Raw genomic sequence first — 123,194 nt, forward strand, 5'->3', positions numbered from 1 at the left:
CGGGTCTTTGAAGTGTTCCTAGATTTCTCACTTTGTGTTAGTTAACTGTCGCTCGAAAATACAAGACCCGAATTACTCCGAAATCATTGCTGCAGACGATAAATTTAATATCAATTTAATAACAACAGATGCTCACTAATATTCTCAGCAACAATGTGGTTAAGAACCTTAAGTCTTATTTCAAGATAATATTCGTAAGACAACAGAGTGAGGTACGATGCTGGCAGTTAGTTGCAGTCAAAAATTTATGATGTGCACACCAGTGATCGTCTGGTTTTCTGACTTGGGAAAAGGACCAAGATCCTTCTGGAATATAAGGAGTTTCTTTGGAAATTTCAGGTTTATGCCATGGACATTTTACATTGGGGTTTGAGAATATCACTCTTGAAACGTTGCCGTGAATAGTATGCACACTCTGTGGGCATTGGACGTCCTGGACTTGCTTCTGGGAATTTCCAATGTCTTATGTTGGCTGTTGAAATATTCTGGGTGTTTTACCTAAATTTGTCATAATTCACAAAATAAGCCCCCATTTCTTCAAATTTGTTTTGAATCTCTATTGGAATTACTGTAACTATAATAAATCTATATTTAAAAATTCTCTAAGGAAGAGGAAAATTGATGGCTGCCATAAAAAATTTCCCATGGTCTAGCGCATCATGTGTAGATAGCTGTTATACTTAAAGGTGTGTGTAGACTAGAGTATTTTAATTTTGCATCTTTTGTGTTTGTGTGTATTCCCCTTGTCACAAACAATAATGCCCTGCCTCTCCCGACAATACCAAGGTGGAAGTGTGCTTTTTATTAGGAAAATATTGGTGGTATCAACAACTGAAAAGCAATTTTCACTTGATTTCATTTTCTTAAATTACAGTTTTGCTGTACTTTGTATATTTAACAAAAGAGTGATTACTCTTCCAATTTCAAGAAAAGCAGAATTATAGTAGCTGAGGTTCCAAAGTACAGGACCTCACAATATATAAAGATAATATCAACTTTCCATTTTCTGTTTTGTCAACACAACAACTAATATTTTAAAGATCACAAGGCAGAGAAAGAAGACTGAGGTGAAGTTAGGTGGTGCAGTGGATGGAGCACCAGCCCTGAAGTCAGAAGGACACAACACTTCCTTGTCCCTGGATAAGTCACTTAACCCCAATTGTCTCGGCAAGAAAAGAAAGGCTGACGAATCAGCCACTAGTGCCTGATAGTGCTATTAAAGAACCAGTTTCAGGAGGTTTTAGCCAGGTCCTGCTACAACCTCCACAAAGGGCTAGATTAATTTATGTACAACTAGATAACTGTGCTTCAACGGGTTTTAGCCAGGTCCTGCTACAACCTCCACGAAGGTCTGGATTAATTTATGTACAACTAGATAACTGTGCTTTAAGGGGTTTTAGTCAGGTCCTGCTATAACCTCCACTAAGGTCTGGATTAATTTATGTACAACTAGATAACTGTGCTTTAAGGGGTTTTAGTCAGGTCCTGCTATAACCTCCACTAAGGTCTGGATTAATTTATGTACAACTAGATGACTATACTTTGATAGAATTGGCTTTCCCCTTTCCCACCAAATACCACTTCCACAGTGAACAAATAGTAGGCACAGAGAAACCCATTTATCCAGTGTGACGACAAACCAGAAATCAGAGAAGGAAACTGGACCCAAGAAAAGGGAGGCGCTTTCCCACGACCGTTGTTAAGAACTCCAGGTCTGAATCATGGAGCCTCATTGTGGCCTTTGATTAGCCATGAAGATCATTAGCACGACTGGAGTCACCGAGAGTTTGGGTTTGGGGCCAGATTGGGAAATAAGGTCCCTCAGAGCGGACAAACCGCCTCCACTATGGCGGGAGCCTCTCTCTGCCTTTCATGTCGGCTTGTTGCTCTGCTTTAGTGTGTCAGCCAAGTCCCAGAGCTTAATGACATGGAACTGTTCTCCTTGGGGCAGGTCAGTGCCGGGGTACCTGAAAGAAGCTTGGGGGGGGGCAGTTGAAGAGAGCAGGGAAGCTCAGATATCTTCAGATCTTCAAAACTTAGAGCTCGAGAATCTCTGAATTAGCTCAGAGTCTCTGTTCTCTGAGGATGCTCTGGGTGCTCCCGGCTTCCAGTTTTGAGGGAAGATGGATGAAGCTGGCCCCATTATGGGCTGTCTCAGGAGCAGCAAGTCTCCAACATAGCCTTACCCCCAGATTTCTACACTAGAGACCTAGGGAAACCTAGCTTTGGATGAGATCTAGAACACACATACAGATCCTGATACTGATACACATTTTCTCTCTCTCCCCCCTTTCCTTCCTTTCTTCCTTCCTCTCTCTCTCTCCCTCCTCTCTCTCTTTCCTTCTTTCTTTTTCTCTTTGTCTCTCTCTCCATCTCTTTTTCTTTCTTTCTCTATCCTTCTTTCTATCCCTGTCCCTCTCCTTGTCTCTGTCTATCTGTTGATCTGCTGATCACCCCAGTAGAACTCCTCCATCTGCATTATCTGCCCCATTTCCTCCTCTGTATCCTTTCTTTGATTTCCATTTTGCTATAATTTGGACAAATGGATTTCATTAGTATTTACCACGTGTGTTCATTGCGGATGAACTTGGATGTAACTTCGGTCCTTATTCCCTCAATGAATGAAACAATCGGAAGCGAGACTGAGCTGGAAATCCACATCACTGAGGCTAAACTATTTATCGGATGAGAGAACTGAGAGTGTCGGGGGTCAGGTCAGGCTTCCGGCCCAACCCCCGGAAGACGGGAAAGTCTGTGCTGGGGAGAAAAGGGGCTCAAGACATCCATTCCACTGCCTTCAAGCCACTCCCACCACCTCTGGCCGCATGGGAGGGACAGCCCTCCGAGCATGAGATGGGCTTGAATGTCACTGACATGATTTTTTTCAGTGAATAAAGGGAAAACAGCAAATGCTAAAACTCTTAGTCGTGTCTTGTCCAAATCCCCAGCCTGTCAGAAAGTACAGGCTTAAGGAGAAAAGTGTCTGGCCATTTTTTTTTTTTTTTTTTTTTTTGCATCTTTAGAGCACCCGGGTCTCTGTCCTTGCTCTTACTGTGAGGCATTATTCCTCCCCTTCACCACCCCTCCCTTCCATCCTTCTTCCTATCCTTCCCCTTCCCTCCCTCCACCTGAGCCTGAGTCTGGGATTAAATTGTCTTTTATAAAGCCTCAGATTAGTCTAGATCTTAGTTCACCAGTGACGGGGAGGGAGTTCCCCAGTGCTGGAATCAGCCCGTTCCATTTTGGGTCCCTTTGAGTTCTCAGAAAATGCTTTGTAAAAAACCACCCCCAAACCCAGCTCTTTCTGCACACACAGAGCTGTAGCTCCAGCACAGCATACTTTCCCCCTCAAGACTCAAGGGCGCCCAAAATGGAGGCGGCTGTGTTAAGGAGTGCTCTCCCTCCCCAATCCCCCTTTGTATGTCTGGCCACCCCGTGTGTGTATAATCCCCACCCTCTTAGAAATCCTGCCAGATGGCAGTCCTCCCTTCTGGAGTCAGAAAAAATAAGTCTCTACCCTTTGATCCAGCAGTGTTTCTACTGGGCTTATACCCCAAGAGATACTAAAGAAGGGAAAGGGACCTGTAGGTGCCAAAATGTTTGTGGCAGCCCTGTTTGTAGTGGCCAGAAGTTGGAAAATGAATGGATGCCCATCAATTGGAGAATGGTTGGGTAAATTGTGGTATAAGAACGTTATGGAATATTATTGTTCTGTAAGGAATGACCAGCGGGATGAATACAGAGGACTGGAGAGACTTACAGGAACTGAAGCTGAGTGAAATGAGCAGAACCAGATCATTATATACCTCAACAACGATACTGTTTGAGGATGTATCTGACGGAAGTGGATCTCTTCGATAAAGAGAGTTAATTCACTTTCAATGGATCAAGGATGGGCAGAAGCAGCTACACCCAAAGAAAGAACACTGGGAGATGAATATAAACTGCTTGCATTTTTGTTTTTCTTCCCGGCTTATTTCTACCTTCTGAATTCAATTCTCCCTGTGCAACAAGAAAACTGTTCGGTTCTGCACACATTTATAGTATCTAGGATATACTGTAACCTATTCAACATGTAAAGGACTGCTTGCCATCTGGGGGAGGGGGTGGAGGGAGGGAGAGGAAAAGTCGGAACAGAAGCGAGTGCAAGGGATAATGCTGTAAAATTTACCCTGGCATGGGTTCTGTCAATAAAAAGTTATTAAAAAAAAAAAAAAAGAAAGAAGAAAGTCTCTCTTCAAAATGATGACCCTTTGTCTCCTCCTCCTCTTCTTTCCAGATAGCATTTTTATTGCACTCTAAGGTTTGCAAAGAGCTTTACTGTAATACCGGAGAAACTGAGGCAAGCAAGAAATTATCTCCTCCATGTGCACCGGCTGGGACTCTTGTCCAAAGCCTTTGGAGGAGATAAACTGAGGCAGGGGTTTTAGCTAACTGGGGTTTGATAGGAGAAAAAAGGCAGATAAGGGGGGCAGGGACGCCCCTAAGGGCCACGACCTTCTTATCTGGACCCCCATCCTGTCAGGATTAAGTTATGTTCCTTTCCTGGAATCATGGCTTGTCCACCCACACCTTAGGGTAATTCTATTACTATGTTTATTCATTCTAAGCATATTAAAAGTTTGCCTATGTGTAAATCACACATGTGTACACACATTTACACACCTCACAACATATTGTATGTATTGTACACGTGTGTGATACTGTGTGTGATCTATGGGTAATGAGGGGAGAGAGAGCGTTCCCCTTCCCTGCTGGTCACTCCCAGCACTCGGGAACTCCTTGGGAAGCAGCCCTCGAACCCTTGGCCGGAGACTTGCCTTTGGCCCGTCCTAGCAGACAGCACCTCCTGCTCCGGGGGAGCCCCCCAATGGTTCTTCTCCCCCCCCAGCTGTCGGAACCCCAGCCAGCTTCTGAGCGGAGGAGGGCAGTGGCTGCATGAAGAACCCCAAGTTCCAGCGGCAAGCCGAGAGCTCTGGGACGGCCCCGAGGGAACCGAAGGGGAGATGTTGAGCCCCGGCCTGCTGAGAAATCGGGCCTCCCCTCTGTCCTGGCCCCTCACAAGCCTTGCTCAGTCCCACACAGGTGGGTCCCTTCCGGGAGCACAGGTGGGTCCCTTCCGGGAGCACAGGTGGGGTCCCTTCCGGGAGCACAGGTGGGGTCCCTTCCGGGAGCACAGGTGGGTCCCTTCCGGGAGCACAGGTGGGTCCCTTCCGGGAGCACAGGTGGGGTCCCTTCCGGGAGCACAGGTGGGGTCCCTTCCGGGAGCACAGGTGGGTCCCTTCCGGGAGCACAGGTGGGGTCCCTTCCGGGAGCACAGGTGGGTCCCTTCCGGGAGCACTCACATGTGGCCTTTGGCTCCCTCAGACTCCCACAAAGCTGAGACGCCCCCTAAGCCCCACTGCCCCCGGGTGGGCCCGGCCACATGGATCCACGTGTACGAATCCCACACATCCCAGGAATGGAGGAGGGCGTCCCTCGGGTCACCGGAGAAAGGTTGGATTTTGATTTGTCTTCGTGTTCGATTTCACCGAAGGCTTTTGCGGTGACCGAACCGCGGCCCTCGGCTCAGACTAGAGGCGACGCTGGCGGGGGCTCCTCGGAGGTTCCGGACGGGACTTGGCAGAGGTCTTGGGATGAAGGAAGGCTCGTCCGAGGATCGCGGGCCCTCACGGCCCCCCAGGACACTGGGCCTCGCGGGGGCTCTCACTAGCCCCCGGAGCCCGAGGAAGCAGGGCCTGTGGGGGCCGCCCCGCCTTTCCCGCCCCTTCGCCTTCACGTTCGCCAGCCCCCGGGGCCTGGGCTCGGGCCGCTTTCTTCCCGGTCCCGGAGGCGGCTCTTTGGGCAGCCATTTCGGCAGTTCTCGGGCGGCGGGAGGACGCTGGATGCTGCTGTCCGGGGCCACTTCCCATGGGCCTCAGCGGCGCATGACCCAGATCTAGTCCCAGACCCCACCCCCGGGCCTTCCCAGCCCTGCCAGGGCGGACCCCGGCCGGAGAGCGGTGCGGCCCGTTCTCCCGGTCCCGCGGCCGCCGCGGCCCGTGGGGGCTGAGGAAGGCCGGGGCTCGCTCATTGCTGAGGATGGGAGCGCCCCGCTGCAGTTCTGGGCGAGGCCGGGAGGGGGCGCCCTCCTCAAGGAAATGTGGCCCGGCTCCCTGTTGGCCGCCTTCCCTCCGCCGCGGGTGATCCTGCCCTCCCCCTTCCCCCTCCCCCCACGGCTTCCCGCAGCCAATCCCGCGGCCCCTGTGTTTCCGAAGCCCAGGCCTGGGGCCCGGGGGCCCGGGGGCGGACCGGGAGAGAACGGGGCCGGCCGCATTCGGACCCGCCCCGCTGCGGGGTCTGACGGGAGAGGGCTTATTTCTGCAGAAAATGCACTGGCGGGAGGGGGAGCCCGCTTTAATGCACTTTACTCACATCCCACAAGCTCCTGTGAGCGAGGCCGCGGAATAGTCTCATAGCGCACCTGCTATGTGTCAGGGGCCGCACGCGCTGCTTCATTTTGTCCTCACGGCAGCCCCGGGGGGCGGGGGCCGTTACTGCCCCCATTTTGCAGCAGAGGAAACTGAGGCAAACAGGACTTAAGGGACATCCCCAGGGCCCACAGTGAGCGGCGGAGACCGAATCGGACCTCCCGGTTCCAGGCTCTGCCCGCCGCACCACCCGCGCCTTGGGCTCGGCAGGGGGACGAGGACACAAAAATAATCCTTGCCCGGGACGTTTACGTCTAAGGGAGGCGTCTCGGTGCCGAGCAGAGGAGAATCAGTCCCATGGAGAAACCCTAGGGGGCGCCATCACTGGGGTGGCTCAGGGGCACCCGGCCGCGTGGAGCGGGAGGAAGGGGAGGGGCGAGGCTGTCTGCGGCCCTGGGGCCTCTGGCGTGGGGCTGGCCATGGGCGCCGAGGGCCGGGAGATCCCGGGGGGCTGAGACCGGGGCCGTCGTCCCGCTCGGGTGCTGACGGTCCGAGTGCGCCCGAGGCCGCGGCCCTCAGTGACCTCCCTGATCCCCAAACAGCCGCTCGATCCGGGCGTTGAACGGATTCTCCTTCCCGAGGACGTGGGGCCACCGCCGGAGCACTTTCTCCCAGAAGAACTCTGCGGCGAGCTGCGAGGCTGCCTGCGAGAGAGACCCGACCGCGTCGGCTTCGAACCCTGCGCCGGGGGAGGGGGGGGGCCTCGCTTCGGGGCATCAGATGCTCTTTTCCTGGCATTTCATAGAAGTCCCCTCCCTCAGTGGCTCCGCAGCCCGAGGCACCATCATGACCCCCCCCCCCACCAGGCCTAAAGACCCCCGGAAAGAGGGAATCTCCCCTTCGGCCCAGGAGAACATCGGCCCCTCCCCTCAGCCCACGTTTGTCCCTGAAACTTGGAGTTCTGCCGCCGGGGACGGACAAGGAATCCTCCTTCCCTTCGGAGGCCCCGGACAGGTCCCTGGGAGGGGCCTAAGGGATTCTGTTTTAGGGCAGTCTCCGGGGGAGCCCCAGCACCTGCCCAAGGGGGTGTGTGTTTGGCCGTCACATTTTACATCATTAGAACGTCCGCTTCTTGAACCAGCCAGGGCGCGCATTTTTAGGAAACCCAACAAGTCCAAAGCCCAACTCACTAACTCCCCCCCTCCCCCGCCCCTTTTCCTAACTCTGTTAGCAAGGTTGCTGCTATCCCCCCAGTCACCCAGCTTTCCTCCGGGGGGGCTAGTTCACCTTCTCTCTCTCCAGTCCTGCCCCCCCCCCCACCTACTATTTGCCAAGGTTCGTCCTTTCTAGAAGGCTCCCTCCTCTCCATCGCCCTCCCAGTGCGGCCCCTTCCCCTCGAGCTTAGGCGACCTCCTCCCTCGGCTCCCACCCCCTTTCCCATGCAGAGCTGGGTCCGAGGGTGTCAGTGAAGCCCCAGCTCCCTGCTCTTCCTAGGCCCGAGGAAGCCGCTTGCCTGGCTTTGGAAGCTCCGCTCCGTGCTACCTCTCCAGTCTTCCCCTCGCTCCTGCCCTCCTCATGGATCCCGGATGGCAGCTTCCTTTTCTCCACGGGCTCCCCCATTCCTGGGGTTCTCTCCTGCCCCGTCTCTATCACGTGGCTCCCCCTCTTCCTTTAGGCCCCACCTCAGATCCCGCCTTCTGCCGAAGCCCCTCCACTCTCCTCAGCTTAGGGCCCCCCTCTGCTGACCGACTCCCTCAGGTCGTCCTCGAGAGCAGGGCCGGCCGTTTAATCCTTCTCTGCCTCCTCAGTGTTTGGCGCAGGGCCTGGTGGGGGGCGAGCGGGTAAGTGCTTCCGGCTGGGCCGTCACCCTCCCGGAGTCCTTGTCTCTGCCCCCTCCCCCCCTTCCTAACAGCTGCCAAAGCCATTTTCTTTAGGAAGAAACGGGACCCATCAGCCCTTCCTCGGCCAACCCCTGGGCCTGGAACCGAACGGGAGCTCCCTGACTCGCTCCGAAAGCTCTTCGCCACCTGCTCCCAACCCTGCTGCAACTTGGCTGGACCATCCTCCATCCTCCCCATTGTAGACTCTGCGAATCCAGCCCAGGCGAGCTCTGTCTCCCCGAGGGCTCCCCCGAGTTTCTGCAGGCCTGGAACCCCCCCAGGAGCTCCTGATTTCCCTCAAGCCTCAGTTTGAGCTCTGAAGTCTTCCCCGAGTCCCCCAAGCTTTGGTCCCTGCTCGGCCTCCCTCAGCTGGCACACGACTCCCCCCGGAAGGTGAGCTCCAGGGGGGGAGGGGCTTCTTTTCTCCTTGGACTCCCCAGCACTTAGCACAGTGGCTGAAGCCCAGGACTGATTATAGCTAATCTCTATCTATCTTGTCTAGAACTTGGTGTCTATCTCTGTATCATCTCTCCCTTTTGGTCAGCAGGCCTTTTATCTATGTATCAATCATGTCCACACACATCCATCATCCATCTAGCCGTCCGTCCGTCCGTCTGTCTGTCTCCATATTCCTCCATCTCTCTATCATCCCTCCCTCCCTCCCTCCCTCGGGCCGGGTATTTGTGTTCCGGCTGCCTCCACCGCCAGCCTCCCCAGGGAGGGGAAATGCTCCGCCTTCGCCTGGGCCGCCCTTTTGCGCACATGGCGGCTGCTCCATAGAAGGCCTGACTGATGAGCGCGTGAAGCAGGACTGGCCCCCAGACTTTCCCAGGCCCAAGAGGAAGAGCAGCCCAGGGCGTGTGAGGAGCCTTTCTGGAACCCCAAGCTCCGCCCCAGGGGCTTCTGGGAGCGATGCTGCAGGCGGAGGCGGGGGAGGCCCCCAGACTCTCCAGCCCAGTTCTGTTTATCTGCTGGTGATCAGGCCGACGTTCTGAGCTTCAGGCCTGACGCTCTGAGCTCTGGACCTTCCCTGCCTAAATTCTCTTCTCCCAGAATGACAGAAGCGGCATTTCCTGCCTGCGCTGTCTCTGTTTGCACTTTGGTGCCTTTGGTGACTGACTCCTTTTTATTTTTATTTTCTTTGCTGAGACAATTGGGGTTAGGTGACTTGCCCAGGGTCACACAGGCAGGACATGTTAAGTGTCTGAGGCCAGATTTGAGTCGGGTCCTCCTGACTCTGGGGCTGGGGCTCTACCCACTGCACCCCCCAGCTGCCCCTGGGCCCCTTTTTAGAAGGAAGTCTTTGACCCTCCTGGTGCTGACTTTTGACCTTAGACTTCCCTGGGGGGCTAGCCCCCCACCCTCCTGCTGGCTTTTCGCTCCCTCAGGGGGCCTCCCACGCGGGCCTGCCCACGCCTGGCCGCCAAGATTCTAGCTGGCTCTTCTCAGGGACTCTCCCTCTTCCGAGGGAGGGAGGGGCCGGCTCTGGGCCCAGGAGGTCTGGAGTCGGGCTGGGCCACGAGGGCCAGAAGGAGCCTTCTCTGAGCCTGCTGTCGGAGGCCCTTTGTTGTTGGGATGGAGGGCGGGGGACGGGTGGGGAACCTCCACCCCCACCCCGCCCTGGGCACCTCTCAGGAGCGCACCCGTGGGCGGGCAGCACAAGCCCCTCTGGCCGCAGTGGCTCCCTTAGCTCCTGGGAGGGTCCTTCAAGGCCTTCGTGTGACCCCCCCCCCCCAGGCCTGCCCAGCCCTCACCTCGCTGGGGTGGAAGCCGTCCGAAGGCTCGATCAGCTGCCAGGTCTCTCCCCCTCTCCTCCGCCATTCCTCAGATACTGCGGGCACAGGACCAAGTGATTATGGCGCCGGAACCTGAGCTTTTTGCCAAACCCTGGACCCGGAGGCTGGTTCTGGGCCCTTCGGTCCCCGGGCTGAGCTCTCGGCTTCCCGGCCTGTGGCCCCCAGAACTGTAAGTGGCCTGGCCCGACTCCCGCGGCCTCAGGGGGTACAGAGCTCCCGGGGCTCCCTCTGCCTAACGAATGTGCTTCTACCGACCTCTAGTCATCAGAAAAAGCATCTAAAAGTTAAAGGTGAATTCTGCTGCTCAGTGATTTGGAGCTTTCCAAAGCACTTCCTGGTTTTGAGCTTATTTTTGCCTCTGCCATTTGTGAGCACCCGATTAACTTCCTCCCTCTTTTTCTCCCTTCTTTCCATTCTTCCTCCCTCCCTCTTTGTTTCTTCCTTCCTTCCATCCTTTTTTCCTCTCCCTTCCCTTCCCTCCCTCCCTCTCTTTCTTTCTTCCTCTCCTTCCCCCCCCTCTCCCCCCCCCCACCTCTATCCATCTGTCAGTCTTGGTTGTTGTCCTCTGTTCTTGAACAGGACCCAAAATGACATCACCGTGCGGGAGGAGGCGGCCTCCCCTCCCCCGGCCATCCTGCCCCCCCGCAGACCCCTCTGCCCCCCCCCAAGTCCGATGCTCCTTCCTTGCCTCCTACAAACAAGCCGCGTCTCCCCGGCCCCCAGACCCTCCTGGCCCTTCCGTCCCACTCTCTGCTCTTCCCCTCCTGCCCTTTGTTGCTGACAGAGTCACCGGCACCGCGGCCTCCCCTTCATCCCCTGTCACTCTCTCCTTTTTTAAAATCATATTTCACTTCCTCCCAATTACGAGTAAAATCCATTTTTAGCATCATTGGGTGACGCTCTGAGTTCCAAGTCCCCTCCCCTCCCGGAGACCCGTGGGCCGGGCGCTCCTCCTGTGCCCAAGGGAGGGTCTGGGGGGCTCCCCGCAGGCCCTCCCAGGCCGCCCCTTCTGCAGATGAGCAAACTGAGGGCACAGAGGCAGGACTGGGCTCCAGCTGCCACTGCAGGAGCTTCCCCTCAAGCTCACGAGCCTGTTGCCATTTGTTTAAATGGGCCCCACAAGCAGGAGCCCGGGGCCCTCACCAGCGACTGCCCCCCCTCCCCGGGGCTTTCCCAGCCCAGAACGGGGGCGCTCACTTTCTCTTAAAGGGTAATCCAGGTACAGGAGGCTCAAGCTGGCGAATTTCTCACTGGCTGCGATTTCTTGCAGAACCTTGGAAAGTTGCAGGGCCCGCTGCAAAGGGGGAGACCAAAGGGGCCCAGGAAAGCTCCTGGTTCCAATTTGGGATTCCCAAAGTGCCCCCTGCTTCCCTTCCCCCACCCCTCCCTGCACTCGCAGAGACTAAGTCTACAAAGCCAAGCTGAGTTTATCGCCCCCCCCCCTCCCCCTCCATCTCCCCTCTCCCTCCCTCCCAATACGAGTGTGTACACAGACACATTTATAAAGTCCTTCCCCGCCCCCCTCCCACTGCTCCGTTTCTACACTAAGTCTGAGCCCGGCTCCCGCCCCCTTGGAGAAGGTCCCTCCCCGAGGATGGGGGGGGCGGCCTCCTACTTGAGAGGTCAGAGTTCGCAGAGTCTCGTTGGCGGTCATCCAGCCCCGGCAGGGGTTCACCTGCAGAGGGACAACGTTGGACACTGGTCAGGCAGGAAGAGGCCGGCGTGGGGACCCCGGTGTGGAGCCCACCCGGCCGCTCACCTGGAGGCAGCTGAGGAAGGCGTAGAGCTGCTTGTAGGTGACGTCCCTGTTCAGCTGGCCTGGAAGTCAGAGACCGTGGCTTCAGGGGGAGTCGGGTCCTCCCGACAAAGGCTGAGCAGCCGCAGGAAGCCAAAGCGCCAGTGGCCAAGGCCCTCGGGGTAAAGCTCCCGACTGGGTCCCAGGCCCGACCTCCGGGCCTCCTGGCTGGGACGCTCTGAGAGGGCTCCTGGCGCAGGGACGCTCTGAGAGGGCCTCCTGGCTGGGACGCTCTGAGAGGGCCTCCTGGCGCTGGGACGCTCGAGAGGGCCTCCTGGCGCTGGGACGCTCTGAGAGGGCCTGGCTGGGACGCTCTGAGAGGACTCCTGGCGCAGGGACACTCTGAGAGGGCCTCCTGGCGCAGGGACGCTCTGAGAGGGCCTCCTGGCACTGGGACGCTCTGAGAGGTCCTCCCCACGCAGGGACGCTCTGAGAGGGCCTCCTGGTGCTGGGACGCTCTGAGAGGGCCTCCTGGCGCTGGGACGCTCGAGAGGGCTCCTGGCGCAGGGACGCTCTGAGAGGGCCTCCTGGCGCTGGGACGCTCGAGAGGGCTCCTGGCGCAGGGACGCTCTGAGAGGGCCTCCTGGCACTGGGACGCTCTGAGAGGGCCTCCTGGCTGGGACGCTCTGAGAGGGCCTGGCTGGGACGCTCTGAGAGGGCCTGGCTGGGACGCTCTGAGAGGTCCTCCCCACGCAGGGACGCTCTGAGAGGGCCTCCTGGTGCTGGGACGCTCTGAGAGGTCCTCCCCACGCAGGGACGCTCTGAGAGGGCCTCCTGGTGCTGGGACACTCTGAGAGGGCTCCTGGTGCTGGGACACTCAGAGGCTCCCAGAATTGGGCAGGAGCCCAGAGCTGCTGAGAGCCAACCTGCAGCGGTCAGAGAAGCCTTGGGGACACCCACGTATGAGCAGTTGGCCTTAAACTGGCTTGGGGAAAAGGCCTGGGGGGGAGGCGCTAAGGACGGAGCCCAGTCCATGCCCCTGGGGAACAGCCTGGTTCTGTTCATGGTGGACACAGCCGCTGCTGAGGGAGGAGGCCCTTCTGGCCATCCGGGGCCCGACTCCTGGGAGCCCTTTGGGAGCAGCCCAGGTGGTTGTGACATCTGGGCTCTTCCTGCTCACTCACACTCACACTCTCTCTCACACACACTCTCACACACTCTCACACTCACACTTTCTCCCACACACTCACGACTCACTCACTCTCTCTCACACACTCACACATTCACACTCACTCTCACACACACACACACACTCACTCTCACACACACACACTCACACTCACACATTCACACTCACTCTCACACACACACTCTCACACTCACACATTCACACTCACTCTCACACACACACTCTCACACTCACACATTCACACTCACTCTCACACACACACACTCACACATTCACACTCACTCTCACACACACACACTCTCACACACTCTCACTCACACTCTCTCTCACACACTCTCACACTCACACACTCTCACACACACTCACACACACAGCCCCCTCCTTCCAGCATTCCGGCCTCCTCACTCTGGGGGTCCCGCCCCTACCCCTCCCCCCAGGAGGAGACCCTCGCCCTCCTGCATGTAGAGCTTGCTGTGGCTCTTGGCCCGGGGAGCTCCCAGCCTGCAGAGGGAGCTGAGAAGGGCAGTGGCCGAGGTGGGAGGGTCGGGTCTCTGCTGTGGCCCAGCCTCCGGGCTCCAAGCCCCACAGGCCGGTGACCCTCCTGGGCCGAGTCAAAGGGGGGGTAGGGGCGGGGTTGGCAGGAAGGGGGAGGGGGATGCTGGACACGGGCCAGGTTATCAAGGAGAGCCAGGAGGCCTCAGAAAGCCGAAGGTGGAGGGTGAAGGTCGATCAAAGGGCAAAGGCCGCTGTTTGTTGTCACTGTTTGGCGCTTCTCCCCCTCCCGCCCCCCAGAGAGCGGGAGCTCCTTGAAGGCAGGACTCTCTCCTGTCCCCTCCCCCTCTTTTTTTGTGTCCCCAGAGCTTCGCTGGGTTCCTGGCACACAGTAGGCACTTTGTTTACCGACTGCCTAAAGAAGCAGAGGGGACTCCTGACGGCTGCCGGGCGTTTGACCGAGGGAAAGAAGGGGACGAAGGACCAAGGGAAGGACCAAGGGAAGGACCAAGGGAAGGACCACTCAGCCCGGTCCCAACTTCCGGGAGGAAAAGCAGCCGAAGCCCCCTGGGAGCCGCCGCTGTGGTTCTTTGTGGACTTAAGTCCCCCGGACATTAATGAGGCACCGCAGGGGGTGAGCGCTGGGCCCGGGTACAAAGACTTTTAACGCCTGAGGCTTCTGGGAGCCGCCCGGGGCCTCCAGCATCCCCCAACCTGGCCCAGGCAGCGGGAGCCCCAGGACCGGCCTCGGGGCTGCAGGGGGGCCCTCGTCTTAAACCTGCCGAGAAATCCAGCCCCTCTCCCCAGCCCTTCCCCCAAGGCGCCTCGGGGACCGCCTAAGCCCTTGGGCTCTGGGCCAAGTTCCTGGAGATCTTGCGCTGCCGCGGCTCCCGCCTGGGCGCTCACGTGCCAGCAACAAGGCGGCGGCCAGTCCCACGCCCGCGGAAAGCGCCCGGCCCGGCCCGGACGTACCCAGAGGATGGAGGCGAGCGTGCAGGGTGTCCCAGAGGAAGCGCCCGCCCGCCAGGCCGGAGAGGACCACGTGGCTGCCCCGGGGGAGGCGGGAATCGAGGAAGGCCAGCGTGTCCAGGACGTGAGCTCGCAGGGCCTCCGGGGTGCTCATCTCCGACTCCGTGTTGTTCTTCCTGGCGGTGAAGGACACCCAGGGGCTGGGAGCAGGTCGGCCGCAGCGTCCCCCTCCCCCGGGAGAAGCCGGGGCTCAGCGTGGGAGAAGGGAAGCGCCTGAGCCCGACCACCCCCAAAATCAGTGGGGGGGGCGGGACTAGGGCAGAAAGCGGAGCTCCCCGCGTCCCCGCGCCCCTGCTCCTGGCGCCCCTACCTCCTGAGCCCCCTCCCTGTTCCCAGACCCCGAAGGCCGGCGCTGTCCCCCCTTCCCAGAAGAGAGACTGTGGTTTGGGCCTTTGCTGAATGCTTGTTGGGTCGGTCCTTTCCCCCACCCCCCATTTGGCAGATTGGACAGACTAGAGGCCCCGGCAGAGCCTTGCCCTGGTCCCTGCAGCTGGAGATGCCAGCTGTGCCCAGGACGCTTCTTCCTACTTTACTCATAAAGGTTTTCTCCCCCGGGTGAGAGCCCCTTTTATTAACAGCTGGGGGAACAGCAGGATTTTCAGGGGTCCCTCCCTTCTCTCCTGTTCCCTCAGAGCCACCTTTCCAAGTGGGAGCACCATCCCATGTCCCCCAGCCGCCGTGTGCAGCGCTTCTGCCCGTGGGAACTCGGAGGTCGAGGAAACCCCGAGAAAGCTGAGAAGTGCCGGGGGGGGGGCGCCCAGCCTCGCCAGTGTGTCCTGGGAGGGCCTTGGTTCTCTGGGGGCAGAGCTCCTGGCAGCCTCTTCCTCAGCCCGTTTGCTGCCCTCTGGGGAACCAGGACAGTATTTTCCCAGCCTCCGGGGGAGAGCTGGCAGTTGGCGGGTGGGAGAAGCCGGGCTTGAGTATTTTGTATTAGAGAGGTGGGGGGGCCCGGGGCATGTAGGCAAAGGGGAAATGCTGGTGCTGCCGCCTGGCACACCCTTCCCTGGCACATTGGGGGCCAATCACCTGGGTCTGAACACCCCCATCGTGAGAACAAGGCGTCCGGGCCCAGGAAGGGCCTTGAGGTTTATTTCCAGCACAGCGTTGGTGCCGGGCGAGGGCGGCACCCTGAGCTTTTTCCCCACCTTACGGCCGTCTTGGCTTGGCCATCATTAGCCTGGGATCAAGGGCAAGCTGTGTTCCCTCGTGTGTAACACCCAGGGCCGGGCGCCAAGCTCCCTCTCCACGGGGGCTCTGAGCTTAAACAGCGAACGTCGTTTCCCAGGCGCTGGCGGAGGGTCAGCTGCGGGACCAGGACGGCCGGACCCTCGTCAGCTACTCACCCGTTGCACACGTCGTTCCCCAGCATGGTGTAGACCACGAGGGCCGGCTGATCCAACAGCTGGTTTCTGGACAAGCTGATAACCAGGAGAGAGACAGATTGAGGAACTTCCCGATCCCGAGAACCCGAGTGATCCCTCGGAATCTCTGGCTGGTGGAATCCCCCATCCTAGTGGGCCCTTCCCTGCAGTGAGGCAGCTCGTTCTCCGTTAAATTCTCTCATCAAGCTTCTCTTTCTACAATTCTCAATTCTTTTATTTTCTTGATTTCGATAAATTTGAAAACAATGCACACGAACAAGGACGGATACAAGGCACGCCCCGGAATGCCTCGATTTCAGACATTCACCAGGATATCTGGGCTGACCTGACGGAGATCTCTGGGACAGACGAGGATATCGTTAGGTGACCTGGAAGTGGCTGGATCACAGAGACTGATTTCCCTCAGAGGGAAGTCTCTGGAGAGATGGCCAAGGGGTCTCTCCTTGGCTTCCTCAACTTGGTTCTGAATCTAATGACTATCTTATTACTGGGAGGATGACACAAAAGGGAGGGAGAGCTACACGGCTGATGACAGACCCAAAAAGTTCTCAAAGTATAAGTTGAAACCAACAAGATGAAATTTAATAGGGATAAAGACCACATATTTTGGGTTAGTAAATGGGAAAAATGAGAAGAATTCTATCTAATGGACAAGAACAGATGCTACTGATATGGGAGTTATCTCTGACGCAGCTCTCGGTGCAGACTGTTGTGTTCTTAGAGCAAAGATCAGATTTGGTTTTTAAAAAGTTAGAAAAAAGTGAGTGAAAGATAGGCCATGGACCCAACACAACTTCAAGCAAGTAACTGATAGTGGAAAATGGGTGGTGGATGATCATGGGTGACGTCAGAGCGGCAGCTGGAATTAAACAGTGTGAAGAAAGCTTTGGTGGGCATCCAGCTGAACAAAGTAATTCCGAGAGCATTTAAGGAGGGAAAAGGAAGGGCAAACAGAAAGAGAGGAAAAAGCTCTGCAAAGAGGAAGAGAGAATCCCAGAAGGGTGTGTGGGAAATCAGCTCCCGACTTCTGGGCGTCCCTTCCCATCTCTTGGATCCCCAGATCTTTGAGAAGCGCCCTCACATCCCTGCTTGGTAGGGGAAGGAGCAAGCTTCCTGAGGCAGCCCTACCCCCCCAGAGCCTGCGGAAACTGGCTGGAAGGCGGGGACCCCAGGGGATCTCCTGGGGAAGCTCCCGATGGTGGCCTGAGACCAGGAGAGCCCGGCTGACCTTTCCCCCGGACCTGGGTCTCCCTCTGACTAGTTTTGTGCCGCCCTCACTAACCCTCCGACACTCAGCCTGCACTAGGCCCCTTTCCTCTGGGGTCGGGCTTTGGGGATCCACTTGAAAACCTCTGCTGCGTCCCCGTTCACTCACTCACCTTCCCAAGAACTTCCGAAGGTTCCCGGAAGAAGCGCCTGGATCAGGAAGAGAAGGAACAAGTGCATCTGAGGCCGGAGTGGGGAGTGTGAAGCCCAGAGGAAAATAGCCCCAAACACACGCGACCTCAGGAGTCACAAGAACCCGGTGGGGTGCGTGCCATTATCGCCCCATTCTACTGATGGGGAAACTGAGGCCGAGGGAAGTTCCGGGACTTGCCCAGCATCTCCCAGGTAGGAAGTGCCCGAGAAAGATTTGAACTCGGCCCTTGCTGACTTCGGTCCCAGACCCCCAGTCCACACGGTGGCGCTGGTGTTTTCAGAGCTGGGGACGGCTAAGCAGGGGCAGCCACCAATGCTTCCTTTCCCCCTAAAGGTCTGGCGCGTTAGCGGCGTCCCCTCCGGGCCCTTCGTTCTCCCCCCCACAGGCAGGGGGCAGCATCTGTCAGTCTCCCCTTCCGGCCTCTCCCAGGGCAGCTCGTCCTCACTCCCTTCCCAGCTCAGTCCTTCTTCCTGCTGCTGACCGCGGCTTCACCAGCTCTCCGGGCCCCCCTTCCTGTACTGGGCGGTTTTCCTCTTCCCCACAGCAGGGCCCGCCTTGCCCTCCCCCCACAATCCAGCACGGAGACCCCCATGGAAGGGCCGTCAACGCGATTCATCCCCCAGGGGGCGCCACCTGAGAGCCAGGATACCTGCAGGGTTCCGCCTCCCGTTGGCTTCAGTTACTTTTCCCCCCATGGGAGACGTCACCCCCTGGGTTACCCCCCCCCCCCCAACCTGTTGAGCCTGTACCTATACTTTTATCCAGGTCACTGATAACAAAGGCCAAAGACAGATCCCCGTTTCTTAGCAACTATTACCCAGGAAAGATACATTCCTGGAAAGGTGAAATGGAGACTGTAACATGTACCTGTGATTCTTCATAATTACTAGGAAACCACCCACCAGAAACAGAAATAGGCAAATATGCCCTTTTCCAACTTTTACCAAAACATATACATGCTCATAAAATACCATGTGTCCGATAACTTCTACTACTGGCTCTGCCGGCTACTTTGAAAAAATTCATCTTTTCTTCTTTTTGAGACAGTCGTTGCTCTGGGATTATTTCTGCACCTTCATCCTCTTCCACCTGCTTTGACATATTTCTTTTCTCTGTTTTCATCTGTGCCAACCATAGGCAACTTATTCCTCTCTTCCCTATCTCCTCCCCCCTCCCCCAGTCTATCTGTATCACTTAGTTGTAAATTGGAACAATACTACTGTTTGGTCACATCTATGGTTAAAATTTAAATGAGCATAATTTAATAATATCTGTCATTTCTTCTACATGGTGAAAGTTTGAAGATCCTTTTTGTTCTTAACCTTTTCTATTAATCACTAAAACTTCCTTAATCTCAATATTTCTACAAATTCTTGAAATTGGAATCTTAATCTCTTTGAAGAAGAACATTTAACTGAAAAATTAATTTGATGAAGAAGTACCGTACTTCTTAATTTTAGACATGTTGCATTATAGATTCAATCATTTCTTCCTTATATGGAAATATTTTGTGCAATTTTATACACTTGTTTTTGATCATTTATATTTTTCTGCTTGATTGCTTGGAATACCATCTGCTTTTCATTGTACTGTTGAAGTTGACCATATTATGTCTGAGTGACTTGAATTTGGGATTCACGTCTATTGATATAAAATGACTTCTATTTGCGATCTGACCTTTTTCAATATTTCTGAAAAAGTTTGTGTCTTGCTTAATTTTCTTGACATGTTTTTCTCCTGTCTAATGTTGCTGAGATTCATTTTTCATTGAAATAATTCTGTTTTTCATTGAGCCTATTGTTTTGTTTCTAAAAATCATTTTCTTAGTAATATAGAATATTTATGGAGTTCCTTATGACTTATCAAGCACTTTATACACACACACACACACATATATATATATATATATAAATATAATTTTTTTTAAAGATGTGTGCAGGTGGTCCAACTAAGGGCAGATAACAGAAATGAATTCAAAAGGCATTGTACTAAAACAACAGTATCAAGAGTGCTGAAGCTTGAAATAAGTTGAAGCTAGTGAAGAAAAGCTAAGGATAAACTTACTTTGCTTTTTTTTTAAATTAAGATGGGGGAAAATAGGGGAACAATGCACAGATGGGATCACTGCTTGGGAATGGGTAGGAGATTAGGAAGGGCTGCTCAGCTCACTTAATTTCTGCCAAGGACAGAACCAAAATGGCCAGGACAAAGCTGATACCTAGGTTGAGGAAGGGAATAGGAAGAGGGCACTAAAGTTATCTAGATGGTACAAGTCTCCTGACCCAATATTCCAAGAGAAGAGGAAGGAGACAGTTTATCGGGATCTTTGAATGCCAAGTGGAGCAGTTTGTATTTCTTCCATAGGGAGTGCCTGGAATTCATTGTGTGTGTGAGGGAGGTGACATAGTTGGCAGGGGAGTAGAGGATAGGTTGGGGGAGGGGGAGAGACTGGGCAGGCAGACCTCCCTATCTCAGGAGAGAGTGGGGGCTATGTTTGAGAGGGGGCTCATGGATGACAACTGGAGGTGGGGGGAGAGAGCAAGGAGCCCTCGATGACTCCTGTGCTGAGACCTTAGTCCCTTGACAGTAATAGGGAAAGTTGGGGCAAAGACATGAGCTCTATTTTGGACCTGCTGAGTCTGAGATGTCTGCAGGAGTTAGCCATCTTTGGACTACTGGGTTGGGAGCCTGAAGTACTCATTCGGTGATTCCTTTTGGTCCAGTGCTATGATTTCAATAGCATAGGGAACTTCCACTGAGTTCATTCCTTTTGCCATCCCAAACTGGCACCTGCTGCACAAGTGACAAGGCGAAAGGGCTGCCTAGGGCACTGCCATTAAACGAGTTGCCCAATGTCACATGATTTGGATGTCTCAGAGAGCGGACTTGAACCAGAAATTGCTGATTTTGAGGCTAGCTCTCTATCCACTATGCCACGCTGTCCCCCCAAGATGTGTATGGACATAAATTTTGGGTTAAAAAGTCAGTTGAAAAATGAGGGGGACTTGGTTAGATAGTAACTCACTTGAAGAGGACCCAGTGGTCTTAGTGGCCTTCAAGCTCAGCAGGTCAAAAAACGAATGTATTGGGGGATGAGAGAGGAAAGTACATCACCAAGGAAGTGAAGGTAAAGAGTTGAGAGAAAAGTCCAGGACACACTCTTAGGGTGCAATAGACAGGCAATGATCCAGTAAAGGGGACAGAGGGTTGGTCACAGAAGGAAGAGACCAAGCGAAACATCATGAAACTCAATAAAAAGGTATAAAAACAACAACGTTTATGTAGCAGTTGCCATTCCCAGACGCCGAGCTAATTACTTACAAACATTATCTCATTTGATCCTACAGCATCCTGAGAAGGTAGACTGATCTCCATTTACAGACGAGAAAATTGGGATAAACTGAAGTTAAACGACTTGCATAGTTTCCCAGCTCAAGAACATCTGAGTCTGGATTTGAATTCAGAGCTTCCTGATTCTAGATCCCAGAGCTCTGTCTACTGTGCTAGCTCACTGAGAAGAGTCCCTAGATAAATGGAGGCTAAATGACTTGCACAGGGAGTCACAGCTTGTGAGAGTCTGAGTCTGGATTTGAATTTAGGACTTCCTGATTCCAGCTGGGCACAACAGCAAATGAAACAGGAGGGTCATATAGATTTATACTAATTGCACTTGGCTTTTTCTGGAGTATTTAACTTTGGTCCTTTTGAATTTTAATTAGATGATAACATTAACTACAGACAGAACGACAACGCTGACCTGAGCCTGGTGTGGTTCAGCCGCTGAAGGGGAGAGGAACCCCAATCTTGCCCAGTATGGGACCCTGTCTCAGGGGCCTCTTGTCCCCCCCACCCCCAACACATCTGTTGCTCATCGCATCGCTCCGGCCCTGGGCATGAGCCGTGGAAAGAATGAACCTGACGGGTGCTAGTGTGAGCTGGACATCTTCCCCTTCACCTCCCGGCCCTGCACAGTCATGGCCGGGCCAGTGGGGCTCTTGGTCTCAGCGTTTCCTGCCTGGTAGAGCCAAGTGCAGGAAGTCCGCTGGCCCGCGCCTCGCCCCCTGAGCTCCCGGGTGCATTTTGTGATCAATCGGTGAATGGCCCGTCTGATCGAGACCCCTTGGGAGAGAGCTGCAGGCACATGGGAACCCACCTACCGTTTCTAGAAATGTTCTGGTAGTCTCGGTGGTTGCAGCGGTTTCTCTGACGAAGGCGCAGATAAACAGAGTTGTCAGGGGATCTGAAAAGAATTCACAAGATCGGAAGGTGTTCAAAGAAGCAGATCCAAAGAAACTCTGGTTTTGCTGGAGTTTTTTCCAGCAGGAGACAGTTGATAAGAGCTTGGTGAGCTCAGCAAAAGAATTCAGGGGGGCTGCTTGCTCCACTGACCCCAGCAATCGATGAACCAACAAGCGCTGATTAAAGGCCTACTTGGGGGGAACATCATACACATCCTGTGCTAAAGGGGAGCAAAATATGTCCCCATTTACAGAAAAGGAGGTTAAGGGAATCTCCAGGATGGGATGGTTCAGGGACATTTACAAGAAAAAGCTGGAGAAGCTCTGGGATTACACGAGAAACACATCAAAGCTGAATAACCTGCCGGCTTTCCTTTTTGGCAGTTTCTAAATTGGGATTTAGAAGGGATTGCTGGCGATGTTTATTTGAACTTTGGGGCTTGTGGAAAATATGGAATGATGTGGGTGAGGAGATGGGAGAGTTAGATTTAGTTCTGGTTGAATAGCTGGGCTCAAAGAGCAATCCTAGATATTCTCAAGCTCACTTGGAAAGCAGTCTCCAGGGAGTGCCCTGGGGATCTCTGCTTTGGCCTGGGTTATTGGCTTTAAAAGGAGGATCAATGGGGCAGCTAGGTGGCACAGTGGATAGAGCACCAGCCCTGAAGTCAGGAGGACCTGAGTTCAAATGTGACCTCAGACACTTAACACTTCCTAGCTGTGTGACCCTGGGCAAGTCATTTAACCCCAATTGCCTCAAAAAAAAGGGGGGGGGAAATCAATGAAATCCGTATTAAATTAGCAGATGAGACAAAATTTGAAGGCATAGCTAATAGACTGGACGACATAAATCAAGATCCAGAAAGATTTTGATATTCTAGGACACTTGGCAAGGCTAAATTTGATAATGATGTAAGGCTAGTGGCTGATTGAGTGAAGGAGTTTTGAAAGGTCATTGATAAACTGGCGCCCAAGATGGGGATGTCCTAGGTCCCTGGAAGACAGGCTGAATGGATGGAATTTGATTCTTACTTAAGGTAAACACTTCCATGCTTTCTGTGTGTCAGGCCCCGCATGAAGCTGCCGTGAGTCTGGGGATCCAAATTCAAGAGACCAACCCTCCCTGCCTCTTAATAAGGGATTGTTGTGGGGAGTGGCAGGGAGAGTGAATGGAGCAACATGGCAGGAAGATGGTCCAAGGGTAGTGTGATCAAAGCTCTGAGATCAGCTGTCTCTAGGGGGCTCTTAGTAATAAGGTCCCAGGATGGGAGCTTCTCCAGGGCGTGGTCTCTGAAGATCAAGAGGAGACATCGAAGGGAGGGGGTGATGATTCAAGTTCTACTTCCAACCCATCCTGGCTATAGTGACCCCGAGCACCTTAGTAACACTCTCGGTGTCCAGGCAATTCTCTAGGACTCAAGATTGTAGTGTAGACAAGGAGCTGACCCCCCCCCTTTTTTTTTAACTAGAAAATCTTATTTCCTTGCTCCAAACAAGGAACCTCTTCTATACATGCTATAAATTGAATTTCTCATTGAGGACTTGAGAGCTGTGAGAAAATTGAATAATCAATAGCCTATTTTGTGATAGAAAGGATTGTGAAATGGAAATCCTATATAGGCAAGGTTGCCTTGACCTTATGTTCAATAAGATACCTCGCTTAAAAGAATTTAGGATATGTAACTTCTTTACCCCAAGATGTAGACATTGTCTCTTTCCTTCCCTCTTACCTTCCTCCTTTCTCTCCCTCCCTCCCCTCCCTCCCTTCCTTCCTTCCTTCCCCTTACTCCCTCTCTGTCTCTGTTTCTGTCCCCCCTCTTTGTACTGGTCATCCCCTGAGCCTGGCAGACCCCTCCCCCTAATTTCTATTACAATTCCTGGCTTCTTTCAAAGCCCAACCCAGATGCCCCCTCCTTCATGATCCCTTCCACTTTCAGTTGCCAGGGCCTGCCCCAACAACTGGTGTTATGCCCTGTGTATATTTGTGTTTAAGGTGCATGCTCACTGTTTCCCTGTGTAGAAAGTAAGCTTCCTCAGGGCAGAGACTGCTTTATTTCTCTCTTATCTAGAACCTTAGCAGCAGAGGGAGGGGTTGGGGCCAGGGATTCCATTCCAGATCTCCAGACTTTGTCTACCTTGACCCTGTGTGTTTCTCCCAATCTCCCTTTCAGCTTTCTTTTAGATTTTATTTTCTACCTTTAGAATGTAAGCTCCTGGAGGGCAGGGAGTAGCTTTTTGCTTGCATTTTATCCTAGTGCTTAGTAATTCACTCATTAATATTGACTAATGCTTAATAAATACTGCTTGACTTATAATATAGAAATGTGAACTGGTTAATTAGAAATGAGGTGAGAGTGGTGATCCAATGGAAATGAAAATGGGAGTCTTTCCCCATCAAGAAGTCATGTTTCTCCCTCATAATGAACCCGGACAAGCCACAGTGGCCAGCTGAAGGCCAGAAATGGGGCCAGTCCCCAGCGGGCAGTTCTGTTTGGCCGTCCGGTTAGACAGCTGAAGTGCACCTATGAGAAAGCTTCTGCTTCTGCCTTAAGTGTTGGGGGTTCTGGGCAAGCTTGGAAACCCCTGCTTCTCTCTCGGGGAGGAAATCAGGGAAGTGCTGGCCAGGTATGAATGTGCAGAGCTTCCACGGAAAGCAGGTGGACCCACGAGACTTGCTGACCTTTCTATCTTCCCTTGCTGAGGGGAGACAAGAGCAGCTCCCGCTGGAGCTGCTGGCGGGGGTGCTTGCTGTCACTGTCCTTGGGGAGCCCACAGGAGGTTGGGCCTTTAGGTTCATCTGAGCTGAGAGAAAGGGAAGACACTCGAGCATGACTCCCCAAGGAGAATGCAGACAAAGTCATTCTTGGTGCTACAAACGAATAAGAAACGAGCTCCGACCTCACTTACAAGGAATAGCAGCACCCAGTATGTGCCCGAGTCCTTGCAAAATATATAAATGCAAAATTACTTCCTGAGGGCAAGGAAAGCTCTGACAACAGGAGAGACCAGGGAAGGCTCCCTGTAAGAGATGGCCCCCTGGGCTGTGCTTTTAAAGAATCCAATGCTTCTACAAGGCTCAGGAAAGGCGGCGTCCTAGGCAAGGGAGGCAGTAGGTGCAAAGGCTGGCTGGGATGTTGTTGTATATGAGGAAGAGACCGGAGGCCAGTGTGGCCTGAGATCTCCCTGGAAAGACAAGCTGGAGCCAGACTGTGAAGCACTTTCCATGTCAGACAGAAGGGTTTTAGAGGTATTAGGGAGACCCTGGGGGGAGGAGGGATGGGCAGGGCTGTGCTTAGGTAGTCCCTTTGCTAATTCTATGGAGAAGGACTGGAGCAGAGGGGGTGCCCCCCTGAGGGGTGATGGGGGACTGACCTGGAGGGGCGGCGGTGCTGGGGGAGTGGGGAAAGCTCTAGCCCTATCACCCCTTGATGCCCTCTCTGCTCTATTGGAGGTTTTGGGTAGGGGGCCCTTTCCTGGGACCCTGTGAGAAAAAAAATGCAAGTCAGCCTCCTGGGTCTGCTTTGAAATAGAGGGAGCTCCCTGTCCCTGAAGGTATTCAGAGAGAGGCTGAATGACCACCTGCTAATGATCCCCAGAGGGCACCCCCTGCTGTGGGGATGGGATGCTGGGCTGGAGCCTTGAAGGGCAGCATGAACACAGCTGCCGGTGTCTTTCTTGGGCAGTCACGGGGTAAAGGCCTCGGAGTCCTGGGGTGGGTCTGACCTGGTGGTCAGGCTCAGGGAGGGCCCCCCCCCCAGCTCTCCGATGACCTCTCAGCTGACTCATGGCATAATCAATTGTGTTGGAAGGGACCATTTTACGATGGGGAAACCGAGTCCTAGATAGGTTGAGTGACTTGGCGAGCAGGATCATTGACTAGCAGAATGGAAGGTCCCTCTCCCCAACCCCTTCCAGTTCTCAGTCTCTGCCCCTTTCCATCTGTCCATCCGTCTCTGTGTGTCCACACAGACACGGGGACAGACGTGTGCGTCCTTACCTGCCGGCAGAATTCAGAAACCCGGTCATGCCGGAGAGCTGGGGCCAGTCTAACTCATTGCTCAAAGCCGTCGGCAGATTGGAGAACGTTTGCTAAAACAAGAGAAGAAAGAACTTTTACCAGGGGACCGTTTTCTCCTCTGCCCTGGACCACTCACAGGCAGCCCAGTGGAAATGTTTGGGAGATAGTGAACATTTATTAGGACTGATGAGAACTCGGAGCTACACATCCGTGGAAAATCCACGACTTTCCTAGGGGAGAACCCACAGTCACTGGCGCCCTCCCTTTGTCCCGAGCTGGGTGGGTTGGCCCAAATGGGCTGCTCCTCATCTGTTGCCCCAAATCACTTTCTTTGCTCTGCCAGGGGCTCCTTGTAGGTGGGATTTTAGCTGGGACTTGAAGGGAGCCAGGAGGCAGGGATGAGGAGGGAGAGCGTTTCAGGCACAGGGGAGAGCCAGAGATGTCCCGAGCTGGGAGATGGAAGACCTCGTTCGGGGAACAACCAGAGGGTAATGTCACTTTGGTGGGGGGGGGGGGAATAAGTAGGGGAGTCAGGTGGGAGAGGGAGAGGCAATAAGAGCCAACAGAGCTTATTGGGAGTAATCTGGTCACCCCTGTGCTCACTTTGACAGCTGGATGGGGAAGTTGGACTGAGGGGCTGAAGCGGAGCTTGGATGTGGCCACGGGGAGCACTGAGGCAAGTGGGATGGCCCTTGTTCTCACCAGGAACCAGGGCCTTACAGAACGCACTGAGCACCTTTGTCAGAGATGGCCGCACTCAATGCTTTCCCCAGTGAATTGCTTCCTGTCTCTTTTTCGGAGTATCCACTGAAGAGGGAGATTTCCCAGCCTGTGCTGGAAGCCATTTTTGCTTCGTGGTCTTTCTGTATTCCAGGACTGCTCCACTTGCCATTCTCATTTCTTCCTCTGGTGAGCTGATTTCTGAAGCCTTCTGGGCCCGTGTCAGAGGTCGGTGGGGTGGGGGTGGGGTTCCTCGCCCTTCTCATTGAGAGGCTTGCTGGCCTTTTCTTTTGCTCCATCATGCCCAGCCAGCCTCGGGTTTGGAGACCGTCTGGACGGCGTTTTAAAAAAATGTAAGTGCTGCCCTGGGCCTCTGGGAGGCTCGTCCTAATGAGGGATTCTTTCCTCCCCTCCCCCCTTTCGCTTTTGCATTTTTACTTCATTTAAAGCGAAGCCTGCTGTTTGGGGTGACAGAGTGGGGCTGGGCTCTGCCAGACCTTGCGTTCAGGGCCCTGCCCCAGACCCTCTCTGGTCCCATGGTAACTCCCTCCAATTCTCCACCTCCCTCTTTTATTATTTATCCTTGTTATCCTAACATCACGATTTATTTATTCTGGGAGGTGAGGGATCCATTTGTCTCAAAGCCAGCCTCCTCCCCCTCCCCCAATACAATACATTTAGATTATTTCCACTGAAGTCCCCAACAATGGAGACTTTCCTTTGTCTTCTTCCTAAAGAGATGTCAGAATTATGACAAAGGGCAGCTCCAGGTTTGGGGTTCCATCCTTGGGAGAGGGAGGGAGGGAGGGTGGGAGGAAGGGAGAGAGAGAGAGAGAGAGAGAGAGAGAGGAGAGAGAGGAGAGAGAGGAGAGAGGAGAGAGAGAGGAGAGAGAGGAGAGAGGAGAGAGAGAGGGGGAGAGAGAGAGAGAGAGAGAGAGAGAGAGAGAGAGAGAGAGAGAGAGAGAGAGAGAGAGAGAGAGAGGAGAGAGAGAGAGAGAGAGAGAGAGAGAGGAGAGAGAGGAGAGAGAGGAGAGAGAGGAGAGAGAGAGAGAGAGAGAGAGAGAGAGAGAGAGAGAGAGAGATGAGAGAGAGAGAGAGAGAGAGAGAGAGAGAGAGAGAGAGAGAGAGAGAGAGAGAGAGGAGAGAGAGGAGAGAGAGAGGAGGAGAGAGAGAGAGAGAGAGAGAGAGAGAGAGAGAGGAGAGAGAGGAGGAGAGAGAGAGAGAGAGAGAGAGAGAGACAGACAGACAGACAGAGGAGAGAGAGGAGAGAGAGGAGAGAGAGAGAGAGAGAGAGAGAGAGAGAGAGAGAGGAGAGAGAGAGAGAGAGAGGAGAGAAGAGAGAGAGAGAGAGAGAGAGAGAGAGAGAGAGAGTGAGAGAGAGAGAGAGAGAGGAGAGAGAGAGAGGAGAGAGAGAGGAGAGAGAGGAGAGAGAGAGAGAGGAGAGAGAGGAGAGAGAGGAGAGAGAGAGAGAGAGAGAGAGAGAGAGAGAGAGAGAGAGAGAAAGAAAGAAAGACAGGGAGAGAGAAACAGAGACAGAGACAGAGAGAGACAGAAAGAGAGAGAAGGAGAGTGAGAGAGACAGAGACTGAGAGAGACAGAGACAGAGAGGGAGAAGGGAATAAGCATCCCTGGAAGTCCAGGACTTTGTGGAGACTTATGTGTGTGATGTGTGTACGTGCATTGTGCAATACGTATGCATGTGTGGTGTGTATATGTATGTATGATGTGTGTTTATATATGCATGTGATGGGGGGGGGCGGCATTGGGGGCGGGCATCAGTCGATCAGTCCGGAGCTCCCAGAATCCCCAGTCAAGCCTCGTTGAACACGTGCTGGGCGTCGCGGACACGAGGGCAGCTCCCAGAGGAGCCCGGCCCCCGGGAGTCCAGTGCCACAGAAAGCCAACAGCCTCGGGAAGCAGCGCCATGGGCCCTGGAGCCGAAACGTGTGCCCGGGGCGCTCTCCGAGGTGCTGGCGCAGCGAGGCCGCTGTGGGAGCCTCCCCTCTCCCGCCCTCCTCCCGTTCCCTTTGCAGTTACTGCCGACCGCTCTCCCTTCTCCGGGAGCGGGTCCTCCTCCCGTCCTCTCCCGCCCTCCTCCAGGAACACCTGAGCTCCCGGCCTCCCCTGCGCGGGACCGGCTCTCAGTGAGCCAGAGTTTGCTTTCCTTCGGCTCTCGGGCTCCCTAATATCCGATGACGTCGGGGGTGGGACGGGGCGGGCACCGCGCATCCCGACCCGTCACGGAAACCGCCGCGGGGTTCAACCGGCAATGGGACACGGAGCTCGGAGCTCTTACTGCGAATGCCCGAGCTCCCCTCCCCACGCCCCAGTTATTCCAGAGCCTGCGTCATTACCGACAGGAGGGACCCGAAGGCCCCTCTGCCCCCAGGCGTGTCTCCTATAACATTCTCCTGCTCCTGCTTGAATACCTTTGGAGACAGGGAGCTCACTACTGAATAAAGAAGCCCCCATTTTTAAGCCTCTCTAGCTGCTAGCAGATTCTTCATGAAGCTCCTCCCCCTTCGGAGACTTCTGGGGCCACACAGAACTAGTCACAAATAGCCAGGCTAGGTCTGCTGGGATCAGAGACAGAGCTGGAAGGGACCTGGAGGCTATAGGAACCAACCATCCCATTTTACAGATGGGAAAAGGAAGCCCAGAAAGTTAAAATGCCTTGTCCAGGGTGACCCAGCTAGTGGCTATCTGGGGCAGGGATTGTGCTCAGGTCTTTTAGTCCTGTCCCAGCCCTCTGCACCACCTTAGGTCCTCTTGGCATGAACTGCTTGTGTGAGCACCCTCCCCAGCCTCTGCTTGTTCTTTTGATGTCTTTTAATCAAAGTCAAGGACTGTATAGCTCTCCCAGTGAACTTGAAGCTTATTAAATTTCATTCCTCGTCCTAGCCTGTCAGGATATTCTTAGATCCCGATTCTGTAATCAAATGGAATTATTTCTTGTTTTTTTGTCGCTTACAAATCCAATGAGATAAGCACATCATCAGACTCTTGATCCAAGAGAGGAATAAAAATATTAACTTCAATGTCAAGGACATTACCCCGATGTTCACTGCAGAGATTCCCTCCCAGGTTAATCACTTAATGACCACTTTAGAGTGATGATCCTCTAAAGAGTTGGAAGCTCCTTGAGGAGAGGGACTGTGTTTTTCCTTCTCTGTATCTCCAGTGCTTAGTATAGGGGACTTTACCCAGCATACAGTAGGTGCCTAATAAGTGCTCATTGACTGACGAAGGTAACTATATCATCAGCCAGTTTACATTTTCCCCATTTTTTCTACAAGACTATAATGAGAACTTCGTCACATGATAGTGAGTGACACTGACGTGATTTGAACACAGACCCTTGGATCCCAAACTTGACACTCTTTAAAATGTACTTTCTGCTTTTCAGAGCAGCGAGATGGTCTCCTCCCAATGCCTTGTTTCTCTTTCACAGAGAAAGCTTTTAAAGCACAATGGTCATTGAGGCACCGTCTTTCCTTTGTACCACGTGTGAATATTCCTCCTGCTGGTCCAGCCGGCTGGAGCTGAATCTTCCTTGGCTCACGTATACGCCTTCCTGGCTGGGGAGTCAGACGTGAGCATCTTTGGCATGGCGGGGGGAAGTATGGAGAAAACAAAATTCCATCCTTCCAAGCAATAGATTTATCCCTTCCACACTCTCTTTGTACCCAAGGGAGCTTAAGAAACTTGCTTTGTCCTGGAAGATTTTGTTGGATATTATTATAGGTATATAACTATATGGAGATATAGCCCCTTTAAGTTACAGTTCTCCTGATACTACTCTTCAGGGGTTTTGCCTTCTTGTTCTTGTATGTTCTTGTTTACATCTATTCCCCATGTTCTCTTAAAATCTGAGCTCATCAGAGAGCTCCTTATGCACTGAAATCGGCCTTTTTAGATGCTTTTTTCCTCTTGCAGATCAAGGCTTCAGAGCTTGGTGGGAACCTGGAGATCACAAAGTTTAGCCTCTTCATTTTCATGGATCCTAAAATACCTCAAAAGAAAACCAAATTCTAGGGAAACCGAATCACGTGGTTAGGGACCCACACATAGTAAGGGGCAGCCAGGATTTAAACTCGGGTCTGGACTTCCAATTCCATAATCTTTCCACTGTCCCCTCCTGCCTTTTCCTTGGCAGCATTATCCTTATTGTCTCTGAATGCCTTGAACACATGGAGCCTGAGATGATGGGATCCAGCCCCTTTATGCTCAGCTCTTTTTGAACTTGCTTTCCTGAGAACTTGTGTCCACATCTGACAACCTCTTTGGCCGTCTTGAAGTCTAAGGGGAAGCATCCGTTGTCTCTCAGAGGTTTCTGACACTTCCACTTAATGGACCAGCTCCTCGTTGGAACTGATCGTTGGCCATTCCTTTTAGTTTCCGAGAGATGAAACTGTCGGAAGGACACCCCAAGAATCTGCTCTATCCTCTCTACTATATTTTGCATTTGATTAGGTTCCACGGCATGAAGGTTTATGTGCCGGCCCTCGCTCGGCAGTAGGGACACAAAACCAGATAGGAATCCATTCCTGCTTTCAACAGACTTACATCCCGAACACTCATTGGTTACCTTATTATCCCCATGTGAAAGGAAGAGAAGCTGGCAGCTGAGGAAAGCAAGCCATAAAACAGAAAGGGAGCGGGTCGGAATCGCCGTTGAGCTTGCCACGCCGAGGAGGGGTCTCAGCATCTTGGGATCCGTCCCGCCCTCTGCCATTATCCATGAATCAGCCTTGTGGACTGAGTGATTCCCAATGCCTTTCACACTTACGCAGCCTAAAATAATCTCATATTTACTCAGGAGCGCAGCTGCCCGGCTTTCCCAGAAAGTCATTTGGGGCAACTGAGAGGTCACCTTTTGCTTCAGAAGCAAGGCAGCGCCCGGCCAGCACGTTGTCCCCACCGTGGCAGGTAGAAGACCCGAGGGCTCACCTTCAGCATGTGGGACAAGGGCACTGAATTCATCAGAACTCAGTGCACCGGCTGTCGGGTCTGGATTCCCAAAAAGGGAAAGCAACAGAAAGAACCAGCTGTCCCCTGTGACCTGGTCACCGTTCCGTGGCTAAAGCAAACTTCTTTTCTGACAGAAGAAACGGGCGATGACTTGGCTTGTCATCTTTTTTCTTAACTCCAACACATTAATCTTTCAGGTCACAGCATCCAGGAGGCAAAAAGGAGGATTTAGTTCAGTTTTGCCCAAGAGCATCCTAAAGACCAAAGGAATCTAGTTTTTTTATAAAATGGCCCAAACGTGGCTGTGTGGCGTTACTACGCCTGGTGGTCCATCTCTGTGACCCTCCGAAGGCTTTTTTCTCCCTCTAACCTTCCTTGTAGGTTCATGGACCTTCTCTGCCTCTGGAGGGCCCTTCTCTGCCTATGGAAGCTGGGCTGTGGAAATGATTATTGCAATGGAGAGAACGCTGAACTTGGAGGCATGGGAACGGAGTTAAATCTCTGGACTCAGTTCCCTCTTCTGTAAAACGAGGGGATTGGGCTGGACAATCTTTAAGGTCCTTTCAGACCCAAATCCACGATTCTATGCACACTACCCTGTGTAATAAACTGAATCAGACAAAAAACTCATCTCCCAGAGAATACAATCTGTGATCTGGAAAGATCAGTATCTCCTTGGTTCTGGTAAATATGCCTTTGCTTCCTCCTGGAAAGCTGAAGGATTCCTCTGGTCCCAGACACAGAACAGGCAGTGCAGATGGACTGCCTCCCAGACAACGGTCAGACAAGGGCAGGGGGGAGCGGCCCCACGACGGGCACTTGGAAGGTCAGCATTCTCCGGCTCAGCCGCCCCGCCACTGCCGGCGCGCCTGGAAATGCTGCTTCAATGACGAGGCAGCTAAAATATTCTAGAAATCATTCGTGAACAGATGGGTGCCGTGGCAGGAGGGCACCAGCTCCTGCCAGGCTGGAGAACTTGGCTGTCTGGTTGCTTCTTGATTTTTTCCTTTTCAAGGGAAAATTAGTCAAGCAGAGACGGCCTTTTTCAAAGACAAAGATACTGATTCACATGCATAAGTCTGCTCCTGTCTCCCGCAGGAGCCCTAAACATCACTTTGGGCATCTGGAGGCTGGCGTGGCAGTGGCTGGCTCGTTCTGTCCCTGCCCGTTTCCTCAGAACTGCACAGTGGACAGGCTGGGCCGGGGCACTCCAAGGCAAGTCACTGAATCTTGTCTGCCTCTGTTTCCTCATCTGTCAAATGGGCTAGAGAAGGAAAAGGCAAAAAACTTCAGCGTCTTTGCCAGGAAAACTCCCAAATGGGCTCAGAAAGTGGGAGAGGACTGAAGAGCCGCAGTGATTAAAGGCTCTTTGAGAAGAAGAGGGTGTGTGTGTGTGTGTCTGTTTGTGTGTGTGTGTATGTGTGTGTGTGTGTGTGTGTGTGTGTGTGTGTGTGTGTGTCTGTGTGTGTGTCTAGAACTACTATAAGAGAGGGAAATGTCTGGCTCTGGAGCCCCTCAGATGTGTGCAGGGAGGGGATGGCCAGGGAGGGAGGGCCTAAGGACCATGGGAGGAGAAGAGCTTTTGCTTTGGCCATGGCCCTAAAATATCTCAATAAGAGAAAGTGTCAGTTTCTGGTGGCAGCTCCGGGTGTGAGAACGCCTGCCAGCTAAACTTGGTGCTAGAGCCGTCCCTGAGCCTCAGGGTGTTGAAGTCCACGGCCAACAGAGTGTCCGAGGCGGGGCTGAAGGCACATCTTCGGGACACTAAGGTCAGCTCTATAACTCCTGGGCCACCCTGCCTCTCCAAAGCTCGCACAGTGAGCCTTTGTCTCTGTTCTGTACAGACAACAAAATGACCTTCCTGGTGCCGGGGGCAAAGGGGAAGAGACTGCCCACTCAGGAAGCCATTGAGTCCCATTTCTCCCCTTTCCACCTTCTAACTAACTCTCATGTTTTTCAAGCAGGACAATTCATCTCCGGCCTTCATGCCGCCGAACCAGCTGTGCCCCATGGCAGGGAGGCCCTTTCCCTTCCTTGGTTGTTGGTATGACCCCCTCCTCAGGTGGGAGTATATTTACTTACCCATCAGCCCCCCGCAGAACGGAAGCCCCGGGAGCAGCTGCTGTTTTGTTGGCCATGATGTCCCCTCTCACACTTGGGCTGTTCTTGAGAACTCTTGTTTAAATCGAATTGAGCTGAATCGGAGAGGATTATTTTAAATGGGTCACAGGCCCCGTGAGGGCCCCGACTGCCTTGGATGGCGGGCAAACTGCCCTCCCCATCTGTTTCTCTTGATTGCTTCTGTGGGCCTGGCCTTGACCCTGTCAGTCAGGCATGTGGGAGCAAATGCTTTCCCAGCAGGAGGGGGCTCAGCAGCCCTGAAATCTGGCTAGCACTCTGCATCTGCACATCCTGGAAGCTGCTAATCCCGAGTCATAAAAAAGAACGAAGCTGCAGCTGACATCCTGTCCATCGCCGACTAGTCAAGTCTCCAGAGGCCGGAGTCCTAGACAGAGGCTGGGATCCTAGGCAGGGGCCTGAATCCTAGGCAGGGGCCTGAATCCTAGACCGGGGCTGGGGTCCTAGATAGCGGCCAGGGTCCTAGACAGGGGCCGGGGTCCTAGACAGAGGCCGGAGTCCTAGACAGGGGCTGGTTCTCTGATCCTCACTTCAGCTCTGATGACTCAGAGGCAAAATCTTCCCTGACCTTAGCCCCTCGGCCTTGCCAGTCCAGTGTCACGAACAGGGCTGCTGATCCTGGAGCTTGATATTGGATGGAGAGATACTGGTCAAGCTTTCATCTATGCCCGGCCTTTGATTTGTTTGCCTCTTATCAATTCTTTTTCAAGCCTCTCTGTGAGCTGGAGTTGGGATTAAGGAAAGATAAGGCTCCTGACCAGAAAGGATTCACTGATATCACTGCCAAGATCAATGAAGTCACTGTCCAGCATCACTGTTATGGTTAATGTCATTGTGATGGTCACTGCCATAGTCAATGACATCACTACTCTGGTCAAGGGCATCATTGTCAAAGTTAATAATGTCATTGCCTTGATAAATGTCACTGCCACAGTCAATGCCATTACTGCCCTGGTCAATGGCATCACCCTCCTGGTCAATAACATCACTGCTATGGTCAATGTCACTGTGATGGTCACTACCAAAGTCAATGACATCACTGCTCTCGGGTCAATAGCATTATTACCAAGGTCAAGGATGTCATTGCCTTGATAAATGTCACTGACAAATTCAATGACATCACTGTCCTGGTCAATGACATCCCTGCTATGATCAATGTCAATGTCATGGTCACTGCCATAGTCAATAACATCACTGCTTGGGTCAATGGCATTGTTGCTAAAGTCAATGATGTCATTGTCTTGATAAATGTCCCTGCCATAATCAATGACATTACCGCCCTGGTCAATGACATCACTGTCCTGGTCAATAACATCACTGCTATGATCAGTGTCACTGTGATGGTCACTGCCAAAGTGAATGACATCACTGCTCAGGTCAGTGATGTCACTGTTATGTCAACGATGTCACTCCCATGATCAATGTCAGTGCTACGGTCACTGCTAGGGTCTGCATTGTTGGCACTTGACTAATTAGGCAAGACTTTCATCGAGGTTGACCTCTAAGAGCTAATCATTAGACATGACATTTACATGACCTTTCAAGTTTGCAAAGCATTTGAGCTGTCAACCCGCCAATAAGCATTTCTTAAGCTCCTACTCTGTGCCAGGTACCACGAGAACCACTGTGGATACAACGGCAGAAACCAAGTCCTCTCAATCCTTTTTTAAAAATGTTTTTTCAGTGAATGAAAAGCCACTTCCCCTTCTCCCCACGTCTCCATCACTCATGAGCAACAAAGGAAAATAAACACAGCCACCAACCTGAATAGTCAAGAAAAACCCAAAGTCGTCTAACGTCCGTGTCTCGGTCTGGGCCCTGTCGGCCGCCTCCCTATCGGGACAGGGGCAGCTCCCCTTCAGCATGAGGCCCCGGATAAGGGTGGGCACTGTGCCAAAGGCGTCGTTCCTGTTACCGTACAAGTGGTTCTCCTGGTCACTTCACACTTGTCTCCCCAGGTTTCTCTCATCCCTTTCGTCATTTCTTCGGGCACGATCGTATCGGGTCCCCCCTCACGAGCTGCGAGCGGTTCCCCAGCCGCCGGCTGCTCTAGTGTTTGCAGTTCTCCACTGTGACCCAAAGGGCCGCTGTAAGTGCTGTCGTACCCACGAGCCCCTGCTCCCACTGCGTCTTTTCAGCAGCGCTGTGACTGTCGCCGGGCCACATTCTAGGAGAACTGAGGCTCCGTGAAGCTGTGTGTGGTCACACAGCCGGGGAGTGGGGGAGGAGGGATCTGACCCCTGTCTGAGGATCCCAGGACCCTAGACTGAGAGAGAGAAGGTGCTCAGAGGCCAGGCCAGCCCCTCCACGCTATAGTTTCAGACACGGCGGCCCCGAGAGGCTGTGACTCATGGAGAAGTAGTGGGAATCTGAGGCAGGATTTGAATCTGGAGCTGTGAGACTTTGGCATCTCAGTACCAGAACTTAGTGCTTAGAACACTTGCCATCCTCCCTGGGCAGCTCTGCCACCTGTCAGCTGTTCAAAGGTCAGGGTGGGACGAAAGATCACTACTCCAGGAGCTGCGAATGTGGGACATTTCCATCGAGTCCTGGCACTGTCAGCAGGCTATGGTTCTCCAGGAACGGTCACCGCTGGGGCGGCTCTCCGGGAGCGGTCACCGCTGGGGCGGCTCTCCAGGAGCGGTCACCGCTGGGGCGGCTCTCCGGGAGTGGTCACCGCTGGGGCGGCTCTCCAGGAACGGTGACCGCCGGGGCGGCTCTCTGGGAGCGGTCACCGCTAGGCTGGCTCTCCGGGAACGGTGACCGCTGGGGCGGCTCTCTGGGAATGGTCACTGCTAGGCTGGCTCTCCGGGAACGGTGACCGCTGGGGTGGCTCTCCGGGAATGGTCACCGCTGGGGCGGCTCTCCGGGAGCGGTCACCGCTGGGGCGGCTCTCCGGGAGCGGTCACCGCTGGGGCGGCTCTCCGGGAGCGGTCACCGCTGGGGCGGCTCTCCGGGAGCGGTCACCGCTGGGGCGGCTCTCCGGGAGCGGTCACCGCTGGGGCGGCTCTCCGGGAGCGGTCACCGCTAGGCTGGCTCTCTGGAAACGGTGACCGCTAGGCTGGCTCTCTGGAAACGGTGACCGCTGGGGCAGCTCTCCGGGAATGGTCACCGCTAGGCTGGCTCTCCGGGAACGGTCACCGCTGGGGCAGCTCTCCGGGAGCGGCCACCGCTGGGGCTCAGGGAGAGCCGGGCAGTGCCCTCGCCAGCCAAGACTAGATGGTTGGTTCTTGGACTGTAGAGAGGATTCCCATTTGGCCGCTGTCCCTCCCAGAGCTGGGGTCCTTACTTGCTAGCTGTGTCATGCTGGAGAGGTCACTTCACCCTGGTTTCCTCATCTGTCTAATGAGCTGGAGGAGGAAATGGCCAACCACTCCAGCATCTCTGCCAAGAAAGCTCCAAATGGGGTCACAGAGAGTTGGACATGACTGGACAATGACAAGATTTTACAAAACTCCTAGCAGACAATGCAAATATCCTCTTTTTTCAGATGAGGACAGTTTGGTTCCTTTTACTGAGGAAGGACTGGTGGGCTTCTAAGTGCCAAGGTGGGAAGTGCAGGAACCAGGACATGCCCCTGGGCCTCCTGAGTCCAGCTCTAGGGCGCAGGCCCTCTGGGGGACTGGTTTTTGCCTCTTTTTGTCCACTGGGCACTTAGAAGAGCACCTGGTACACAGTAGGCTCTTAATACATGTTTACAGATCAGTTGGCAGGGAGGAGGATTTCACGGGGACAGGGTTACAGGCGGGCCGACTTACCGCAGACATGTGTGCCGCTGTCAGCCACTCTGGGGGTATGTGGAAATGGGCTGCGGCCGAGTCCCCCAGCACAATGAGACCCTTGGCTTCTGAACCTAGAAAGGACAATCTCACATCACCTCGGTGTTCTGGGTCCGTGGGGTCTCCAGACCGGGCGCAGGAACGCTCCCCAGGATACCAAGAGCACCCAAGAGCCCCCGGGGACATTTATGAGCCAGAACCCGAAAGGAGATTTTTCTGCCCGTGAGAACCCACTCCTACAAGACAAAGAGAAGTGTGTGTTATGGTCTGAAAGGGGGTGGGACTGGCTAGAGGTTCTGGGTTCAAATCCCACCTCCAACACAACTGTAGTGTGGTCTCAGACAATTCATGTCATTTCCCTGGCCCCTATAAAATGAGAGCATTGAGCTTGGCTGCCTTGGAGAGCCAGATCGGATCCTCCAGGTGCGTTCTGGGCCCTCACATCCTCATGACTGGGTCTCTCACATCACAATCGCTGTCCATGGTGGCAGGGCCCTGAAAGGTCGTCTGGATCACATCCTGCGGCTCAGCCCTGGGAACTTGCCAGGGGAGACAGAAGGGCTGTTTCTGTGGGGGCGGGCCTCCGGCTTCAGACTCAGAGCATTTTCTGCTGCATTCTGGGCACAGGGATCTGGGCAAAGGCCTGAACCACGCAAGGGAGATCTGTCTCCCTGGCTCCTGGCTGAGGGATGGAGACGTGGAGGCTGCTAGCAGCCGTCCCCGGCTCTCCTGGAGTAGTGCTCTTTTTAAAATTTGATTTGACGCACTTTTTCATTTAGCAAGTGTTTATTTTCTCCCAGTGCATCCTGGGGAGAGTGCGCGATGGCTGCTGGGCCAGGAGCCAGGATCATCTCTCTGATCTGGCTGTGGGTGACCTTGGAGAGGCAGACGGCCCGGTTGGGAACAGGGGAGGGTGTGCCCAGGGAACGTGTCCCTACCCACCCGAGCGAGGGCACCTCCTTATTTCAGGCCCCATTCAGGCCAGGTGAAACGCGGTCGCCTCTGAGGGACTCGGCGCTGTCTTTGTTCTCTCTCCACCTTCTCTCTGACCTCAGCAGTTCCCACAGATTCAATTATCTTCTCCATTGCCTCCAATTCCCAGCTTTCCAGCCCCGCTGTCTAGCCTGGGCTCTCGGCCCACATCACCAACTGCCGGCCTGACACTGCCACCTGGATGTTCCACAGGCTGCTCAAGTACAAAGCAGAGCCCCTCATCCTCGCTCCTTCTCAGAGCCGTCGTCTTACTTCTGCCAAGGGCACTGCCAGCCCTCCAGGAACCCCCTATTGGGACCTTGAAGTCCCCCTCAGTTTTTCCCTCCCCTCTGCCCACAATCCAACATGGTGCCAGTTCTTTTCAGTTGTCCCCGATTCGTCCTTATGGTCTGATCAGACAATGGCTGCCCCAAGTCTGGTCTGGACTAGGACGGGCGTCTTCTGTGCCCCTGCACCCCCCTCTCTGCTCCATCTTACATCCAGTCACCAAAGAACCCTTCCTGAGGCACCCCCGGGGCTCCCCTGCTCAGGAAGCTTCTCCGACCCCCTCTCACACTAGAATAAAACACAAGTTCTTCAGTTTGCCACTGAAAAGCCTTCTGGCTCCGACTGTGGAGGCTCTCTCCAGAGTAACCGCATATGGCTACGCTTGGGTATCACCCACTACCCCCTTACCCACCACAGATGCCGCCTTATCTCCTGCTCTTGCAAAGGCTTTCTCCCAAACTGGAACCCTCTCCACTCCGACTTCCCTTCCGAGTCCCCGACTGTTAGTGCTCACCCTTCACCTGGCATTTCTCTTGTACGGGCACTGCCCTATTGGGCATTATCGGGTATTACAGAGGGGCCCTTTCCCTCCCTTCAGAGTAGACAGATACCCCCTGTTTGCTACTGGCCATAATAACACTTAATTGGCTGCTGAACTGGATAAACTTAGAGGAAATCCCTGCCTTTCGAGTTTGTCCTCCCCAGCAAGTCCTCCCTGAATTGTTCCTTCAGCAACCTAAAATGAGGTTGGCTTTCTCCATCTTCCCTCCGGAAGCTGGATGCACATGAGCCCGAAGTAGCTTGGTGAGGAGCTCTCCTCTCCTCCACTCTTGCCCTCTGCCTCGTGGGGACCTTCAATCTTCACCCGTGGCACAGAGGCCCACACCAAAGGTTCTGAAAGTTCCTTTTATCGTACTAACTGGGGCTGCCTGGTTGGGTTGGGTTCATAATGCCCAGAGCACGTTAGAATAAACGATTAGAGAGAAAGATGTACCTTCACAGAATTTCTTCTCGTATGGGATGCCATCTTTTGGATCTGTTCCCTGTCGAGGAAGAAGTCAAAAGATCAGCAGGTATTTGTGTAAATACTTATCAAATGGCTTTCAGAGATACAGGAAGATTAGTAAGTGGGAAGCCCCCAAATAAAAGAGAACTATTCCATCATAGCCCACTGGTATCCATATTCAGATATGGGTCGGAGTAGATCTAACTATACAGCTCGGAAATCTATTAGCATATAAAATAATCCTGTCCATCGTTATCAGTGTTAGGGCAGACATTGAGTCGATCAACAAACAGCCACACCCCTTGGAAAGTAATTTCCAAAATAGTTACCAGGTAAAACATCTCCTTTGAGATGATCTATCAGAATTGTGAACGAGGTACCAACGTGTCCAAGGCATCTCTCCTGAGTGACTCATTCATTTATTCAAAGTCTTTATATAGAAAAAGTACTTGATTAATTTAGAAATCCTTGAAACTCACTGGATGAAGTTGTCATGAGGTCCCATCTTGTGGGCTTTGTATAAAATAGCTAATTCAGATACTGAGCATTTGGGGAGAAACCAGGACAGGGGAGAGGAGAGAGAATGTTCCCATCTATCCCTTTGGAGGTGGGGAGAGCAGAAGAGTCCTCACTCTCAGCTTCTTCCCCTCCCACTCACTATTGGCCAGAAATGGACTTGATAAGTTTGGGGAGGTCAGATTTGGAACGTCTCACTGACGCCCTAGCAGAGTATCTGGACCAGCAACAGCTGGAACCATGTCAGGAACGGGAGCCAAGGACAAACTAGGCACGCCGAAGCAGAGACAGCTTTAGGACTTCATAAGGAACCCAGCAGAAATCTACACTGTGAAGAAGGAGAGTGTCAAAGGCAAAAAGATCAGAAGTCATTAGTTACCCTTTTGCTACATGTGCTGGTTAAGCATGAGCTCATCTTCCCCAGAAGGGGGAGGGTATAGTGGTTTTTTTCCCAAGGTGGGGGAAAGACAGAAGGATATTTGTTCTCACTCTATCATCCTAACAAATATCCCTTACCCAGAGCTAATTAAGTCTGGCAATCTAATTAACAACCACTGATGATCATGGAGTATGGGGGAGCATATAGGTGGGAAATCATAAACTTAAGTTTATGTAGCCCTTGTTATTTGTTATATTTGTGATGGAAAGATGGAAAGAGCCGTCCGCATCCAGAGAGAGAACTATGGAGAATGAATGTGGATCACAACACAATGGGGAATGTGGATCACCCCTTGTTGGCTGTGTTATTTGTTTGTTTGTTTTTTCTTTCATTTTTTGATCTGATTTTTCTTGTGCAGCATGACAAATATGGAAATATGTTTAAAGGAATTGCTCATGTTTAACCTATATTGAATCACTTGCTGTCTACAGGAGGGGGTGGTGGGGAGAAAAGGAGAAAAATTTGGAATATAAGGTTTTGCAAAAGTGAATGTTGAAAACTATCTTTGCATGTATTTGGAAAAATAAAAAGCTATTAAAATTTAAAAAATGAAAAAATAAAAGTACAACGGAAATTTAAAAAAGAAAGAAAAAAAAAAACCCTAACTCTGAAGGGTTAAGTTGAGGAGAGATCACAGTTGGTTCATATCTACTGCTGTAAAGGGCCAGAACTCTGGAGAAATATACTTAGGCAAGGATTCTTACAACAAGGTGTTAATTCAGTGGAACTGATAAGACAATGGTTATCTAGTTCTCTAGTTCAGGATGATTGAATTAATCTTACAACTAATAATAATGCTATCATGATTGCCTTATACTTAGTATGATGAATGGATTTAATTGTAATAGAGGATTTAAGAGGTCGGAGTCAGACCTAGAAAGACTCAGACTGAGAGAGACATTCCATCTTCATCAGCCTCGTGGTGGCTGGCCCGTCTTCCTGCTTCCCCCACTGAGACCAAGGCCCGTCTGAAGGGCCTCCAGAAAGCTAGTCGAGCCCCAGGCAAGGAGACAGACTGAGAAGGAGACAATAACGACTCTGGACTTTATCTCTGCCTATTCTCGTGGTGATTACTCGGCTGAAACGAAGGCTGGTCCAGAGACCTCCAGAAAGCTAAACCACAACATTACACGCTGCTACATCCAGCCTGATTTTTCAAGTGGGAGTTGCGAGATTTGATTCAGAGAATTTGCATTTAAAAAGCTTCCAGTGAGGGGAGCAAAGGAAAAGCATCCCAAGAAATCAAGGCTGCAGGAGGAGCTCTTTGCTCAGCTCAGCTATCGGAGAGCTCAGACAAGTGTAGACAGAAGCACGTGACAAAGGAACGGCAGAAAAGTTTGGCCGACCCTGGGCCAGTATTTTCAGGGAGACTCGAGGCCAGGATGGGCACTGGTTTATGCACAATGGCAAGGGTGAGTAACGACTACTCCCTCACCACCAGTAAGCTTGAGGTAGATCCATGTGTAGACAGATTGGCGAATTGTCAGCAGATGACAGACAGAATGACTAATAGTCTATTTTTTCCCCTTTCTCCATCACCAAGGAGAACACTTTCCCTATTCGAAAAGAGAGCGGGGTGAGGTTATGAAAGGAGATTGAGACCCAGGCTGGGAGAGCATTTTGTAAGGAAGGCTCCACTGTCTCGGCCCAGGGGAATTGGGCCTGGGCACGTAAGTTACCGGTTACTGTACTATAGGTGTAGTATAGTATATATGGTATTTATATACTTACATATAATATATAGTATAGATAGTATTTATATACTTATATATAGCATATAGTGTATAGTACAGTATAGGTGTAGTATAGTATATATGGTATTTCTATATTTACATATAATATATAGTATAGATAGTATTTATATACTTATATGTAGCATATAGTGTATAGTACAGTATAGGTGTAGTACAGTATAGATGGTATTTCTATACTTACATATAGCACATAGTGTATAGTACAGTATAGGTGTAGTACAGTATATATGGTATTTCTATACTTACATATAATATATAGTAGAGATAGGATTTATATACTTATATATAGCACATAGTGTATAGTACAGTATAGGTGTAGTATAGTATATATGGTATTTCTATACTTACATATAATATATAGTATAGATAGTATTTATGTACTTATATATAGCACATAGTGTATAATACAGTATAGATAGTAACTTATGCTATGAGTTACTATAAGCACCCGGGAGGGGATGCAGCCGTGCTGTTGGCTCCTCATGACAAAGTATGAAGAAGGGCCAGAGACGGAGGGGGGAGGTCACGGACTGCGCGTGTCCCCGGCTTTGGGAGGCATCGGGCAGCAGGTCTTTGAACCTCCGTCAGTCACCTGACAAGTGCAGAGTGGATCTGTTGCCGCCTGAGCGTCTCTGCCCACAGAGTGTCCGTTCAGTTCTGGCCGCCCCTCTGGGCTAAGTCCCTGCCGTCTAGCTGGGGGGCTCTGAGCCGTTCTGGCAGCCTCCGGGCAGAGACGGACAAGCCACTGTCAGCAACAGAGCCAGTGAATTGGGGAGGGAGGGGCGGGGCTGGCCAGCGAGTGTGTGGGGACAGGATGACTAATATTCTATTTGTTCCGCCCGAGGGCAGAGTGTGGGAGGCGGGCACAGACCCACTGCCCTCCGGGTGCCACGAAGGAAGCGAGACAGACACAGAGCGGGTGCCACGGGTGCCGAGAGCCGGGCAACCCAGCGCCCTGGGGACGAATCCGGCGGGTCCGCTCGGTTCTCGGCTCCTTTTAGCTCTCCTGCCGAGTGACCCCTGGGGAAGGGTTGGGCGGCCACCCGGGGGGGTCCTACACGAGGGATCTGGCTATTGGAGAGGCTGCAGGGCTCCAAGACGGTGAAAAATGGCGCCCAGGAGTGAAGGCGGCGGCGTCTGAGCCTGGAAAACCCTGGCTGGACCTCCATTCCGCCTCAGATGCTCACTTCAGGTTTACTGGCCGATAACTTATGGAAGCGATGGGGTGAGGTCCCTTTAAGAGTCCCTTCTTTCTGATTCCCAAGCCCTCCTAGTTGATGTAATTGTCAATCAAGGACCTTTTGATTCACAAATCTTGCTTCCTTTGAATTCCAATAGAAGATCAGGGCCTGTCCCAGCCCCACCCGGATTGGAGCCAACCGGGGCTACACTCACAGGCCTCTGGAGTTAAATCTCCCGTTATAAAAGGGACACACTAGAACCCCCCCTTTGCAGAGGTCCCAAACATGGCGGCCTTACGCCTGGAACGCCAGGACCCTCTGTCCCGTGTCTTCTTATCTCCACCTTCACCTGTTTCCTTAACTGCTTTCACCTCGCTTCCAAACCCCGTAATAAACCTCTTTTATCAATCTCGCTTTTCGGGCCGATAAATGCTTTTATTGGGGACTCCCGCGACCTCTAGCCCAATCCTTGCCCCGAATCCGCTGGGGCTGCGGGGAACTCTGACTCCCTGTACCCGGAACCTGCCGCTAGATCTCAAACCCTAATTCCCTTTAGGTCCTACCCGAGGATCCCAGATCTATCCCTCATCAGAAGGCAGTGGGAGGGAAAGCCCTACTCACATTTACAGAGACTTTAATTCCCCGCCAACCACAAGAAGCGGGGATTACACAAGGACCTATGTGTGCCAGATCCGGTGCCAGGGGAAGGGCAGACACCGCGGTGCTCTCTAGGAGCCTCCCTCTACTTTAGCCAGGTGGGAGCTGAGGGAGCTGCCCCCTGCCCTTCCTGCGCCCCTCCCCTCCTGTCCCCCTCCCACCTCTAGACCTCCCGGCCCCCTCCTCCACAGTCCCAGCAGGGAGGCGCCTCCTCTGATCCCATCTTGTCCAATGAGCACAACCCGGCTCCCGCCTGCGCTGCGGCTCAGCTCCCTCCTCCGCGCCTTTGCCCAGTGCTTGGCTAGTCCTGCAGCCCGGGGCTGACGGGTCGGGGCCCCTCTTCTCAGGGACCTTCGGGTGAAAGGGCAAGCCCCCTCCGGGAGAGCCCCCCCACCGTCACGGGGGGCTCCGGCCCTGCGGACTCCCCGCGGCCCCTGCGCCCGGTCCCCCACAGCTCCCCATCCACCGCCTGCAGCCTCTGCACAGGCTGTGCCTGCCGGGCTCTCCTTACCCCGGGCTCTCCCACTCCCAGCTCTCTCTGAGCTTCCGCTCCCGTTCTGTTCCTGCCAGGAGCTGCTCCGCGCCCCCAGCAGCCCCCGAAATTACCCCCACTCCCTTTTGTCGCTGCCCCTCACTAACCAGCTCCGGGAAGCGGATTCCCAGAGTGCAGCGCGGCGCCCGGAAACCTTTCCCGAACCGAACTGAATTAAGGGGGGGGGGAGGCCGGGGAGGGAGGCCCGCGGCTTTGTGACTCACCCAAATGCCATTGCAGTTGGAATCCTGCCGCGAGTCCCAGTTCTCCGGCCTGAAGGGGAAAAACAAGGGCGCGTTACCCCGGAAGGTGAGGGCGCCCCCCACGGGACTACTTCGGGGCTATTTCTGGCCCCCACGGCCCGGTGGTTCCCGCGCAGGGCCTGACTCCGAGCCGGACGAGGGGCGCCTGGCGGGCCCGCCACTGATTGCAGGCACCTTTGGGCCCGACGCTAAGAACGACCCCCACGTGGGTCTCCGCCCTCGGGCCGGGCAAGTCTGCTCAGTGGGCTGGATCTCCCCCGGCCTCCAAGCGGAGTCTGGCCAATCTAAAGGAACAGCTGCACTGCCCGGGCCCTGGGCGGTCACTGCCCTCCGGCACCTCACGGAGGGGCACCGGGCTGAGCTCCATCCCAGGCCCGGCTCCTTGGACTGGCAGGAGACGTCGGGGCCCTTCCGGAAGGAGGGAGGCCCCAGGGCGCTTCCGGCCCAGCACGTGTTCGCCCCCAGGACAGCTGGACTGAACGTTAGAGCCCGCGGACCCCGCCCCCCCCTCGGGGCCAGAAGTGGCTGCTTTGGGCTCCGGCTTTTGTGTCCCAGGGACGCGCCTCAGGCACTTCTCGCTCCGGAGCAGGATGGGGGCGGGGCCCGAGGGCGCCCTCCCCTCCCCAGTGGGAAATTACCGGCGGCCGGGGTAGACGTCCCTGTTCCTGTCATCGCAGTCTCTCCCTCTCCAGTAAAAGCCTCTCAAAGTCTGAAACGACAGAGAGGATTCCGCCGCCGGGGTTCGGCCTCGAGAAGCTCAGGGATCGGTCCTGGGGCCTGCGGCCCCTCTTGCTGAGGCAATGGGGCTGAGTGACTTGCCCAGGGTCACCCAGCTGGGAAGCGTCTGAGGCAGGATTGGAACTCGGGTCCTCCTGACTTCGGGGCTGGGCTCTATCCGCTGCGCCCCCCCTCCCCCGCTGCCCCTCTACACCCCCTTTCTCCTGAGCACACGTCAAGGCCGTTATTGGTTGTTTTTGCCAGTAATCCCGCAAGGAGGCGCTCAGGTCGGACCACAGAGTCGCTTAGTGAGTGTGGACGTCGAACCGGGGATTGGATCCTCTGAAGGACTCGGGGAAGGGAGGGGGCAAAGGGCAAAGGGCAAAGGGCAGAGCTGGTTTGGTCTCGCCATCTTGCTATTCTAGCAGAGGGAACCGTGGCCTTTGAACGCCTGCCCTTCCATGCCCGGGAAACATGCAAGCTCTCATTGTTCTGAGAATTACTGAAGTTTTATGAGACCTTCTAAGAACCCGGATGAGCATTTGTGCCTCCGGGAGCCGAAGGCGATGCTGGGCTGGACTCGGGTTAGGAAGACCTGGCTTCAAGTTCTATCCCCGTTACTTTATGACCCTGGGAAGGTAATTCCTTCTCCACCTCAGTTTCCTCATCTGTAAAATGGGAACAGTCCCAGTGGTACCGACCTGGCTGTCGAGAGGCTCATGGGAGGGGTTTGCGATGGTTTTATCGCTGTCTTGAAAGGCTCGGAGGTGAGGGAGGTGAGAGGCTGGGGGCGGCTCCGGCAGAGTTTGACTAGATGGGGACGGACTGACCCACTGAGGCTCGGAGCCATTGAAGGAGCACAAGGGGGATCCTGCCCCAGCCGCCCCGCCACCCCCATCAAGGTGCAGGGAGTCCCTGTCTGCTCTAGGGGGCGTTTGTGGAGAGGAAGAGCCGCGGGGAGCAGCCCTGGCGGGCGGTACTCACGGGGAAGGCGCTGTGCTTGTCCCCGTCCGCGTCCTCCCAGGGCAGGCTCGTGTTCACAACGCTAGGGTCGGAGAGGGGAGAGGCTCAGGCTCCGGGAGGGACGCGGGGACGCCAAGGGCGGCAGCGCTGCCGGGACGGCCCCAGGAGGCTAGTGGGACACCGGCACCCGCAGCGACCCCCGGCCCCGTCTCGGGGAGGTCGCCCTCGGGCTGTCCGCGCCCTCTGCCGGTCCCCTGCGTCACACACACGACCACATACATAGACACGGGCAAGCACACATTCACACACATCCCCTACCCCCCCTTGGCCGCCCGCTCTTTGCGCCCCGGGGTCTGTCTGGGTTCTCATTGGTCGGATCTCCCGCTCCCCCAGACGGCGGCTCGCCAGGAGCTGCGGGAGGCCCGGCAGGGGCAGCGGGGCCTGGGGAGGGAGCGGCCGGGCTCGGGACCAGCGGCCGGGACTGGGCCGGAGGCGCCAGGGCCGCGATGTTCAGCCCCGAGTCAGTCAGCCTCGGACCCCGGACCGGGCGGTGAGGGGGAGAGCAGCCCCCAGGGCCAAACGGGGTAACAGCCCCCGGCCTCTGCGGGAGCTCAGGGGACAGAACGGCGCGATTCCGGGCGCGCTTCCGGCAGCGCACTTAGGCCCAGAACCAGGCGCCCTTCCCGGCTCCCGCGCTGGCGAGGACGCTGATGAGGCCTTTATACAGCGCCTACCGCGGGCGGGGCCTTTCTAATTATGGAGGGGGAGGGGGGCACGGGGCGGCTCAGGGGCCAGAGCTCGGAACCGGCCGGTCCCCGACACTCCCCTGGGCGAGTCCCCTCACTCTGCCCGCGTCTCATCTGTAAAATGAGGCGGAAACGGCAAAGTCTCCAGGCCTTTGCTAAGGAAGCCCCGCCCCCGCCCCCCCACCCCCCACCCAGGAAGCTGCAGGGCTGGACCCGACTCAGACATCCGGCAGCAGCCATGGGGGGGCGGGTGCTGTGATTGCCCCGTTTTATAGCCGGGGAAACTGAGGCAGAGACATGTTAAATGACTTGGCCAGAAAGCCAGGTTGGAACTCGTGCTGTCCTGACTTGTGTCCGAGCTCTGCTGGGCGCCCAGCGTCCGTGTCCCTCGGTCTAACCTGACAACCAAGGGGCGCCCGCAGGGGGGGAAGTTTTGGCAGGAAACAGCTCCGAGAGACACCGGGGAAGGGAGGACGCCCTCTCGCTGGGGGGCTTCAGGCGGCAGAAGGAAGGAGAGTTAAAAAGTTCCGTGTTGCACATGGTCAGAGGCGGCCCCTGCGTTCCCGCTGGGCTCCCCAAAGCAGGAGCTGGATCCAGTCCTGGAACATGCGTGTGGTACAAGGGAGGACTTATACCCGCCTCCCACCTACAGGCTACAAGAGGCTATGAGGGTGGGGGTCGGCCCGAGCCTGGGTGGGGGGTCCGAGCCGGGGTGGGGGTTGTAAAGAAGGCTCCGGAGCAGATGGGCGCTCTGGAAGCCCCAGAAGCCCTGGAAGCTCTGGAAACCTTGGAAGCCCCGGAAGCCCCGGAAGCTCTGGAAGCCCCGGAAGCCCCGGAAGCCCCGGAAGCTCTGGAAACCTTGGAAGCCCCGGAAGCCCCAGAAGCCCCAGAAGCCCGGCCCCGGCTGATACTTGGCTCGGTGGCCAAGCTTGACCACCCAGGCCCCTCCCCAGGCTCGTTGCCCACCAGACAGGCACAGACCGGGAGGAGAGTCCCACCGGCCGGAGCCCGTCCCCAGGTCTGAGTTGCCTGGGGTGGGGAGATGTTCCCCTTCTCTGGGGACTTGTAAAAAAGGGGACTGGATGGAATGATCCGGAAGGTTCCTCACACCCGAAGGATGCTGGGGAAAAGACCCAAACAAACCAGAACTGAAACCGACGTGGTGCACAGAGCTCGGGGAGGCAGAGACGCCATACTTACTGTTCAATTTTCTGGCAGATCTTGGCCAAAGCAGGGATGGAACAGATCCCCGTCCTATCCCCAGGACTGGTCTAGGAAAGAGAAGGGTGCGTTAGGCCCGGGCTGGCCCGCGAGCCGGCCGGCATCCTCCCCCCCCTCCCCCCGCTGCTCCCCGCGCTGTCCCCGGACATGTCGGGCCATTCTCTGGATGCCGCCCCTCTCAAGGCCCCTCTCGAGCCGCCTCTGGCTTCACTCCTTTTAGCTCCTCCAAAGCTAGGCCGGCCTCATTCCCGGGCCTGGACCCACCTTCCTCATGCTTCAGTCCCCAGAATTCCCTTGAGCTGCTCAGCCCCACCAGTCTCTGCGCCTGATTCCTGAGATTCTTCCCCGGCTGCTGAAACCCCCCCAAACTCCCCCCACCGGGAACCCCCCCCAGGAGGCCCAATCACCTTCCAGTTTCCACCCCATAGCTCAGGGGACGGGAGGGAAGGGGGTTATGGCCCAAAGAAAGACGGGAACAGCAATAGTGAAAAATGTCGGATGTAAACTGAGCCACACGCGGCCCTGAGACAGAAATCTGGCGGGAAGTCTGCCCCCCCCCCAAGGGACCGACATCTCTGACTCTGGGGAGAGGGGCCGGTTAGGGCGGAAACTGTTCTTTCCCTCGCCTGTCCCAGGACGGACTGACAGTCTCTCTCCCCACCGGATCTCTCCAATGCCAGTGGGCCAAGGGCAGGAGGCTTCAGACAAGAGACATTTTCCCTCCTCGTTCTCCAGGGGAAATTAATGTCCCTCAGCTCCCTTCGATCAAATACAAGTGGCATCAACGACCATAACGAGCAGCCACTAAATCTCTTTATCAAAGAAACATTAAACAGAGACTGGGGGACGAGTAGGTGGCCGAAGAATACACAGGAATAAATGGGGTCTTCGGTTGAATTGGGGCCTGTTGGGAGTCAGCCCCCTGTGTGTCCAGGGAGAGCCGTTCCATAGTGTAAGCGTGGCTGTCGCTGCCATCTCAGAGTCCCCGACTGAAGCTAGCCCAGCTCAGAATTCTCTTAGTCAAGCAGGAGTCATGTCCCCTCACCGGCACAGTCCAGGGGCGAGCCTCCCTGTCTCTGTCTCTGTCTCTGTCTCTCTCTTGCTTCTAAGTACCAGGTCACAGAGCCGCATCATCCTTATGCATCTGCGCCTGCCTTCGGCTTTGAGAACCACCTTTTTCTGGTCTCAAATTATGCAGGGGCCGGGGCAGGGGGGTGTAAATGGACCCCGCAGGGGATGGCCTTTTTTCAGGTCTGTGGGCCGGGGAGTTCCCCCACCTTGGCACCTGTATGTATCACACAGTCGGGTGGAGGCGAAGAGCCTGGAGTGCTGGGTCCAAGTCTGCCCTCAGACACTTGGCGGCTCTGGGACTCCCTCTGCCCCACTTTCTCACCCATAAGCATGGAGGGCGGTAGCGTCTCCCTCCCAGGCTATCCGTGGGAGATCCCACTTGAAGACCACAGAAACGTGGCTGCTGTGAATGGCCACGGGTTCCCAGGCTCGGGATGTGAAAGTGGGTGCAGCCGCCGGGATTCAGTTCAGGAAAGCGGGAGGGGTTGTGTCTGAACAGGGGGCGGCCGTGCGGCTGCTTCATCCCTGCTCACTTCATGCAGGAGAGGCCGGAAGGCGGCCCCAGGTTCTCCCCCAGCCACCTTTGGGGGAAGCACCGAGAGGGCCCGGAGGAGGCCCGAGGCTGCCTGGGGTGCTGGGGCCACAGGCCGGGGCCGGCACCGATGGCAGCTCTTTCAAAGGGAAGTGGGGGGAAGAGATGGCTCCCAACTTGGACGTGGGCAGCATCTCCCCCCAGCTCAGGCCCTTTGGCAGCAGGTGCTCCCTGAGCAGAGGGAGGGTCTCTTGCCTCTCTCCAGATAAACCTGCAGCTGGGGAAGGGCTGGGGAAGTGGGGGGAGGGGCTGGTGCCTCCCAGCCCAGGGACTTACCCAGGGTGGCGTGTATTGGAGGCTCCTGCTGGCTCTGCTCAGCGCGTGCTTCAGGCCCCCCTGCAAAGGCAGAAGTAGATGGAGGTGAGGGCAGGGGACAGTTCGGGCTTCCCAGCGTGTGTGTGATTGTGCACATGTGTGATTGTGTGTGATTGTGAGTTTGATTTGTATGTATCACAAGTATGTATGTGTGTGATTGTGTGTGATTGTGAGTGTGATTTGTATGTATGTATGTGATTGTGAGTGTTATTTGTATGTATGTGTGTGATTGTGAGTGTGATTTGTATGTATCATGAGTATGTATGTGTGTGATTGTGAGGGTAATTGTGAGGGTGATTTGCATGTATCATGAGTATGTATGTGGGTGATTGTGTGTGATTGTGAGTGTGATTTGTATGTATGTATGTGATTGTGAGTGTTATTTGTATGTATGTGTGTGATTGTGTGATTTGTATGTATGTATGTGATTGTGAGTGTTATTTGTATGTATGTGTGTGATTGTGAGTGTGATTTGTATGTATCATGAGTATGTATGTGTGTGATTGTGAGGGTAATTGTGAGGGTGATTTACATGTATCATGAGTATGTATGTGGGTGATTGTGTGTGATTGTGAGTGTGATTTGTATATATCATGAGTATGTGTGTGATTGTGAGGGTGATTTGCATGTATCATGAGTATGTATGTGGGTGATTGTGTGTGATTGTGAGTGTGATTTGTATATATCATGAGTATGTGTGTGATTGTGAGGGTGATTGTGAGGGTGATTTGCATGTATCATAAGTATGTATGTGGGTGATTGTGTGTGATTGTGAGTGTGATTTGTATGTATCATGAGTATGTATGTGGGTGATTGTGTGTGATTGTGAGGGTGATTTGTATGTATCATGAGTATGTATGTGTGTGATTGTGTGTGATTGTGAGTGTGATTTGTATATATCATGAGTATGTGTGTGATTGTGAGGGTGATTGTGAGGGTGATTTGCATGTATCATGAGTATGTATGTGGGTGATTGTGTGTGATTGTGAGTGTGATTTGTATGTATCATGAGTATGTATGTGGGTGATTGTGTGTGATTGTGAGGGTGATTTGAATGTATCATGAGTATGTGTGTGATTGTGAGGGTGATTTGTATGTATCATGAGTATGTATGTGTGTGATTGTGAGGGTGATTGTGAGGGTGATTTGCATGTATCATGAGTATGTATGTGGGTGATTGTGTGTGATTGTGAGTGATTTGTATGTATCATGAGTATGTATGTGGGTGATTGTGAGTGTGATTGTGAGTGTGATTGTGAGTGTGATTTGTATGTATCATGAGTATGTGGGTGATTGTGAGGGTGATTTGAATGTATCATGAGTATGTGTGTGATTGTGAGGGTGATTTGTATGTATCATGAGTATGTATGTGTGTGATTGTGAGGGTGATTGTGAGGGTGATTTGCATGTATCATGAGTATGTATGTGGGTGATTGTGTCTGATTGTGAGTGTGATTTGTATGTATCATGAGTATGTATGTGGGTGATTGTGAGTGTGATTGTGAGTGTGATTTGTATGTATCATGAGTATGTGTGTGATTGTGAGGGTGATTGTGAGGGTGATTTGTATGTATTATGAATATGTGTGTGATTGTGAGCGTGATTTGCATGTATCATGAGTATGTATGTGTGTGATTGGGTGTGATTGGGTGATTGGGTGACTGTGAGTATAGGAATTGGATGGGACCTAGGGGAGGCAGGACCCAGGTTTTAAGAACAGATGAAGGGCCTTGAACGACAAGGGACCCCTTCCAAATGGTCTGGACTAGGCCAGGCTGACCCTGCTCGGGCACAGGGCCCTTGGCCACACGTTTAGAAAAATGTCCAGTGAACGCGTGTCCTTTTTGATCCAAAGCAGAGAAGCTCTCCCGTGGAGAGGAAGGAAGGAGCTGCCCCGGAGCCCGAGAGTCTCAGCGGGGAGGGACTGCCAGGGACCACTGGTCGCCCCAGGCCCGAGGGGGGCCCACCAGCCTCAGTTTGAAGGCCTCTGAGGGAGCCAAGAGCCCCTTCCAAGGCAGCTCCTTCCACTGGGGGCAGTTCCATGTGTAGGGAACCTCGCCTGCCCCTTGGTCTCCCTTGTCCGGCCGAGGCTCATCCCTCTTGGGGGGACAACCCTCCAAACCCTCGAGGACACCGCCCCCTTCTCCCAGGTAAGCATCCCGGGCTCCCTCAAAGGATCCTGCCACATGGATGCAGGATCCTTCCCCGGCGCGGCCTTCCCCTGCACGGCCTTCTCCAGCCAGCCCTTCCCTGGCCAGCCCTTCCCCTGAATGGCCTTCCCCAGCCGGCCCTTCCCCTGCACGCTCTCTCACTTCTCAGTCGGTCCTTGCTTCTCAACCCTAGAAAAGATTAGAGTGGAGAACGTTCTCTCTGCAAGCCCAGGATCCCGGCGCAGGCTCACTCCGAGTCCTGGTCCAGGCCCTGGCAGACGGCCCTCAATGGCAGGGGGGAGGGGGGGAGGAGGGCGGTTGGGATAGGAGGAGAAATCTCCTTTCCCATGCGCAGCGCTAGAAAAGGCCATTTTCACATTCCCAAAGCCCCGGGGACATTGGGGTAGCTAATGGCCCATTGAGAGGTGCCGGGCTCTCAGGGGCACCAAAGTCTCTAGGCTAGTGGTCCCACCCCCAACTTGGCCTGAGGCCCCGAGCCCCGGGCCTCCCACGGGCCTCCCACGGGCCTTCACCTCCTGCTGACCACGGCCCTGCCCTGCTGCTGTCCTCCCCCCCACACTTGTGGGACTTTTGTCCTGACTCTCCCCTCTGGTGAGTCTCTAAGCTACATAAAATACAGATTCAAGTATAGAAGGATAAGAGCCATTTCCCAGTTGAAAAGTAGTCAAAGAATACGAATAGGAGAAGAGAATCATAATCTTAGGTAGGAAAAAATACTTCCAAATCACCAATCAGAGAAGTATAGTCTAAATTCTGGGGCTCCACCTCACATATGTCAGATCGACAAATGTCGATCTGAATGAAAGCACAGATGTTGGGAAGACTGTGGGAAAGTAAGAATAAAAAATCGCTGAGATTTATTGTGCTTCAGTTATTTCAGTCGTGTCCCACTCTCTGGGACCCCTGTGGGGTTTATTTGATGAATCTCGGGGACGGTCCGGGAAGGGTCGGGGAATGCAAGGAAAGCAGTACTGGCCGGTGACTCCTGGCTGGCAAGGGTCGAGGCGTTAGTTACCGGCCCGGAGCCTTCTCTTTTCACCGGCACATGCCTGGGCAACGCGAGAATCTGGGGAAATGGATGCCCGTGGGCTTGTCTTTGGGCCCGAGAGGTCAGCAGATGGGCGACGGGCACATCCGGGACAAGGAGGCTTCCTAGCTCAGGAGGCGCGACTAAGGCACCGGACGCTGCTCCCTCAGCACAGTCTTTGGATGACTGACTGACTTACAAAAAAGCCTTAATGGAGGACACGGGAGGCAGCATGGGAGCGGGGATCCATGGGTGAGACTGAGGAAGGTTCTGATTAAGAAGACATATGCCTTTCTCTCAGAGAAAACTGGGATAACTGAAGTAACTGCTCTGTGTGAGAAGTCTGTGTTCTTGGCTGGGAAGGGACTTAATCCAGATGCTCCCTCTCATTCTGGAGCCAGCGACCCCCTTTGCAGTCAGAGCAGCTGAGTCTGATCATCAGTCACCTCCAAGCCAGGAGCCGTGATGGCTGGCATCTCTCTCCGCCATCTGCGAGGCGGACGCAGTGACCCAGCTTTGAACCAAATCACAGCGGAGAACTACGGCGACTCAAAGTCTGTGTCCGCTGACAGCCCGGTGGGGAAGGGCTCGGGGCTCGGGATCCTTCCGTGGGACTCCTCTGGGTCTTCTGCCCAGCAGTTACGATGGGACGCATGGTTGGTGTGAGTCTGACAACTGGCATTGCTTTTCTTAAATCACCCTGCATTTTCCTGCTCTGATTTTGAATCGTTGTGCTTGGCTGGGATGTCGAGGTTTATGTGATGAAACGACAGCTGGACAGACCCCGGAGGAGGACTTTCTATCGGTCTCAGAGCGAAACCAGATGATGGACAAGCAATGCAGGCTGTAAGTAGGATGCCGGTGACTGGAGTTCGTTGGCAGAAGGCGCCTCTCCCCATCGTCCAGTTGTGGGGGGGCCACCTTCAGAGAAGAAGAAGCCTCGTGCCACATGGAGCCCGCAGACACGTGCCGTCTCGGCTTTTGCATCGCCATTCTGATCTCATTCAGCGACGTGGCTGCATTTGACCTCTGCGAGATGAACGAGAACTCCTGATTGTTTCCAACATGAAATCCTCACGATGTAATTCCATCTTTTTTCTTCTTTTTTTAAATTGAAGCAATTTTCAGCGTGTGCACCGGCAAGAAATTTTATTGCCTTTCTCCTCTTTGTTAATTTGGTGAAGGTCAGGTGGAATCTAAGGCTTGTTTCAATGTGACTCAATTTCCTTGATTGATAGAAATTTGAACATTTTCCCCGTGGTTTTGGATATTTGTGTTTGCTATTCTTGGGTCTCTTGCCTGCTGGAGAATAGGCTTTGTTCTTATGAATCTAGGCCAGTTCCTTTTCGTGCTGGATTTAGCCTTTTATGATAAACATCCAATTCGTGTTTTTTCCAGTTGTTTTTTCTTCCTTATTCCAAAGGCATTGCTTTTTTTTCATTGTTGTTGTGCAGAAGCTTTTTCTTTTCAGTCTAATTGATTTCATGTATTATTTGACTCATAATTTGCTTGAAGTCAGGGCTGGTTAAGAATTTGTCCCCTTAACGCAGCTGTGAAAGATGCACCAAACATTCCATTATCCTCTGGTATTTTTTACATTTTGATTACTAATCTGTTGGAAATTTAGTGCGGGAAATGCTGAGCTGGGCTGGCCCCTTCCCATTTTTCTTTTAAACCAAGCTCTTGCTATCCAGGCTTTGTTGAATAATGAATCCTTTCCTCAATATTCTGTCATGCTGGAAATATTGAGAGCAGTCTGCATCTGGAGCCAGCTCTTCATGATCTCATCCATCCTACTTAGCTGCTTTTCTGTTTCCTATTTTCCAGTAACAGATTGAATTCCCTCTTAGATTACGAAGTTTTTAAGTTTGCTCAAATAACCTCTGTGGATGGTCTTGCTTGATTTGCATATCAAAGATTCTACCAGGGTTTGCTGGCTTTTTGTAGATAATATTGGCAGATTGAAGACTTTTTCTTTCTTCCATGTGTCTGGGTGAGTTGAATCTGACAGTCATTTCTGCAGGTGTCCGGTGTTCTGTCATTTTATACTCTATCCTTTATTCTCACTCACTTGGGGAAATTCCTGCCCTGTTTCCTGTGCAGCTTTTTCTGCTTTCACATCATTTGGAGGATCCAACCAGTGATCCTCCAGTTCTCTCTTGGTGCTCTGTCCTCTCCATTGTTCTTGACTTTCTTCTAAATTCATGAAATCTTATTCATCCATCCCCCCAAATTGTTCCTTGATCTTTTTTTTTTTTCCTGCCGATCCTTAACTGTGACTTTGGCCTTTTTGTTGTCTGGCAGAAGCCTTCTGTTTCTCTTTGATTCCCTATGCCTATTTGCATTGTCCACATATCTCTCAGTGTATTTGCTTTCCATGACTATTTTTCTATTTGGCTTGCAGCAGATCCCTTTATAGCTGTCAATTTTTGTCTTTACTGGTACCAAATTCTCTTTTTATTTCCCTTATGATGTTTATTATTCAATCCAGACACTGCCTTTGATATTAATGTTTTTTTTCCCTATCTGATGTCATCTCCCTGGATTTTTAATATTTGTCTGTATCATAATATTTGTTTTCCATGCTCTGGTTTATGTTTTCCTAAGTCATTTTTCTTGATAATATTTTCTCCCCTTTCTTAGAGGCTAATCTCTTTTGAGGATTTTTGGTTTTTCTCAATGATCTCCCTCTCTCTTCCCTCCCCCTTTTATTTTGGGACATTTCTGCCTCTATTATTATAAAGGGCAATAGGAATCTGCTATGTTTTGAGACCTACTTTCTTTTCATTTTGTTAGCATCTCTTCCATTTATTCTTTGAAATCTCTTTGAAAGGGCTATCAAAACGGGTTATAACATCTTGAGGTAAGAGAGAGCATTATTTTCTTTTTTCTACCCACAAAACATAACACACTGTCTGCCACACAGTAGGTGATTAATTAAATGTTTGTTAAATTAAAATGAAATCAGGCCACAAACATTTATTAAGCACTTACTATATGCCAGACACTATAGTAAACGTTGGGGATATAAAAAAAAAGGCAAAGAGCAATCCCTGCCCTCAAAAAACTCATAGCCTAATGGGAGAAACAGTAAGCATGCACAACAAATATGTACAGACAAGTTATTTACAGGATAAGTAGGAAATAATTACAAGAGAAAAGGCACTGGAATTAAGAGGATCTGGAAGAGGCTTCCTATAGAGCATGGAACTTGAAGGAAGCCAGGTAATCCAGTAGCTAGAAATGAAGAGGAAGAGTCTTGCAGGTGGGAAGAAGAGACAGAGAAAATTCTCAGAGAAGAGAGATGTAGTATCTTGTTTGTGGAATAGCTAAAAGGTTGTTGTTACTAGATAAAAAAAAGAGTACATATTCTTTACTTGGGAGTAAAGTGTAACAAGACTGGAAGGGTGGGAGGGTCATGAAGTGCTTTGAGTGCCAAGCTGAGGATTCTGTAGTTGATCCCGCAGGGAATCAGGAACGACTAGAGTTTAATGAGTAGGGGGTGCCATGATTACACCTGTGTTTTAGGAAAATCACTTTGGAGGCTGAATGGAAAATGAAATGGAGTGGGGAGAGACTTGAGGCAGCAAACCCATTTACGGACCACTGCAATAGTTGAGGTGTGAGGTGATGAGGGCCTACATCAGGGTGGGGAGCAGTGTCAGAGGAGAAAAGGGGAATTCCTAGAGATGCTGTGGAAGTGAAATCAAGAAGGATGCTGCAGAGGTAAAATCAATAAGACATGCTGAGACATCTATAAGAAATGCTGCGGAGGTGAAACCATCTACAAGAGATGCTGCAGAGGTAACAGCAACAAGAGATGCTGCAGAGGAGAAATTGACAAGAGATGCTGCAGAAATGAAATCTACAAGAGATGCTGCAGAGGAGAAATTGACAAGAGATGCTGTAGGCATGAATTTGACAAGAGATGCTGCAGTGGTGAAATACATAAGAGATGCTGCAAAGATGAAATCAATGATGATGCTGTGGAGGCCAAATTGACAAGCGATGCTGTGAAGGTGAAACCAACAAGGATGCTGCAGAGGTGAAATTAACAAGGATGCTGTGGAAGTGAAATCAACAAGAGATGCTGTGCATGTGAAACCAACAAGGATGCGGTGGAGGTGAAATCTACAAGAGATGCTGAGGAAGTGAAATCTACAAGAGATGCTACAGAGGTGGGACTGACAAGAGATGCTGTAGGCAAGGATTTGACAAGAGATGCTGCAGGAACAAAATTGACAAGAGATGCTGCAGGAACAAAATTGACAAGAGATGCTGCAGAGGTGAAATCCACAAGTCTTGATATTATAGATCTGAGGGGTGAGAGTGAATGAGGAGTCCAGAATGACATGTAGGTGTGAGTCTGGGCTCTGGGTAATGGGGGTGTCTTTTACAGTAATAGAGGAAAGAAGATAGGAGTTTGGAGGAAAAGAGTTTCGTTTTGGACATGTTGAGTGTAAGATGTCTACTGGACATCCAGTTTAAGATATCTGAAAGGCAATGAAGATGTGAGATGGAGGTCAGCAGAGAGATTATGACAGGAAAAGTAGATCTGAGAATAATCAGTGTGAAGATGATAGTTAAATCCATGGGAACTGATGAAATCACCAGGTGATATAATTTAGAGGGAGGAGGGAAGAGGGCCCAGGACAGAACTCTGAGGGATACCTTGCTTAGAGGGTATGATCTTGAGAAAGTTGAGCAAAAGAGACAGAGAATGAATGATCAGAGAGGTAGGAGGAAAACTGGGGGGAGGGGGGAAAGAGAGAGAGAGAGAGAGAGAGAGAGAGAGAGAGAGAGAGAGAGAGAGAGAGAGAGAGAGAGAGAGAGAGAGAGAGAGAGAGAAAAGAGGAGGAGGAGGAGAACAGTTGTTGTGTTGGATCTGGTCAGGGAGGGACTTTGATTCTGAAACCCCCTAGAAGCAAGAGTCTGCTCAGTGCCATCTTGTGTCACTTTTCTCCTGTTCCAGATCTCACTGTGTTCCTCAGAAGCCCTCTCCTTCCCTTCTATCATTTGCCTTTTTCCTATTTTTTCCTCCTCTTATTCGGGGACAGCCAATATTCAACCCCCAAAGTGACTCTTGGAGCTGTGTCGGCTGGCAGTTTGACAAGTTTCACTCATGGGCTGTGCTATTTCCGGGCCATCAGGGCCGGAGCCACCATCTGATCTTCCTGTTCCAGACCAAGCTTGTGATGTCCTGACAACTTGTCAAGGAGAGCAGAAGGCTGCACCAGAATGGAGAACGGGCGCTGTGATAGTTCCTTCCTTGTTCCCCTGCTGACTGATTTCTATTCCTAGAGGCTTGGAGACTGGGAGAGCAGAGTCATGTTCAATCCCAAACTCCTTGGGAGGAAAAGTTGACTAAATACAAGCACTGTCCGATGGGTATGTCCAGGGCCATCCAGAGCTAGGACCATCATTTGATCTAACGGGGTCCAGGGCATCCACTGGAGCTGGGATCCTCTTTGTCCCCATTCACTTCCTGCTCTTATCTACAACTTGTGATTCTTTATGAATTTTCTGTTTTTTGTCCTATATAATTTTGAGCCGAAAGTCACCAAGACCAAGAGTCCATCACCAAAACTGTTCTACTGACCAACACACACACACACACACACACACACACACACACTCACTTCTAATCTCTTATGAATCTTGCATCAAAATAACTAAGAAGTTGGGACTGCTTACAGTGTTGTTCCTTTGACAGATGAAGAAACTGAGGCTCAAAGAGCATGGAAAGAGGGCTGGACTAGAAATCAGAGACATCATGGAAAGAGGGATAGACTCTACTACATACTCCATGTATGACCTTAGGCAAGTCCTTAACATCCCAAGGTCCCAATTTCCTACCTAAGAGGAGGCTGGGCTGATCAGTCTTTGTGGTCTCTTCCAGCTTCAGATGTAAGATCCTTGAAAGTGAATCCCCTTCATGTGTTTACCTCACTCTGGGATAAGCTGGGCTTTTGCGGTGAGACCCTCAATCTCAGATTTCCAGTCATTGCTCCCCCAAAGTCAGGGTGCCCTGGCCGTTTCTTTCTCTACCTTTCTTATGGAAATAGCGCAGAGTGCAGTCCTTCCTCCTTCCCATCCCTCCACGCCTCCACTTCTTTACACTCTTGTTTGGATCCCACAACATTCAGACCCACGGTACTTGGGTGCTCAGGCCCCAACCCAGACCTGCAAAATGGCCTCGTAGTTGCCAATCCTGGGGGAGCGAAGGGCCAGCCCTCTGATAATATGGGCTCTCACTCCAAGTTAACGGTTCTTCCCAAAATATGAGGGTGACTCAAGGCAGAAGGAGCACACAGGCCATGTGGAAAGCCTTAAATGGACCTAGATCTTGACTAGGATCAAAATGTCAGACAGTCTGGTCTCAGTGTCTACCCCAAATGCCATCCATTGATTGCCTAGTGTTGGAGAAGCTCTAGTCCAACCCTGATGCTTGGAACAGGGAGCTCCTCCCTACAGGGCTTTGTTTCAGGAAGCCTGGGACCCTTCAGACACCCAGGTGGGAGAAGGGTCCATCCCTGAAGTTGGGTCCCCCTCTACAGCTTTTGAGCCAGCAGGGACTCAAGAGTACAATTCCTCCAGTCCTTTCATTTCACAGACAAGGAATTGAGGCATGGGAAGGTAAAGCTACTATGGAGAGGAAGGTGTAAAATGGCTTCAAATCCACATTCCCTGAATCCGAATCCAGTTCTGTCTCCACAATGCCACACTCCTTCCTGCCTCAGTGTACTTGACTCTGGTCTTAAAGACTCCCGGTCTTATTGGGCGGCCCGTTATATTTCTGGGCAGCAGGAACCAGCTGCCGTGTAGCATCCATTCAGCAAACTTAGTCCTGGTTCTGAGCAAAACAAGGCTAGTGGGACAACAAGAGATGAGGGTCGTGGGCCACTCAAGTCTTCTCTTCCTTGGGCTCAACGTCCCCAGCCTCGAGCTCATCAGGCGCTATTCTGACTTAGACTAAGCTCCTCCTCCTCTTCTGGGTCTTGCTCTGGACCCAGTCCAGCTTTCGGATCCTTCCCTGGGGCACAGGCCCTGGACCCAAGCTTTCCTCTGCTGTCTTGATCCTTATGTCTAGTCCATGGTTTTCTCTGCCTGTGGTTGGCCGGGAGACCCATCTTGCCTCATTGGGTATTTTCTGGTTTGTTGATATTCTTCTCTGTCTAAGACATTTCCAAATGCATTAACATAATCTTATCTCTGATACTTAAAAAAAATCTGCTGGGTTTGTTTTGATCTTCTTTTCTCATTTGTAATTTTGGTAATTTGCATTTTCATTCTTCTTTTCCTTATAATGTTTCCTAAATAGAAGCTCCATCTTGGTCTTTTCAAAATCTCTGTCTTGGTTTTAGATATCAGTGTAATTGTTCTCTTATTTTCCATTTTATTAATTTTTGTACTAATATTGATGCTTTCTCTTTTTCTCTTTCTTTTGGTAGATTTCTTTCTTTGTTTTCTGATTTCTTTAAAAGCAGACTCCGTTAATTGAGTTTCTCCTTTTCTTTTTGATAAAAGCAGGCCGGCCTCTAAGTATTACTTGGACCGTATCCTGTAGGTGGTGCAATGATCGAGTGCTGGGTCTGGAGTCAGGAACACATCTCTCTGAGTTCAAAGCTGACCTCCCAGATATATGACCCTGGGCAAGTCACTTAATTCTGTTTGCCTCAGTTTCCTCATCTGTAAAATGAGCTAGAGAAGGAAATGAGAAACTTCTCCAAAATCTTTGCCAAGTGGGGTCACAGAGAACTGGACACGACTTCTGAAAAGGACTCACTAACAATAATAACCAATGAACTTTGGTACTTTCTACTTGAATTCTCATTAAAGCAATCTGACTTGGTCTGGTTTTGAGAATTTCTTCGTAAGCCCGGGATAGTATTCATGCCATGTTTTTGGTTCAACTCCTGATGCCTTCGGTTTAGCTTGGTTATTGTTCTGTGGCGTGGAAAGGAGAATTTCCTATTTGAGCCTTTGGACATTTAATGAGGAGTTTTCCGCATCCTAGACCATGATACTTTGTGCACGTGATCATCTCTGTTTATATCTAAATCTCTATGTGCAAGCAGTGTATTTAGGATGTGCATTAGACAAGGAACATGGCGGAGCAGCCGGCTTTGATGTAAGGAATAACTCAGTTCTAGGCTCACTGCTGACGCAGACTGAGTGAGGAGGGACTCGCTAGGGAATTCTCAGGACCCTCTGTTTCGGAAAAGAGGCTAACCTGGTTTAGGAGAGGGCTCTTCCACACCTGGGAGTTCTTCATAGCAGTAAAGTCATGGTTCAGTCAATAAGTCCAGTTGAAGCAACAAACGTCCTACTATGAGCTGGGCAATGTGCTAAGCAGTATCCCTATGATGGGTATATATGTATATAGAATATATGTTATATGTCTATACACATATATATGTGCATAATATGCACACACGTGCAGTGTGTTGGTACATAGACATGTGTATATTCCCTATTTTTCCATTAAGTTCTTTCCACATGTCTATTTTTCCAAGTTTTTGAGCACCCTGTCGAATTCTGTGGGGACTTCAGTCTATTTATATCCACTTCACGATTGTTAAATTTAGCTGCATTAAATTTTTTATTCCCTTTGTCAGAAGAAGATAAAAGTTTCTTATTTTACTCCATATCTTTTGTTTGATTTCTCATATTTGGAAACAGAGATGGTTTAATCTTCTCCCTCATTAATTTTCCCCAGATTTCTCTTTCCAAGATTGGGAGGGGCAGCTACATCTGGTCTGAGACACCGAACACTTACAGCGGTGTGGTCCTGGGTTACAGTGAACCCCGATCGCCTCACCAAAGAAAAAAAGATTGTGAGCTTTTCTTTTATAAGTGTGATTGTACCTATGTTTAAAATGGACACGTGGTCATTATTGGTTGGGCCTTTTCACCCTGTGATCTCCTTGAGGACAGGACCTATTATGCACCTTTCTCTGAATCCCCAGTGCTTAGTATGTTGCCTGGCACATAGTAGGTGCTTCATTTGACTCTAATCAGTTCTACTTGCTGTTCCTTGTCTGGGGCGCTCCATCTTTGACTGGATTGTCCTCCGGGCCTGGAGTGCTCTCTCTCCTCCCTTCCCCCTCCTGCCTTCTTCAAAGTCTTACCTCCTGCCAGTGGGGTGTCCTGGTCCTCCTTAAGGTGAGCACTTCTCAGCTCAGATTTCCTTCCATCCACCCTCTGCGTATTTTGCGTGTGCACGGTGGTGGGACGTTGCCTCTCCAGTTATGCTGGAAGCTCCTCCAGGGCACGGACGAGGTTTCTTTGTTGTTTTTACTTTGGGTTCCCGGCCCTCAGCCCAGAACTCCCCGTGGAGAAAGTGCCCAGCTCAGCTTATGACTGCCTGATTGATCAACTAACCGAGTCCTCTCACTGAGAGGCTTCCAGGGGATCCCTTCCCCGGGTCACGGGTGGCCTCGGAGCCGGGGATCCCTTCCCCGGGTCACGGGTGGCCTCGGAGTCAGGGATTCCTTCCCTTGGAGCCCTCTGAGGTCTCCTCCAGCTCGGACGATCGTGTTCAATGATAACTAAAGGCCTGTGAGTGGCTGAACACTTGATTGTTGCCAGTCCTGGTTCCCCGCTGTTTGACTAACCCAGAGAGACCCAACTCTCTGCTCATTCGGCTGGAGCTCAGAAGGCTTTCTTTAGTTCTAGTGGGTGCGAAGGGTGGGCTGGCCTTTCCCCTCATGAAATTAGTTTCCTCTTTGCATGTTTGGGAGGCTGTTCGGAATACGCTGGCCAGCACGGATGCGGCGGTCCGGCTCAGCAGTGTGCTGTGGAGATCAGCAGAGGAGACGGAGACTCACCTCCTCCTGCCGCCCAGTCCCTGGAAATTCTCCGAATGCAATTCCTGCCGTCCCCGTTTCCCCTCATCTCTGTCCCAAAGCTCCAAGCTGCCGGTCCCCTTGCCTTCCTCTAAGAGCACGTTTCCCTCTTGTAACGGTCTCCACACTATCAGCCCCTGTGTATCAGTACTTGGCAGCACTGCCCCCCAGTCCCCAAAGTCTTCCAGAGAAAGCCTGTGGCCACTGATCCTGGGGGATGAGAGTTCCCAGAACGTCCAGGGTCCCCACTCCCCAAGAGACACACTACTGAGTCAGCATTGGGCCGGCGCTGGGCAGGACCGGAACGCAGTCATCCCCCCGCCCTCCACACACTAGAAATGCTTCCATTACTGACCTCCCAGTCCCTGGGCAAGTCACTTAATTCTGTTTGCCTCAGTTTCCTCATCTATAAAATGAGGAAAAATAAAAAAAGGCCCGGCAGCCCTTTAACTTGCTCCAGTGCTACGGTCAGATTCCTCCCTAAGAACCTCAGAACAAATCTAGGAAGAAGGTGGGTTTTTACAGGAATTATTCTGTAATTGTGGTGCTCCCTTAGTGCTCTCTGCATCAGTGCCCGAGAGCAGCCCCCAGCTGCCCGGTGCTCCCTTAGTGCTCCAACCCCCCCTCACAATCTGACCGCACATGGGGAAGGATTGCGGCCAGATGGTTGTGAAGTGACTGGGGAAGTTGGGATGGGGGCCCTGCGAGGGGTGAGTGTTGAATAAAGCGGAAGGAAAGAGCAAGTGACGCCCCAGCAACGGCACTGAGCGTTTCTTCTGAACTTACTGCCTGGGCAGGACTGGTCTGATGCCTGAGTGGTTTTTGTCCCATGTGTGGAACACCCTTTCTTCCTCCCCCTGAAAACTTCCCAGAGGAGCGACCACAACTGTGCAATCGCTGCTACCTGGAGGGATTCCTGCATCATTTCAATTTCTCTCCTTCAATTCCTCAGTCAGCATTTATTTAGCACCTACTGTGTGCCAGGCCCACGTAAGGGGCTGGGGACACAAGAAATGGTCCCTGTTGTCAAGAGCAGCAGAGGCTGTGACTTAGGATGTTGAGGTCCTGATCGCCTTTTGTCTAGATCCTGGGGGCAGTGTCCAAGCTGCTCATCCCCCGGGCCTCCAGACTCCCTACTTCAGTCTATTTTACCCTCTGATGACAAAGACATTTTTAAGTGTAAAACTGACCAGGTTACTCCTCTGCTCAACCAACTCCACTTGCTCCCCATTACCTCCAGAATCCCCTGTGTGTTCCTTTGTTTGGCTTTGAAAACCCATCATGTTTGTTCCAATTTATGCTCCCGAGTGCATTCAGATTGGTTTTCTCTCCGTTCTTATCATTTCCTGCCTCTGTGCCTTTGCCCAGGTGACCCCCCCCATACCTGCAATGCAACCCTTCCATATCCTCAACTTCCAGACCCCCTTTTCCCTTTAAGATGCAGCTCAGACACCATCTTTTTCATGCATTTTCCCTGATTCTTCCCATCTCCCAGCCTGCTAGCAGCCTCCCTCCCAAATGCCTCGTAGTATTTCGTGCCCACTTGGGTCTCATTTGCTTTATGTTTGTTGCTGGATATGTTTGTATAAATCCTTGTTTCCCCCATGAGAATGTCAGTTTGTTGAGAGGAGGAGCAGTTTCTTTTTCTGTGCCTGTTTCTTTAGCACCTAATACAGAGCTGGGGATATACTAGGTGCTTAATAAATGCTTGCTTGGTCACCAGGAGCCAGAGAACCTGCCTGCTATGTCTGCGTTACACCTGCCATCAGAATATAAACTCTTTGTCAAAGATTGCTCAATATTATTGCCTTTGCAGCCCTGGCACCTTGTATACAACTGGAGCTTAATAAATACTATTAATCGAAGGAACCAAATTGTCATTCTGCAGAACAATTGCAGCCCGACAGTTGGCTTGGGGAGGGAGAGCTGGATGAGAAACACTCACCTGGGGAGGGTTGTACAGGTGGCAGAGGGGCTGCCCGGGCTCCTGCTTACAGAAGTGGAGGGCATGGCAGACCACATCCGCGTTCAGCTTCAGACTCAGCCTGCAGGGAAAGGGAGCGGAGGAAAGGTCAGGGACACTTCCTGGGCAGCCCAGGAACAGAGCTAAGGCCCAGAATCTATTCTGCTGCCCTGGGCCTTTGGGTTTCTCCCCCTGGGCTGCTGGGGCCGGCCGACTCTCTGCCATCTTGTTCTCAGCCACGGGGGAGAAGTGCTGAGCTTTGTGTTCAGCCTGCTGGGCTGGACAACTCACCAAACGAGCCGGGTCAAATCAGCTCGGGGGTCATTCTACAGGGACCAGTGTTATTACTTTAGGCACTCGCACCAAGAGGATGCTGGGAGAATCTGCTGCTCCTAGGCTCTTAGGTGTTGTTCAGACCTTTTTGTTTTAATTTATTTCTTCTTTTTAGGAATTAAATTTAAATATTAATTAACTAAATCAAAATATTCATGAATCTGAGCCTAAGGTTGATTGAAAAATCAATCAAGTCATCCCATCCCACTTAGAGTGAGCCAGAACTTGTCTTGTTTCTTAATGAGGTGAGAACAAGTCTCCGAGGTTCAGTCCCTCCAGCCCCCGCTGGCTTCAGACTCAGTCCCAAATGTCTGAAGGTTTCAGGTCCTCCATGGAATTGAGTGGGGGGGCTCAGGACTCATGCTCGGATGGGCTGAGCAAACTGGGCCGTGACCCGGGAGGCCCCCGGACGGAGCTGCTTAAACCGGGGGCTCGGTGCCATTGGGGACTGGTTGTGGTAAATGCCTGCCGACCCGAGCGGTCCTGCCCACGGTCCCAACCCGAGACTGGTTCATGCGCAGGACCTGGGGCTCTGGCTCCTCCCGCTGCTCCCGCGGCCAGAAAGCTGGGGCCGTTGGCCTCCTTGGGATCGGCCTGGGACCCCCAGAGAAGACCCCCAGCCCCAGCTCCTCACGAAGAGGGAGAGGATGCACATCCGCCCCCCACCCCGGCATTGCCAGAACGGCTCTGAGTTCTCTGCACCCCCAGACTGATGCCCAGGCCTTCGGCTCTCCACTCAATGCAGAACAGAGAGGGGCAAATCGGGGGCTACAACCCGCATCTTCCCTGGAGCCCCCAGGAGCGTCCTGGGAGAGGAGCACGAGCCTCCAGGAGATACGGGAGGACCCACGAGGAGAGGGCTGAGCTGGGGCTTTCAGGCAGAAGTGCCCAATCTCAGCTCATCCTCAGGCCTAGGGGGTAAGCCTGCAGAGATCATGAGCTCCCCTGTGGGGATGAGGCAGTGTAATCATGGGGGCAACAAACATGAGAGATGGGCCGGGAATCCGGGCTTTCTCCAACTCCTGGGAGGCAGCGAAGTGGGTAACAGAGCATCGCACCTGGAGTCAGGAAGGCCCGGGCTCACACCCAGCCTCAGATTTAGTTGGATGACAGTGGATAAGTTTCTATTTGCCTCAGTTTCCTCACTGTGAAATGGGAATAATGGGAGCCCTGTATAAATATTTTTCTTTCTTTTTCTTCCCTTCCCTGCCCTGCCCTGCCCTGCCCTTCTCTCTTCCACACTTCCTTGTGTGTGTGTTCTCTTGGGAGAGCTCGTCCTCCATTGTGGTCGGCTGTGCATCTGCCTGGGTCCGTGATGGCACAGGGAGGGTTACTCCTGCTCGTGATGGAGAACAAGGGTGAAGGCCCAGCTCCCGAGAGAAGCCGGAGACCTTCCCACAACTCCTCCGGTCCAAAGTGGCTCAGGGGAGGAGGGACAGGCTATTTTCTGCTCAGTCCATCTGCGGGTCAGTGGGCCCTGATAGGCCGAGGGAGCCATGGCCAAAGGTGAGGAGACAGAGAGAAGGAAAAGGAGGAGGGCAGGAAATGACCCGGGGCATCAGGAGAAAATGTACAGTGGGGACCAGGGAAGGAAGAATGGATGGCAACTGGAAAGACGTGAAGGAAGACTCAGAACTACCCAGAGTAGCCCTGTCTGCTATTGCTGGAGGCATTTTGTCTGTGAAAATTTTTGTTCCAAAACATCACGGCTCCCGAGTTAGGATTCCAAACAAAGCTCCATGTTTCCTAGCTCAAGGTGTGTATTTGCTTGAATAAGACAAATAATGCCGCGGGTTCCGCTTTTCTCTTCTGAGCAGATTAAACTGGAATCCTCACCCCCTTCTCTCATCTCCTCTCTCCCAGCAAGTTCATTTCCCCCGATTTGGAGCCTTTTATACTTACAGTTTGATGATGTCCGGTCCAAAGATTTCTGCTGTGAGGAAGCAGATGCTTTTCAGGAAGAGCTTTTCTGCAAAAATGAGGGAAATTTAAAGTTAAACTCCAAAGTGCGTCTGTTTATATGCATATAATATATTATATTATATTATATTATTATATGCACATATATAATATATTTATCCCCATATAGACCCATGAAAGTCTGTATTTTCTTGTTGATTCATTTATTCGGTTCCAAATCAATGTTCTATCAAAACTTAAAATTAGGAGAGAGGGTAAATATTTTAACAAATGTTTCCATTGCAATTAAATAATTCCTTCATGAATCGATTATTTAAAAAATTAGTTTTTCTTTGCAACAGACATTATTGCTAACATATACAGCGGTAACAACGCTGTGGATCTGACCAGGGCCTTTGATACTGTCAGGCGTGAGGGTTTAAGGAAAATTCTCCTTAATTTGGTGCCCAGAGAAGCCGTTCAGTATAGGACACTCCCCTCCCGATGGCCGGCCTGCCGGGATTTCAGGACCACGGACAGTGCTCCGAGCTTTCCCAGTCACCGATGGAGAGAAACAAGGCCGCGTGCTTGCTCCCGTGCTTCCTAGCCTGATGTCTTCAGCATTGAGGACAGACCCAGCATCAAAGGTCCGCTCCTGCCCTGATGGGAATTCTTCACCTGGAGGAGGGAAGTGGGTGGGGCGGGGCTTGGTGGGGCAGGGGTCTGTGCTCAGTGCAGCCCCGGGAAGTCCGGGTTAGTTCTTGCCTGCGGGAGCTCATTTCGGCCCAATACCGAACACCGAGAGCTCCACAGGCAGCGTCACGCCATTCACGCGCGGAATCATCGCTTTCAGCCAATGGAGAAGTTTTGAATGCTGTGGATAAGCTTCTTTACTAGGGATGCACACATCGATAACGAGCTCTAAAGGAGCTCTAAAGGAGAACTCGGGCAGGGCGAGTGTTCACAAAGTGACCAGAAAAAGTGACACAAAGACACTTCAGAACTCTGGGATTGATAATGACACGTGGGACTCATTGGCCCAGGATCGCCCGGCAGGCGCCCTCTCAGATCTGTGCTCCGAGCAAAGAAGAAGTGAAGTAGCTCGGAAGTAACGTGAGATGCACAAGTTGGAGACTCCCCCCTCCTCCCCTGCCCAGGTCCCTGGGGACTTTTTGTACCTGACCGGAGGTAGGCTCAGGTTCATATTGGTCTGATGAATCACCGGCAGACACTTGGAACTTGATCCTAACATAGTGATGTCATTTTTCCCCTGAGGCATTTGGGGTTAAATGACTTGCCGAGGGTCACACAGCTAGGAAGTGTTAAGTATCTGAGATTAGATTTGAACTCAGATCCTCCTGACTTCAGGGCTGGTGCTCTATCCACTGCGCCACCTAGCAGCTCCCAATTCCACCTCCCTTCTGTCAGTTTCTCCCCTCATTTCATTTTTGAGTAAGATAGTTTTCTACCCCCCAACTGAAGGTGTATGTTATTCCCTCTTTGAGCAAATTCCAATGAGAGTAATTTCGTGTGCTCCCCCCACCTCCATCTTCTCCTCCACTGTAAAAGTTCTTTGCCACCTCTTTTATGTCAGATAATTTACCCCATTATACCTCTCATTTTCCCCTTCTCCCAGTGTCTTCCTTTTTTCTCACTTCTCACTTATTTTATTTTTATTCCTTTTTCTCAACTCTTAACTTTATTGATTTATTTAAGGTAATTTATTATCTAAATAGAAATATCTAAATATATCTATTATTAGATTATTTAGATTAATTTATTTTTAAATAATCATCTCATCATATTCAACCCCGACCTGAGTCCTCTGTCCATGTAAGAGTCCTAATAATTCTCTAATAAAACTCTAAAGAGTCTCCAACTATGTAGGAACGTAAACAGTTTAATCTTACTGAATCCTTAGATTTCTTTTTTCTGTTTACTTTTTTGATGCTTCTGTTGAGGCTTGTATCTGAAAGTCAAATTTTCTATTCATTTTTGGTTTTTTCTTCAGGAATGCTTAAAAGTCCTCTATTTCATTGAAAATTCATCCTTTTTTTGTTTTGTTGGGTTGATGAATCTTGGTTGTAATCCTAGCTCTTTTACCCTCTGGAATATCATATTCCAAATCCTCTGACCCTTTAATGTATAAACTTTTGTAATCCTTACCGTGCCGTGATAATAGAATAGTTTTTTTCTAGGTGCTTGTGATATTTTCTCTTTGACCAGGGAGCTCTGAAATTTAGCTATAATATTCCCTGGAGTTTGCATTTGGGGATCTCTTTTAGGAGATGGATTCTTACTCTCTGGTTTTAGGAGATCCTCTATATAGGATAGTTGTTTTCTTTGATAATTTCTGGAAAGATAAACTCTAGAGTTTTTTTTATATCATGGCTTTTAGGTACTCCAGTAATTCTTAAATTATCTCTCCTTGATCTATTTTCCAGGTCAGTTGTTTTTCCAGGAAGATATTCCACATTTTCTTATATTTTTCTCCATTCTTTTGATTTTATTTTGTTGCTTTTTGATGTTTCACGGAGTAATTAGCTTCCATCTGCCCAATTTTACTTTTAAGGAATTATTTTCTTCATTCACTAAGCTTTTGTACCTCCTTTTCCATTTGGCCAGTTCTACCTATTAAGGAGTTTTTCAGTAAATTTTAATGTATGTTTTTCCATGTGACCATTCTGCTTTTTAAGGAATTCTTCTCTTTATTGAATTTTTGTGGCTTGTTTACCATCTAGACTATTCTGTTTTTAAAGGTGTTGCTGTCTTCAGTATTTTTTGTGCCTCCTTTACAAGCTGTTGGTTTTTTTTTTCATGATTTTCTTACATCACTGTCATTTTTTTCCCAATTTTTCTTCTATTTCTCTTAAGTTTTAAAACTTTTTGGAGGGATCTTTCAGGAATTCTTTTTGGACTTGAGACAAATTTACATTTTTTCTTTGAGGCTTTGGATGTACTAGTTTTGGACTTTGTTGTCTTTTTCTAAGTTTGTGTATTGATCTTCTATGTCACTATAATAGTTTTCTATGATCCAGATGTTTTGTCGTTGTTATTGTTTGCTCATTTTCCAAGTCATTTTCTTGATTTTTAACTTCATTTCAGTTAGACCCTGCTGCCATGGTGGAGGAGCACTATCTCAAGTTTCAGAGTTTTTTTGCAGCAGAGTTTCAGAACCAGCTCTGGAGTCTGTAAGTTTTCAGTTCTCCCAAAATGGTATGATCACAGAAGTATATGTACTACTCTCTTAGCCAGCACTCTGGTCTGTGAGTGACCACAAGAACTCTTTTCTGCCCTAGAAACTATGACTAGGATTTGTAATTGGACAATATAACAGAGTTCTGCACTCAGTGCCAGCAAAGGGGCCCCTGTTGTCTCCTGTCCAATTGTTTGAACCCCTAATTGTCTGTGGACCAAAAGAACTCCAGACACAGTTGCTGCCATTGCTGATTCAATTGGCCCCACAGCCTGCTGCTTGTTTCCTAGGGTACAGCTATTATCCCAATACAATAGACCCTCCCTACCAACATTTCAAGTTTCCTTATGCAGGAAAATTGTTTCACCTTGTCCTTGGGTTGGTTCCGCCACTGTAGAACTTTGAAGTTCTGTAGAAAGTGGGGTTGAAAGGGAATTTGGGAAAGCTCAGGTGAGCCTTTTCTACTACATCTGGTTCTATCCAATGGGTTGGAAGCAGTGAGTTTCCCCTTCTTGGAGGGGAACAGACTAGAGCTTCCCTCATTGGGGATGGTGTAGAGGGGATCCTTGGATAAAAATTTGGATCAAGTGTCCCCAGAAATGAAGGGACTTATCCACAGTCACAAAGCTAACATGTCTGAGGCAGATGTAAAACTTAGATATTTCTGAATCACAGACTTAATCCTTTATTCCACGCAGCTGCAAGGGACCATAGGTATGACCTAGCCCCATCTCCTCATTGTAGAAAGACTGGATCTAGGTCTGGATGAGATGACATTGGTCACTGGTAAAGGGCAGAAGGCATTAAGAGAGAGATGTTTCCCTCTTTCCAGGCTGGCCCTGCATCTCCCATGATGGGACAAAGATAGATAGGATCCCAGGACTGTGATTCCAAGGTTGGGCTGCCTCTTGGAAGGGTGTGGCTGCTTACAAAAGAAAGAAACCTTTCTATGCGAAGAGTCTCAGAGGTGAAACCATTCCCCGGGCTCACAAAACTAGTAGGTGTCAGAAGTGGGATACGAGTATGGTCCACGTGGAGTTGTCCAGCAGGAGTCTGTCTAGGGCTGTGTCTTCCTGCTGCACTCCCTCCAGTGTTGACTGTGCTTCTGACAGAGTCTTTTGTTTATTCTAACGATGTTGTTAGCCTGACATTCATAGCCATCGTTAGGAAGCAAACATGGATCGTCTTTGTTTTCTTCTTGGCAAAGAAAATTGGAACGTCGACGAAGACTTCCCCTCCTAAAGATGAAGGATCCGTGGCTCGTGCCAGACTGGGAAGCTGAAATATCACACGGCCCAAGATAGCCTTCTCTTGTGTATGATTCAAAAAAATCACGCCTGGGATATTCTCTGGTCCCAGGGGAAAGAGAGGCAGCGGGGTCTCTGCTATGTCTCAGCAGCAAGACAAAACATTTTGTGGGAGATTCTCTGCGTGGCCTTTCCCCCTCACCAAAACCAAGGAAAACTTTGAAAAACTGGGACTTCAGGGAATCATGATTCTTTTTTTTAATTTTATTTTTTTCTTTATTAAAGCTTTTTATTTTTCAAAACCTACGCATGGACAATTCTTCACCATGAATCATGATTCTTTTAGACTAAAGTTGCTCTCTACATCTTGAACATCACCAGCCAAATCACCTCATTTTTTATGTGAAGTCCTACCTCCCACCTGGGTGACCTTGCCCTTTTATCCTGCCCTTTCCTGCCTTGGGATTAAAAACAAACCCCATTTGTTATTATAAGATTTCATGTTTTGCAAGACAAATTCCTTACAAGCCACGGATTTCACGGATGAGGGAATTGGAGGCTCAGAGAGGAAGGGTCAGAGTTGGGACTCAGAATCAGGTTCTTCCTTGTTCTATGGCCAGTGCTCTCTTGTACACCTTGTGTCCCATAACAAGTGAGGGTGAACTGGAGCCCTGAAGGTTTTTTTCAGATTTGTGCTCCATGCTCTCAGGATCAATCACAAAGCAACAGACATTTATTAAAGACCGCCTCTGTGGCAGATACTGTGCTAGGCAATAAGGACAGACACAAACAAGGCCATCCTCGAGGACCTTACAGTTTAGATCACAGGATGGAGGTCACGTATCTCCTGGGTCCCCCGGGGACCCCAGATTCAAATCTTGCTTCAGACACTCAGGGACAGCCAGAGGGTGCTATAGTGCACAGAGGTCCAGGCCAGGAGACTGGAGAACTCTTCTTCCTGAGTTCTGATCCAGCCTCAGACACTTCCTAGCTGCGAGTCCCTGACCAAGTCACTCTCCTGTTTCCTTCAGTTTCCTTATGTATAAAATCGATATAATAATAGCACTTCCTTCCGAGGGGCTGTGGAAGGATCCACTACAACCATGTCTATAAAAATGTTTTGTGAACCTCAAAGCCTTGGGGAAACCCTGGCGATTCGATGATCTCCCCAGCGATTAGTGCCAATCGATGGTGAGAGGCGGGGATGTCGTAGAGAGGATTCCTGCTTGGGTTCTGATTGAACTGGGTGGCCGCCAAGGCCCGCTGAGCCTGAGGTTCAGAGGTTCTGCGACTAGTCCCCAGAGCATCCACAGTTCCTCGGGGCAGAGCTGGCCTCTAAGCCCATCCTGGGCCCTTTCCATCAGCCCCTTATGCAAAGCGGAGCCTGTCACAGAGAAGGGGGGTCTGTGGTTGCCTTGGAGGCGCTCTGTGGGGAGGGGGAAGTGGCACAAGTCCCTTCACTGGGGAGGGTGTTGGGGAAGGGAGCCCAAAACAAATAACTGAATGGCCAGGATGAACTAACATCTCATCTCCCTTCTTCCCTCTGTCTCTATCTCTGTTTCTGACTCTGTCTCTCCCCCATTTTCTCTGTCTCTCTCTCTCCCCCTCTCTCTCCCTCCTTCCCTCTCTGTCTCTGTCTCTATCTCTGTCTTTCTGTCTCTGAATGTTTCTGTGAAAGCAGAAAAGCTGTTCATGATAATGAATCATCTCATTAGCCTCCCCTGGGCCGCTGTCAGGGTACAGCACAGCAAACAGTCTATGATAAATGGCCGGGGGAGAGCATCAAGGCAGAATGGACATTATGAACGAGCCACATAAAATAGCCATCGGCTCATCCACATCTCACTCCCTGAGTATTCACAATTTCTGTCTTCACTACAAAAAATAAGAGACTCAGGGTTGTGTGTGTGTGAGTGTGTGTGTAAGAGACAGAGACAGAGAGGAGAGAAAGAGAGAGGGAAGGGAGGGAAGGAGTGAAGGAAAGAGGGAGGGAGGAGAAGGGAGGGAGGAAAGGAGAGAGAGAGATCATTTCCTTGCAGGCCTCTCTCTTCTCCCTGGGATGGTTCCCTTGCAGGAGACCGGCAGCCGCCCGACTCTTGCTGGAAAGCCCCTTTCCTGGCTAAGCCTTCAAACCAAGAGCCCAAGTAAACTGTGCTCGGGCAGTGCTGAGGTTCTACTCACCAGGGAGGAAGCTGCACAGTCTCTCCATCTCCTCCCGCACGGTGGAATTGTGGACTTGCGCCAGTTGTTCCACTACGGACACGATCAGCACACATCCTGACAAGGAGCAAAAGGACACTTTTGTTCAACTCACGCCGAGACGGGTCGCTGGTCTTTGTCAGCACCTGCTTATTAAGCGCCTGCAAGGGGACATTTCCAAGCTAAGCAATGGGTTCCCCAAATTTCAAGCAAAACAAGGAACTAGCGGGGAAAAGGGAGACGGCAACACCGAGGTGAGTTCATGAGAGGAATCTCAATGAGTCAAAGGAGGAAAGAGAGAAAAGGATGTTCTCTGAATGTCTTCCGGGACTGGAGCAGGATCATTGCGCCCGGGAGCAGGGAGGCCCTGGGCTAGAGGCTTTATCATAAAGCCAAAGAAAGGACAATTTTCCCAAATCCTCCTCCTTGCCCCTCACATACGCTGCTCGTGCTCACTTAGGAGAACCAAATGGATGAGGAAAACATTCATCGTGGTTTCTTTAATTTTCCCCTAAACACACCAGGATTCATTTCTATGGTAGCAATGCATTTTGGGGACACCAAGGAGAGAGGACAGAAAGCAAAAGACTCACAGAGGCTTATGAACAGTCAATAGAATTATCTTGTTTCCCCTGAATCCTACCTTTCTCCCAAGGTCTTAAAGCACTTTCCTCTGGATTTAAATCACCCTTCCCCCCACTTCTGTGATTTGGGTTACTTTCAAGGGAAGAAAAAGTGTTAATGAGGTGATTCCTGTGCCCTAGGGTTCTGATTGTTGTTGTCGGTCCCGTACACTCTGAGCCTCCGTCCCCTGTTTGCAGACTCGGAATCCAGGTTTCCCAGTCGCGCCCTCACAGTGGCCTCGTGCTCTGTAAAAGGGACGTGCCAGGCGTCTTCTTCTTCTTCTTTTTTAGTAGCAGTATTTCCTTTTTATTTGATTTTTCCCCCAGGGAAAACATGCATTTTACAATACCTGTAAACACAAGAATATGTTTACACTGACTTTGAACTCACTACATTTTGGAATGTTGGATACTCATCGAACCCAATGTACTATGCAACAGCGGCAAAAGAGAAAGGGATGCATTAGATTAGGACATTTTATGGTTAAAAATAGTCATAGCAGCAGCTTTGGAAAGATCATTTATTAAATCAAGTCATTGCCCTTGGCCATTTTATTGCTACAGCAAAACAAGGCCGTTTTATTATTGTAACGCTTTTCATTTCTAAGTATAACTGATTGTCTTATTCTGCTCATCCATTGTAAGTTTTCATGTGGACAAACATTTAAAGATAATTTGGAGCATGTTTTGTTGTGCTATGATCACAGTGAGAAAATAGAAAATAAATTTCTATGACATCAGGTCTACTTTTCCATTTGCATCAGCAGAGAAATCTTAATAGTAAAGAAAAAAATTACAGACACAACAAATATTTTGAAAATTGGGAGTATTCATTTTGATGTCAGGATGGTATCTCACAGGCACTTCTGGGCTCACAGGCTCCTGCCCTCCGCTCTCGCAGAGTCAGACTGACCCCCCCACTGGCCCCTGGGATGGCTCCTCCCCATGACCTCATTGTCCCTCTCCTCCCGCAGTAAAGGCTTTGTCCTGAGCTCATCACAAGAGGGGACTCCTCAGGCCAGGCCTGGGTTCCACACCAAAGGCCTTTTCAGGCAAACTGCATTCTGGGCATCTGGTATGGGGGGGAGGGAGCGGTCCCACAAGCGTCTGCTGCCCTCCCCAGGGCCAGCCATCGCTGGGGGAGTGATTTCACGAGGCCTTATCCTGGGAAAATAGAAAGGGGACTTGGGTCGGGCCCGCAGGGACGGCCAGTGGGGAGACTCGGAGGCTGAGGGCAGCCAAGGGGATAGAAGTCGCAGCAGTCTGGGGACCAGCATGAGTCTCGTTAAGTCTGGCTGTCTCCCCATGACTGAGGAGAGCTCAGCCTCCCAGCCACAGTGCCGGGCGAGAGCGGCTCGGCTACCCAGCATGCTCCGCCACAGGAGGGCAAAAGGCTTCAGATCAAAGCAGCAAATTGGTTTTAAAGAACCCACTGGGGTCACCTGGAAAGTCCCTTTTACTGAACACGAGGCCACTGTGAGGGCGCGACTGGGAAACCTGGATTCCGAGTCTGCAAACGGGGGAACGGAGGCTCAGAGTGTACGGGACCGACAACAACAACAACAACAACAACAATAATGATGATGATGATAAAAATAATAATGATCATAAAGATAATGATGATGATGATGGTAATAATAATGGTGATAATAATGATGATGATGATGAAGATAATAATAATTATGATTGTTATGATGAAAATAATGATGATGATAAAAATAATAATGATGGTGATGATAATAAAATGATGATGATGATGAAAATAATAATAAGGATTCTGAGGCTGTAGGACAGCATGCTCAATGCCTCTCAGCACTTGGGCAGTATATAAGGTGTCTGATATGATGTTAATGGGCTCTGGGTTTCTCTTACATTCTTTTTACGATGTCATATAAAGGCTGCATCAAAGAAGTAGGAACAGGGGCACAAGCCCTCAACCGTTGAATTTGTCCAGCCAGTTTTTGAAATAGGTTCAGAGTATTCACCTTGTCTAAGTATAACTGGTTAGTATCTGCAGAAGTCCCATGGGGAGCCCCAGGTCAATGGTGGGACAGTTATGTTGGAGCTTTTCAGGGGCTGCCACCAGTCCACATTGAGCCAGAACGCTCATGGTCTCCTTCAGCAGGACAGAGAGATCTCCCCCACTGCTCACTGATAACAGTGTATCATCCATGTAGTGCAGTATCACAGCATGCAGCCACGCCTTCCTACTTGGCTCTAGCACTGGCGCTATGTACACCTGACATAAGGTGGGGCTACAACACATCCCCTGGGGGAGAACTTCCCATTGGTAGCGCAGGTCAGGCCCTGCATTGTTTACGGAGGGAATGGTGAAAGCAAATGTTTTCTTAACCCCTGGGATCAGAGGGATGGAGAAGAAACTGTCTTGTGTGCCTGTTACTGTAACGCCAGCCAGTGGGCACTAGATTAGGAGATGGCCTGTCAGGCTGTGGGCTCCCATAGGTTCAATAGTGGCATCAATGGCCCTAAGGTCCACTGGCATTCTGAATTTGCCAGAATTTTTCTTTATATTAAATACAGGGCTATTCCATGGGCTGGCCGTTGGTTCTATATGTCCGGCCTCCAACTGTTGTTGTATATTTTCACATAAGGTTTGGGCTTTAAAAGCTGAGAGAGGCCATTGGGGCACCCAAACCGGGGTGTTAGATTTCCATGTTAATGGTGTGGGCTTGATATGAAAGGTGGTGCCCAAACCCCCAATGACCCCAATTAAAAACCCTTTGGAGGGGGTATATAAACTGAGGCCCCACAAGCCTTCAACATGTCCCTGCCCCATAGATTGTACCTGAGACCTGGGACCACCAGGTCGGAATACCCCCTGTTTGCAAACTGCCAGGGCAGGTCTTCTGCTGGAACCCCTTTAGATACAGCAGCCGGGAGGGCATCCGTTTGAAAGGCCCTGGAGCCGACTTTCTCACATCCCTTTATCATCTCTTCCAGCCCAGCCTCCCCATCTACAGTGGCCTTCTGGCAGTTAGTGTTAGCATTCTCCCCTGCCAATTTCTCTATAAGGAGGCTGGAGGCTTCTCCTCTGCCCACTGACCTCTCAACAGCCGCCTGTGGGCAGGCCACAAAATCAGGAAAAGGTTCATCTGGGCCCTGTTTAATCCTAGTCGTGGAGGGCCTCTGCTTTTCAGAAGTCCGAATTTTGCTAAATACTCTTTGGGCACATTGGGACCCAGCTGCATAGCCTGCTGCATCATATTGCATTTGAGCCTCATTTCTTTTATATTTTCCAGCTTTCTGTATGATTTGTCCTAAACTTGTCTGGGAATCTCCAAAGCCTCCACAAGCGGGCGCAGAGGGAGCTGACGGAGACATATCTCCTCAGGGCAGGTGGGGGAGGAGGGAGAAGGCCATGCCTTGGAGACAGAGGTGACCTTCCCTCTGTTCGCTTTCTCTCCCACGTCTTATCACCGTCCTTTACTTCAAGGTCATATGTCTCTCTTTACTTTCTCATTATTCATCTTATCCCTGCCCCCTCCTGTTCTGTCATATTCACTTCCTGCTTCTTCCTCACTCCCTCTTCCTTCTTTCCCCTCACATCCACCTCCTTTATCTTCCTGTTTATTTCCTGATTCTTTCCCACAGTTAACTTCCGCTGGCTCCATCTGATGGGCGCGGCGGGTCCCAGTGAGTGCTGGTTTACGACCCTCATTTGTTTATGACTCTCCATTTGCAATTCGTCATCTGCTTTTAATGGATTGCAGCTTGCCCCTCTTAAAGTGCCCCCAATCACTTGATGCCATTCCGGGAGTTTCCTTAATAGGAAGCCATCTGACTACCTATTACCTCCCACTTTTTAAAATCCATGTCCAATCCTGCTTGCTTCTTTCCCTGGTACCTCCTGGTCTGGGACCCTCACAACAAACTGTCCCATTTTCCTAACTTTCTACTCACTAGAGCAGAGTTCTGTCTCTCTTCCCACCTGTTGGCCTGCTACAAGGGGAGGTCCCAGCCAAAACGGTCCCGTCGGGCGCCGCTTGTTATGCCCCTAAGGACTACTCTGACCTGGTAGTTCCCCTTAGAGCTACTCTTAATGCCCATCCGTCTACGGCCTGGCTAGACCACACTTACCCATCTTGGGGCCCCAACCCGGATCCCACAAAGACAGACCACCAGCAGGCAGGGGTGAAGCAAAAGAGAACTTTATTCTTAGATAGCACATATTTATACCCCCTGAGGATCTGGGGGAAGGGGAGGTCCTCTAGGAATCCAGCATAACGGGATTGGCCCGAGAAGAGGGAGGGAGGCCGTGCTCCGCTTTGAGAGCACTAAAGAGGGAGATGTGGTAGCTGGGATCAGACACCGCCTCCTGGCGCTAAGCCATCACCTGCGCCTCAGAACTTCTCATCCCTCAGGTCCTCCCACATGCCTTGAACTGCATTCCTTGCTCTTAGAGGCTTTTTAATCCTTACAATAATAATGCTGATAAGGATGATAATAATAATGATAATGATGATGACAATAAAAATGATGATGATCATGATTATGATAATGATAATGATGGTGATGATAACAATAATGGTAATGATGATGATAATGATAATGATGATGATAACAATAATGGTAATGATGATGATGATAATGATGATCATGATTATGATAATAATAATGATAATGATGATGATATAACAATAATGGTAATGATGATGATGATGATAATGATAATGATGATAATAAAAATGATGATGATCATGATCATGAAAACAACGACGATGATGATAATGATGATAGCCATGATAATAATGGTGATGATCATAATAATGATTATAATTATGATGATGGTGATGATGATAATAATGTTGGTGATAACAATAATGATCATGATGATACTAATGATAGTAGTGATAATAATAATGATAATGATGATGATAATAATGACTGTAGTGTTCTCTTCTTTTCTAAAATATGATCGTCCTCCCAGAGGATGCAGGTTTCTTGGGGAGGTTCTGGAGGCAGCCTTAGTTTCAGTTCTGAGTAATAATCACCTCAAATGCAGCCAGGAGTTAAAATCCGGTCCTTTATTGTCTCTTCCAAAATAGCCCTCTTAGTTTTCTTAGAGGCCTAGCTCCCTCCTTGGTTCCAAGAGCTCTTGTAGCTTGTCCTTGCAGTCTCTAGCTACTCAGTCTCCTCAACTGACTCCTCGCTGAGGCTCTGAGAGCTTTTATATGCTCTTTTAGAGGTGTAAACTCAAAGGTTGAGTCCACCTCCAACCTCCGAGAGAGTGAGATTATGGGTTCCTGACTTGTGAATAATTCTTTGTTTTTAAAATTCATTCAATGGCTGCCTTTTTGGGTGATTCTTAGTTTCACTTCTCCAGAAACTGGTGTTCTGAGACTCATAACTACACAAAAATGTGAGAACACCAGTGTCAAGAAGATGAGATTGGTCTGAGAGCTTTTATATGCTCTTTTAGAGGTGTATACTCAAAGGTTGAGTCCACTTCCAAGAGAGTGGGATTGTGGGTTCCTGACTTGTGAATGATTCTTTGTCTTTTATGTTCATTCAATGACTGCCTTTTTGGGTGATTCTTAGTTTCACTTCTCCAGAAACTGGTGTTCTGAGACTCATAACTACACGAAAATGTGAGAACACCAGTGTCAAGAAGATGAGATTGGTCTGAGAGCTTTTATATGCTCTTTTAGAGGTGTAAACTCAAAGGTTGAGTCCACTTCCAAGAGAGTGGGATTGTGGTTTCCTGACTTGTGAATGATTCTTTGTCTTTTATGTTCATTCAATGACTGCCTTTTTGAGTGATTCTTAGTTTCACTTCTCCAGAAACTGGTGTTCTGAGACTCATAACTGCACGAAAATGTGAGAACACCAGTGTCAAGAAGATGAGATTGGTCTGAGAGCTTTTATATGCTCTTTTAGAGGTGTAAACTCAAAGGTTGAGTCCACCTCTGAGAGAGTGAGATTGTGGGTTCCTGACTTGTGAATAATTCTTTGTTTTTAAAGTTCATTCAATGGCTGCCTTTTTGAGTGATTCTTAGTTTCACTTCTCCAGAACCTGGTGTTCTGGGACTCATAATCACACGAAAATGTGAGAACACCAGTGTCAAAAAGATGAGATTGGTCTGAGAGCTTTTATATGCTCTTTTAGAGGTGTAAACTCAAAGGTTGAGTCCACTTCCAAGAGAGTGGGATTGTGGTTTCCTGACTTGTGCATGATTCTTTGTCTTTTATGTTCATTCAATGACTGCCTTTTTGAGTGGTTCTTAGTTTCACTTCTCCAGAGACTGGTGTTCTGTGACTCATAACCACACGAAAATGCTCACATTGAACACCAGTGTCAAGAAGATGAGATAGGTCTTTGAGAGAGAAACCCAGGGTCATTGAAAACACAATAATTTCCAAAGGGCAGTCTGGGATTCTCCTCTTCAATTCTGGGCTCCCCTCATTTTCCATTTTCAGTATTTGAATTAGATGAGTCCTGTGAACTGTCCACCCAATTACTATCGTTTTCAGCCATTGGTTTTTCCTTTGGGTATTATTGGGCTGAAGTCTTTTGAACAATTTCAGGTCTCATAAGCCTCATAAGAGGCTCTACAGTATCCTTGGGCTGGCTGCCATCCAGACAGTATCACTGGCAGATAGAAAGGAGGTCACACCTGAGGTTTTGAATCTAACCCATCTGGAAGCTGGCGATGACCCAAATTCAAGTGGGACTGGCACAGAATCACAGCTCAACATTGGCCCTCATCTGTTCAGAGCAAGACTGAAGGGGGGATGTTTGCAAAAGCTCTGAGGGGAACACTAGAGCATTTTGGCTGAAGGAAAGAAACCTCGAGGGAAAGATGATATTGGAAAGAACAGGAGACCAGAGGACTATCTGAGGGAATGTCTTCAACCCTATGTTAAAAAGCTGAGAGTTATCTATATTTTCTAAGAGAGATTATCAGTAATTATTTGATGATTAAAACCTTATTTAGCAAATGTTAATGCAGAGTTGACCTCATCTAACTTTTAAGAAAACCCAGGGATCAATGGATCTGGAAAAAGTGGTTAATAAGTCAGTTCTTTTCGGATGGCACATTAGTGCCTGGACCTTGGAGCACAGCTGGATCGTTAAGCTCACTAATATTTCATGTTTTCTCTAAGCCAGGAACCCTCAAGGGTTTTTCCACAACCTCATTTCCTGTTTTCAGAAGCTAAGAATAACTAGTCCTTGTCGAGTTTCTTAATGTTTATTAAATACAAACTTCCCTCTTTTAAAAGAAGTTTTGGTTGATGTCTTTTGATTTTGTATAGTACTGTAGTTTTCCCCAGAATTCTTTCCACTTTTTTATCCAGAGGGCCATAAGCTAGGCAAAGTCCTCCAAATGTGGTCCTCCCTCCTCTGCAAAGGTAGCCTTCTCCTATCTCTTCTGTTGGATCAGTCTTGCTCACTACAATTTCTCAGCTTTCATTTATTTTGTGACTCTTCTTCCAACTTGTTATATGGTTTGCTGAACCGGGCTTTGAATGAGTGCTTTCTTCACAGGAAGCCTAAGAGATAGATGGCAGCCTCACTGTACAAAAGACTCAAGTTCAGGCAGGTTAAAGGCTTTGCTGGGGTCTGAGGTAGGATTTGAAGTCGGGTCATTTGTAACTGCAAGATCAGGCCTTTCAACCATTTCCTCTGACCTACTTTCCCACCTGCGCTGCGAAGAGCAGATGCTGGCTCAAGCACACTCTGCTCACTCCGAATGTTCTTCAAAGGACAGCAGGGAAAAGCGTGCTGAGTGTTTCACATAAATAAATAAACCAACCAACTGCCGGCTGCAGAGGATGGGCCATTAGCAACATGGCACGGAGGGGATGCTTATAGGTAAAAGTGCCGGGGTCTGAAATGGGAACTTTGAAGGAAAACCTTTCCCCCCATTAGCTGTGGTTGGGCTGCTCCCTTGATACCTGCATGATAGTTTGACTTATTTGGAGAGGGGGGCAGAGGTGTGTCTTCTTGAAGAGGGGAAAGTCCAGATAGAAGAATATGGTACATTTAGTTTGGACAGGAGTCTTAGGTTATGGAAATGTTTCTCTACAAAATGAGAGAAAGAGTTTCAACAAGAATTAATCTGTACTCTAAATCAACCCTTAAGAAGAGCACTGTCTCAATCTGATTAATCTTAACAAGCTTCTTAGTCGTTTTCATTGCTCAGAAACAACCTGAAAAGCCACAGAAAGGAGAGCATGGAGAGCCGGAAAAGCTCTCATTCTCAGTTTCTTACTGTCAGTGTCAAGGACACTAAAGCTCACAAGGCGTGCCATTGAGCATGGGCCAGTCATGGAGCATCATGAACAATCCTCAAGCCCACAAAATTCATCTTTAAAAGCTGGAGAGGGGAAGCTAACACTTTGCAAAGGGAGAAGTGTCCACATATTCAATCCCTATAAGGACCAGTGTCTATATGGTTGCCACACTTAAAGATTAGAGTATGTCGGTGTATTGAGTAGGATTTGGACTTTGGTGCTTTGTCTGGTGAACCCGTGGTCTCTGAAGTGTTTCATTGCCCAAGCTCAGTGTACCCATTTTGTGTTGCATGCAGACCCTGATAGAGTTCCAGGTTCGGAAGGAGGTTTTTTCTGACTTCTGGAGAGTGGACTCCTACTCTGAGGCTCTATATCAAGAGGCGTTTGTTCTTAGGAGTAAATCTAATGGTAGACAAGACCCTGAAAGGGCAATGGTTTGTAAGGGTAGAATGTTCTATCTTAGAAAACCAATAAATAGTCACAAGTTAATTCTCAGAGAAAAAAGAAATAAGATCCGATGGATTTACAAGCAAATTCTACATAGCATTTATTTAAAGAGCAATCAATTCTAACACTACACAAACTGTTTAAAAATAGTAAAGGAAAGGTCCTACCAAATTCCTTCTATGACCCCAATATAGTCGACACCTAAATCAGGGAGAGTCAAAACAGGAAAAAAAAACTATAGACCAATTTCTTTAATTATGTTGATGCAAAAAGTGTAAATAAATACTTAAAATACTAACATGGAAATCACAGCAATACCTCACAAAGATTATACAGTACTTAGGTGGCACAGTGGGTAGAACTCTGTGCTTCAAGTCAATAAGACCCGAGTTCAAATGTGGCTTCAGATATTTACTAACTGGGAAGCCTTCAGTTAGTCACTTAATCCCCATTTATTCAGCTTCTTCAACTGTAAAATGGGAATAATCATAATAATAGCACCCACCTCCCAGGGTTTTTGTGAGGATCAAATGAGATATATCTATAAAGTCCTTAGTATAGTGTATGGCACATCATAGGTGCTGTGTAAATGCTAGTTATTATTTGCTATTTGACAGATAATATTGGATAACAAAAGTCACATAAGTATTTCAATAGATAAAGGGAAAATTTTGACAAAATTAATCACCTATTCCTTTGACAAATTCTAAAAAGCATAAGAATAAATAGTTTCTCTTAAAATGATAAGTAGCAACCTCTAAAATCACAATCAAATATTGTCTGTAATGGGAATGAGATGGAAGCTTTGCTGTTTAAATCAGGGGTGAAGCAAGGATGTCCATTGTCATCAATATTATTCAATATTGTACTAGAAATGTTAGCTATAGCAATAATACAAGAAAAAAATTGAAGAGAAATAGGCAATGAGGAAACAAAACTATCCCTTTTTACAGATGATATGATGCTATACTTAGAGGATCCCAGAGAATCAACTAAAAAAAATAGTCAAAACAATGAACAACTTTAACAAAGTTGCAGGATACAAAATAAAAACACATAAATCATCAGCATTTCTACAAAGAGAAATTTTCATTCGAAATAATGGCAGACCGTAAAAAACTATGGGGAGTCTATTTGCTAACACATATGCAGTAACTACATGAATACAATGACAAAGTACTTTTCACACAAATACATTTTCTCTAAACAACTAGAGAAATATTAATTGCCCATAAGTAGACTGAGTCAATATAATAAAACGATAATATTCCCTAAACTATTTACCTCTTCAGTGTCATACCATTCAAACTAATAAAGAATTCCCTCATGGAACTAGAAAAAACAATAACAAAATCCATCTAGAGGAATAAAAAATTAAGAAATATCAAGAGTTTTTGGAATATGGCTATATTGGAAGAAAAAAGAATATCAAGGAAATCAATGAAAAAAAGTGGAAAGGAAAGCAACCTAGCAGTACCACATCATACACACATACATATGTATACATATTTTCCCCAATAACAGGCTAAAACAATTTTAGTGCCACATTTTAAACTATACCATAAAGCTATAATCATCAAAACATCAACAAAAATGGGGCTGGGTAAGAAACTGATCGATGGAATTGGGGCCATGGGGGCAAAAACTCACTATTTGACAGAAATTATTTGGAAAATTGTCAGAAACTAGATATAGCTCAACATTCACACACATACTAAGATAAGCTCAAAAAGGGTTCATGATGTAAAGACGTCCTAAGTAAATAAAAGGAGCAAGGAAGAAATTATGTGACAGATCTGCAGAGAGGGGTCGAGTTCACAAGAGAGAAAATGGATTATTTTGATTACATCAAATCAAAATGTTTTTGCACAAACCAAATCAATGCACTTAAAATGAGAATCAGAAAATTAGGACAAATATTTGCAGCAAATTTCTCTGTCAAAGATCTCATTTCTAAGATACAGAGGGAATGGAGTCAGATTTATAGGAAAAAGACTTCTCTAACTGACAAACTGTCAAAGGATATGAGCGGGTATTTTTCAAAGGAAAAAAGTCAAGCTGTTAATAGCCATATTTTAAAAAAATGCTTGAAAACATTAACCATGAGAAAACTGCAAGTTAAAACAATGCCCAAGCACCACCTCTCTCTCATCAGGCTGGTGAAGGAGACAGAAAAGGTGGAAGGATGGGCCATTTTACGGCCCTTGGAGCAGAGTTTCAAATCCTTCTCCACAATGGCTGGACTAGCTGCCCACCTCACCTACAGGGCCTTAGGGGTTTCCAGCTCCCTTCAGAATTTATCAGAATTTGGAAGGTGGGGGAAGGAGGGGAAGAGGGCGGGGCCGGAAGGAGGGGAAGAAGGCGGGGCGGGAAGGAGGGGTCCAAAGGGCCCCGGGCCTGTGAGAGGAGGACTCCTGGCCGAGCTGGATGGACGGCCCCCCCATCACGGCTCAGGGTTTACACAAAACTCTGTAACAACGTGGCAAGTGTGGAAGTGCCATTATTACAATGTTACAGAGGAGGAAGCCTGAGGGGCTTGGCCCGGCCCGGAGCCAAGCCTGGGAAGTGGCTCTCCAGACTCAGAGCTGAGAGGGGCCTGAGAGGCGCCCCCCCCCCCATTTTAGAGACCAGAACGAGGCTCAGGAGCTTATGTGACTTGCCTAGGGTCATAATGGGGCTAAGAAGCAGGGTTTGAGCCAGACTCCACGTCTGTTCCAGATGGTGTCCCTCAAGTTCCCTCCTTTGGTCTCAGTTTCCTACTCTGGACTTTCTGACCTCGGAAGTTGCCCCCCAGCTCTAAGTCCACGATCCGCCGCCGTTGCTTCAAGGTGTCTCCCCACCCCCACTGGGATCTCTAGACCATCCTCTCCAGCTCTCCCGGTACCAGGAAGGTACCTCAGGTACCTGGTCCAGGAAGGGGCCACGAAGGTTTGCTGAGCCTCGGTGCGTGCAGAAAAAACCCCGCTGAGAGCCCGCCCTCCCCTGCGAGACCTACCTAAGCACGCGTGTCCGTGGGAGAGCTGGGGGCCGCTCGGGGCCCTGGGAGCCGAAGAGCAGGGGGTGGGGGCAGGGAAGAGGAAGAGGAGGCTGGCCGCCAGGAGCATCCGCCCGGAACTCTTCATTGCGGGACAGGGGCTGGGGAGCCGAACACGGCTTTTAGCTCACCGGGAACTCAGCAGCGGGGGACCGCACACCCACATTTGTACACCCACACAGCCTTGCACGCGCACACGTGCCCTCACACAGCCTGGCACACACGTGTACAGAAGCCCCACACCCGTGCACACAGAACATGCACACACATATACAACATCTCCATACGTCCACACATCCATGCACACAAACTCACACCAGCAAAACTCAGGGAAGACCCACTTTCTGGGGCCCGGACAGACACTGAGGCTCCCGAACCAGCGCTTCGCTTCTCGGCCTTTGGGAAAAAGCGCGACGTCCCCAGACTTGGGGCCCCAAAGCCGGCAGCGATGGCGTGGGCCGGGCCAACCGTCAGAGGCCCGGAGCGCAGCTCCCAGAGTCTGGGATCAGAAAGTCGTGGTTTTCGGAAGGGTTCACGAGGATGTCACTGCGCACCCACTTTTCCTGTCTTGCGAAACCCCACCCCGCGGCAGCCTCTTAATACTGGCTCGGGCTCAGCTTCCTCTTTGGGGATCCTTGAGGCAGCTTTCAGATTTACTGTCAACAACCAGGAGGTTCCCTGCCCCCAGCGATCCCCCCAGCGCTCATCTCTTGGTCAGGTTGTAATGAAGCTGGGTTTTTCCCCAGGGAACCGAGCGTCCAGCACTTGGGGGGCTTTTTCCTAGAGAACCGAGCTGGCCGACGCCTGGGGCGCCCACCTGCTCAAGCCCTTGCCTGCTGAGCACAGAGGAAGTAGAGCAAATGGCCCAGGGAAGGCCCAGTGGGGAAAAAGGGTGAGAGGAGACGTCCACTGAGCTGGGGCTGGCTAGGAAAGTCAGCCCAGTCAGGCTCCTTCTCTGCTCAAGGAGCTCCTGACAGCCTTTGTCTTCACAGTGTGTGTGTGTGTGTGTGTGTGTGTGTGTGTGTGTGTGTGTGATTGTGTGTGTATGTGAGCATGTGTCTTTAAAAAAACCTGCCTCAAAACAATATGAACAATTTTCAGATGATAAAATTGAAACTATTTCTACCCATGTGAAAAAGTGCTCTAAATCACTATTGATCAGAGAAACGCAAATTAAGACAACTCTGAGATACCACTACACACCTGGCAGATTGGCTAGAGTGACAAGAAAAGATAATAATGAGTGTTGGAGGGGATGCGGGAAAACTGGGACACTGATGCATTGTTGGTGGAGCTGTGAACGAATCCAACCATTCTGGAGAGCAATTTGGAACTATGCTCAAAAAGCTATCAAACTGTGCATACCCTTTGATCCAGCAGTGTTTCTACTGGGCTTATACCCCAAAGAGATACTAAAGAAGGGAAAGGGACCTGTATGTGCCAAAATGTTGGTGGCAGCCCTGTTTGTAGTGGCTAGAAACTGGAAAATGAATGGATGCCCATCAATTGGAGAATGGCTGGGTAAATTGTGGTATATGAATGTTATGGAATATTATTGTTCTGCAAGAAATGACCAGCAGGATGAATACAGAGAGGTTTGGAGAGACTTACATGAACTGATGCTGAGTGAAATGAGCAGAACCAGGAGATCATTATATACCTCAATAACGATACTGTTTGGGGATGTATTCTGATGGAAGTGGATCTCTTCGATAAAGAGACCTAATTGAGTTTCAATGGATTAAGGATGGACAGAAGCAGCTACACCCAAAGAAAGAACACTGGGAAATGAATAGAAACTGCTTGCATTTTGGTTTTTCTTCCCGGGTTATTTCTACCTTCTGAATCCAGTTCTCCCTGTGCAACAAGAGAACTGCTCGGTTCTGCACACATATATATATACACATGTATCTACAATATACTGCAACCCATTCAACATGTAAAGGACTGCTTGCCATCTGGGAGAGGGGGAGAGAGGGGAAAGGAAAAAGTCGGAACAGAAGCGAGTGCAAGGGATAATGTTGTAAAAAATTACCCTGGCATGGGTTCTATCAATAAAAAGTTATAACAACAACAATAATAAAGAAAAAAAAAAGAACCGACCTCAGAGAACTGAAAATTTCCTCTCTGAAGATTAGATCTGAACATCCTGTCAAACCCTGAAGCCGCTGCCGTGGGCTCTCCATCCAGCACAGCTCATTGGCTCTGAGCGGGCTTCGTTTTAGAAAGAGGAAATGGTTAAGAGAAGAGAGGACACAGAGACAGAGACACAGAGAAAGAAAGAAACAGAGAGAGACAAGAAAGAAAGAGAGACACAGAGACAGAGACAGAGACAGAGACAGAGAGAAAGAGAGAGACAGAGACAGATAAAGAGAGATACACAGAGAAACAAAAAGGCAACAAGAGAGAGACAGAGACAGCTGGTCAGATAGAGACAGAGACACATCCACAGAGACAGACACACACACACACAGAAAAGAGATACTCAGCTTAGGCTGGGAGCCAAGGCTGGCAGGGCCACAGGATGGCTGCCAGGGTCAGTGGCAGCCAGGAGTTTTCCCCCTTTGGGCTCAGAGAGAAGGCAGGCCTGCAGCAGGATGCTGAAGAGAGTGGTCAGAGCTCTCCCACAGGCAGGGTCAGCCTCAGTTTACAACGTAGCCAGGCTTGACCTGGAAACAGGCTTATTTCAAACATATCAGAAAGTCCCTCGTGAATGAGCTCCCTGCGGGTCTCAGACTTTGCAGGGTCCCAGATCCAGAGCTGGAAGGTGCTTTCGAGTTTATCCAGTCTCCCCATTTTCCAGAAGAGGAAACTGAGGCACATAGATGTTCTCATAGGCAGGAAGGAGCAGGGCCGATACATGGATTAAAGTCCTCTAGCCCCAGGACAGGGCTCTATCCACTGCACTACCTGATCACTCCACTCAAAACCAGGGCAATTCAGTGAGAGTCAGGTGGGGGCATTCTTGGCTTGGCTGGGCACCAGGGAGATGTGCCCTGACCCCAGCCCCTGAGGGTCCACATAGTCCAACCCCCCAATTTCACAGAGAAGAAACTGTGGCTCGTGGAAGGATTAAAGGTGCAGGGCCAGGGCCGGAGGAGACCTCGGAGACTAGCTAGTCTGACTCTCTCCCAAGTGCTTCGTTCAAGGGACCAGTCTCAGGAGGCAAGATTTGGACCTGGATCCTTTCACCCTCGAGCCATCTCTTTCTCCCGGCCGTTCCTGCCTGCTCTCCGTCTATGACCCCACGATCCCAGGGCCTGTGCTTGGGCCGGACACAGTGGGAGGAGCCGGGGGTGGCCATCTCGCCCCACCCCTGAGGTGGCCAGCTCTTCTCCAGCCAAATTCTTCCCACCCCGACCTGACCAGAGCATCTGGGATCCTGCTCCTCCCTCTTCCTTGGGCTGGCTTCAAGTCACAGAATCACAGAAGTAGGGCAATGACCAAGCTAACCTCTTACTTACAAATGCGTAAACTGAGGCCCGAAAATTCAGTGTTTGCCCAGGGCCCCACGGCTAGGATTCGGTTGCTATTCAAAGCATCTGTCAAAGGTCTGCCATAGGCAAAGCATTTCCGTCCTTGACTTGGGGTGGGAAAGAGGAACAGAACTCTGGCCGAGGGGAAGGAAGGCCGTGGGGGACAGTCCCTTCTCAGAAGCTTCTCTTTTCTTTGGCTTCCTCCTTCTTTCCCACCACCCCCGTGCCCAGGCCCCTCCTTGCTGGGGCAGCCCCCTTTGTTGTGCGCCCCGTGATCCCACCACCCAAATGGACTTCTGCCCCACACTGCGGGTGACAGTGGCATTTCTCAAGTCCTCAAAGCTTAGCAGACAGAGAGACAGAGACAGAAACAGAGAGACAGAGACAGAGAGAGAGACAGAGAGACAGAGACAGAAACAGAGAGACAGAGACAGAGAGACAGAGACAGAAACAAAAATAGAGAGACAGAGACAGAAACAAAAATAGAGAGACAGAGACAGAAACAGAAATAGAGAGACAGAGACAGAAACAGAGAGACAGAGACAGAAACAAAAATAGAGAGACAGAGACAGAAACAGAGAGAGACAGAGACAGAAACAAAAATAGAGAGACAGAGACAGAAACAGAGAGACAGAGACAGAACAAAAATAGAGAGACAGAGACAGAACAGAGAGACAGAGACAGAAACAAAAATAGAGAGACAGAGACAGAAACAGAGAGACAGAGACAGAAACAAAAATAGAGAGACAGAAACAGAGAGACAGAGACAGAAACAAAAATAGAGAGACAGAGACCGAGAGATAGAGACAGAGAGATGAATAACTCCCAGAGACTTGGGTGGGGGCAGGGAGAGAGGACCCAAGGCTGCCCTTCTCACTGCCATCCCAGACCCATTGAAAATGGATGCCCAGAGGAGGGGCCTTTCCCCACCCTGCAGAAATCAGAGAGTCTTTGCCTATTTGGAAGAAACAAGAAAGAATATTTGCTTCCCCAGACTGCCCCAAAACAATAGATTCAGTCAATGTAAATCAGAGATTTAGCACCCAGTCTTAGTGTTTTCTCCTTGTTCCTTAACAAGCCTTTGGGAAAAAATGGATGATTTTTTAATGAGTTTTGATGGTTTTGTTCTTCTAGACTGAGAGTTTTCACAAGAGAAATTAGTCTTTTTTACATGGAGGAAACTTAATTAGATGGAGAAGTGCTTGGGTGTCAGGTAATGGAGTCTAGGAGGGAATAGAAGAGGATGGATGGTCCTTGGGTCTGGGAAAAAACCACTGAATCCTAAAGAGATGGTCTCAGACTTAGGGAACATTTGTGCCCCAACTCTTTGGGGACCCTTGAGCCTGGTTGCATGCTCAGGCCCCCACAGCCATCTTTGCCTCAGGGAAGGCAGAGCCCCTCTCCACACCAGCCCTTGGACTCTCTTCGCAACCATCACTGAGCAAGTACCATCTTCCCAAGGTACAAGGGGCCTCACCACCTGCCCTGCTGCTGCGCCCTCGCTGGGCCTTTCCATTGGCCATGAAGGGTGTGAGCTCCTCGAGGACTGGGACTGTCTCCCTGCCGTGTCTGTATCCCCAGAGCTTAGGACAGGAGCCTTTGTCTCGCCATCCCATTCCCCTGGGACATACTCGGTGCCTTGGAAGGGGCTTTTGGTCCTCTCAGCCCCTGAGGAAAGGCTGCTTGGGGTTCACTCCTAGACCCCCACCCAAGGACACTTAGGAAGTCCCCCTGTTCCAGCACAGTCAAATTATCTAAAGTAAGGGACTGCTTTTAGAAAAAGACAGACTGACGTAGCAAACAGTGTTGTTCTCGTAACAGAGAAGCCTAGATTCAAATCCCACCTGAGCCATTTGCTGTGTGACCTTGTCGAGTGGTTCTACCTTTCTGAGCGCCAGTTTCGTTTTCCATAAAAGGGATAATGACAACAGCTCTCCCCAAACTGCTGAAGTACCAGCCTGATAACTGGGTAAAGCCCCCGACCAAAAGCCAGGCGTGAAGTAGCTGAAACACGATGTTCCTCCCACAGAGTTCTCCCCTTGCCCCCTGGCAGCACAAGGAACTCTGCACTCCTTTCGATGCCGAACAGGAAGTTCTTGCATCAAGATCCGTGATTGCTGAGTTTTCTGTGGAGACAGAGCTGGGGCAGCATCCTCAGATAAACAAATCCTCCTCAATTTCCCAGCCTTAATTAAACACCTACTGTGTGCACGGCCCCGGGCTGGGCAGCGGTGGAAGCAAGAATGAAAGATGATCGTCACAGAAGGCTTTGCAAGGGTCACTGCTGAAAAATTACCCATGTATATATCTTGTAAATAAAAAGCTATAATAAAAAAGAAAGAAGATCATCACTGGCGTTTCTGTGTACATACGGCACCTGGATACACTACCTCATTTTACACATCCCACTGGGCAGCCCCGGCTGGTTGCAGAGACCCCAAAGACCCCCCCCCCCCAGCTTTCAAATCACCTTTACAGCCCTGGCATTTTCACAGCCTGAATTCTCCCCTGGCCCTGCTTGCTGCCCTCTGCACTGGTTCAAACCCTGAGTTTTTCTGGGATCATCCCTTTCTTATTTCTTATGGTACCCGAGGATTCTGGGAAGACCCTTTATCCCATTCACAGGGGAGAGGGCAGAGACTGGACCTGTTCTGTGCTGGGGTATGGGGAACTCCCAGGTGAGAGACTTCCCTCACCAGGGCAGGGCGACATCTTGACTCTAATTTATACTCTCTGGAGGGTGCGGTTTGCCCAGGATACAACAGTAGGATGTGGCAGAGCTTGGGCCAGTGTCTCCCAGCTCTGTGATGGCTCTCTGCGTTTGTCTCAAGGACAAGCATTTGCTCTCGTTGCTTCTTGAGCTGAGATCAGGGCAGGGGCATAGGTTGTATTTTCTGCTTTAGAAGCATCTGATTTGCCCTTCCCCTTTGTCCCTCTCTGGGTAGGGGGCAAAGGGCTGTTGGTATAGGACCCTGAGGGGGGACGGCCCAGCGGGGCTCATCTGGAAGCAGCCACGGCCCAAGTGGAGCTGGGTAGGACCTGGCGTCTCCAGGCAGGTTCCCTCCCTCCTTCCCTTCCATGAGCAGCTGCAGAAGGACTCCGGGTCGCTGAGCAGGGAGCAGTTTCAGATTCCTGGGACAGCCCTTCTGCAGCCCCTCCCCACTATCATTCCTTCCTCCACTCATGGATTTAGCAACAAGCATTTAGTAAGCACTTTGTGTGTACCAAGTACCGGGGTTCCCAAAAGGCTAAAGCCCAGCCCCTGCCCTCAAGAAGTTCATCCTTTAACGGGGAAACAACAGCCCAACAGCAATGTGCAATCAGACTAAATCTGAGGCAATTAGTCTCCAAGATGGAAGACATCCATCCCATTGAGAAGGGCTGGAGAGGGCGGGGAAGGTGGGATTTTAGCTGGGGAAGAAGCAAGGGAAGTCAATAAATGAAGATGAGACGCGGTGGGCAGCACAGGATGGAGATCAAATGTCCCGCGAGAGCCCACAAAGACCCCAAGAGTTCAGGAAGAGTAATAAGATACTAGAAAGGTAGGGTGGGCCAGCTTGGGAAAGGGCTTTAGAAGCCAGCCAGAGACATATTGTGCACAGTAATTGTTTTAAAAACAGCTTTGAGCAACTAAGGCATTTTGATTATTAGAAATACATAAAGGACATAGAAAGAAGGATGTTATCTGCATCCAGAGAAAGAACTGATAAATAGAAGGATGTACAGAACAATTATATATATGTATATTCCTATTTGAGCCTAATGATTGCAATCTTTAGGGTAAGGTAGGGAAAAAAAAAGAAATACAAACAATTACTTGGTTGTATATTTGAAAGGAATAGCAAGCTGCACTTAGTAGATGTACAATCATCTTTTTTTTTCCTATTGTACTGTGTTATGGAAATGCTGAATTGAAAATAAAATAATTTTTAAAAAAGCCATCCAGAGTCCCAAGTTGATAAATATTCAAAGACTATGAATAGGCAGTTTTCAGATGAAATCAAAGCTATTTATAGTTACATTAAAAAATGCTCTAAATTACTATTGATTAGAGAAATGCAAATTAAAACAACTCAGAGATTTTTACACTCTCAGATTGGCTGACATGACAGAAAAGGAAAATGCTGGTGGGGATGTAGAAAAACTGGGACTGAAATGCATTGTTGATGGAGTTGATGGAGTATTGAATGGCAATAATCCGACCATTCTTGAGCACACTTTGGAATTACGCTCAAAAGACTGTGAAACAGTGCAGGCCTTTTGATCCAAAGATCCCATCTCTAGGTCTTTAACCCAGAGACCAGAGAAAAATGAAAAGGACCTTCCCTGGCAAAAATAATGATAGCAGCTTTTTTTCTGGTGGCCAAGAATTAGAAATGGAGGAAATGCCCATCAATGGGGGGAATGGTTACAAGGCGTGGTTTGTGATTGTGATGGAACACTGTTGCGCTATAAGAAATAATGAGCAGGATGCTCTCAGAAAAACCTGGACAGACTTCTATGAACTCATGCAGAGAGAAGTGAGCAGAACCAGGAGAACACTGAACACAGAAACAGCAAGATTGTGTGATGATCACCTCTTAAGGATGTGATTATTCTGATCAATACAACAATCCGTGACAGTTCCAGAGGCTGCATGAGGAAAAATGCTACCTTCCCTCCCTGCCTCTTGAGAGGGAACTGATGAACCCTGAGTGCAGCTTGAACTATAATTCTTTCGTTTTATTTTTCTTGGTTTTTTTTTGGGGGGGTAACATGGCTAATACGCAAATATGTTTTATCTGACTTCACATTTAGTTGTATTAAATTTTTTGCTTTCTCAAGGGGGGGAGAGGAAAGAAGGAGAGAATCTCAAATTAAAAAAATAAATATTAAAAACATTTAACCAAGTAATTGGGATATATTTAACAAATAAATTTACACATACACACACACAATCAGAGGGGTACATATTGGACCCCAGAGGTGACAGGGAGCCACTGGAGTTGTTGAGGGGGTTGGAGTGATCAAAGCTTCCTCCAGTCCAGCCTCCTCAGATCTCCTGATGGCAAGAGGCCAGGATGCTGAGTTGTCTCTTTACCTGGCTCTGGCTGAGCGCACGGGGCTCATCATCTCTTCACCAGCCCTTTTGCCTCCCACCCCCTGCCTTCTGCTCCAAGAACAGCAGTTCTCCTCTGACTCTGCTCTAGACCCCAGAAATCCCCTCCCCCTTCTTGCCTCTCCCTAGGGACCCAGGATCATGCAGAGATTTCTCACAACTTAAGGGGCGGTGGTTGCGATCTAATGACTGGATGTGGGTTTGCGAGCACGAGTGGGGATGGGGCCCGGGCTAGGGCGAGAGCAGCGTCCCCTGGGAGAAAACGTCACCACGGGAGGCCAGCTCGGCCGAGGACGTGCAGCCCCATTTCCTTAGCAACCTCATGTATTGATGGGTTTCTCCTGTGAGCAGACGGATCATGAGACGCAGCCCCGTCCTGAGCGTCCCAGGCCAATGCACGATGTGGCTCCGGAACCTAATGGATCACGCGGGACCGTGTTTTACTTTTATTCGCTAAATGCTCCCCAACTAAGTTTTGCTTTGGAAATTTTCAGTTCCAAATTCTCTTCCCCCCTCGTGCGGCTCCTTCACCCCTCAAGAAGGCAACTTGTTGTTGAGGATACATGTGAGGTCATGTTTCTGATTCGGTCGTGCCCCAAAGAAAGTGTCCACGGGGACCAACAAGAACAACGTGGGCTTGAATCTGCCCCGGCCGATCACGTTTGGGCAGAAGCTCTTCCTCTGACCGATGTTATTCCTCCAACATGGTGCCCAGAGCAGAATCCGACTCTCCAGCTGCGCCAGGTCTCTCCGCGCAGCTGGAGATTGCGCTGCGTTCCTGGAGGTCGTATCCTGCTGCTGGCTAGGGGTGGGGGAGGTTAAACCCCATTTAAGTCCATCTAAGCCCCCAGGTCTTTTTCATACTATCTCCCCATTCCCCCCTCCCCCTCATCTTGTCCTCAAAAGCCATTATATTCCTCCCTCTTGGATTTTCTCTTATTAGATTCGATTCAGTGTTTTAGGCTGTCACAGTATTTTTCCATCATGACTCTGCCATTGAGTGCGTTAGCTGTCCCTCGAGGCTCTGGGCCATCTTCACATTGTTGAGGGCGCGCCTTTGTCCAAACTGTCAGATAGCCTGGGATCACACTCGAATCCCCGGGTTGCTCGGTTAGAAATCTCCTAGCGGACATGGCTCCATCCTTTGGCTCTGGCCATTCAGCCAGCTCCTAATTCGCCTCCCTACTGTTTAGCCCCGTCCCTGCTATTTACAAAAGACTGGCTGAGAAGAAGAAATCAAGGTCAGTCATACAAAAGCAGCCCCTAAAGGAGACGGGCTTGTCCCATAATCTCTCCTCACAGGCGCTGTGCTGGCTTTTTGTGATCGCTGCTTCCTTTTCTGGGGTTCACTGAACAGCCCTTTAATAATGTATCACACGCTTTGGCCAAAAACCAGAGTCACTTACTGAATGATGGGCTGCCTGTTCTCGTCTCTTCCCTCTTGCTTTGAAAATGAGGAATAACATCGGTCCTTCTTCTGTCCTGTCCTTGTGACCGTCCAGATACCCCTGACAATGGCCCAGCATTCACCTCTGCACCATCCTTGGGGTGCTGGGACACCCTCTTCAGGCTCCATTCCCTGTTGATCATAATTTCTCCTCCTTCCCTCTCTAGAGACTTCTCCTTGGAAGAGAAAACAACAGAGTGAGTGAAGGATTTCTCCTTCTCATTTACTTGTTATCGTGGTGCTAGCCAATCCACTCTAGAGAGAAAACAGCTCCAGGTTATCTGTCGAACAAGAAAACTGTTCGTTCTTCTCCCAGCTGCTCCCTCTCGGGTCTGCCCCTGGATGTGCCCCACTCGCCCTCCCCTCATTAGGGTGTCAGTTCTCCAAGAGCAAGAACTGTCTTGTTTTCTCATTTTTGTGTTTTCAGGACAGTGCTTGTCTGGGAGGGAGCACTCCACAAATCCATTATGTCCCCACTTACCTACCCATCTATTTATCCAGTTTCTTCTTTGTCATTATCATCTATGGACCTCCAAGGATCTCAAAGAGGGGGAAGATCCCTAAATAATGGGAGAGATCACAGAGAGCATGAGCAATTATCCAAGAAAGGTGACTGGTAGGGCACAAGCAGAGAAATCTACTTCTCATCTCCCCAAACTCTTCCTTAAAACAGCTAAAATCGACATCCAGGATATCCTTGATGAACTGGGAGTTATTGGATTCAATTTTCCAGGGAAGATCACTTCTTCACAGTCAGGCCCTTGACTAAGAGTTGTAGTGAATATTAAGTTCCACTGAATTCTGGGTTTGTGGAGTTTAGTAATGTATTTGACTTGGGAGAGCAAGATCCAGTCTTGTTTGGCGGGGGAAACCTCCAGCATTAGATTTCCTCTGTAAATATTCCAATGACTGAGGAGTGAGACCACGATAAAGCGGGACAAAGAGGGAGGGCTTTATTCAGCCATTCTTTGAATATCACTGTCAAAGAAGACCCAAACCATGGAAGTGCTCATCTTGGCCACGGAGAATGGCCTGAGCACGATTTACGTCAGGCAAGGAGCGTCTGGATGGTGAGATCCTTCAGGAGCCCCTGTTTGTGGATAGCACTGAGCTGATGGAATGGAGACCCCAGACTCTACAGAGCCATCTTACAGATGCACCAGTCAAGAGATGGGTCCTACAATTCCCAAGGAATCAAAGCCACAAATGTGTAAAGAAAGCCTCTGGTTTAGGCTTGCTTAGAATGGGGAATCCAATGAGTTGCTGCATTAGTGGATCTACGTTGGAAAGGCATTGTAGACAGAGAGAGAACTAGGGCCAGAGTTGAATAAAAGATTTTTTTTCTTTTCAAAAACCAGATTTTGCTTGGAAAATGATTGAACAATAACAACACAACACACGAATATGCGAGATTATAGATAAATTAGCATGAGTTCTAATCCAGCTGTTTCAGATGAAGGTCCTATTATCTTCTTTAACGAACAAGATATCACCCCTTTTGTGACCCATCCACATACATATTCAGTCCTGTTTCCAATGTGTCTCCAAGTTCATTCATTCATTCATTCATTCAATCAATATTTGGTAAGTGTCTCCTTGGTGACAGGCCCCATTCATTCTAAGCCTCTTTTGAGTCACTGGTTCAGATTTGTTGCTGAAATGTGAGGGTTGAGTCCTGTGGAGTCCCCTCCGGGGAATCTCTTTTTGCTGGTTATTATTTCTCTTGCAATCCATCAATCAGACTCTCCTTGTGGATTTTAGACTTTCAACAAGGCATTCTGACTCTCCTTCCCAGGGCTCTGTGTAATGATCTGCTCTGGGAAATCATCAATACAAAGTCAGCGCTGACTTCTGACAAAGAAGCCTCGGGGTACAAATGCAATTTGTAGGATCCAGAGCTGGAAGGGCCTTCAAAGCTGTCTAGTCCAACCTTTTCCTCATACAGATGAGGTGCATGAAGCCCAGAGAAAGGAGGAACTGAGCCATGGTCACCGAGCGAGTTAGTGTCAGAGGTGGCCCTGGGAACCCTTTTCCCCTCTCTCTGCTCTATCCATTCTTTGATAGGTGTCTTTTTTTTCTTTTAAATAACTTTTTATTGACAGAACCCATGCCAGGGTAATTTTTTACAGCATTATCCCTTGCACTCACTTCTGTTCCGATTTTTCCCCTCCCTCCCTCCACCCCCTCCCCCAGATGGCAAGCAGTCCTTTATATGTTAAATAGGTTATAGTATATCCTAGATACAATATATGTTTGCAGAACCGAACAGTTCTCTTGTTGCACAGGGAGAATTGGATTCAGAAGGTAGAAATAACCCGAGAAGAAAAACAGAAATGCAAGCAGTTTATATTCATTTCCCAGTGTCACCATTGACTCTTGCAAAACCTTGTGCTCCAATTTTTCCCCTCCTTCCCCCCATCCCCTCCCCTAGATGGCAAGTAGTCCAATATATGTTAAATCCAATATATGCGTACATAATTATACAATTATCTTGCTGCACAAGAAAAATCAAATCAGATCAGAAAAATGAGAAAGAAAATAAAATGCGAGCAAACAACAACAAAAATGAGAATGCTGTGCTGTGATCCACACTCAGTTCCCACAATCTTTTCTCTGGAGATAGATGGCTCTCTCCATCACAAGATCATTGGAACTGGCCTCAATCAAAAGGAAACGTGGTCTGATAAAGTCCATGGCAGAATCATGGTCAAAAAACACCTAGGTTCCTAGAAATTCTGTTTCAGACACCATTTCTGTAACCCTGAGTAACCCTTAACCCTTGCTTCCATCCCAGAACCTCAGTTTTCTCATCTAAAAAAAAGGGTATGATGCCCAATGTCCATAGTGGGCTATTGTGAAACTTGAATGGGGTAATGTAGATAAATGGACTTTATGGACTCAAAAGAGCTTTATAGAGGCAAGTTTAGGAACGTTTTTATTTGGCATAAATGTCCCCCAGTGCAGCATCAATGCCCCCAGTGTAGCATCAAAGCCTCCAAGACTTGGAAAATGTCCTTTGAGACCAAGAGTGTTTGGGAGAAGGATTCATTCAGCATAGGTGTCACCTTGAAATGAGAAGTCGTTGGGAACGATGCTATGTAGAAACCCTACTAAGTTTAATCCCATTCAACACAGAGATGAGAGTGATTTAAATGGTTAAATGTCTCTGGGACACTAGTTATCTATAGCTCCAGTCAGTGAATGGAACCAAACATGTGGATTCTCCATCCTATGGCACTGGAGAGGAGACTCTTCCCCACCTGGCTCTGGGAGGGTAAGCCAAGCAATATTCCCTTCGTGGGAATCAATGGTAATGCACCCAAGGTTTTGGGAGGTAGGATTTCAGTGAAATCAAAGGGAGGAAAGGAGAATATCATGGATCAAGATTTTACAGAGTATTCAGCCCAGGAGGGTTAGAAAGTTCTCAAAAATGCAATTCTGAAGATACAAGGAAGGATGGCGAAGGGCCTTTCACCAATGTCCTTTCCCAACTCTTTATGGTAGCACGAGGCAACCCTCATTTGTTAGAGACTATAACAGGGAACCCCAAGCTCTGGCAGGGGCTACCAGCTGGAAGGACTTCAGAATACCCTCCAAGCTTTTCTGCTATCCTCGGAGCACCCTAAGTTCAGGTTTTTTTGTGGAACTCTTCAGCCACAACAACATGAAATGTTCCAGACACAAAAGGGCTAAGATCCGTATTGGTGAAAGGCATGTCCACACGGCCAGAATTTCAGATCCTGGAAGCATTGATGTAGATGTAGACTTTGGGCTGGATACTGAGCACTCGATGAACCAACAACCCAGGCCCTGCTCTCAAGGGCTTTGCAAACCACTAGGGAAGATGGACTCCCACACTGAAAAGTATAATGTGTAGTGAAAGGGGAACTGGGCAAGGCAGAGCTCAAGGGGTGATCCAGGAAAATTGGAGAGAGGGACAGAATGCCTTTGCTTGAGGAGGTCACCAGCCCTCTGAGCCCTGGAGATGAGGAGGGGACCTGCATTTCAGACAACAGGGAAGGCTTATATATACATGCTCTGAGGCAGGAAAAAGAAGAGAGGTGGTCATTTGGGCTAAAACAGGCATGTTTTAGAGCATGAGGGGCAATCAAGTGAACTTAGTCTAGAAAAGTTAACTGAAACTAAATTTGGGGGGGCTTACAAGTCTGGCTAAAGAGTATAGAGTTTTTCCAGGAAGTAATAGAGTTATGGAAAATTTCTGAGAAGAGAGACTTGATTAGGCTTCAAGATGATTATATTGGCAGCAATATGGTGGGTGGACTGGAGAGATTGGAGGCTGGGAACATGAACACAAATTAGGAGGCAATTGTTATGGTCTAACCTGTAAGGAATTAAATCCACAACATCCAATTTATCAAGAACAAGCCTTTCCTGGAAGAGAGGCTGAAATCACTAGATAGAAAAGCAGCAGACTGTCTCTTCCCAAAGATAAGGTTCACAGGTTTTTAGACATTCTAAGAGAACAGACTATCAATTAACATCATTAACAGTTTGGGAAAAAAAAGAACTTGGTACAATGTGAACATTTTAAAATAGGAACATCAAGGAAGAGACGGAAACTTTGTCCCTTGAACGGTGGGCAGTAAGTAATGGAAACCAAAATCCATTTCCAGTTTAATATCCCAAGCTGCTCAGATCACTCTGTGGTCTTCTCAAAATGAGTCTCGCTGCTCAAAGAGGAATCAGAACTTTTTATTTCTTAAGGTGAGAGGTGATGAGGGCCTGACCTGGCCTGGAGGGTTGGCCACAAGTCCAGAGAATGTGAAGAAGAGGGTGCATAAGACTTTCAAATGATGACTTGTGAGACAGAGTGAGGGGGAAGAACTGGGGAGGTCTCCAAGGTCCTAAACCTGAGTGCCTGGGAGGATGGAGAGGTCACTAAGAAAAGGAAGGAAATTCAAAGGAGACATGGTGGAAGAACTGGATCTACCTTGCCCTGAAACCTCGAGTGTCTGTTATCTGTCTCCATTACAACGTGAGACCCTTGAGAACAGAGATTATCTTGCTTTTTGACTTGTATCTCTGGAGATTAGCCCATAGTATATGCTTAATAAATGCTTTTTCTTTTTATCATTTTATTCATTTATCCCCATTTCAATAAAAACTGGGGCGCAGCGTCCTGAGTGAATACCCGTTTCTATTTGAATTTTTCATAATCAGGAAGACCCATCCTAATGTTGTACCTCAGGCAAGCTCAGATTTCCATAAAGAGGAGGACCTACTGGGAGAAAAGCCATAATTAGTGAGCATGTTCCATTAGGCCTTAGTGCTATTAAAGCTTATGGCTGCCCTAAGACATTTGGAGTAGCCTGACCATTTCTCTAGACCTAACTTGGGTTTTGAGCCAGATCTGGGCGGGGCTAGCGTCCTGTGGGTGCGTCCTGCAGAGAGCTGGGGCCGTCCCCCCATGATTCACTAAATACCACCAGGGTACCCAGGAACAAACGAGGTGGTCTCCTCCCCGCAGAACCTGGCTGAAGGTCCGTCACAAGACCTCTTGTCCTCGAGGGTCTGACTGACCGGGGTAGTTCGATGGTGCGGTGGATGGAGCCTCGACCCTGAAGTTGGGGGACCCGCGTTTAAATCTGGCCCCAGACACTTAATACTTCCTAGCTGTGTGACCCTGGGCAAGTTACTTAACCCCAATTGCTAAAAAAATGTTTTAAAAGAGAGATTGACTGGGAGTACCAGAAGCGTCTGGGACTTAAGGGTCGCTCTTTTGTTTCTGTCCTTGTAATAAAACTTTCCCTTGAAATATAGTGAATAATGTGCTTATAACTGGGGCAAGGGGAGGGAGTGGGAATTAATCCTAATACTCTGTGGGAAGGGAAGAGCAAATATTATGTTTCTGGCTCAGGGCGTTAAGCCACGAATATGAGAAAATCAGCCAATCTCTTCCCTAAGCCCTTTCCTCGTAAACATCTCCAATATTGGGGTTCTAGGTGGATTTGAGGATTGTGTGGCCAGAGGCAGTCACTCAAAGCATGAGGATGAAGAAGGTGAACATGGGATGGGGTGAGAGAGGAGAGGGGAGGGGCCAGCAGAGAGCCCCGGGACACACTGGGACGAGGGAACAAGAGGAGGACAATGAAGACGTCTTTTCTCCTTCAATAATAAGGATAATAATTACCCCTATAACTCTAGTCCCACTCAGCTCACGGCTGATCTCAAGGGGAACACGAGCTAAAATCAGCCAGAAGTATTTCTCCCACCCACCTGAAAACTGCCAGCCCCAGAGATGGATCCTTTGGGCTGGGCGTTAGAGCCCCAGGGATTCCCTTTGAAGATGGACGGCCTTGGGGTGGGGATGGCAGACTTTGGAGGAAGTTGGCTGGGCTATGGAGGGAGGGGGGAGCCAGGTTGTGGGGGCCCCTGCCCGGCGGAGATCACTCATTTGAGCAATTGTTGCTGGGCTTTTGAGGGGGGTCCTCGGTCGCCCACCCCCCTGCTCAGACACCCAAGAAGCATCTTGTGTTACAGCACAGACTTGATTTCCCGGCAGTGATTCTGTCTGCGTGAGCCCGGCCTCCTGTAGCCACCCTGGCGATGAGCTCTCGGGGCTGCGGGGCTCCCCGCGTCTCTCCAGGCAGGACCTGCCCTCGCTGCCGCCCCGAGAAGCTTCATCTCCTTCTGAGGGAAGATCGCCCCCGTCCCCTCAGGCCCGGCCCTGTAGCCCGGGAAGGTGTGAGCTGCAGTCTCTCCGTCACAACCGACATTTAGGTAAAACCTGGAAGGGAGCAAAGAGCTCCCCATCCGGCCGCAATCTGAGTCTTCCAACAACCTTGAAATGCACTGACAGGAACCGTGAAATCCCTGCTCAGAGCGAGATTTAGAAGGGAAACCTCCCAGAGAGCAGCCGTCTCTGACTTACCTGGGCGGTCCTGCCCCTCCCCCGGCAGCACTTCTGGGTCCGTGGCTCCCCCCTCTCCCCCCTCCTGTTCCGTAAGATCCCTTCTCACCCCAGAGCCTCGTGGCCCGAGGCTCCTCCCCTGCGCTGACCCCTATTCTGTAACCCTGCTCCATTTCTTGTTCTCAGGGACCCATTCCTGTTGCCTCGTTCGCTTACGCCATGGTCAAGTAAAGGTCGCGGACTCAGGAGACCCAGGTTAAGTCCCGGCTCGGACACGAGCCCTGAGCCTAAGTGCTCCCTGATCGTCTGCCTGACTGTGCACAAGTAATGTCACCGACTCGTGCCTCAGTTTCCCCTTCTGTAAGTGGGGATAATAACACTCTACGTACCTCGGGAACTGTTGTGAGGGAAGAGCTTCGTGGATCGCTGTTGTCGCTCCGAGCCGTTCACTCCGCCGAGGACGACCCTCACCTCTGTCCTTCCTCCGAATAGTCTAGAAAACGCCCCGCAAAACCTGCGCCAGCTGAGCTTGAGCCGACCTCTTCCCGCAGCCCATTCCCCCCCTCCCACCCTCTTCCCCCCCATCAGTGTCTCTGAGTCCTTCCCCTTGGTTCCTTTCCATCCTGTTTCCACTCGGGATTTCCTGCACCAACAAGGACCCCCTGGGGGGGAGGGGACGGTCCCGGGCTCACGGTAGACGTTGAGATTCGAGCCCAGGGCCCCTTCCTCCCTCTGCCCCGTACAGACACATGCACATTTATAGGGGCGCGCCTTTACACTTGCCTCATTCCAGGTTTTTCTCTCCCTCACCCATCCCTCCGCCCGCCCGCAGACCTGTCACTTCCCTGGAGCTTCTTGACCTTTTCTTCCTGCGGGTGAATTTCATTAGCATTTTTTCTAGCTCTAAAAAATAACCACGTGACAGCTGAGTTTATGACCATTAGGCCTTTTAATTAATGAAAAGTCAGCAAAGAGCAGGAGAAGGGCCTCGGGCGCATTAAAGGGCGGGAGAGTGTTTTCCCGGAGCCGGGGTCTCCCCCGCAGAGAAGCTTTCGACTTTTGCTATTTCTCGCCTCAGTGTTTTCATCTGGGAAATGGAATCATGAAACTTCCTGGGGCGCAGGACTCCAGGGGCCTTGCTCAGCGGGAGGCTGGGAAGAAATGCTCTTCATGCTGATGCTGGTTGCGGATTATTTCTATTTTGAAACCTTGCTGTTTGCGAACACGGGACTGGGGGGCAGGGTCCTCAGTCGGGATCTCAGTAAAACGCCCAAACTCTTGGCCAGAACGTCTCCAGGCCCCCTCACCGACGTCATCACAGGCTGTTCCGGGGCTCGCCTGCTCCGGCGGTCTCTCACCGGGCAGGGGCTGGCTTCTGCCACCCGCCAGGGTCCGTTGGATTAATCGGTCCCACTTCCCCCACAGAAGGCTCCTCCTTGGGCCTTTTCCTCCAAACAGAGTAAAAATGTGTTTCCATCCCGTTAACCAACAGTCTCCCGAGTGCCTTCGGAATGATTGTTGGTCAGTTCTCAGCTGTGTCAAGGCTTGTGGCTCCGGCCTCCATGGACCTGACCTCCTCTCCCCGCGCCCACCTCCAGGGCAGACCCCCCAGCTCAGTCTTTCTGCTTGTCTCCTCTCCTCCAGACCATGGGTCCTTCAGCCAGTGAAGAGCTTTCCTAGAGAACATCTGACCCGACTGGCTTAGAGGGATAGCGTTTGGCTCTGGTCAGCTGCTCGGGTCAGGCGTTCCTCCTCCTGGGGTGTCTGGGGGGCGAAGCTTCTTCCGGGGGCGTCTCAGATGGTCAAGGGCCTGTTCCTTGGGAATCTGAGGGGAGGAGGGAAGTGAAGCTTCCCCCGCCGAGGGATGGACGACCCAGGAGGAAGGCCCAGAGCCCAAGGCTTGGCGTAGCCCCCCGGCCTTCAGCTGTACGGAGCAGGGGCTCCTGGTCTGGGTCTGTGAACTTAAAAACTGTTTTGATGATTTCAACAGAATCAATGTCCTTGGTAATTCTGTTATTCTGGCATTTTCGAATATGATTTGGAGAAGGGACCATGGATGTCACCAGACTAACTGCCCAAGGGATCCATTCTACAAAAAGCTGAGAATCCCTGATTTAGTGGGAACTTCCTTTACCTCCTCCCCCTGCTGGAGAGTTGGTTGGAACCCCAAGTTTTGCCTCCGCAAGTCCCTCTAAGTGTCCCTTCCCCAACTGTGTCCGTGTGCGATGACCTGGGTTGTTCCCAGTTCTCTGCGTGTTCCTGAGCCTGTTCTCCCCTCATTGATCATTCTGTGTGTCAGATGCTCCTCTCAGACATACCCGATTATGGGAGTGGATTGTCCCTCCTCCTCCTCTCCTCCTGCCCAGCATATTTTTCTGCCTCTCTCTTCGTTCTTGGCTCAGACCCATCAAGTTGTGAGAAGCTCTCCTGGTTTTTTCCTCATTAAGTGCCCTTGGTGAGAATCGAAGGCTTTAGCTTCTCTCGGAGCAGCTTTTCTGAGAACCTTTCCTATGGTCAGTGTCCTCCTGCTGGCCACGGAGCCGGCGGGGCTTCTCCCAGGGCTTTACCCTGTGCCAAAGGTGCCTTCCAGGGAATGAGCAGGACGGGGATACAAGGGGTCCCCTCTTCCCTCATCCCCAGTGCTCCCAAATGCTCCGATTCCCGGCACGTCAGATGGGGTCACGGGGAGGGATGCGGTGAGGGGCAGGATGGGCCGGCAGCGGGGGGGGCTCTCTCTGATCCACTCCCCCCCTCCCCAGCCTTCAGACTCTGGCCCTGGTTCTCACCTCACGCCAAAAGGCGCTACCTTGTCAGCGCTGCCTCTCAAACGTCCTCATTTCTTCAAGATGCAGCTCAATTATGTCCCTGGGAAGCCTTTTATGGTTTTGCAGCTGCTGCTTTTCCAGCAAATTCGCCCTCATCTACTTTGTGTTTCTCTCTGTCCGTATCTGGGTCTCCTCCATTAAACTAGAAGCCCCCGGGCGGGCACCGAGGGCGCCGGGCACCCAGCCCAGAGCCTGGCTCACTGATGCCCCCTTGGGTGAGTCATCGGCCTGGTGGTCACCCCTCGGGGTGATGGACTCACAGGAAGACAGGCCTTTGTGGGACTGGGATTCTTGGCGCTGTTTCTGTAGCCAGAGGTGGGTGAGGCCCTTTGCCGAGGGCAGGGGTGGGGAGAGTTGGGCCAGGAGGGGGCCAGGGACAGGTGAGTAGCGTCTCCCCAGATCCTGGCTGGTCTCCTCCCCCTCCCTGACTCCCTCCCTCAGCCATCAATCACAGGCCCTCCGAGCGTCACAGATTGGTGGCTGGGAGCACATTTGGCATCTACAGCCAGGTTCTCTGGCAAGATAAATCTGCCAGGGTCGGGAGCTGCCCTTCCCCAGAAGGTGCCCCGCGCCCGCCTGGCGAAGCCGTGACTAACTTCCCAGAGCCTGTCAGAGCCGGGTTATATTTAGATGAAGAAGGCGAGATTAATGAATCCAAGCTCATTAATGATGCAAATGAGGGTAAGGTACCCTTGGGGAAAGTTGGAGAAAGACAGGAAGCTGGAACCGAAGTGCCAGCCCTGGATCAAAAGTCCTTGTGTGCTAGCAGATGAATATGCAAACCTTGGCTCGGTAGCTCCTGCAGAACCTCGTGCTGGGGCTCGTGGGCTTTCTTCTCCTTCTTTCAACAAATCGTTCAGTTCAACCAAGGAATGAGCAATATCTTAGATGTGACACGGTCCCTGCCCTCCAGAAGCTTACTTCTGAATGCGTGGAAACGAAGTAATGAGGGCCTGGAAGCACTGGGGATGGAAGCAGAAAAACAAGACGATCCCTGCCCTTAGTAGAGGAAGAGCTGTCTGCTTCTCCCCCGCCCTCCCCCTTTCCCAGGTCCTGGAGGACCAGGGAACAGAGGGAAGGTTTCTGGACACAGGAAGGCTCGGGCCGGAGGAAGCCCATTTTCCAGGCATCCGGAGTGCCGGCAGTGGCCCTTTATTAGGCACAGTGGCAGAGGCTAGTGGCCTCTCTCATTCCCAGCCCCAAGGCTTGCTCTCTGATACATCCAAGTCTGTGGCTCCATCTCCTCCTTCCCGACTTGGTTTTTCTCAAACTGGGAATCTCTCTACATCTGGTGTTCTTGGCTAAGAAGGAGCTAAAGTGCCCTGTCCCGGCCTGGGTGGCTGGGGCGGGTAGAAAGACCCAAGTCAGAATGTTTTACAATGAATGATCGTCATTCATTTCCAAATATCTGTTCTTGCCCACTGCGGCACACACAGCCCGGGGACAGCTCCACTCCTTACGTGCCTCCTGAGAATGTCCCTGGGACACTTTCTTAGGCTCCGGGAAATCATCACTACACATGGTAGCTATGAGCCTTCTTGGACGGCCCCGACTCCTAGCTCCTGTCTTCCACGTTGGATGTCCCTCAGCTTCCCTACTGCCCAGCTCTGGTTTGCTCCCCCAGGATGCCACGGGATAGATGGATAAAATGGACAATTCTCCAGTCAAGTCCCCTGTCCCCCCAAAAAAAAATCCCATCAAATTTCTGGGACAAAAAGACTTCAGCATTTCTGAGCATTTGGCGGGGGGGGGGGGCTTTCTTTTGTTCTATTTTGATTTTGTAGTTAATGAAAATGATCGGGCTTTCCTTGAGAAACCATCGTGGGGGTGAGCTGCTTAGCCAGAGACCCGAAGCTGCTTTTTCAAAAAAGGTATTTTAAAATGACTATGAAGACTTCCAAGTAGTTCTCTTCATGTTGAAGAGATTCCTAAAGCCCCATCTGTTCTGGGAGGCGTTCCAGCGCCAGGAACCTTGGGAGGGAGGGGAGGCAGCTTCATCTTCGTAATGATCTGAGCTCTCTGATCAGCCCACACTCCCGCATCCTTGGGAGAACGAAACCTGGCCTCCGGGGCTGCCATTTTTCTCTTCTCTTTTGAAGAGAGCTTGACCTAATGCATAACAACATGTACACTGGGGATGGGAATAAAATTAAGGAACAACAGAGGCCGGGCTGAGGCGGAATGATGGAGAAGAGGACGTCTGCTTGGAAGTCCCTCTAGATCTTTTTGTTTTATTTTTTAGCATCTTCCCCTTTCCATCCATTCTAGAGCCTCACCCTGCCCTTCCCCCAATGCTCCATTCCCCCCAATTTTCCCTCTCCACGGATAGACGACTGGATTAATGGATAGAAATGGATGGTTAGATAGGAAGGTGGATGGATACATGGATGAATGGATGGACGGACGGACGGATGAATGGATAGAGAGGTAAACAATAGCTAACATTTATAAAGTGTCTGCTCTGGGCTAAGCACTTCACAATCATCTCATCGGATCCTTACAACAGCCCTGGTTGGTGCTATTAAAAATAAAGACAAAGTTTATGCAAAGTAATTAAGGGACAGAGAGGTGACCTTGGCAGGTTAGAGGAGCAGGAAAGGTTTCCTAGTTGGTTCTTGAGTTGAGCTTGGAAGGGAACCAAGAGGGGGAAGGGAGGAGAGAGGGCAGCTTGGACAAAGGCACAGAGAGGGGGGATGGAGAGGAAAGTCCGACAAACAGCAAACAGGCCGCCGTGACTGGGCTGGCGCGCCCCTGCAGAGCGTGGGAAGGGGCCCTATTGGGAGGTTCTAAAGGATAACCAAGAAGTTTGGATCTGATTCTAGAAATAACAGGGAGCCCCTGGGGATGAATGAGTAGGGGAGTCCTTTTGGGAAATCACGTGAGCACTTACGTGGATTGAAGTGGGAAGAGACTTGAGGCGGGAAACAGGTCCCTGAAAGAAGAAGCTCTTCTAATCACTAGGAGCAGAGATGAGGAGGGTCCAAATGGAGGGGGCAGAAGGGGGGCGGGGGGGAGAGAAGAGGCCCCTTGCTAGAGAGACTGAGGTCAGATGCACGGTCCCAGGGGTCTCCTAGGTCATTGGCAAGGGAGTCTAGGAAAGACAGGCACCGGATGAAGCTGGGGCCTTAATAACTCACTTCCCCTTCATTTACTGGCTCCCAAATAACTTCCCCTTTTGCAGAAGTTTGGAAATACTAGTCCCAAGGCGGTTGTAGCCCCCAAGGGCAGGGGCTCAGGTGGCTCCCACCCAGCTCAGGTCCCAGAGACAACCCGGGCTCTGATCACAAGCAAAACAAACCCTGGACTTGGGTTCGAGTTCCACCACCTGGGACAAGCCAGATAGTTTCCCTGAGTCTGAATCTCATCCTTGGTCAAGGAGGGATTTTGGTGTCCTTGGACAACAGGTTCAGAACCGGCAAAGGACTCAGCGGACAGACAGCGGCTATTGTGGGAGCTGTTGGGAGGAAGGCCCCCTAAGGCTTTCAGTGTGTGCATGTGCTCGCAGGGGCACTCGCCGGACTCCACCATGCGCTCGATCCGCTCTGACGGGCTGGGGAGGCTCCGTCCTTGCTGACAGGTCCTCCCTCGGCTGCAGATCTCCCTCCCCAGCTCATCCTGCCCCTCCCCCGTTCCCTGGTCCCAGACCCGGTGCCTCTGTCCCATCTCTGCCCGTCTCTCCTCCTCATTCCTATCGGACTCTGTCCTTCCCTCCCCTTTCAGAACAGGAGCTTCCTTCAAGGCTCAGAAAGCTGCCTTCGCTGGGGCCCCCGGATTTATTTTGGGGGGTCGGGTCTATAATTAGTTTTAACCCAATTTTGATACCCGTGTTTTGACCCGGTTGCTTCCTTTGAGCCCCGTGCATTTCATTTTATGCCTTTAGGAACATGTGTCTGGGAAGGGGGAGAGTCTGGGAGCTCACCATGTTGCATCCCTCTTGGACTTGGGAAGGTTGTTTTTTGAGCCACTTCTCAGGCTTTACATTTATTCCTGTTCCCTGTCTTCTCGTGAGACTGGGTCCAGCGTCTGCTTTCAGATCCTAACTTCAGGGAATCCAGCTTTTCTCTTCCCTCCTTTGTACCACTTAAAAAAGGTGTCACGTGCAGGTCACTGGCAAAGGCTTTCTTTCAGGTGACCTCAGGCCACCAAGGGCCACCTTCCAGGGTCCAGCCGAGGGTCGCGCTCCGCGCCCCCCGGACGTACCTTCCTGCAGCCCGGGTCTCTGCGGCCGCCAACTGCTTCACCAAAATCTGGGCAAAGGTCAGCTCCCGCGCTCCGCTCAGCTTAACAGCCATGAGGCTGCTTGGACGCCGCCTGGACGTCATTCAGCTCTGCTGGCTCTTGGTTAATCCTCCGCCTCCGTGTGACGCCCAGAATCGTCCCTTCAGTGGGAAGCCCCCCAGCTTCCTCTGCCCTCTGACCTGGGACCCTGCTATCATTTCTTTTTGCGTCCCGGGACTGAGGTCATCTGACCGACACCAGCGAAGGGCCTCCGGCTGGCTCTCGCTTCCCCCTCACTTCTCCTGGAGTTCAGACGCTTCTTTGGCTGTTTTGCCTTTTCCAGAACAAAGACGATTCTTCTTGGTAGAAAAAATTTCCTTAGCACAAACATTGGATGGTCCTCCCGTCTTGTCTCCATTCTCATCATCAGTGCTCACTGAGCAGCACAGGGAGAAGACTTTTCTCCAGTATCACTGCAAAGCCCCTTCATCTTCCCTTCGAGGCTCGGGCAGGTGACGTCTCCTCCGTGAAGCCCTCCCTGACCACCCACGCCTTACCTAAGCCCCGGATCAGCTTAGACCGAGTAGAAGATGCTTCGGTGGGAAGAAAACCAGCCAGGTCTGGACCCGTCCAGGACTTAGGATGGGAGAATATGAGCCGGGAGGGACTCGAGACTCTGGAGCCCAATGTCCTCATTTTACAATTGAAGGAACTGAATAAAAAGAGATTCCTTCATGGGCATTTGAACTGTAGGTGCCAGGACTGGTACTGGAAGCGGGAAGGTCAGGGCTTGGGAATGGCTAAACGAGCTAGCCTTTGACCTCTGTCTTACCAAGCAGGGTTACTCTGGGCAGACGCGGCTCTGAGGAAGGGCTGCATCTGTTTAAATTATCCCTGTTTAGGGGAGTTAGCCCGGTCACAGATTGTCCCGGGCGGGGAGCTGAGGTACCAGACTTCCTGGGCACTCGGGGCACAATTCAGTGCCCATAAATGGCAAAGTTCAGCAAGTACTCCCGCCCACTCGCCGGGGTGACCCTCACTCGTCTGTCCCTAGGGAACTCCTCTGCTCTCAGACTGGGCAGGGGGCCCGATCACAGGCTTCTGGGTGAGAGAAATGATTAATAATCGTGATTTGGGGAAACTCGGGTTCCCCCTTTTCCCCAACCTCATTTCAAGGCCCCAGTTTCTGAAAGTGAACTGACCTCCTCCATCACCAAGGTTGAATCCCCCTCAATGGGGCTTGGGGGGGCAGCACATTTGGGGGGGGTGCTCTGGGTACAGGGAGAGTGACGTGATGTCACTCTCAGCCCCTCCGCGGAGCGGCCCCTTCTCTCTGCAAAGCCCACCTCCCATCAGCCTCGCGCCAATCAGACCGAGGACCCGATTTTGAACACGCGCCTCCCAAAGAACTTAGGGGTGTCGCTCTGAGAGAGAGAGAGCCGGCCCAATGGCCATCCTTCTATTAGAATGCCGGCCCCCAGACCCTCTCTCAGACCCTCTTAATCGCCCCTGGGTGGGGGTGCCCCAGGAGGAGCTTGGGGGCCAGCTCCTCCCCCCCTTCCCAGGGGCTGCTGCCCCGCCCCGAGTTCCCGGGCTGCTAAGGAAGACGCTCCCCGGCTCGTCACAACTCAGATTTTATTACACAGCAAGTGGGAGAAGGGGATGTTATTCTCAGGGAAATGTCTGGAATGGAAATAATTAAAAAAGCCATCCTCCAAAAAGTACACACATTAATGTATATCTTCTCTTCATTAAATATATATCTGTTTGGCAAAAAATGTTAGACTCTTTTGTACAAAACAAAAACAAAAACCCTCGCAGATCTCTAACACTCGGGACGATTACAGCGATGGAAACCGGGGGTCTGGCGGCTCCCCCGAGGCCGGGAGGAACCCAGGGAGAAGCGGAGCCCTCGCCCGAGGAAGGGGGCCCGGGGGCCGGAGCCGGGGGGAGGGGAGGCATTCAGGGTTAGTCTGCGTGTGCGGGGGCGCGGGCACACACGTGTGTGAATGTGTGGGTCTGTGTGCACGTGTGTGCGTGTGCACGAGTGCAGACACAGAGTGTGTGTGTGTGTGTGTGTGTGTGTGTGTGAGAGAGAGAGAGAGGGAGAGCCAGAGACAGACAGAGACACAGAGAGACAGAGACACAGAGAGCCAGAGACAGAGAGACAGAGAGACAGAGACAGAGAGACAGAGAGACAGAGAGACAGAGAGACAGAGAGAACCGAGAGGAGGGAGCTACAGAATGGCAGAAAGAAACAGAGAGAGGGAAAGAACAGAGAGAGAAAGAAAGGGACGGAGAGACAGACAGAAAAATGCGCAGAAAAGCAGGAAAAAGAGGGAAATACAGGGACAGATACAAAGAGAAAAAAGGGGGAGAGAAGAGGAGTTAGAGGAAGAAAGAGGAAAGGAGAGGAGGAGACAAGAGGAGAGAGAGGGGGAGGGGAGGGGAAGAGAGAGGGAGAGAAAAAGAGGAATAGGAGGAGATGGGGGAGGAAAAGGAGAAGAGGAGGAAGAGAAGGAAAAGAAGGAAGAGGAGAAGGAGGAGATGGAAGAGGAGGAGAAGGAGGAGATGGAGGAGGAGGAAGAGGGGGAGGAGGAGGGAGACCACAACTAGGGGCTTCACAATTTGTGCTTTGAGTTAACAGACCGGAGGGAAGCTGGGGAAAGGGGAGGGGGCCTAGAATGCGTCAGGAAGAGGGGGCGGGGCCTGGAGCAGGGGCGGGGCCTGGAGCAGGGCCGGGCGGAAGCCGGGCGTGCGAGTCCAGCACTTCATCCTCTGGGGTCAAGCCCTGGCGATGGAGCTCGGAGGAGGGAGGGAGGTGACAGGCCGGGGATGGGGGGGCCGCAGAGGTCCGGGGCGCTCCTCCCCTCTGCCTCCAGGCGCTCCGGCCGCTTGGCCGGGAGGGGGCAGCCGGGCTCCAGCGACCCCCAGCCCGGGCCGGGCCCGTCGGCGTCCTCGGTGGGGGAGGGGCTCCATCCGTCCTGGGGCTACAGCAGTGAGAAGGTGGGCGGAGCCTCGAAGTCTCTGAGGGGGGAGGGGAGGAAGTGCAGGGGGCGAGGCGGGGGAGGGGCCCTGGCCGTGCCCCCGCGGGCCCCACCGCGTTCTCACGCGCGTTTCCAGTGATCGAGGCCGTGTTTGAGTTCCGCGGGGCCCCGGGGCGGGGCGGGCCGGCAGGGGGCGCCCTCAGTTACAGTCGTACACAAAGTCGTAGTTGCTGGGCTCCTTGGGGATGGGGGGCGGCGCGTCCGGGATCTGGATGTTCTCCAGGTCCAGGAGCCGGAGCTTGATCTCCATGCTGAGCAGGGTGTCCAGGTCATTGCGGGTGAGGTCGCTCAGCATGTCCTTGCCCAGCAGCGCGTTGAGGCCGTCCGTCCAGATGCAGTACTGTGGCGGGGAGGAAGAGAGCGGCTCGGGTTAGCGCCCCCTACCGGCGGGCCGCGAACCCCAGGGATGAGCGCAGCGCCCCCCTCCCCCCAGCTGAGAGTCAGTTAGAGCCTCACGGAGCTTAAGGGGGGGGCGGGGGGAGGGGCTGCCCGCCAGGGAGGGTCAGCGCTGGGCGCTAGAGGGCGCTGTGTATGGGAGCAAATATGTACCTGTGTGGGTGTGTTTGCAGTTGGACGGACACAGACACAAACCCACACTCGTGTTTATGTGTGACGTGCACATGGATGCAAATATACACACATGCACAGAGCAACACACGTGTGTACATAGGTTTGTGTTTGATGGACACGCAAATGTATACTCAATACATATGTATAGAGACAGAGATAGCCATGTTTATGCATGATGCACACACACATGCAAAGACATATGTACAGGGCGATGCACATGCGCGAGGATAAGTTTACAGTTGGAGAGACATATATGAACATACACTTAATACAGATGTATCCAGATGTGTTTATGTATGATGCACACATGCAAACATACATGTACAGTGATGCACATGTATGTGGGTGTGCTTGTGTTTGATGGACACATATATAAACATGCACGCAGTGCATGTGCATCCAGATGTTTGTGTATGATGCACACACATGCAAACATACACACATGTACAGAGCGATGCACATGTATGTGGGTGTGTTTATGTTTGATGGACACATATAAACATGCACGTAATGCATGTGTATCCAGATGTTTGTGTATGATGCACACACATGCACATGTATACATGCGTACAGAGCAATCCATGCACATGTGGATGTTCCCGGCTGGATGGACACCCAATACACATGTCTCCAGATAGGTTTCTATGTGTATGGACACACACAAATAGACGACTCTCCAGCCCTGCTCCACCCCTGTCCCTCTCTAGCCCCTGGGACAGGCCTTGAAGACCCCCGCTGGGGGCCTGGCCCTCTGCTCTTGGGGTCTCTTCCCGGACTTCCTGGATCCCGGCTCTAGGTTCAGACACAGATAATGCAGCGCTCAGCCTCCGGGCCTCCACGGAGGAGGACACTGCGGGCCGGGGGAGGCTGCTCTCATGGGCGAGGCAGGGGGGATGAAGGCCGCTTGTCCCGGACCGGGGCGCCTGGCCCTCCCCAGACCACCGGGATACCGTCCTCCAGGGGCCAGGACAGAGCAGGCCTTTCCCGGTTTTGTCTACACGTCTGCGCACTGGAGTCAGCAGGAACAAGGGAAGCGGGAGGAGCGCCGCCTCGGAGCCGAGGGAGGCCGGGAACGGCGGCTCGGCGTCCACACCGGCACTCCCACCGGCAGCCCCTGCTTGCCAGGACGGCTAGGAGAGAGTCCCGGGCGGCTGAGCGGGCCCCACCACTGGCATCTCTCTCCCAGCGCCTTTCCCGAGGTTTCGCGCTGACGGCTGCGTTTTAAATATAGCTCCCAGCATGTTTTAGCGGGGAGAAACAAATTATACGTGCGGCAAAATGTCAGGAGGAGGAATAAAGGAAACGAATATGAAATTTTGACAGCACAGATAGTCCTGAACTTTTTTAAAAGCCTTGGTTTTTTTTTTTTTTTTTCTTTTGGCAAAATTCGTGGCTTTAAATGATTTGTAAAGGAGAAAACTGAAGACATGAGAACAGTTTAATTTTGGAAATCCTGAAATAAGTTCTGAGGGCTGACTGGAAGCCCCGCCGGCCGGGGAAGCGGAGGAGGCCCCGGCCTTCCTGGGCCCAAGGCCTTGGGAGAGCCGCCCACCCTGGGGGCGGAAGCCTGGGCGTGGGGAAAGGGTCCCCGACAGCGGCCGCTCCCCCGGGGCCTCTGAGGGGTCGGGACTAGCGGGCGCAGGAGGCGGATGCGGCCTGGAACCAGCCAATCAGCAGTTATTAAGCACGTGGCCAGCTCCTGTCAACACCCACGTCCAAAGACGCAAAAGTCCGGGAACCAACCCAGGCCAGCGAGGCCCCGCCCTCAAGGAGTCTGCCTTCCGGAGGCCGCCGTTCCCAGTAGAGCGCGGCCTGAATCAGGGAGCCCTGAAGTCAAGCCCAGCCCCGAGGGGCCGAGCCCCGGAACCTGCCTGCCTCAGTTTCCTCATCTGTAAAACGGGGACGGTCCTGGGGGATCAACGAAGTCCGATGTGTACAGGGCTCGGGGGCAGCTGTTCTATTATCGGGGCTGACTACAAAACGCTGCCCCCCCTTTCCGGGTTTGAGGGCTCAAAGCCCTTGCTTGGCTTTCTTAGGACATTGGTTTCTTACCCCTGTATCAGACCCCTTGCCTTCCCACCCCCCCCACCCCCCTCATTTCCCTGGGAGGTCCTCCCAGCATGAGCAGCCCTTACCTCGTGCTTATCGGGAGCGATGAAATTCAGCTGGCAGTTTGAGTCATAGAGGATGGAGAAGGCGAGCTCCAGGACCTCCTAGAATGACACAGGGGGAGGGGGTCACCGGCCTTGTCCCTGCTCGGCAGGGGGCAGGGGGGAGGGTCACCAGCATGGGGCAGGGGGAGGGGTCACCAGCCTTGTCCCTGCTCGGCAGGGGGCAGGGGGAGGGGTCACCAGCCTTGTCCCTGCTCGGCAGGGAGGCAGGGGGAGGGGAAATGGAATCACCAGGGGGAGCCAGGGGGGAAGGGAATCATCAGCCTTCTCAGTGCTCAGCAGGAGAGCAGGGGAAGGGGATCATCAGCAGGGGGCAGGGCTGGGGAGGGGGATCATCAGCTTTGTCACCGCTCAGCAGGGGGAGGGGAAGTGGAATCATCAGTCAATCTGCTCAGCAGGGGGCAGGGCAAGACGATAATCTGCTTTGTCTCTACACAGCAGGGGGGGGAGGGGGAAGGGAGGGATGCTCCAGGGAGAATTTGGGGAGATGAAGGCACCCGTGAGGTCTCAGACCACCCCCATTCCTCTCCTCAGGGAAGGTGCACCAGATGCCCTGAGGCCAGATGTGCTTCTAGCAGCTCCCACTTTCTGGGAAATCCCCCAGGCTGAGAACTAAGGTTGTAGGAACAGGGGATCTCAAGCACCAGCGTCAAAGACCTGAGTTCAGATCCTGCCCTGCTACCTAACTGCTGTTAGCCGTGGGCAAGCCAAGCTGGGAAGGGCCTCAGGAGCGGCCTGGCCAGCTTATACTCGGAAGGAATCCCTGCCCTAACAGACCGGGCGAGTGGCCTGGCAGTCCCGCCACTTGAAGACAGTGTTTCATGGGCCTCGATGGGCCTCAGGGGCCTCTTCACTCCTCCCCCCCCACCCTGTTGATTCCTCCAGCCAAGCACCACATCAGCCCCCTCCAGGAGCAGCCTTCCGGGTCCGGAAGACAGGGACTCTGTCAGGCTCAAGGCTTCTCTTGTCCAGGCTGACCCTCCCCCAGCTCCTTCAGACAATAACCTCAGGGCACAACCCGAGCCCTTCACTCTCTGGTTTCCAATTCTCCCAACACCCTCGTTCTTCAGAGAAGTGCCCAGAGGAGTGATGGGAAGGGCAGAGGACAGTGTGGGGGGGTCACTTTCCCGCTCCTGGAGCCTGTATCTTTCTTGATGGAGTCCTAAGTTCCACTGACACTCCGCTATTGACTCACACTGAGCCTGTGGCCCAGCTCTTATAGTGTCGCCCTTTCTGCCCAGAAACTAGAGTTTGGGGGTTTATCAAATATTAGATTACTGTAGTCACTGATCATTGTGTCCTGTGAACCTAACCTATTCCACTGAGCCAACCCTCTATTTCTTAGCCAATCCCAAATAGTTCTGATGACGCTGCTTTATAATCGAGTTTTAGGTCTGGTACTGCTGGGCCACCGTCCTTCCTTGATATTCTTGCCCTTTTGTTCTTCCAGATGAATTCTGCTATTACTTTTCTAGTTCAATAAGATAATTTTTTGGCAGTTTGGTTGGTACAGCACTGCACAAGTAGACTAAGTAGAATTGTCATTTTTATTGGATTAGCTCAGCCTACCCATGAACAGTGAAATGATTTTCCCAATTATTTAGATCTGACTTTATTTGTGGGAAAAATGTTTTGTAATTATGTTCATATGGCTCCTGGGTTTGTTGTGGGCAGGTAGACACCCAAACATTTTATTTTGCCTACATTTTAAAAATTTCAAATGGAATTTATCTATCTCTTGCTATTGGGATTTGTTGGTAATATATAGAAATGCTGCTGATTTATGTGGATTTATTTTGTATCCTGAAACTTTGTTAAAACTGTTATTTCAAATAAGTTTTTAGTTGATTCTCCAGGGTTTTCTAAGTATACCATCATATCATCTGCAAAAAGTGATCATTTTATCTCCTCTTTGCCTATTCCAATTGCTTGGATTTCTTTTTCTTTTCTTATTGTTAAAGTTAACATTTCTAATACAATATTCAATAACAGTGTGATAATGGACATTCTTGTTTCACCTCTGCTCTCACTGGGAATGCATCTAGCTTGTCTCCATTATAAATAATGCTCGATAATGGTTTTAGATAGATGTTGTTTATCTTTTCAAAAGAAAACTCCATTTATTACTACGCTCTCTAATATTTTGAATAGGAATGGTGCCGTAGTTTGTCAAAAGCTTTTTCCGCATCTGTCGAGATAATCATATGATTTCTCTTAGTTTCGTTAATGATATGGTCAATTATGCCAATAGATTTCTTTGTATTGAACCAACCCTCCATTCCTGGTATAAATTCCAGTTGGTCATAGTGTAGTATCCTGCTGATGTTGTAATCTCTTTGCTGATATTTTAAATTTTTTGCATCAATATTCATTAGGGAGATGATTGGTCTGTAATTTTCTTTTGGTTTTGGCTCTTCCTGGTTTAGGTATCAGTATCATATTTGTGTCACAGCAAGGACTTTGGCAGAACTCCTCTACCTAATTTTTGAAATAGTTTACATAATAATGGAATTAATTGTTCTTTAAACGTTTGATAGAATTCACGTATAATAAATCCCTCTGGCTCTGGAGATTTTTTCTTAGGGAGTTCATTGATGGTTTGTTCAATTTCTTTTTCTAAAATGGGATTATTTAAGTAATTTATTTCTTCTGTTATTCTGGGCAATTTATATTTTTGTAAATATTTAACCATTTCAATTAGATTGTCAGATTTACTGGCAAACTATTGGGCAAAATAGCTCCTAATTATTGCTTTAATTTCTTTTTCATTGGTAGTAAGTTCACCCTTTTCATTTTTGATGCTGGTAATTTGTTTCATCTTTTCTTTTCTTTTTCTAATTAAATTCATCAATGGTTTATCTATTTTGTTGGTTTTTTTCATAAAACTAATTCTTAATTTTATTAATTAGTTCAATAGTCTTAGTATTAATTTTGTTAATCTCTCCTTTGATGTTCATAATTTCTGATGAAGTCCCAAATATCATTGTCTATGACATTACATTATCGACTCATATTAAAACCTCCAGATCTTTTTCAAAATAACTGTTATTAGACCATGCCTCCTCTAATACATGAAAAGTATTTACTTTTTTTTTAATTCAACAAGACTTTTCTTTATAGGACAAGAGGTTTTTTTTTTTTATAAGTATTTTCCCATTTAATTTCATCTTAAAAGTTTTAGGCTAACACTTTTCTGTCAAGATTCTTTTGGATTCTGAATTGGTCATACACTTTGTTTCATCTACCACTCTTATAAGCCATATACCAGCAATGCCTTTATGCAAGTCATTGATAAAGGTGTTAAAAAGCCCAAATTCTGGGGATTGTCCCCTGGAGTTGTCCTCTATCCCAAGCTCTAAAACAGAGGGGTCATTATCCCTTAAGAATCCCAACTTTTCCATCCCAGAAATCAGTTCCTGTTAGTGAGAAGCAAATCCAGGATAGATTTTCCCCTTTTAAAGGATGAAATTATCCCTGAGGTGGTTGGAGGGGAAGAGGAAAAAAGAAGAGGAAGAGAGAGAGAAGCAAAGAGAAAGGAAAAGAGAAATAGAGATGAGAGGGACAAAGACAGTGAGACACAGAAACAGAAAGACGCAGAGAAAGAAACAGACACACACAGAGACAGAGAGACACAAAGGCAGAAGAGACACAGACACAGAGAGACCCAGAGACCCAGAGGCAGAAAGAAGAGATCCAGGGGAAGTCTCGAGCTCCAGACCCACTATCAGCCATCTCTGCCAGGCTTTTCATCCACTTCCGTCTCTTTATCTACTTCCTGAGCAGATGGTTTATATTATGCTCCAAAGACAGAGCCTCCCCCTTTTAGGTAGGAGCAGGTCACTCTCTAGGACTAAGTGACAGGCAAGTTAACAATTGCTAATAAGGGAGGGGCTCCCCAGGCTCAGTACAGACGGAGAAGCTGCAGATCTCGCTGGGAGGCGTCTCGGAGGAAGAAGTCAGGAGCCACAATACTCCCTTGTGAAGGGGGCTGCCCCTTGCTCCTGGGGCACGCTTGCCCCCTCCCCACAAATGTGGGCTCCAGCCTCGGGCCAGTGCCCATCACACTGCCCCCTGGTGCTGGGCCACTCTGAGGCTCCTTCATTCAGGTGGTGCCTGGTTACTGGCTGAGGGGATGAAGAGCTGGGACAGCCAGCTTGGGGGGCGTTGCCTCAGCTGCTGTTTTTAGGCGCTTTGATTTCCAACTGGAGTGTTTTGTCCCAAGTTGCCCGTGTCCATTTTCCTCCCATCAGGAATGACCGTGTCCCTGCACCCACCTCATCTCGGCCTGGAGGGGCTTCCAGACTCAGGAGGACACCGCGAAGGGGGCTTTGTGGGTGGGCCCAGGCTTGACTAATAGAGCTCAGTGCTGGGTCAGCTGGAGGGGGATGAGCTTTTGGTCATGATAAACCCTCCTGTCCTGACATAGATCATGGGGCAGATGGATAGGAAGTCCACCCTCTCTCTCCCCCACCATTTCCCCCTCTGTCTCTGTCGGTTCAGACAAATGATTGTTACTGGATGGATTCATGGTGTCACTGGGTTGGGGGCTCACTCCTCAGGAAGCACATGGCCCCCTTCTCTGTGATTCCCCTTGGGGTCTGGCTCCCGCCTTTCCATGAGCCCCCCAGAAGAACTTCTTACTGCCGGGAGGCCTCCCCCCTGGAGGGGCCTCCCTTGGTGGATGGGTGGGTCCCACACTGACATTCTAAGTGGGACAGGGAGACGGCCAGTGATGCTCAAGAGTGAACTGGCCTTTATGAAGTACCTGCTGTATACCTGGCCCTGTTTTAGCCTCAGGAATTAAGACAAAACCAGCTTCTCTGTCCTGCTGAGGACAGAACAAGTCCCTGGGTAGGTAGCTATAGAATTAACATAAACAGAAGGCACTTTGGGGAAGGGGAGGGTGCAGGGGCCACCGGTCAAGAAGGGCTGGGAGCCCCTCCCCCCACCTTGAGCCCTCACGGACCCATCAGATCACACAAGAATCCACAAGGCTGTTCATGGGAATAGAGGCCTTGGGGGGAACCAGAGGAAGAGGAGGGTGAGCTTCCTTCCCCAGGGCCTTTCTATCCGCCCTCAGCAGGGACCTCCTCGGGGCCCAAGAGGGAACTGAAGGGATTGGGACAGCAAGGGGTTAACTGCCAAAGGAGTGAACCCCCCACGCTGTCTGGGACTTAATTCTGGGGCCTGCTCAGTTCCTTTCTCTTTAATTACGGGTCTGCTCCAGCTCCACACTCAGATGGAGGGATGGAGAGAAAACCTCACTGTCTTGTTTGAACCCGGCCCTGTGGGGCCAGGAAGCGGGACTGCCTCTCCCTGCCGCTTTGAGACCCTTCCCGGGTACCCCCCCTACTCCCCCCAGGCTGCCCAGGACCCTGCGGGGAGGCCGGGGCGGGGCCCCCAGGCCCGTGGCCACCTCGGGTGCTCCCAGCAGCCCCCCCCCCAGGCCCAGTGAGCAGCCGAGCAGCCTACCTTGTTCTGCTTCAGGGCGCCCTTCTCCTTCATGTGTGGGCAGTCCTTCCCCGTCACCACAGCTTTGATGTCGGCCACGGGCACTGCGAAGCACAAAGAACGGCGTGGGCTCCGGGCCCGAGCCGCGGGGGGAGGGGCGGGAGCCCCCGGGTGCCCAGCCCGCCTGCGCCCCCTCCCCCGCGCCAGCGTTCCTTTAATAGAGCCTCGCGCCTCCGCGCACACTCATGTTCCCACACGCACTGACACACGTGCACCCACACTCATGTACACACAGCCACACACGTGCACTCAATGCACACACAAACACACACTGCACTCACACGCCTCCCACATGCACACACAGCCACACACTGGTGCACACTCACAGGCAAGCATGCACTCACAATCTACGCTCTCACACCCCCATGCGTGCACACTGACGCACACACACAGTGCATTCACACACACATACAAACAGGTACTTGCATGTTCACACTCATCTCCACACTCACGCCCATATACACGCACGCACACATGTGCATATACGAGTCACACGCACCCACACACACGTGCACACGCACACCCAGTGTCAGCTTCTGTTTGCCCCTCACTTCACTCAGACCCATCCCCGGACTTTTTCTCCTCCGACCCGCCCCTTCCGGCCACCAGAGCCCCTCCCCCAGCAGGTGAGCCCCCCGGGGCAGGCCCAGGGTGTGGTGTGACTGAGCTCCCATAGCTTTTAGGAGAACCTGGGGCCCAGAGCTTGTGCTCCTTAGGCTGGGGGGCGCCTCCCGACCCCCCCCCCATCACTCCCCCTTTAAAATCCCAAACCCTTGCCCGCAGGCGGGTGCGCGAGGAGGCCCCCCTGGCGTGGGGAGGCCCGGCCTGCGGGAAGCCGCTTCAGGGAGGGAGGCCCTTTCCTGGAGGCAGGGCCGGCTTAAGTCGAGGAGCCCCCGCGGGCCAGAAGCCCACCACAGCGGCCGACACGGGACACCGGCAGGGTTGTCCGGGCCCGCTCCTTGCCCAGTCAGGCTGCGGAAGCTCGGGGCCGGCCCCGCGTTTGAAAGGGGCTCTCTGCTGACCCGGCGTCCCCATCTCCCAAATCCCCCTCCCGGGGAGCAGCAGCCCGAGCCTCCTTTGTCCCCGCCTGCTCTCGGGCCGCTTCAGGGCTCGCTTTTACATCCTCGAGGCGGGAACATAAGGAGGGTCTCTGCTCTGCACACGGAACGGCCCCTCCTCCAGTGGGAAAGGGGGGTGTCCTGCCGGCTCGGGGATGCGAGAATGGGGGGACACAGATGGGAGGAGGGATGCAGGTGTGGGAGGAGGGATGCAGGTGTGGGGGGGAGGGA

At 50.9% G+C, this 123,194-nt stretch overlaps 2 protein-coding genes across 5 annotated transcripts in view; both read right to left on the bottom strand.

The window, feature by feature from the left end:
* Positions 1 to 6,379: 6,379 nt before the first annotated feature.
* Positions 6,380 to 87,368, bottom strand: AOAH (acyloxyacyl hydrolase). Of its 3 annotated transcripts, XM_051978415.1 has the most exons (22): positions 87,013 to 87,368; positions 86,633 to 86,772; positions 74,294 to 74,389; positions 67,673 to 67,739; positions 65,420 to 65,519; positions 50,390 to 50,449; positions 48,430 to 48,500; positions 46,505 to 46,565; positions 45,442 to 45,512; positions 44,765 to 44,813; positions 39,450 to 39,498; positions 37,175 to 37,269; positions 25,566 to 25,657; positions 21,491 to 21,573; positions 17,293 to 17,329; positions 15,875 to 15,949; positions 14,475 to 14,647; positions 11,846 to 11,904; positions 11,702 to 11,761; positions 11,284 to 11,380; positions 10,045 to 10,121; positions 6,898 to 7,114 (listed from the first exon to the last, which is right to left on the bottom strand). In XM_051978415.1, the coding sequence occupies exons 2-22, from the start codon at positions 86,757 to 86,759 to the stop codon at positions 6,986 to 6,988; spliced, it is 1,728 nt and encodes a 575-aa protein (XP_051834375.1). In that variant the 5' UTR covers positions 86,760 to 86,772; positions 87,013 to 87,368; the 3' UTR covers positions 6,898 to 6,985. The 3 variants fall into 3 exon arrangements, with proteins under 3 accessions (XP_051834360.1, XP_051834369.1, XP_051834375.1); XM_051978400.1 differs by lacking the exon at positions 10,045 to 10,121 and having other exon boundaries at positions 6,380 to 7,114; XM_051978409.1 differs by lacking the exon at positions 10,045 to 10,121 and having other exon boundaries at positions 6,380 to 7,114; positions 86,987 to 87,368.
* Positions 87,369 to 112,224: 24,856 nt separating this feature from the next.
* Positions 112,225 to 123,194, bottom strand: part of ELMO1 (engulfment and cell motility 1) — a 201,958-nt gene continuing 190,988 nt past the window's right edge. For both annotated transcript variants that reach the window (XM_051978426.1, XM_051978434.1), the window contains 3 exons: positions 121,867 to 121,949; positions 116,359 to 116,436; positions 112,225 to 113,993 (listed from right to left, as the gene is read on the bottom strand). In XM_051978426.1, coding sequence (XP_051834386.1) covers positions 113,793 to 113,993; positions 116,359 to 116,436; positions 121,867 to 121,949 — 362 coding nt within the window. In that variant the 3' untranslated portion in view covers positions 112,225 to 113,792. The remainder of the gene's footprint in view (positions 113,994 to 116,358; positions 116,437 to 121,866; positions 121,950 to 123,194) is intronic.

Source organism: Antechinus flavipes, chromosome 1, assembly GCF_016432865.1.
Source record: "Antechinus flavipes isolate AdamAnt ecotype Samford, QLD, Australia chromosome 1, AdamAnt_v2, whole genome shotgun sequence".
Classification (NCBI taxonomy): domain Eukaryota; kingdom Metazoa; phylum Chordata; class Mammalia; order Dasyuromorphia; family Dasyuridae; genus Antechinus; species Antechinus flavipes.

Bases quoted from the DNA above. Each gene is read 5' to 3' on its own strand.
- AOAH (XM_051978400.1), bottom strand. From the start codon at position 86,759: ATGAAGAGTTCCGGGCGGATGCTCCTGGCGGCCAGCCTCCTCTTCCTC. The intron at 50,450-65,419 runs GTGAGTGTTTCT...CTGCCTTTGCAG, and splicing joins ACCTGTACAACCCTCCCCAG to GGGGGCCTGAAGCACGCGCT. The intron at 46,566-48,429 runs GTAAGTATGGCG...CTCCGACCCTAG, and splicing joins ATCTGCCAGAAAATTGAACA to CGTTGTGAACACGAGCCTGC.